Source organism: Anastrepha ludens, chromosome 5 (genome assembly GCF_028408465.1).
Source record: "Anastrepha ludens isolate Willacy chromosome 5, idAnaLude1.1, whole genome shotgun sequence".
Taxonomy (NCBI): domain Eukaryota; kingdom Metazoa; phylum Arthropoda; class Insecta; order Diptera; family Tephritidae; genus Anastrepha; species Anastrepha ludens.
In genome coordinates this window covers 29,602,625-29,746,803 of record NC_071501.1, presented here as the reverse complement: position 1 = coordinate 29,746,803, position 144,179 = coordinate 29,602,625, and the positions used below count along the sequence as shown (strand labels likewise).

Genomic DNA, 144,179 nt, shown 5'->3' with positions numbered 1-144,179 from the left:
CCAAAAACGTTTCCTTTCCATCCTTTACATCCTTACGCCCGCACAATAGTCAGCACAATATTTGCATTGTTACTGCTAAACCAAGCAAAAACAAAGAAAAAGCACAGTTACACATTGCATCAAGTGGCGCCAATAAGAAGAAGAGGGCAGCAGCGGTAATAGCGCAGACACACCAAATTTAGCGAAGTCCTCAACCATTTGTGCGATCCTTCTGCCAGAAAAATGTGACGCATAGATGGCGCTGCAAGCAGTAAAGAAGGCGTTGTTTCTAAGCAACGATAGGTGGGCATTTCCACTACTTAGGACTGGTAGCGGCAGGCTAATCAACTGCCCTGTCAGAAAGCAAAAATAGATTAATGAAACCAACTCAAGACTTAGTCTTGTCGAGGCCGTATGCTCTCGCAAGGACTGAACAAGAAAAAAAAACAAAAAATATGCTAAACGGTAGTTCCACTCTCAGACCACGTAGTGATCGGATCTGCCGCTTGGGTGAGTTCCTAGCCTACAAGGCAGCCTGTTCAGCTACTAGCCTCGCTTGAAAGCCACTGCAGTGGTCAGGTTGCCGTGCAATAAAGCTCAGCGGCAGCACTTCTGAGTAAATGCCGTTGCGAACCCAGATATTTAGTCTCAAGCAGCCGATGAAGATAACCCTGGTTCAAGGTCTTTAATGTTATCCCATTAAAATCTTTCTGAGCTTACTATAGAAAAATTATTTCCAAAGCTGCAATTACTGAAACAGAACAATTCAGCTGCCTGTGTATTCGCGTTAGAGTCTTTAGAATTTTCGAATGCCCAAATTTGAAATATTTCCAGTGTAGGCATACATTTAGTTGGATTGCCATGCAATTTGTTTAAAACTTGTCGCAAATTTATGTAGTGAGAAGATCGAATAGAAACTCAAGCGTCTTGTTGGGGACAGTACCAATTTTTAGGTCAATCGGTTTAAGATAAGAGAAACGCAAAAAAGGCAAAAAGACACTCTGCGCTCTCTGGCATAACTAATGTCACAATGCAACAAAATGAAAAAAAAACGAAGAAGAAAATAATTTTTATTACTTAAAATATAAAGGGTGGTTAAATTTCAAGGGCCGATGTTGAATGTGAACCACACCTAAACGTCAACGACACCGTTGCACTTCTTTCTTTGGGGTTATTTGAAAGAGGAGGTATACGTCGATAAGTCAGCAACAATTCAAGAGCTAAAGGATGAGATAATTCGGTACATTAACAGCATAGAACCTCAATTATGCCTCAGCGACATCGAAAATTTGGACCATCGGATGGAGGTGTGCCGCCGAGGCCACGGCGGCTATTTGGCCGATATTTTATTTTGTGCGTAATTGAACTATACCAATATTATCGCAATAAAGAGAAATGATAGTAATTTTTTAAAAAAATTGTATTTTATTCAAAATCAACACCGGCCCTTAAAACTTAACCTACCTTTATTATGATTGCCTTAACAACTACTAATTAATACCCCTACGATTTCTTTTCATTGATCTACCGTTGCAAAGTTAATAACACACCAAAGATTTTCATACTACCAACAGAAATTAATAGGACTATGAATAAAGACCAGTAGGAGTACTGGGTTTTTGCGCTGTGTAACTTTAAAATGTTCGCAATCACTCTGCAATAATCAAGTTTATCAATTATTTCTTAATACTTTTAAAATTGAAAAAAAAAAAATAGAATGGCATATTTTCAAAAAGTCGTCGTTTGTGGGTATACTCGCTGATTTCTATAACTGCTGATTTGGTAAATTTATTTTATCTATATTATATAAAATTCAAACTTTGTACAAAATTTTCCTAAAAATTTTAAATCAGAATTTTCCATACTTTTTAATCAGAGTTTTTAGAACTACTTTGTGAATACAGTTTTAGAGCTCATGCAATTTTATACAACAAAGTACAAGTTTCAAATGACTGCAAAATTTCACTGACTTTTTGTTGATCTTTTTTTTTTTTTTGATTTTTGTTTGTTGACGTGGCTAGGCTTTTTCTTCCATAAAACATACAGGATTGGATTTTTTTTTTTTTTTGAGATTGAAAAATGTTTTGGTCAGGTTTTGGTTCATACTTTTTTTTAGGAATTAAGAAATTTTTGATGTTTTTCAGCGATACTTTTCAGTCAGGAACAAGTTAAAATTTGATTTTTATTTTCTCAATCAAACATATAATTTAAAACCTAGCTCTGGCTTCAGGTTTTTATCATTTTTAGTTTTTTTTGGTTTTCGTTTTGCTAAAAATATATAAGTTAAAATATAATTTTCTTGTGCTTTTTCTCGTGAAGAATAGAGAACTATTATAGAGAACTAGCAATAGCGAAGGAGAGGCTACCAAGCATTAGACTACTACATGCAAATGTTAAACAGAGAAATTTTTTCCAGCTGATTTTTGAATGGAAACTTCGAAAATAACTATTATTTGGAAGGTGTTGGATGATTTCAGGTAAGATTTTCGATATCAAATCTTAGAGGTTCATCTAAAATGAGAATTGTAAGTTTTGAGGTGGCAAGAAATGTGCAAGAAATGAGATCAATTGATGGGACTAATGAAGGAAATAGTTGGTAAAATAAGTGCTTTCTGATTTACCCTAACATACCAAAAAAATAGTATGAGACCTCAGAGCCAAAAAACGTTGTCATCTTGTTGCACTGTGTTATATAGTTAATTTTATCGGAAATATCTTAAGATATTTCTAAAAATATGGACATACCTTAAAATTATTGAAAGCAAAATAAAAACGATGTTTTGATCGTTTCTAGAAGAAAAAATATTTTCTGAAACAATATTTTACTGAAATACTATTTTTCTAAAATAATTTCTCTTGCATTAATTTTCTTTGAAATAATTTTTTCTGAAATAATTTGTTTTGAAATACTTTTTTACAATAATTTATTTCAAGAAAACTTTTTTATTTAATAATAATTATTTTCTTAGTAGATTTATCACCTAAGAATTACCAAACCAGCCTCTCAGCCTGTGCTATCAGCGCGTACCATTAATTACCTTTTTCTTTCACTTTTTCATTACATCCTTTTCGCTCTTTTAGAGCAGTGAACAAATGTTGAGCTACGCTACATTCCAATTAATATATTTCCTTAATATTTTTTAATAATCATCTGTTAATAACGTCAATTTAACACTTTTCTCCTTTCGTTCCAACTCATTCAATTTTACTGCAGACACTAGATGGAAGTAATAAATCATTTTGCTTTTGCTCATTTGCATAACACATACTTGTATGTGTGTATGTATGTACGTAGCATCGAGCTTAATGTTCCAGTGAGTATGTTCGACTCCATGCAAGCATCTTTCCAATGAAGGCCTCTGCACTCGCATACGTGCATGTGTGCACTTTTGTGTTTTTTGCATTTTCTGCACTTCCTTTCGCTTTTCGTTGTGCTCTTAATTGCTCATTTTTCACATTTTACGTTTTAGTTACGCACTTGGCTAATATTAAGTTTGTTGCTTAAGTCTTCGGTTTTGTCATCGCACACCGCTGTTGAGGTGCTCCAAGATGGTAGTGATGATGATGCTGCTGCATCACCGCTGGTTGTTTGTTGATGTTGTCTGCTGATGTTGCGTAAGGTAGGAAGCTGAAGAGTGCCAACCGCGGCTTTAATTAAATTTAACGGTTGTGGAAAATAAATTAGAGAAATAATTAAAGAAAGTTAGATGGGTTAGGAGCAAAAATTGTATCCATTTAATTTTCCCCTTAGGCTGCGATTTTTAATTTATGCAATGTTGTGTCTTATTAGTGTAGTTTTTTTTCAATTAGGCCGGTGGTGAAAACCGAAATATTATAATTTATTAATTTTAGCACTAATTATTCTTTTTGAAATTTCCAATGTGTCGTATTGTATGGAAGAACAAACATCAAAAGAGCACTTGAAATTTATTGGCTTTTCTATAGAAAGCATTCAAATGTGCCAAATATATATTTGCATATTTTAAATATATATTTATGTATGTTAATATGGTTCACGCACCTCAAAAAAACACTGTGATTTTTCAAAGAAATATATACAAATGGTAAAAAAGCTAGTGATAAAGTTTCTCCATACAAATGAAGTGGTTTCAAAAGAAAAAAAATTAATGTAAAATTTTCATGGTCATAATTTTTACTAATTTTTTGCCAATCATGCCAATGGTACAAAATTAATCACCCAATTTCGGTTTTGAATAATTTTTCTTACCGAAAATTTAATAATTTGGTAATAATTTTCCATATCTTCACTAAAAACTTACACAACACTTCAGTTTTTTCAGTGAGACAAAACACTTCTCTATACAATCAAAGTGTAATATTATTTTTGTAGTACATCATCGTCAAAGCAACCCTTATTTACTTCAAATGTGATGTACAAGGTGGCGCAAAATTAATCATGCAATTTTTTTTTGAATAACATTTTTAAAAAATAAAAGCGAAAATAATTTTGAATGATGGAAATCTTTATTTTGACCGTTACGCGCTCATTTGCTCTTCTGATCATACACAGCAGCTGTTCTTCTTCTTCTTAATTAATTGCAATTTGAAATTTTAGTTAATTTCTTAGTCTAATACACAGGCAGAAAAGTTCAGGGCCTAACAAAGAAAACACGTGCCTTTTGACGTGATAACGTCTTATAATTCGATTTAGCCGGGTGCACGCACGAAAAAATGTCTCGTTATCTTGCTCAATCGTCGTTACCTTGCTTGAACTGCAAGCTAAAGCGAGGAACGAACGACAAAGAGCACAATCGGCAACGTTCGACATCTGGCTCTCTCCTACTTGAGTGAGCATATATACGTATATATATATATCTATATATATAAAAAGAAGTTACATTTCCTTGGTAATCTTATAACTCAAGAACGGGCTCACCTATCCAAACCAAATTTTTTGGCTTTGTTTGGACTATTCAGTTGTGTTTTGAAATTTTAAGAATCGGATACCAGGGTCTCGAGAAATAGGCCAAAACGTGAACCCGGGTAACCCTAGGATGTGTTTGTACAATATGGGTAGCAAATGGGAGCTGTTGATGATTGCTATAGTATAGAGTATTTTTAATGCCCCTCCGTAACTAGGGTCTCGAGATATAGACCAAAACGTGGGCCTGGATAACCCTAGGATGTGTTTGAACCACATGAGTATCCATTGTAAGTTGTTGATAAATGCTAATGAAAAGAGGACTTTTCTTTTCGCTGGGTAACTAAGGACTCCAGATATAGACCAATTGGGAACTCGCCTTCAGGTTAAGAGATTGCATTCTTATGTACTACAACCAGTTAAAATGTTTTTAAAAATTCAGATCCGTTATCTACATATATTTCTCGAACTTTACAGATTCAAGGTCAAATATACCAAAGAACTGGGTCTTTGCTACCATTCCCAGATGGTGACCATCAATTTTTGCAAATATATTTTATTGGTGATGAGAATCGTGAATAAGATCAGCGCTGTGCAATTTCAACGAATACGAGAAGATCAATCATGAATGAATTGCAAACAATGTTCCATCAACACAATGAATTGGTGAAATTGTTCAAAGTGGCACTCGATCTGATGCCCACCGATGGCCACAAAATCATAATAAAAGCCGATAAAACACCAATTGGGAGCACGCCAGACGATTCAATGTACCAACGATGAAGTAGCTATTGTTGTGGTTGGTGAACAGTTTCAGCCACGAGATGTTGTTTTGTATCGTAGAAATGAGCAATTACAACGTATTTCGGAACTCCATCGCTGTTATGATGCATTGCAATACCCCATTTTGTTTTGGAGAGGGGACGATGGCTATCATATCATCATACCAATGATAAATCCAACAACTGGTACATACACATTTTATTTTTGTTTAAATATGATTTTTAAATAATTTTCATACGCTAATTAATTTTTGCATCGCAGGTCAAAAATCAACGAAAACCGTAAGTGCGATGAATTTTTATTCGTATCGATTGATGATTCGCCCTCAAGAAAACAATTTTTTTTTGCGATGCAATCAACTTTCGCATCAATTTTTTATCGAATTGCAAGTCATTTTGGACGCATATAATAAAAAATTGAATGCTCCAGGAGGAACTGGAAAAACATTTTTAACTTTATTTATTTTAGCATAATTTATTTAGCGTAAAAAATTGAAATGGAAATTAAAGAATCAAGGTTTAATTACAAGTTTTTATCGGCTCTTTCACCTTACCTGTATATATGTAGGTGACCACAACAATAAAATTTAAAAAAAGTACAGAAAAGGCTATTGTGACATCTTTAGAAACTATGTTGAATGAAAAAAATCAACTAATTCAACTGTTTAAACATTTTACGAGCTCTATAAAGAAAACTTAATATGAAAAATTTCTTGCGATATAAAAAAACATTTTATGTATGGTGGTGCGAAGCCCACTGGGTAATGCTAGTTTGTATATAAATTCACATATTTGTATTTCTTGCTGTGTGCATGGTAATGAACCATTTCTCTGTTGTGAATAGGACGATGATACGAAAAGTATGAAATGAGGGGAGTGTTTCGAGTGTAATGTGTCTTGAAAAAGTCAAATCGATGGTGGTGCCTCTTAGTGTTGTTGACTTATTAACGTCTGATGCACAATCGAAATTGAACATATCTTTCATGAGTTTGATAAATATTTCGTCATTTTTCACGTTTGTGTAAATGTAACTTGACCTATTCCATTGCGATTCCATTTACCTCCTCCTCTATATCCATACAAAATATCTATCAAACAAATAAAATTAAAATTTTGTTTTGAAAATTGCAACCATTGCATCAGTATTTTCTTATGACGTTGTCACGTTAAACTATCGTCAGTAAACCGACTTTACAGGCAACCTCTTTTTGTTCAAACTTAGCTTTATTTATCAAGGTAATTTCCATCAACAACAAGGTAATCAAACCAGCGCCGCTCTAACATTTCGATACCACTTTTGTATAATGATTTATCTTTTGCCTTAAAATGGGCCTCAGTATCAACGAAACCTCTTCATTCGAGCAAAATTTCCTACCGACGAGCATTTTTTAGGTCTGTGAACAGCCAATATAACAGCCAGAACAATATACGTGCCACTATTACTGCGCCTTGAATTATGCAGCCAAACCTTGATTTTAACTATAGAAATCCAAGTTAAAAATTTTCTTCAAAAATTAGAAAAAACCCACAAACCTTTCACTACAGTTCCAAGTTTTCATTAGAAGTTTTCGAAGCGTTGTTGGTTCGCGGTTTTAAAGCTTATTAAATTTTAGTCTAATAATTTAATTAATTTTTTATATTATATTTTATTTCCTTCTTCCAATCAAACAATACCACTCAGAACAAAGAATACGCAGAAAGAACTACTTTCCCATTGAAAAGGCTTAAGCGAAGCACTAAGACGTATTTTCCTTTAACTCAAATAAAAAAAAAATGATATACAAAAAAGGTGGATGCACATTTTTCACTGAAACTTTCAGATCCACTTTTTATTATTATTTATTAGATAGGTCAAAAACGCTCATATTTATTTAAAGATGCTAATTCAAATTGGGAGAATCTTACGAGCTTTACTACTGGTGCTTTACTACATAGGCAATTTCATATTGATATTTTTTCTGGCAAACGCCTTAAGGGGGAAGCCTGGTTTATGAGGTCTAAAAATTGCATCTCTTTGCGATTTTTGTTTTTAAGGAAAAAATTAATTTAGCACTGCAAAGTTTTTCCTATCTTTTAATGAACATTTAAAAAGTATAAAAAATTTTTGTACTGGTTAAAATAAGTTGAAAAAAATGTCTAACATAGAAATTAATAGAGCGCTGCAACGCTTGAGTTTCCAACTGGCGTACAAGATATAGCTCGTAATTATTATCTAAAGCAAAAAATTCAAATGGATTTCTAATTATCATGATTTTTTATTCTACAATAGATGAACTAAGAAAACTGAGAGAAATTCCAAAATTTCAACTTTTTGGAGGTTTTAAAGAAAAAAATGCCTTTCTATAAAAAAAAAATTCACTTCAACTTGGTATAAAAATCTTGAAAAAATTTTTTTATCTATTTTGTTAGTTCAAATAGAAGAGAATTTAATACTGAAGGGAACAAGCCATGATTCATTTCAAAAGGTTCATTAGTTTTTTTTTTCATTCACGTACGCCAATTCAAAGAAATCATAAAAATGAAAAGTCGAGAAAAGAAGATAAAGTTTGTACTATAGCTGTCCAGTCACAGCGTAGCTACCTAACGCTCGCCTACCTTTGGCTTTGTATCTACGGAAATATGGAGAATTAGGCTCTGTAACTTTGTGTGAATATTCTGAAATATATTAGGAATCGCTTAAAACGAAAAAAAAAATTGATTTTTTTGACCTTATAAACCCCCCTTAATATGTCCATTCTGTATGCTCATTTTAATTATATCAGTAATATAATCTTTGTCATTTATTTTTACAAGTCATATTATCAATAAAAATGAACGCCCACCTATCTATCTATATACAAACAAACAGTACTACCTACCAGGACTTACGATTTATAATAAATGCGCTAAAAATTTAAGTAATGCAAGATGTCTTTCGTATTGGGGAAAAATACAAAAAATCAACGAAAATTTTGAGCCACTTCAATCTTTCACCTTAAATTCAATATCCTATAAAACTATGTATCAAGATTTTTTTTTTTAAATTCTGATTAAAATTTTTTACATTTTGTAGAAAATTTATATAAATTTTATAATTCTTCTACACGGTTTGAAACCTGGATTATTATGGTTGGTCTTTTTATATGTGAAATTAACTAAAATTTTATGAAAAAAAAACTAAATAATGAACAATAAATAGTCAACTGTTAATATCTGGTGCTTTATAATAATTTCGGGGGGTGTCCAAGCCGAAAGAAAGCATATTTAAAGTAAGTTGCTAGCTTATTCTTCTCCCTCTAGCTTCACACACCATAAATATTAAGGAATATACTTCAGAATAGGCAGAAAAGCAGTGTTAATGCAATTTCATAGAAATTAAGTCAAATATTTAAATAAAATTCTTTCTTAATCATACCACAATTACGGAGTGTGTTCATACATGACTATGACCATTCGCTTAGTGTCGGTTTAAAAGTGGAAAAATACCAAATGAGAGGAAAATTTCTATCCCGAAAACAGTTGTCTCTCGACAGGCAAAAGCGAAGCAACGAGTGCATTTCTACATATATAAAAAAGTAAGACTCAGAATTAAACAAAAAAAAATTTAATTACTACTCGCAACTCATTTGAAGAAAGTCTAAATCTGACTCGAAATTGCCAAATTATGTGCCATTCTGTGGAATTAATTTCGCTAAAGTGATACACCCGTCCATTTGATATGTTACGCCTCGCAGCACATTCGTCTATAAAGATTTGTATCTGCAGCAAGAGTAAACTCAGGAAATAAAAGATGATAGATAAAGTAAAAGTTGAATTGCCAAATAGAGAATAGAAAGAAACCGACAATTAAAACATTTCGGCCACTTCAAATTCAAAGACGTGATTGGTTGCGCTTGCTGAGCTGAATGTCAGATTCAGAAAGCGCATTTAAGTACAACTGAGTAATAAAAAACTGGATCTTCTAATTTTTTCGTTTGTTCTTCGCATATAGTATGCTAATTGCTTTTGAACATATTCGGTTGTTGGTGCTTCTTCTTATTGTAGAATGGCTTATATGTATCTTAATCAAGATAATTGGTGGACAGAAAAGGCCAAAACTTCTTCGTGATGTAAAATTAGCTAAGAAATAATTATTTCGTATTTCATACATTCCTGTACATATCTGGCGACGTTAATTTAATACCACAAATCGAGTTATTAATTAATATAAATATTTTTTTTCTCTTTCTTTGATATTTTTAAAGTTTCAAAATTGAAATATTTTGTAGAAAAGATCAGAAAAACTTTTGACTTGTACAGGGTTGCCCATATTCGACAATTTTTTTGATGTTGACGATAATAATCATTTTATTTGGTTTAAGTAGATTTGTTGACATCACTTTTTGAATATGATATCTCTCAAATGGCCGCCTTGAGCCTGTATGGCGTATTGTTCCCGTTTTGCAGCATTTTCCATAGTTTTAGCTAACATTTCGGCCGGATATTTCCTCAAGGATGTTGTTCTTGAGGTCTTCTATGCTCTTTGGCTTATTAATATAAACCAATGATTTTGAATATCCCCACAAGAAGAAGTCAGGTGGCGTTAAATTGGGCATACGCGGTGGCCAGTCAAAATCGGAATTTTTCGACATCAAACGACGAGAAAACAATTTATTGTGGTGCGAGCTGTGTGTGGTGGAGCGCCGTCTTGTTGAAACCAGAACTGCCTCATACGCTTTCGACGAATAATTGGCATCACAAAAGTGGTTATCATATCGCGATAACGCTCCTGATTGACGGTAACAGCTTGACCATCTTCAATTTCGAAGAAAAACGCCCCAATAATCGTTTTCGCACTAACGGCCCCAAGAGTGACTTTTTCGTCGTAAAGAGGTACCTCTTTAATTTCGTGAGGATTTTCAGTGGCGTTAATACGGCAATTTTGCTTGTTTACCGTGCCATTCAATAAGAAATGAGCCTCATCGGACATGATGATTTTTTCTTCTGCTTCTTCTTTTGACTTCTTCTGTTGAATGTAAATTTCAACAATTTGGGAGCGCTTGCGCAGTTCCATGGTAAAAATCTGCTTGGACTGACGCTTCCAACGTGGTATGTCATTAAGCGATCTGACGTCTCTGTCAAAAGATACAGGGTTGCCAGATGGGTCCGTCGAATATTGGCAACCCTGTACATTATAAGGAAACTCAAGAAAATGTTATGCAGCTATTTTAGAAAAAAAGTATGAAGTTGGTTCGTGCCATATATCTGTGGCAGCACCACAAGCTTTTACATTTTTCATACATACGCATATGCAACCATGCGCTAGTTTTTGACATTTGCTTTATAATTGCATTTTCATTTTATTGTATTGTCTTTGTTTTCGCTTAACCTAATAAAAGTAAAATTTGGTTCCGCCCTTTCAAACACGTTTTTTAGGGACTCACTACAAAAGTGCTATATATCTATTTCGCTTAGTTTATCTAGTCTTAACCGAGGGCTCCAAAAAGATTTGTTATCTTATTAAGATAACCAAGCATGGACATTGCAACTGGGACTAAGAGTGCCACTGCCCCAAATTTAAAATTATATTTGGATATAAAAGATGTATATTAGAAATTAGAAATATTAAGAGGTAGTCACAAATACATTTACATACTACACACATATACCTATACACTAAGGAGGCTTAAAAAATGTTTTCTTAGTGAATTTAATACTTTGTATAGGAGCCCTGGAAAACTCTTAAAATTAAAAAAACGAGTCACTATAAAAAATAGTTAATACAGTGCACTCGCGGTAACTCGAATAGCCGCTAAGTCGAACGACGTGCTAACTCGAACACATTTTTTTCCCTATTGACTACTTTGTAACTCGAACAATATTAAAGCGCTATAACTCGAACAAAAAAACAAATTTATTTGTACACACATTCTTTTCAAACATGTACATTTTGTACATACATACATGTGTAATAGTATATGTATATAAATTATATGTATACTAGTCCATATGAATATTTCGGCGTTAATATCCCGTTAGTTTTATGGGAACAACATCTTGCATTGACCAAATTGCTTTAAATTTGTCATTTGTAGTGTAACAGTGCACGTGAGTAATGGATCGTAAAAGGTTGAAGTGTTTAACATTAAAAGAGAGGGCTGAAGTCCTTAACAAAATTAAACGTGGACGTAGTGTTACTTCTCTAGCGAAGGAATATGGGGTAGCCAAGTCCACCATAAGTCTTATAAAAAAGAAAGATAAGGCAATTTTAAAAGCAGTAAACAACACGTTTTTGGGTCCTGGGAAGAGGAGAACTTTAAAAGCTTCTGAGTTTCCTAAAATGGAAGCCGCTTTATACAAATGGTTTCTGTCCCAAACAAAAAAATAATTACCCAATAAGTGGACTCATCTTGAAAGAAAAAGCGAAAGCTTTTCATACCCAGTTGTGTGGGGAAAATTCTACATTTTTTGCCAGTGACGGGTGGCTTCAAAACTTTAAGAAACGTTATGGAGTACGCTTGTTAAAAATTTCTGGAGAAAAACTGTCATCACAGCCAGAGCTGGTAGACCCTTTCAAAATGGCTTTACAAGAAAAAATAAAGGAAATGGAGATATGTGCCGACCAAATCTATAACGCCGACGAGTCCGGATTGTACTGGAAACTTCTTCCTGAGAAAACTTATGTTTCGTTGTCGGAAAAACAAGCACCGGGAATAAAGTCTGAAAAGCAGCGTTTTACATTTATGGCATGCACTAACGCTACCGGCAACCATAAGCTTAAACTTCTCGTTATTGGCAAAGCAAGAAATCCTCGTGTTTTCAAAAATTTTAACTGTCCGGTGGAGTACAAAAATTCCAAATCAGCCTGGATGACTTCGGCGATTTTCAAAGACTGGTTTCATAATTCGTTCGTGCCGCAGGTAAAATCCAGATTCATTAAAACAATTTTTTCAACCAAGTTAAATGACTCTAATATTTAGGTAAGAAAATATTTGAAAGAGGGGGGACTACCTGAGAAGGCTCTTCTTCTAATTGATAATGGAGTCGGTTAGAAAAGGAAACTGTATCCAAATGTTGGAAAAACAGTTTGAGTTTTGATAACTTAGGCGACTCTGATGAAGATAATATTCCATTGAGCGTTTTAAAAAAACAATTGTTGGAAGAAAACCAGATAGTAACAGACTCTATTCTTAATAAACTTAACAATTTAGCCCCACAGGTATTCTGACTGGAATATATGTTTTAAAACTTTGACTTCTTTATGAAAAACATAATTTTCGAATTTACGCTTCATGATGTTAACAAATGGAATGATGGTGCCGAATTTACCGACACAGAAGAAATAATTGAACCTAGTGATTCTGAGTCTGAGTTTAACAACACAACTGAGACATGTGAGCGGATATCATCTGAGGAGGCAGTTAGCTCTATCAATAAGGTAATTCAGTGGGCCACAACTGAACAAGTAAGCCCCGCAAAGGTTAACACTCTTCAATTGCTGCGTGAAAAAGCCATATTCAACATAGCTGCAGGCAAGAAAAGACAAACACACATTACAGCTTTCTTTTCGGCCTAACTTTTCTGTTAAAGCTGACTTTTTTGTGTAACTGACACAAAGACTGCCAAATATTTGATGAAAAATATTGAAACGAATTAATTATTTTAAACATATTCATGTTCATATCCATATGTAAATAAATAAATAAATTTAATTGAAAAAAATCGATATCGAAGACTGTTTTTTTAACATAGCACACTCAATTGATAAGTCCAACAAATTCGATAAATCGAACAGCGCCTGTTTTAATTAGTTCGAGTTATCGCGAGTGCACTGTATATTTTTTGTGAAGGGTCCCCCCTGCTTTAGAGGCTTCAAAAAATCGATTTTTTCGTGGTTTTTTTTTTGGGAAGGAAAGAAATATTCGATTGAAACGAAACTTTCAGGTTTTATTGTTATATATTCAACAGTCTTCTCAAATTTTTTCATTAAAATAGATGTCATGTTATGCCCGGTAAAAGCATTTCGCCGAGGCGCCTCGAGTGTGCATGTGTCGTGCGGCGGGAAAGATGCAGGTCGCAACTATCATCTGAAACCAAAAACCCAAACAATTTTTGAAGTGAAAACTTCTTTAGAATCGTTGGGAGTGATTTGAGAAAAAGTGAAACGAAAAAAGCCACACTCTTGGCTACGAATATTACATATACACGTAGCGACGAACTAAAAAACTTTTAGGCCAGCGCCGACAGCATGGCGCGATAGCCGAGCGGCTAGCAATGTGAGCTTCCGATCCAAAATCCTTGGTTCGAATCACAAGAAAAAAATTTTTTTTATACAGTTATTTTATTTTTTTATTTTATGATATGTTTATGAGGAGCTTTTTTTCATGGCAGAAATACACTCGGTGTTTTGCCATTGCCTGCTGAGGGGTGAGCGCTATTAGAAAAATAGTTTTCCTTAATTTTGGTGTTTTCACCGAGATTCGAACTGACGTTCTCTCTGTGAATTCTGAATAGTAGTCACGCACCAACCCATTCGGCTACGGCGTTTGTTTAATTTTACTGATGCAAAAATGAGGAAAAATATATGAATAAAGTTTGTTTACTGTTTACACATTTTCCAAAGGTGACGGAGAACCAAAAAAAAAGTCGATTTTCAAACAAATACGAGTGCATATGTGTAATTGTGTTAGAGTTTCGGTCACGCCCCAGCAAAACCTGCGTGCATATGTGTTTGTAACATTCAAAAAAATGTAATTGTGTTAGAGTTTCGGTCACGCAGGTTTTGCTGGGGACGCTCATAATAGCAACCGCGTGTGTATTTTTATATTCGTAAATATTTTCATTTTTAAATATTTACCGCAATTATGCCGAAAAATAATGCAGAAAAGTGTCGTGAATATCGACAGAAAAAAAAAATCAATAAATAGCATCACGGAATTCATTCACGAAAATTTAATAAAGTATACACCAGAAGTATCGCGGATACTTAGAAAAGATTACAATAAAGTTCCAATGATTTTAACGTAAATTTTGCATTGGACACAGCGGTTCCTTTAATTGACTTTTTCAATACAACATTCAATTTAAAAATGTGTAACAATCGCACTGAATCGACAACACGATCAAAAACAACCATTGACGCGGTATTTCAAAGACATGTTGACAACATCGAAACCAAAGCATTTGTATCATATTTTAGCTATCATAAGCCACTCGTATCATTTGTTGAAATTGAAAACATTGAGGATGAATAATAATAAAATGAGAAAATAAAATATGAACTTTATAGCAATATTATAATGAACCTATAATTATCCCGCTCCTAATGCTGCTTTCGTCTCATTCTCTCTCTGTTTGTTTTACGGAAGGTTTCACTTCTATCGCGTCTAACCGTTAGACTGGTGTTTTTTTTATTTTAGTATAGTATAGCTTCTAGTTAAACTAAGAAAATTAAACAAAAAGTGAGAAATTCAACAATTTTTCGCCAATTAAAAAAAAATAATTTTTTTTCGAAAAACAAATTCAATTTGATTGTTTAAAAAGTGGGTTAGTCATAACTTTCTTAAGGTTTTTTAGGTTCAACTAGAAGAGAACTAAATTCCGAATACAATCAACGTAATCTCGTTTCGATAGGACGTTTAACTTTTTCCCTATCTTTCCCGCCAATTAGGAAAAATCGTAAAAATAAAAAACCGAGAAATCGCACTTCGAGCGATGCGGCCGCACGTATACCTGTTCGACGCTTGCTCACAATTTCTTCTGTAACTCCGAAAATTTTTGAATTTGCTTCTGAAATTTTGAGGGCACATTCTTGGATAGTTTGGGAAAACATTTAGCAAAAAAAGAATCGATTTTTTGAAGTCTCTAAGGCAGGCTCCCTCCCCCCTTAATAAAAAATAAAGTATGAATATACAATAATATTTGGAAAATCGCGACGGGAAATTAAAGGAGAAGATTAAATAACACCGCTATGCGAACATTTTCTACAAATTACAGGCTAAGTGCATGTTTCCCCATAGGAATTCAATTACTATTGTTATTAGAAGCTATGGCGTCGGTTTTGCGCTCATTGTGTCGAAGTTAATAGTAGCAACTCAATGGTAATGTTCAAAGCGTAGACGGCACATGGTCATAGAACTTTTTTTTGATCATAGCACAAACTAAAGGATAGCATCAAGAAAAAAATTTAATATTTTGGGGTTTTCGTCTTCGTAATGTACATACATACATACACATTCATTAAATTAGGTTAAACGCCTATTAACCGGCTAGATGAGTTATTTTTACAGCTCAACCTCAAACATGACCCTGCCGCTAACTAAGATTTTTCCATAAAATAACAAATAAAGTAGACATTTTTTAGGAAAAAATTGCAATTTTACGCTTCGACTAAGTTAACTGTGTGGAAAGAAATGCAACGAAAAAAAATCTAAGAAACTAATATTTATTTTCGCTCAAAAGAAAATAGCTTTTAAAGTGCCGTTATAAGTATGTATGTATATGTATGTACTGACGGACCCTTCTGCGGGTCAAATGTATTTATTACGTGCAATATATGCACATACTTACATATAATCATATGTTTGCTTGTGAAAACCTTAATGACTAGAAAAATTGCTACGAGTTAACGGTCAATATAATTTTGTGTGCAATTTTCACTAGAAAAGTAATAAAAAGCACAAGCATGAGGCACAAAATGGGGAAGAAAATTAAAGGCAAAACAAAAATGCAAACAGAGGTTTCTCTCTGCCGTACAGCGCAACCCAGGCGATCACGTAATACAGGTATATGTGTGTATGTGCTTGTGGTCACACATTCGCACATATGCAGATCTTATATTTTTGATGCGTTGAATGCAAACAATTTCACACCAATTTTTTCGACCGCGACCAAAGATGAGTTAGTATTGTGGAAATGATTTTCCAGACACGATAATAATAGAAATTATGACAAGCAAAACAACAGACACACAGCCATGCAGACATACACACATAATACATACATACATGCAAAAAAAAAATTACATACTAGGCTTGTCAATTTTGTTGATTTCTAGAGTGCCGGGATTTTCGGCATCTCGGTGTTGCTATTTCGGAATACCGAAACTAGGACCGGGGTGTAGATATTTACTATTTTCGACTATTTGAACTAGAAAAAATTCCAATAATATTGATAGAGAGGTCACTTACCATTTTAAGTAAAGGGTGGTTAAGTTTCAAGGGCCGGTGTTGATTTCGAATAAAATACAATTTTGTTTTTAAATTATTCTCATTTCTCCTTATTATGATAATATTGGTGTGGCTCAATTACGCTTGAAGCAAAATATTTGCCAAATAGCCGTCGCGGCCCCGGCGGCATACCTCCAAAGGCCACCAAATGCAAATAGTTCCTTATCTAAAGGGTGGTTAAGTTTCAAGGGCCGGTATTGGTTTTGAATAAAATACAACTTTTTTAAGAAATTATTGTCATTTCTCTTCATTATGACGCTTAAGGTGATGGGAACCCCCCGCCATTCAATTTCCAAACTCATCGCGGTGATCACTGGCCACTGGGTGATCGGCACTCACGCGGAGAAGCTTGGAATTCCGTACAACCCCCATTGCAGAAGCTGTGGGGATCCTACAGAGAAAGAGACTGTGGAACACTTTCTCTGCAGATGTCCGGCTTTGGCGGCTAGGCGCTTGAGATTCCTCAGCGTCCCCTTTGGGGATGACTTGATGAAATTCTCCAGCCTAGATCCCTTTTCTCTCCTCCGCTACATCAACAGCACTGGATGGCTGTAGACGGTCTTATCTCCTCCCTTAATCCATTCACAGGTAGTGGTCCACTTTATGGTATCAAAACGGCACGTAAGTGCTACTTGTAGCGTACCTGGGGTACTCTTGCCATCTTACCTACCTACCTACCTTCATTATGACAATAATGGTATGGTTCTTACGAATAAAATAAAATATTGGGCAAATGGTCGCCGCGGCCTCGACGGCACACCTCCACCCGATGGTCGAAATTTTCTATGACGCTGAGGCATAATTGAAGTTCTATGCCGTTAATGTGCCGAATTATCCCATTTCTTTCAAATAACTCCAAAGAAAGAAGTGCAACAGTGTCGTTGACGTTTAGGTGTGGTTCACATTCAACATCGGCCCTTGAAATTTAACCACCCTTTATAATAAATAAATGTATTTTAAATATTATTGTTAGTTAAAGTGAAAATATTAGTTCAGGGAAAAACAAATCCATTATTTTTGCGTAAAGTTCAAAACTTTGTTTAAGATGTTTCGAATTATCAGATTTTGGGTCAAATAAGCACCGTTTTGTTACATGATTTGTTGCCATTTCAAAGGTAGCTTCATAATGCCTCGCTCATTGAATTGGTGTCTCGGTGCTTATTGACGCAAAACTCCAGTAATCGAATTGCAGATTCTTCTTTTGATACCGATTTCTTATCACTTAGGCAGGTTTGCAATGAGAGAAATAGTTGGTAGTCGCTTGGTGCCAGGTCCGGATTATATGGTGGAAGCGCAAAAGCTTCCCAACCAAGCTCCCAGGTTTTGTGGCGAGCCACTACAGGCGTGTATGGCTTTGCAGAGTACTAATAAAACACAACACCGCTTGTCTTAACCAATTCTGGCCATTTCTGGTCAATTACAATACTATCTTCAAACGGTCCAGTTGTTTGCAGTAGATATCTGAATTTAGTGTTGCGGCAGCAACTCATAATAAAAATTCCTTTCAAATCGCACCAAATGCATAGCAGAACCTTCCTGACCATTTGTGCTGGTTTGATCGCGATCGTTTTCATACAATATTATCGTATGTGACCCTTTTCACATCCCCAGTCATCTTCAGCATCATACTGGCATTGCACTCTGGGGTGCAACGTTGCTTCCTCTACAATACGTCTTCATTATTCCTGATGGAACGCTTTCGCTCTATGTTGTGAGATTATCATATCCCGTATGTCGTCTTCTACGTCTTGCAACCATCGTCGCCTTGACCGGTCTCTCCTTTTTGCTTCTTCAGAATTTGCTTCGAAAACTATTTTGCTCTACCTTTCGCTGCTGATTCTTATGACGTGTCTATGTCACCGTAAACTTTGCGACTTTACAAACCGCGTTACATTTCGTCCCGCGAATAAAACGCTGAGCTCGTGGTTATACCGCATACGATTGTATCGTCTTCTAATCGTAAAGGACCTAATATATTTCTGAGAATTTTTCTTTCAAATCCCATCAGTAAATTCATGTCATTAACTTTAAGTACCCATGTTTTACTGCCGTAGGTGAGCACCGGTCTTATTATAGTTTTGTATATCTGGTTTTTGTTGCTCTGATATCAGTGAAGACTTCATAAGTTTGATATGGCCAAGGTATACTCTCTTAGCTGCCTGAATACGGTCTTGTATTGATAAGGACAGATTCTTATCTATGCTGAGTACTACGCATAAGTATTTAAGCTCTTGCATGACCTCAAGAATATAGCTTCCGATTCTGATGTGAGTATCATGAAAGGATCGTGTCACGTATTTCGTCTTTTCCTCATTTATCTTAAGGCCCACTGGTCTTGTAGCTTGCACTAGCCGCATGAAAACGTTTTGAAGAGCCTTCCTATTCCTCGCAAGAATCACAATTTCTATATCCCTCGTCACCAACCGTTTAAAAATTGGATCAATTTCACTCCATTTGGGCAAAGCTTCGCAGATGGAAATTCGATTTATCATATTTTTGTATGTTAATTGGCATCGAACTTCTTTTTGAACCCAGTTTTGCGCAAATGGCTTAAAACTGTTTTATGATCGATTTTTAGCTCCTGAGCTATGCTACGAATACTAATATTCCGGTCAACTTTGACCATTTCTGTGATTTTATCGACATTATCGAAATCTTTTTTAATATCAAAAATTTCTGAATTTTCGTGAACTTGCAGGATCCCGAAATTCCGGTACTGACAGCCCTATTACAGACATACATACATAACAACTTGCTAAGCTATTTTATTCGCACGAATATATGCTGCTATTTTTTTGTCATGCCGCCGCTCGTCTGGTGACTAGCTGGTGTGTTGCCTGTGTGTCTGTGTGACAGCTTCTGTGACTATTAATTTGACAGTTTGGCTCACGTACTTATACAAATATACTGGCTAGATATTTGAGCATACGCACAAACTCTGAAACCGAATGGTTATAAATCACACTTTAATAAACATCATTAACGTCACAGTAATAACGCTGACAAAGCGCAAGAAGCCAGGAAATCACACAACGCCCAGCAGCTGTGAGCCCCCAGCAAATATTTCTAGTTTATTTTTAGATTTCTTTTTTTTTTAGTTTTTGCTGTAATCGGTCATCAAAGGCAGCCCTAACAGTTATTAAAGCTTCTCGGGGCAATAATTTTGTAGCAAATCCAGTTGAGTCGACACGCCACATAACAACAACCCATCATAATTATCCACAGATAATCAACTTTATTAGGTGTAATAAACAAGAATCGCGCAGCGTGCCAGTTAGAAATAGATACATACTTACGTACAATTTAGTCACATAAGATAGAATATTCTGTATGTTCATAAAAGTAAAACTGAGCTTCGTTTTTACAGACAAAAAAGTCATATAAAGGGTGATTAAGTTTTAAGGGCCGGTGTTGATTTTGAATAAAATACAATTTTTTAAGAAAATTATTATCATTTCTCTTTATTATGATAATATTGGTATGGCTCAATTACGTATGGAGCAAAATATTGGACAAATGACCGCCGCAGCTTCGGCGGCACAGCCCCATCCGATGGTCCAAATTTTCGATGACGCTGAGGCAAAATTCAGGTTTTATGCTGTTAATGTGCCGAATTATCTCATCCTTTAGCTCTTGAATTGTTGCTAGCTTATCGACGTATACCTTTTTTTCAAATAACCTCAAAGAAAGAAGTCCAACGGTGTCAAATCACATGATATTGGCGGCCAATTGACATCGACGCGATGTGAGATTATTCGGCCATCAAATTTTTGCGCAAAAAGTCCATTGTTTCGTTAGCTGTGTGACACCGTCTTGTTGAAACCACATATCGTCCACATCCATATCTTCCAATTCGGGCCATAATCACCCTTTATATACATTAAAATGTAAAACCCCTGGAGGGAACTATTGCTGAACTGTTGTGGTTAGTGTGTTTCTGGTGAATTTTGAAGCAGAATAGTAAGAATAATAGGTAACGTAACTGCTCTTCTCCTTTTAAGCAAAATGTGGATTATTACATGTTGATGATTTATGAAATCTCAATCGCTCTGGTTTGTCTCCCTGTACGATAGTTCCGTAGTAGCGTGAAATTTTACGTATCAGATCTTGTAGGAACTCAAAAAGTTTGCGGAATGGAGGAGTTCAAGGATAGAGCGAACATTTCTTGTTATTTAATCTGCTTCACTTGACAACTTATTACAACTACGAAATATTAGGTTTTGGTTAAATCATCACATTAACATTTGAGAAAATGTTCGATACTCACGTCACTCGGAACAACATAGAAAAATGTTCAGATATTTATGAAAGAGACGGTTGTTCTGGGAAATATATTAATTTATAAGGAACATGGAGAGCCGAGAGTCAATAGAATGCGTAGAAAATTTCAGTAATAGAGAAAACTAAATTTTGCGATTGAGGTGCTTACTAAGCAAGAAGAAGCGCCACAATTGATTATGCAATAGACGGTGAAGCCCACGTCAACTCATCGTAGAGAATTTAATGGCTTAGTAAGATTTTAAAGGCACAGCATCCCTGCTAAGCCGAAATAAACATTGCCTTAGTACAATGATTTATGCTATAACGAGGCGCTGCCTTTGAGGCAAACATGCTCAGAGGCTAGGCGCACAGGCACTTGACTTCTGCAGAAGTTGCCTAAACTAAGAAGAGGAAGAAAGTCGATATCGCACTTTCAGACCTCTTATTCACACCAAACAAAGCAATATTCAAGTCACCATTACCGTCATACGCCCAGATTTATTGGAAAAAGAAGTCAAAAAATTGGACTGATCGAAAATAGAGAAACTTGTAGATGCGGCGAACATATTTCGAATATCATATTCATAAAATAAATCCGAATAAAAAAAAGCATCCCACAATATTTCTGTTTTGAATTACCATTTTAAGTTCTCAAGCTATTAACAAACACTCGATTTCGACTATTTTTCTACACATCTTTCTGCGTTTCAAGCCACATTTGAAACACCAGATTGCGTATCACTGCTTACACCTTTTTTCAATTTGTTGTTTTTTTTTGTGCTATTGTTTTGGCAACTAATTTTCGGGTGCTTCTAACGCTCATGTCCCCTTTTACTTATACATTTTTATGTCATAACATGCATACAATGGGAATGAACATTTTGTATGTTGCGCTGAAAATTTTCCACGTATCGGTTGCTTAATACGAGGAAGGAAACCAGCTCCAACTACAAGTGCCACGAATTTTATTACAAAGAAAGGAAAAGATAACACAATGAAGAATAAAATAATATGTATATGTACATGAATGTAAATTTGGTAATTTTTTTTTTTAGAAGTTTACACCTTATGGTGTAATTTCACACGAGGTGAATGCACACAAGGTGACTTCGCTACAATAGTTTTCATGGTGCTTTCTTTCTTGCGATTTGCTGGTTTGTGTAAAAAGGTCTGGTTTCTTGTTTTTGCCTTTTTTATTTGTTTAAATTGTCATTGAAATATTGACAATCAAGCAAACGAGTTCCAAAAAAAAATTCATGCAAGTGTTGGCATTACTCTAGCGAAGTCATCTTCTATGTATTTGCCTTGATTGCACCTAAAAATTTGCTTACGCCATAAAACTTAATAAAAATTATTTTTCATAATAAAAAAAATTACTTTTCTTTTTCAATTTATTATAATAAAGTATCCAAAAATAAGAAAAAAATCTGAGGAGGTTTTTTTAAATTACAAAAACAGAGTTTCTTAAAAGTTATTTCGTCCGTATTTCACCTAACAATTTTCCTACGTCACCAGACTTATAGACGATAAAATCTGAGGTGGGTGTTTTTCGAAAACTACCCAAAAACTTGATTAAAACTTTTAAGCAAAAAAATAAAAAATTTCAAAAAAAATTTTTTTTTTTTTAAATATACCTAAAAACTTTTTTGAAAAATTTTATAAAAACAAGTGCGTGTAGCGGAGTACATATAAGAGAAGTGAAACTTTCAAGGCAGACAAGGAAAGAGGGAGAGACCCGAGAGAGAATGAGAGAGAGAGAGAGAGCGAGAGAGAGAGAAAAAGAATATATATCTAAATAAATTCACAACATTTGCATAGAATACAAATAGACAAAACTTACAAAAAACGGAGAAGGGTCGACAGGTGTAGGTAAACGCCGGACACAAACCGTGGCAATAACGCGCACTACTCCGCGCGTTTATCACCCGCACAAATGCAGCGATTTCAGGACCGCATCAACGGCACAAATTACCGCAAGGCAATACCAATAAATCCGCCGGAATGGATTGCACTTTATAGTACGCACAAGCACTAGCCAGGAAACGGAAATAGGTGCCAAAAAGTAGGGACCGAAACAAAACGCCGAAAAAATTGAGACCAAAAAACGCCCCAAACAGTAGGCACCAAGGAAATATAACGCCAAAAAGTAGGTACCAAAAATATATTTCCTACAAGTTTGCACCAACAAACAAGCGCCAAAAAGTAGGCAGTGTTATTTCTCACTAGAAATTAGCAACCACAAGGAAAAACTCAGGAAAATATATCTTAGATGTGTACAAGGTATAGCTCTCTCTCTCCTTTTCCTCTACGTTACATCTGTTTTCTCTCTCGCGGGACGAAATTGGACAAAACGTTGCATGGCCTTGAAATTTTACTCTCCATTCTCGCTCATCCATCGACGCCTAAGAAGTTTCACTACAAAAATTGTTAAAGAAATTAAATAAAAAATTATTTCAAAAATGTTTTTAAGTATATTTCATTCTAAAAATCTAAAAAACTATGAAAATATTAATATACCTATTAAAAAAAAGCGAAAATATTTGACTTGAAAAACTTTAAACCAAAATTTTAAATCTCAAAATCATTAAATTTTTTTAAAAGTGTTTCAAATTACCTCCTATTATACTCAAGGCTACCTATTCAAATAAACCGAAAATCAGACAAATTTAAGACAATGCAATTTTGAACATTGGAACGTTGGCTCATTTGACAAAGAGTCGCTTTCAAACCATTTCTGTGTTCAAGGTCAGTTAAAGAGTCTTTAAAAAATAAAGTTCACAAAGATCTAATTTTTTATTCCTAATAGCACCTGTAATATAATTTTAATTAAAAAAATATACACTTTTTAAATAACCAGGATAGGCGATAGGGATTTAGATATTTACACACATTAATTTTAAATCATTTTTTACTAATGCGCCAATTCCGCAATTCAAAGGCTCATATCTCGGCTTCGGAGTCTAACTTCGAAAATCAGAGAAACTACTTTTTTACTTATATTATGATTCACTCTCTTGGTTTGGTCCAGCAGCCAGAAAAAAGTTAATTTCCCCGTAAGTCACGGACTCTTTCTTTCGTTACTACCGCAACTCGTAGGATAAAATTTCATTCACACGTATAATCTAGAGAACAAAACACAGGCACATCTTAACTTAATCCCACTTATGACACCGGTGCCATCTCGCCTAGGGAAATGGCAAAATCCTTAAGCGATAAGTAAATCAGTGAGAGCTTGTAGATAGGTAGGTAGGTATAGTGGTTGTCGGTTGATACACCTAGGCCTGCTGTAGGCCCATTGTGATACCACCAGGGCTGTCCCCTCTGCTCACACTGCATTGTCCTCATTGAACCAACCTGTGGCTTTAATATATCTTACAAGACTTGTCATTTTTATATTGGCTACTTCTGCCAAGTTATTCACTTTTTCTGAAAATATTGAACCTTCTTTTATCCAGAGCCATGCACCCGCAGAGGCACCATGCAAAGTGTCTATAGTATCTTTTTCTTCAATGTCGTTACAGCTTCTGCAATAGTCGTTATAGGCTGCTCCCAGTCTACTGGCATGTCTACCAATCAGACAATGCCCGGTTAGGACCCCGAGAAGATTTCATAAAATTTTTCTGTTTAGTTTCAACAGTCGGTTTGTGCGGCCCATATTCCATTCTGGACACGTCATTCTACTAGTTGCACAGGTTGGGGACTGAGATCATATCCTGTTGGGAGCACTGATCATGCGTTTGTCTATAAACATCTTGCAAGTTGCATATCTATACCATGTTCGCTTTGTCTGGTTGGATCGGTAATGTGGTACCCAATCTCGCTAGTTCATCTGCTTTGCAGTTGCTTTCTATGTCTCTATGACCCGGCACCCAGAGCAGGTTTATTACAAAGTACTGTGATAGTTTTGTCAAAACATCGATACACTCTTTTACTGCCTTCAAGTTAATATAAGGTGATTTTAAGGCTTTCAGAGCCGATTGGCTATCTGAATATATATTTATATCTCTTGTTGTGAGGACACTTTTATTTAGGGCTAGCAGGTCTGGAAGAAAATTCAACTTACTTCGAATCTTATATAACTCAGGAAATATAATCCAATATATTAAAGCTCTTCGTGTTTATTTAAATTAATGTTATACTTTCTCTATTTGTCTTTCAGGAACAACTTTTACTGAATAGGCGAAAGAGCATTTCACATAAGTAAGAAGGTAAGTTGTATGTTAGATTTAAATATTTATTTATTGATTTATTTATTTTCCATCTATCGTTTTACAATACCCTGCCGTATAAATGAAAATTCTATAAATTTTAAATAATACGTAATTAATGCATTCTAAACTAACAGCAGCTTGCAAAAAAATCTATATTTTTTATTTAACATAAAAGTTGAGTTCACTTCATTCATTCTGAATGCCTAATCGAGTAAGTCTAAATTTTCAAATTTTTTCATCAAAATTAGAAAAATTCCAGAAAATTTTCATCCCAATTCTACGGTTTTATTTAGAATTTCTGGGCAAAATTTCGGCATGCTGTTTTACTGCTTATTAAATTTTAGTATAATAAGATGCACGTTTGAAGTTGCTTAAAAATACCATACATTTTTTTTAAATTTTTTTATCTAGCAGTGTTACACATTGTAATTTTTTTTATTTAGTAGTAGTAATATTTAACGTAAAAGAAAGTGCGCAACAAAATCACAGGTATTTTTTAGCAAATTTCGAACTTGCAATTCATGGCAAAAGTATATGCAGATATTTTTCATTGCCTGCATAGGAGCGACTGTTGGTAGAATATGTTTATTTATTTTCTTCTTCTTCTTATCCGAATCTAGAACCTATTTTCTAAATGTTCCTCATAAAAACTCTAGAAACTTATCGCTGTCCTTAGCTTAGAAATCAACTTAAATCCATGCGTTTATACCGACACGACAACGGTGCTTTTAACTCATAAGAGCTCATAGAAATCCCCATAAAGCAGAACCTGCATACATCTCTCGCCTAAAAAGACCAATACCATGTTTCTGGTTTCGCATTTATTCAGCGGTACAATTCATTGTCATAACGGTAAAGCAAGCAGTTCCACGCGTATGTATATTAACCAGCTGACTCATCGATTTGCATTTTTACATAGTAGACCCATAATTATTGAGAGCAGCTACAGCATTTCTTTTCTGCAAAAAAGAAATATAAAATAAAAGACGATTGTCAATATTGGACTTGTGACTTAGCTGTTTTACATGTTGTGACGAAATTAAATCGCCCATTTATGTGCGTGTGCATAATCAAATGAACTCGTTTCCTCAACCGTAAAGCTGCTGAAGCGGTACTATGAACGGCTGAACGCATTTGGTTGAAGCAAAGTTGATTTAAATTTTAAATAAGGAAAAACATGATTGAGGCATAAATGTCAAACGAGAACATTGAAATGCGTTCGAAGTGAATTAATCAACATAATTATTTGAAATAGATGTGGCTGTGAGTGTGTATGCTTAGAGTGTGTATGCGTAGAGGCAACGTAGTCATATCTACAAATACATATACGTAGGTATATAATTTTACAGGTATTTATTGTGAATCATGCGTTGACTAAAAGTATTTGAAGAATAAACGATAAGGGAGGAGGTATTTTCTTTTAAAATGATTTATGCGAAATGAAAAAAATAAAAGCTAAATAGAATTAACTGAAAGAATTACACAAAATGAGAATAATAAAATAATAAAAAAAAATAAAATATAAATTGAATATAACGAAACAAAAATATAATAAAATAAAATAAGAAAACAAAAGATAAAATGGAAAAAAGTACAAGAAATAAAATAAAATGAAGTTAAATTAAGTGAAAAAAATTACCTCAACAGAAAGTATTATAAAATTAAATTGAACAAAATAAAGTAAAACAAAATAAAATTCTGTAAAACATAATAATAAAAAATAAATAAAATAAAATGCAACTCAATAAAGTTATATTAAATCAGAAACAGAAACAAAATAAATAAAATAAGATAAAACGAAATTAAATCAAATAAAATAAACTTAAATTAAATTGAAACAAACTAAAATACTGCAAAATGAAAAAATGGAGTAAAAAAATAAAACAAAATGAAAAACACAGTTCAATTTCAATACAATTTTAATTCAATTCAACAAAAATAAAATTAAAAAATTGAAAAAATTCAAAGAAATAAAATAGAATAATATGAGAAAATAAAATAAGAATAACTAAAGTAAAATAAAATTAAATTAAGGAAAAAAATGGAATAAAATACAACAACATAAAATAGAATTCTTCAAAATAAAAAATAAAGTACAATATAATAAAACTCAACAAAATGAAAAATAAATAAATAAAAGGTATAATATTAACCAAAATAATAAGAAAAACGAAAATAGACTATTAAATTAAATAGAGAATTAAATAAAATGAAAAAAAAATAAATCGTTTAGCAAAATAAAATAAAATAAAAAATAAATTAATTGAAAGAAACTAAAATGAAACCAATTAAAATAAAGTAAAAAAATGCATTTAATAAAATTCGACAAAATGCAATAAGATTAAAAAAAACTAATTGAATTAAAGGAAATAAATTTAAAAAAAATGAAATTAAGGGGGCACATACCTGTACAATTTCGAAAAAAAAATTTTTTTTTCATAAAATGTTAATATACTCGTAGTCCTTTAAGAATATGTTAAAAAAATTTAGAACGTACATTTAAGCATTTCCTATATTATAGATCGTCAACCGGGACGACTCTATTCTTTGCGTTCGAGCGCTGGGAGAGGTACAGTTATATTGTATTCAAACTTTAGACGCGTTTTTCTCAAAACTATATTTTTCGAATTGGCGTACACGATAACTCTTATTTAACATAAGACTTATTTTACAGTAACACTTATTTCTTAAAACGTTGCCAATGGGTCACCTCAAAGCTAAAATGCCAAAAAACTGTATGCCTTCCTCACAATTTACAAACTTTTAAAGCCTTTAAAGCGAAGATCGAGAGTGAGTTAATTTTCAAAAAGCAAAAAAAAATTGTTAGTAAATAAAATAAATTTGCATTTCAGATGCATGCAACCTATCCATTCGCCCATCTACATTTGCTTCATTCCACCGTCACGCCAGCATCACATATGTCACGCGATTTATTGTGTATGCCTGACCTGACTGACGCTGACACAATCAGAGCGATTGCCACCGAGTAAAAAACCACTCACATTAAAACCAAAAAAATAAACCAATATTCTTAACAAAAAAACGTATGCATGAGGTCAGTTATATAACAGCTTGACGTTGCCTCACTTACAACAGACAAATTGTGCTAAATGCTGTTACGGCCGTCAAGCTGATAAAAATATTCTCGTGCATAAACAGATAGCACGGTGATACACCCGTGTATGTTTGTGTATGTATGTGTATACATTTGTGCATGAAGAAAACAGAATTTAAATTTTGCATGCAAAACAAAAATCGTGCGTGTGCTGACCGATATATTTATTTAAAATTTTTGTGACATTTTTCACGCGCGCCACGCCACGTCACTTTAAGCTACATATACACACACAACTCGTATACCACCTTGATCGAAAAGTTCCCGAAAAAAACCGCCAGGCGACGCTCTAAGTCAATTGATTTGTGTTCTGCTGCTTTTTTTGTTGGGTTGCCACATTTGTGGTTAACATTTCTGACCAAACTTTAGCACCATTTCTTGACATTTGTAAAAGTCCCGCCACCTTGAGTTAATCTGCCCCTGCACGTGTTTTCGATATTTTACAGCTTAACAAATGGATCTTAATTTACAACAAACAGTTTGTACTAAATGTTGTGTTAAAAATATATTTAATGGTGCAAAAACAGTCGTTTACGTGTGGCATGAACGCTTCAGAAGAGATCGTGAATCCATCGAGGATGACGAATGTAGTGGCATGCTACCGACGTCGAAAACTGATGACAACATCACTAAAGCGAAAGAAAAGAAAAGTAAAAAAGTAACCACAAATTAGCCGTCAAAGAGCCGGGGATTTGAACATTGCTTATGGATCCATTCAGGGCATCGTAGTTAATGATTTGGGTTAGCACATTGTCGCTACAAAGTTGGTCCCAAAGAACCTGAACTTCACACAAAAAGGAACCGCGTTGATATCACCGAAGACATGATTTCGAAAGCCGAATCCGGCCCAACATTTACCAAATATATCGTTACTGGCGATGAGACCTGAATTTATGAGCACAACACGTAATCCAGACATCAGACGAGTGAGTGGAGAGCTCCGAACAGAGAGCTTAGAACAAAAAAAACCATGCCATTTTCAGTCAGAAAAGAAAGCGATACTCACGGTTTTTATGGATTACAACAGTAGTGCACACCACGTAGTTCGCCCAAAAAGAAACGATTTGGCGGCAATTAACTTGTGAATTTTCCACCATGAAAACGCACCATCTCAGTGTGCCTTCATTGGACGTGAGTTTTTAAACAAGAACGAAGCAAATACCTTCCAATAGCCATCAAATTCACCTGATGTGGCTTCCTGTGATTTTTTTCTGTCTGATGGAGTCAAGAAACCACTACGGGGAACTCGTTTTAACAGGCGAGAGGAAGTAATGGAAAAATAGAAAGCAGTTCTGTTGGGTGTACTGAATATAGAGTTCCAGAAATGTTTCGAAAGCTAAATCATAGATTCGCCAGATTATTCTGGATTCCTGGCATAAGTGCATTGCTGTTGGTGGGGAGTACTTTGAAGGTGACTTTTGAGGAGTAAAATTGTATTTAGAATTTTCCGAAAATATTCCGGGAACCTTTTGAACAAGGTGTTATACACAACTCTACTCCTTACCTTTTGCTGTTGGTGAGTGTTGCGCTCTCATTTGATTTTTATGTTTTTATTTCATATCAATTTGCAGTTTGCATGTTGCTCTCATTAAAAATGTGGCATACAGTAGCTGCTGTGGCAAGCTGTGACACACAAGTGGCGACACGTTCTAATTTATGCCTCAATACGCTGAATAAATATGACTGCGTGTGTTTTTGGTTTTTGGGGTCTCCGAATACGACCTCGCCTTTTCTTGCATACATATTTACAATTTACATACTTATATGCATTTATGAAATTTTGAGAAACTCTTTTAGCGATTTAACGCTTTCGACCTGAAAAGACCGAAATCAACAATTTATAAAACAGTATTAATAAAACACAGGCTATAAAATTCTAGTGGCTTACTTTTTTGTAAAAAAAATATATATGTCTTCGTGCGATTTTTGTTATATTGGTTTATGTCTTGCAGTTTCTTCACAATACAATAAGGCACAGGGAGAAAGCTTATCCAAGAGTCATTTCTCCTGTTCGGAGAGTTCCTGAACAGCCTCTCAATTTCCGAATTTCGAGCATCTTAGGTAAATGGATATCAAGCAGTCAGCAGGCTAAAGACTATTTGTGCTTTGACAAAAATATATTTTGTATGGCTACTCTTGGAAAATAATTGATTTCTCTTTGCCTCTCAGATTTGGAAATGGAGTAGTTAATTTCTTCGCATGCGGTTGTGGCAGGCAGAAAACGCATAAACTCAGATGTTATGCCCGAAAAGCGAATATTCAGGAATTTAACTGACAGCAATCAAGTATCGAGCTGTAGTTAGTGACGTTTCATAACCACTTTGTAGTTACCTCTAAAACAAAAACAAACAAAAAACTTTCAATCAAGCCAATCAGACTAAGTGCAATAAAAATTATGATCAGGTAATGAATTTGTTTGTGTAGTAACAGCAGCTACAGTGGCTTGTATCATGGCTTCCATGAAAAGTTAACCTATTTAGAAAAATGTGGATACAGAAAAACCATTCAACTGTCTCTTTAAAATGCTAATTGTAAAAGTGTGACATTTACAAATTTATCTAACGTAGTTGTATAGCGGTAGCCGATTTGTTGTTATTGAAAGCAGTTTGCTCGCTATTTGCTAAGTGGTTTTATACAATTTCTGCATTGTTTAGCAATACATTTTCTCTATGCTTTTTGTTATTTTTTTGCTTGCTATTACACCTACACATTAGTTTTAGTTCTTGTTTATGCCAGCCCAATATGTCCAATCATTTTAAAGTGTAAAATAATAAACTCTTTGCTATACCTAGAAACCATAAAAAAAAATTCCATGAAAGCATAATCCATTTATGGTCTAGGAATTTCAAAAATCGATTTTTTGTTTTTTCGATAATTCGAAAGTATTGTATCTGACGAATATACTGTGAAATACATGCGGAAATTCCCAATATTATCACTTTTACAGCCCATTAACTAAGTAGAGAGCGGTCCGTTTGGAGTTAAGCTCGAAAAAGTGGAAAATCTAATATAGTTATATGTGAACCTATTATTACTCCAAGATCACAAAATAAAGTTAAAAAAGTTTCGGTGAGAAATGTACATAATTTTTCCCCGTAAAATTTTTTGTTGGTTTTTCAAAACAACTTTAAACTAATTTTAAAAACATGTCTCTATAAATATATATTTGAGCGCGGAGAATGCTAGACGATGGTCAATTTAAGGGGACCCGGTGGTCTAGATCTCGCAAATTTAGGCTTTATTCAGGATTTTTTTACAATAAAAAAATCAAAACCGATATTTAAATTTTTTAAGGTTTTTAACTTCTTTTACGAACAAAAATGAAAAACAAAATTTTACTTTCGAAATACCGAAAAAACAAAAAATAAATTTTTTGAAATTTCTAAACCACCGGGCCCCCTTAAAGGGGCTAAAAACGGCCATACTTTCCCTGATTTTCATTAAAATTATTTAAAATGAAGAAATCAATATATTTTTTTCAAAATTGGCATACATTTTATATATACATTAAAACAATATATACATTTTTTTTTTATTTTAATCATTGAAAATGGCGGATGTACACTCAATTCTTCCAGAAAGGTCGCAGCGGGGCTTCTCAATCGGCGGGCATTTTAGCATCGGCGTCAGTGACCCGAATACAAAAAACCAAAAATTTTGTTGTTCATTAATGTCATAATTTCTATATGAATTAGACAAAAGTGAAAAAAAGTTCGCGGAATAAAATGCTTAAAAAAAATTAATTTTGGGGCGATTTTGCTTACTATTTTTGCTTCGAAAAATTTTTTTTTTGAAAAAAGATGTGGGAGATGTCAGGGAGATTGGTCAATAACTTGTCTAGTTATCGTGTACGCAAAATATAGTTTTGAGAAAAACGCGTCTAAAGTCGGCAACGTAACTATACCTCTTTCAGCGCTCGAACGCAACGAATAGAGTCGTTACGGTTGACGATCTATAATATAAGAAATACTTAAATGTATGTTCTAAAATTTTTTAACATGTTCTTAAAGGATTACGAGTATATTAACATTTTATGATAAAAATTTTTTTTTTGTAAATTGTATAGGTATCTGTTTACTTAAGCAAACCAAAAACACTAAAATATTCCACCAAACCAATTTCTATTAAGTAAAAGCTTTCTCACAGGTCACTATGCGCGAGGAATGCATGCTGTGAGACTTCGAATCATCTCGAGTCCTTTTTGCGCTAGATATATGGAGGATGAGGTGGTGTCATCTCAGCACCTTCTCCTTAGCTGCCCTGCTCTTGCGGGGCTAAGATCCAGGTATCTTGGCTCTCACTTCTTTGCTGCGTCTGCTGATATAGCTGGCGCTGACGTTAAAAATCTGATGGATTTCATCAGCAGCACAAAAGCCCTGGACGCAAACGCAGCATTTTCATCGTTCGTAGTCCACACACTCTAAACCCACCCTCCTAACCATCCCATCACCACCTCTCCCCGCCCTCTCCCTGTATCCCATCGGTCTTTCTCTTTCATCTCACCTCCTTCCTAATGGTATCACAAAGGACGAGTTCATTATTCTTCGTCCAACTGCTCATGCTCATTCCTTGGGCAACCATACCAACCTAACCTAACCTAACCCAAAACCTTTCAAAACAGTCTTGACAGCAGATTGTTAATTTTGCGGCTTATCTGCCATATTTGAACGGATAGATTAATTTTTGTGGATTTATTGCTAATCACTGCATATGTGAACGTACTGCTCAACGATTTAAAGTTGCGATCACGGACTCAGAATTTCAGAAATAATTCTAAATAATTTCCAAGCATTGTTTGTAAACAAAAATTCTGCCTTAGAATAAATATAAGATATGGTATTCCTTTTTTTCTGAGCTCTACCTCTTCACAATCTGTCCAATTTGCACCTAAAAATAGCGATAAAAGAAATTGCTACTGAAATCGTAAACATATTTGAAGTGATTTATGCTGGTCAGTAACTTTTAAGCGCCCCATATATGACACGCATTAAGCAGGAAATTATATTTCCCAGTGCGTTTAATAAAGCGCGACGTGACCTTTTGCACAAATTATAATACTTTTATAGCAAAATCAGCACAACCAGAGCGGATAGCACCCACATCAGCAGCCATATAAAAAGAGAGTACAAAAAACAGAAAATAACAAAAACAAAAGTGATTATTTCACTCAACATGTAACTGGAATTGTAACACAAAGTTGTATTGAAATCAAAATAAAAATTTTTAAAATTTCAATTACGGAAGATATCTTATTTTGAATTGTCTTACAAGACAAAATAAAACAAGCACAGTTCGATTTAGTGCTGATACCCTAAGTACATAATTTTATTCATGCATAAGAGTCTCTATGCATATGAATGGCTGCATGTATGCTTGTATTTTGTATGTTTGTGTAATGCGAATGTCGATATGCTCGCCACAACTGTGATTTGATTTACCTCTGTGTCTTGCCTTTGTGGTTTGATAGTCCACTGGATATGCAAATGTAATACTAATACATACACACACCCATGCAAACATACAAATATCTATGAAAACATACAAATATCTATTAAAACATACAAATATCTATGCAAAAACAAAGTACAAAATCTATTTGTGTAAGTGTTATTGCAACCGCGTGATTATTTTACCTTTTCGAAGGCGAGTGGGTGTTCCAGGAAATGAATTTGAGCGCGTGAGTGCGTGTGTTGGAGGGTCGAGCAAAGAGACACAGAGATTATGTAAACAAACATTATGCAATAACACTCAGGAAACACACGCATATACATATGCAAGTGATACATTTTGTTTATTTATTTCAATTAAAATACTTTTGTTCGATGGATTTGTAACAGTTGCTAACAAATACAATATATTTTTTGTTTCACTTATTCAACTCTGCAATCTGACTTAGAGCTTTGAGCTGCTTTTACGTTTTTAATAAATTGACAGGTAAAATGGGCATACAATATTTTTTGAGCAACGTATTTAAATTGTTGTTTATAAAAATTTTGCTTTTATTTAAATTAATTTTTTTTAATATGAGTCAATAGCATCTTTTTGTATTCCGCCCCTATTTTGAGAGAGGAATTTATTTATATATTGTACAATTATATTAGCCCTCTTGGGTGCATTTGACATCATGACTGGCGTGCATTTTTATCATCACTAAAAGATATTTCCAATAAGCGGTGTAATTGGAGATCTTTTCCCGTAAAAGATCAATGCTTTCGTTGCTTGTGTGACACCTAGCGGCGTCTTGTTGAAAATAAACGTTGACCAGATCAATACCATCCAATTTCGGCCATACTAATTCGTTAATCATATCTCGATAGCGCAATCCATTAACCGTAACTGTTGCTCCAGCTGCATTTTCGAAAAAGTAAGGTCCAATGACTCCGCCGGACCAAAAACTGCACCAAACAGTCACACGTTGAGGATAGAGATGCTTTTCAACAATAATTCTTGAATTTTCTAGGTCCAGATGCAACAATTTTGCTTGTTGACGAAGCCACCGAGGTGGCAAGATGATTTTTCGAGGGGATTCCGTATCATTTTCATGCATTCCAACGACCCAATCAGCAAAGACACGACTTTGTTGATGATCGGCCGGTTTGAGTTCTTATATTAACTAGACTTTATAAGCCTTAAGACCCAAACTTTTATGTAAAATATGGAGTAATGACGTTTGTGAAATGCCTAACTCCAAAGAATTATACGAGGAATGAACAAACCTGGGTTTTCTTCTTAACACTTTCATCTACAACAGCAACATATTTGGCTGTTCTTGAGCGACGTGCACGGGGTTTATTCTTCACATCACTAACTTGTCCCAACCGCTCGAATTTTCTCACCAATTTCTGTATTGCGGTCCGACAAGGTGCTTCACGATGACCCCAAAATGTTTAAGTTTTACGAACTATCTCTGCCAAACTTTCACCATTTTTATCGTGAGTTTTAATCATTTCAATGCGTTGTTTAAGCGTATATCGTTCCATTTTTACTAGTGGTGTAGTTTCTACTTGTCAAATATCAAAAAATGACAGCTTCACAAGTGACATCTAACGAAATAGCAGGCTATTCAAAATAACTCCTGCTATAGGAAAATCCTTATATAAATTTCAAATTTTAAAATAAAGATTTTTGAAAAAAAATTAAATAGGCAGCTTTATAATCCATTAAAATTTAATGCAATAAAATAAAAGCTTGAAGTGGCTTAAATTCTAATAAGTTTTTGATAATATTTTTGCTCTGACCATGTTGCGCATTTTCTCCATGCGAACACCGAAAAAACAATTATGAAAATTACTAACGAGAAACGTAAGGTACTTCAAGCTTACATTTTAATTTACTAACTTGTATTGGGCTATAAAACTGCGCACTCACACTTTTTATAAATGAAATTTTGATGAGAATTAATTGAAATTTTATTTGGAGAAAATCTAATCTGGTCGTGTTATTGACCAGCCATGATTGCATATTTGGACGAGCTCCTCCCCCTGCTTTGTGGTGTGCGTCTTCATTTTTTTTACAATAAATAGAGGGACCTACAGTTTTATGTAGACTCCGAATGAGTGATAGTTTTTTATGAGAAACTTTTTCATGGCAGAAATACACTCGAAGATTTGCCACAGCCTGCCGAGAAGTAATCGCTATTAGAAAAATCTTTTTCTATCATTCGATTCTTCTTGGACGGGACTTCAATTTAAGTACCAACCCATTCGGCTACGCCGATCAAAGTGATAAAGCTTTTTCCCGGCTGTACTTTTGAAACTTAAATTCGGTTGGCTCTGCAGTGCATAGGAAAGCAGTAGCTTTTTCAATAAACTATTTGAGAGTGAGGAATGTGTCTTCGGTGAAAGAAACGATAAGAAAAAGCATAGCTGGCTGCGTACTTAGAGTCAAAACGCATGATTATTAAACCCATCATTTACGCTTCTTCCACCCAACTGGCACGAGAGGTGCAGTTTGCTTGACGTATGGATTACTTTTTTTGTTTTCTTCTTTAGCGGCTGCCTTATATTTGAGCGAGAATGAAGAGTGAATTGGAAACAATGTAACGTTTAGAAATTTCGTTACGCGAGAGAGAAAAAAAGATACAACGTAGAGAGAAGGAGAAAGAGAGCTATACATTTTCTATAACATTTTCGTAACATTATGATGTATATCATCCCGCTTAACAAGAAAAAAACCATTAACGCTAAACGATCACATTTACCATTAGTTTGTGCTTTTGTGACGACCATTCACAAGTCTCAGGGAAGCAAGTATTCTGAAGTTGTTTACGAATATGATAAAAAACATTCCCAATCATTAGTTTACGTTGCTTTATCACGAGTCACTTGTATTGAAGGCTTGTGGATTATAACGAACGAAAATGATTTTAGATTCTACCATGGTCGACGAGCATCAGACAGTATATATCATTTACAAGATGAATTCCGGAGACTATCGTTAAATAGACTGGAAACTGTGGATAAACAAATAATTGATTTCATGACTCAGAGAAGAGGGCTATCTGTATATACTCTTAATTGTCAGAGCCTACGAGCACATTCCGCAGATTTAACAGACTCTGTCATCCGCAAATCGAGTATAGTACTTTTGTCCGAAACTTGGTTAAACGATAACGAGGATATTAGTATACCAAATTTCAAATGCGTCATCAAATATAATCGACTAAATGTTAGAGCTGGCGGTGTGGCAATCTACCACAATCAAGATGATAGCGTAAATATCGTCACACCAAGCATGGAAATGACTACAAGGCAGTCTCAGTCATATTCATCAACAGTCACACCAGTTGACGATGTTTGCATTGCAGAATGTCAAACGCTGAATGGAAGAACTATTGTCATAGCCGCCATCTATATCTCACCGAACCAAAATCTTGATGGCATAATATATTTCATTCACCGCTCACTACTGGTTTACAGGCACGCAGGTGCAAATGCATTTGGAAGAGGCGAAGGCAAAATTCCATTGATTCTCGGGGGAGATTTCAACGTAAATTTCGGATCCAATGATTCTTTGCCGTTGATTCAATTTCTTCGAGAAACATTCGGTTTGCAGATAACCAATAACCCTAAAGAATCAACAACAAAATTCGGAACTACACTAGATGCAATTTTCACACGTTATCTAGAAAATATTGAATCACGTACATATATTTCATATTTCAGCTATCACAAACCAATTATATCAGTATTACCAATTGAACCACCAACAGATGATAGCATAATGCATATATAGGTAATAAAATCGAATTTTGGTTACACAAATTTCATACTGTTGTATTTCCTTTGAAATTATCCCTGTCTCCTTCTCTTCCTCTCTCTCGCTGTTTCTCTCTCTCTCTCTCTCTCTCTGTTATTCACACTCATTCACCCACAGAAGTTCCATGTGTACGATGCTGCACATGATTTTTTGTTTTTTTTGTTTTGGCGCTGAGTCGAAAAAGGCATGTGTTTGCTAAGCTTCGAGGTCTAAAAATCTTCAGCTCTGTATAAAAATTTATCAACTGAAAAAAAATCTAGAAATATATATAGTATAACATTATCCTTAATTCATTGAGAGAAGTTAGTATCGCTTTCTTGATTGCAAAAGTACTGGCATGAAAAAATTAAGCAAAACATATTTAGGTTCAACCAAGCAACAATTAGTCATCTAACGACATGGATAGGGCCGTGGTAATTCAACTTGAAAGACCAGATATCTTTAGTAACCAGGTATACTTTTCTTTCAGCCTACAACTCACTTCGAACCACCAGCCATGCACTGAAGTGCAATTGAAATGGGACGTCTCTAACGCAGCTAACTAACTATCGTTAGGTTTCACGCCAATCAGTGGTAGAAGAGTGAACAAATGTAAATAGAAAATAAAATTTTTTAGTGCGACCATTTCGCATTACCCTAAGCGTCACATTACCAATAGGAAGCGTACGATTTTCTCACTTCATCTGTAGCATTTTATTTCACGTAATTTAAATACTCGTACTTATTGCGCCAACGTCTATCAATGCCTTACCCCGTCTGTCTGTCCGCCTACACATTTCAGTTCCCATTTTGCATTCCCTGCTTGCTTACAGCCATGCAGCCACCAATTTGCACAGCTTAATTTTGTAATTGATATCATGAAAGGAAAGGCGCACACAGTTGTTGCTGTTACAACACCGAGAACGACCGCATTACGTAGGCGACGTTAATGCTGTAAAAAACCTTCCCCAAGCACCGCCTTCGCCACCAGCAACAGTGACAGACAAATCTCAACCGCCACCGCAACTGTCACTGTGCGCCCCAGCAATTTTTGCAATAAACAAATTATGTTTTTTTTTTTGCTTTGTTTTGTGTAACAATTTTTGTTTTATATTATTTTCAAATTATTTGTTTCACATCTAAAATTACAATGTGCTTTAATTTTTCTACAATTGCGTTGCGTTTGGAGCTTTGCAGGCGATTTAAGTGTTGGCACAAAAGACTTAAACCGCAAACTTGATTTCAATTTGTATTTGTATTTGTATTAAATATTTTTTTTTGTTACTTTAGTACTTTTTTTCTTTATTTGCACTCTATTTGTATGTGACGAATGACAGTTGAAAGCGTAACGCAATCGCTTAGTGACTGTTCGCCTAACCGCCTGCAACTGTGTTTTGCTGTGCTCTGCTGTGTAACTGTACGCCCAGTGAAGGTCAATGCAATTACGGTTAGACGACGGAAGGTGGCAACGGCGGCGATTGCGGGCTAAACTCCTCATTGCTAGTCGCATGCAATGCTTGTGAACTGTATTGCAACGTACTTTTTTTTTGCGTTTTTCTTCTTGCGTTCACTTTTCGTCATTTTGGTTGGTTCTTTTATTTCATTAACCATTTGCCGCCATTTGACAGTCACCCATTCATTCAGTCATTTAAGTCTTTGTATAGTTTTGCGTTGAATTCGCTAATAATAACCAAATAGTCAACTCAATTGCCTCTATGGTGACAACAATCAACTCAATTCAATTCAAAGTCACTAATTCACTGTCGGCCAACTGGTTGCTATTTTAAATCTAATTTTTGTTATATTGAATTCGTAAAAGTTAAATGTTGATTGCAAAGTATATTGAAAACCAGCGTTGCGTGTCATCAAGGGGCTATTGTAGTTTCTGAGCAAGTTGAAGTTCACAAAAATTATTAGTTTGATTGCAAATTCTCGTTTTTCATTTGCTGATATTCATTCTTTTGATTTTATTGAGAAATATCAAGGAAGGTTTTACAAAGTGTGCAATTAATAGGACTATCAATAAGTTCGTGCGGTTTTACAACAGATGGCGTAACTTGATTATTATTCCATCGATCCACATTTCCAAACATTCATTGGAGAGCTACTGTCGTAAGGCACAAACGTCAGTATAAGTTTTTTATTTGAAGCGTAAACAACAATATTTTTACCACACTTGAAAATGTCGAATTTCGTGCCAAATAATGTGTTTTTGCGGGGAATTCTTCTTCATTATTTTAATATGAAGAAAAAAGCAGCCGAAAGTCATCGTATCTTGGTGGAAGTTTATGGTGAGCATGCTCTATCTGAGCGAACGTGCCAGAAGTGGTTTGCACGCTTTAAAAGTGGTGATTTTGGCTTGGAAGACGAAGAACGCGAGGGTGCGCCGCCAAAGTTCATGGATACCGAATTGGAGGAATTGCTCGATCAAGATCCGGCTCAAACGCAAGAAGAGGTTGCAAAAACTTTGGGAGTTGATCAATCAACCATTTCCAAACGTTTAAAAGCCATGGGAATGATCCGAAAGGTAGGCCATTGGGTGCCGTATGAATTGAAGCCAAGAGACGTTGAACGCCGTTTTATGGCATGCGAACAACTGCTTCAACGGCACAAAAGAAAGGGTTTTTTGCATCGAATTGTGACTGGCGATGAAAAGTGGGTCCATTACGACAATCCAAAACGTCGGGCAACGTATGGATACCCTGGCCATGCTTCAACATCGACGTCGGCGCAGAATATTCATGGCCTGAAGGTTATGCTGTGTATCTGGTGGGACCAGCTGGGTGTTGTGTATTATGAGCTACTGAAACCGAATGAAACGATTACGGGGGATGTCTACCGACGACAATTGATGCGTTTGAGCCGAGCACTGCGAGAAAAACGGCCGCAATACGCCGATAGACACGACAAAGTTATTTTGCAACATGACAATGCTCGGCCACATGTTGCACAAGTGGTCAAAACATACTTAGAAACGCTCAAATGGGATGTCCTACCCCACCCGCCGTATAGTCCAGACCTTGCGCCATCCGATTACTATCTCTTCCTATCGATGCAACATGGCCTGGCTGACCAGCACTTCCGTAATTACGATGAAGTCAAAAAATGGATCGATTCGTGGATTGCGGCAAAACCGACCGAATTTTTCACAAAGGGAATCCGTGAATTGCCAGAAAGATGGGAAAAAGTAGTGGTAAGCGATGGACAATATTTTGAATATTAAATTTGTAACCATTTTACGTCAATAAAGTTTCAAATTTCGAAAAAAAACCGCACGAACTTATTGATAGTCCTATTATATTCGTGCTTGAAATTATTTCTACTTGTGAACATGCAATAGGTTTTATAAGAAAAAGCCAAAAAAAAAAAAAAACAAAAAAAGAACTTTTCAGTGTAGACACACTTTGCAAATTATGGAACTTTGACAGTCAAAGCCAGAAATGTTTGTTATATAAAGTTAGTAACAGAAGTAAGTATACACCGGATACATTATCAATTTTCCCCCAATCGATTCCTTCAAACAACCTAACTTACAGCAAAATTGTGTTTTATTTACATGAATGAAATACAAAAATCATATTTAATCCAAATAATGACAAAATTTTAAAAAGCAACAAAGTTATAGCTTTTTATATTAAACTTTATAAAAATTCATGTCTCAAAAGTAAGTATACAGTTCATCATATTATGAATTTGTGAAATCAAAAACAAAATAAACATAATTAATATCAAATCCTAGTATTTGGTAGGACAACCATTAGACTTTTTAATCGCTTTAAGTCATGATTACATTGATTTCACCAAGTTTTCAGTTACAGCTGGTGGTATTTTATTCCATTCCTCTTGAAGGACGTTCTTCAGTTGTTTCTCATTTCTAATCGAATGTTTACGTATTTGTCGCTTTAAATGTTGCCTTAAATGTTCGATTGGGTTGGTATCCGGGGACTGTGGCGGTGTTTTCAGCTGTTTTCGCACATTGTATAACAGCCACTCTCGTACAATGTTGGATGTGTGCTTAGGGTCATTATCCTGCTAGAAGATAAACGTTCCTCCAAGGTCCAATTTCGTAGCGCTTTCTTTTAAATAATTTTTCAAAATATTTAATTAACCATATCGGTACATAATATTTTCGATAAATACCAAGTTTCCAAACGCGTTCACAGCCATACATCCCCAAACCACCACTGAGCCCTCTCCATGCTTCACAGTGCCGGTCATATTGTTTGGATCCAATTCCCCGTTAACTTTTCTCCAAACTTTTTCACGGCCATAAGATCCACAGATACTGCGCTTACACTCATCAGAAAATATGACTTGGTTCCAAAACGTTTGGTCATATTTTTCATGATCTTTTGCAAATGAAATCCGTTTACTCCGATTGACATTACTCACGAAGCGCTTTTTCCTAACACTGCGCCCACGATAACCAGCACTATGCAAAACTCGACGTATAGTTTGGGTGCTAAATTGTTTTCCAGTCTCATTTTCAACTTCAGATTTCAATTGGGTGGAGTTATTTTGGGGTTTATCCTGATTTTCCTTACGACTAAGCTTTTTTCTCTGGGACTTAAGAGCGGCGGACGCCCACAACGCTCTTTATTAGTGGTGCTTCCCGCACTTTTATATTTATTCACAATCTTTTGAACTGTAGCAAAACTCCTATCTATCAAACGACCGATTTCTCGCAATGATTTATGTTCCTTGAGATGTAATATATTATAATCAGTTTTTTTAAATCATCAGAAAGCTCTTTTCCCTTTGGTGCCATTACTAAAAATGTCGCAAAAATTTATACAAAACGTACTTCCCTAAATTTTTATACTCACTTTCATTATTTCCTTTTAATAGCTTTAACTATTTTAATCAATATGTAAAAGTAAATGTTATGCTAACTGAACAATCGTTTGCTGTATACTAACTTTTACCGAAAATTTACAGCTAAATTAAGGCCATATGAAAGCTTATCCCAGTACATAATTACCATGTGTGAAATATTTTGATTACATATTAAGGAAAGCGTTAGCCGTCAAACAATAACATAAATCAGGACCCTGTATACTTATTTATGTTACAAACTGTAAGTGCATTTCTGATGGTTTTAATAGAAACTAGTATTGGCTGGCTTGTCACAAAGTCGGTTGTTGCTAAATTTTTGTGTCATAAATTGGAGAAAAATATAAACTTAAATTTCTAAATAGAAATGACAGAAAAAAAAAACGCGTGCAGTCCGCATCAATGATGGGTTTTGACTAATAAATTATTTATTTTGTAGCTTCACTTATTTTTTACAAAAATATAATTCATACTACAACAACTACTATTAAAGTTTCGAACTTTGTATAAAATTTGTAAAAATTCTGCAATTTTCATCAAAATCTCCAACTTTATACTCAGAATCTTTAGAAAGATTTCGGCTATGCAGTTTTATACATTTATCAGATCATCTTTCAATCAGGAACGAGTTTTTTATGTTTTTAAAAAGCAGTTTAAATTTTATTGAAATCTACCAGTTCAAAAAACATAATTTTGAGAAAAACGCTGTAGCTAAACTTTGTTACTTGCTCTCGAAGGCTCCGGAGCGCCCGAGCGCCCTTTTTTAATTGTTGAATAACTTAAAAAGTATTGGTCGAATTTACTTCAAATTTTCACAGAATATTTTTAAGACAGTATACTTAAAAAAATGTAAAAAAAAAATCCAATTTTTTGACTGCCCCTAACCCCTTAAGTTATTTTTATCACTCTTATTTTTTGTTTTCGATCAGTGTTGCCAAGACTCAAAATAAGGAACCGATTCATTCCTCTTCTAGCTATTGAGTGATCCAGCTATTAAATTAGTCAACACCAGCATTTAGTGGCAGAAAACATAAAGCTCAGCCACATTGAAACTATTAGCTGAAGAAAGGCAGCCGATTGATTCAAGTTTTTAAAGCTGCCTAAAATATCTTTAAAGCCCTAAACGCCTTATTGGAAGAATAATAAACTTAATACTTTACAATACAAAGGGTGGTTAAGTTTCAACGGCCAGTGTTGGTTTTGAATAAAATAAATTTTTTTTAGGAAATTATTATCATTTCTCTTTATTATGATAATACTGGTGTGGCTCAATTACGTATTGAGCAAAATATTGACCAAATGGCCTCCGCGGCCTCGGCGGCACACCTCCATCCGATGGTTCAAATTTTCGATGACGCTGAGGCATAATTGAGGTTCTATCCAGTTAATGTGCGGAATTATCTCATCCTTTAGCTCTTGAATTGTTGCTGGCTTATCGACGTATACCTTTTCTATCAAATAACCCCAAAGAATAAAGTTCAACGGTGCCAAATCACAAGATCTTGGCGACTAATTGAACTCGCCGCGACGTGAGATTAGTTGGCCATCAAATATTTCGTGCAAAAGAGCCATTGTTTCGTTAGCTGCGTGACAAGTGGCACCACATAAAAGTTCGTTATCATCTCACGATAGAGAACACTATTCACAGTAACTGCCAGACCGGCCTCATTTTGGAAAAAATACGGCCCAATGATGCCGCCGGCCCATAAACCTCACCAAACAGTCACTCTTTGTGGGGGCATTGATTTTCCGGCAATCACTCTTGGATTATCAACCGCCCAAATGCGGCAACTTTGTTTATTGACGTATACACTGAGGTGAAGATGTGCCTAATCACTGAAGATGATTTTCTTCACGAAGTGCGCGATATGCATTTTGATTTGAACGCCCATTTTCATAATAAGCCTGAACAAGTTGAACGCGTTGCTTGATTGTGTATCTTTCCATGGTTCAAATTGAGTTAGTCTGAAATTGAAAAATGTCAAATTAAATGCAGAAAAAACTTGATGTTTAGGTGTAGTTCATATTTAACATCGGCCCTTAAAAGTTAACCACCCTTTAAAAGTGGAATAAATAGTAAGCCTCATATGGCTTAAATTTATCATTAAAAAATTGATTCTCAAGCTTAGTTTTTGAGAAATTAACATGATAGATTTTTTTTAGGCAGCATGAAATCAACGCCCCTCACAATTTTATGGCATGAGCGCAAATGCATATTTATTTGAAAACCAGGATTTAATACTCTTGTAAATTTGTATCATTTATTATACCCACTTTTACAATATTTTTTGCCTCATTTTTTTACATCTGCACCAAGAATTCAAATTGATTGCTACACATTTGTCTATGCTTGTTCACAACCGCTCGATTTACCTGCACCACCTTCGGTCAAGTAGAGTCGGTCTCTCAGTCAATCAGGCAGCCACTCAGCTAGCCACTCGTTCAGTTAGTCTGTCAGTTAAAACTATGTAGACTTACACACAAATATATAGCGCAGGTGAGCCAATACTTACGGATTTCTTGCTGAGCATGCGCACAACTCCAACACTTTTTGCGACTACTGAACTACTTCAAATTGGTATAATTAGAGCTTAATAAATTATCGCACACTTTTTTCTTCATTTCTATCATACACGCAAGTTTGGCTTTCATGCTTTGAACGATGCACAAAAAAAAAAAAATATAATTATTTGTATGTGCTTTTGTATTCCCTGTCGAGCCAAAAAAAAAAAAACAAAAAACTCGTTTCTTTGTAAAATAAAAGATTCAAAGTCAAGTTCAAATCAAGTTTAAAATCCAATTTTTGACTACCTCTGCTATACAGAGACTTTTTAATGCGGTTGGCGATTTATATCAATTTTTATACACCAAGAAATATATGCATATATAAACGTAATTGTATTCATGAAAATGATTGATGTGTGAATTTGAAACACGAAGCAGGAAGAGTATGATTTTGTGCCAAAGAAAATTTCCTGGCGTCCGCGGAAAGTTTGTGGAGATGTGATGAGTTAGTTTATTTATTAAGCAAAAAGATGAATATAAAAAAGAGATGAAATAATACTTTATTTATTTATTGGAAAGAGTAGTAATTGTAAATAATTATTCCACTTATAAGATAAAACAAAAAAGTGGAAGCACTGGCTGCTAAGGCTTGCAAGATTAAATAAGAGCCTTGTTAAATATGAGATTAAAAGAAAATTACAGAAATAAGACTGAATTCTGGAAAAGCAGTAAATTTGCAGAGTGGTCTTCAAATCCATATAAGCCTCAGATTAGCACCGCTTTAAGGGGTCAGGGGTAGTCAGAATTTTCGAAAAATTGGATTTTTTTTCTTAAAGTATAATATCTTACAAATATTGTGTGAAAATTTGAAAAGCATCCGATAAATAGTTTTCGAGGTATGCAATTATTAACAAAGGGCGCTCGGGTGCTCCGGAGCTCTAACGATAACAATCGAGAAGGTAGAAAGCTACGTAAACAACAGCAAATGTATATTTTGGAAGCTGCTAAGATGGCTGAAGAACTATTATATGGCTCAGGAATAGTTGACATAGTGTAAGTAGTTCAAGAAAGTCTACATAAATCGATAGAAAATCTTTAAATGCATTTTTCTCCGAACTATGTTTTTTGAACTGGAGATATTTTTTTTTTTTTTGGCGCGTGCACTCTTTTATGTGTTTGGCCGAGCTCCTCCTACTATTTGCGGTGTGCGTCTTGATGTTGTTCCACAAATGGAGGGACCTACAGTTTTAAGCCGACTCCGAACGGCAGATATTTTTATGAGGAGCTTTTTCATGGCAGAAATACACTCGGAGGTTTTTCTTCACTTTGGTGTTTTAACGAGATTCGACCCCGACGTTCTGTCTGAGCGTTCCCATTCAGCTACGGCGGCCGCCTATACGGGTCTATACAGTAGTGACAATAAATATTAAATAAAATTTCGAAAGTAAACACTTTAAATAATAATAAAATTAAGAAGAAACAAACTTATATCAAAATATGTTGCAGGCAAGGCTTATCAAATTCGAATAGAGCACATCAAACCTTGAAAGAGGAATCCCCTCAGTTACACTCAAGGAGTTAAATGGTTTTGTTTCAATTTAATTTCTTTATTAGTAAATTCAATTTTTTTATTTAATATTCTTAGAGGCAGCCGCCGTAGCCGAATGGATTGGGGCGTGACTACCATTCGGAATTCAGAGAGAAGGTTCGAATTTGGGTGAAAGGCCCAAATGAAGAAACAGGTTTTTGCATAGGGGGCCCCCCTCGACAGGCAATGGCAGGCCTCCGAGTGTATTGCTGCCACGAAAAAGTTCCCCATAAAAAATATCTGCCGTTCGGAGTTGTCTTTAAACTGTATTTTTCTATTGTGTTTTTTTTTTTTGTTTTTATTTTTTTTCTTTATTAATTTTTTTTTTCATTTCTCATACATTAGGTTATTTATTTTAATTTTACTTTATTTTATTTAATTTTTATTAATGTTTTTGTTTAATAATTTTTGGTGTTAATATACATTTTTTTTTATGGTACTTAAACTATATTTATTTGATATTTTATTTATATTAGTTTTTTTTTCTTTACTATTTTTTTCTATTTTATTTAAATTAATTTTGTTGAATTTTATTTATTACTTTTATTTTACTTACTTTTATTTATTTGCTATTATTTTAGTTTCATTTCTTTTATATAATTTTTATTTTTTATTTTTCACTTTGTTTTGTTTTAGTTAATTTTTATTTTGTAACATCATACTTGTTTGCTCATTTATTTCATTAATATTGTTCACTTATTTTATTTCGCATTATTTTGGTTTATTTGTTTCTCTTTAGTTTATCGAATTTTATTTTATTTTATTTTATTTGAGCTTAATCGATCTCGGCTATTGTCGGAGATTACACATCTCGGATAAAATTTTCAAGGGATTGTGCTCTGGTGGAGCGTAGTCCAAGTTCTACGCCCATGCGATTACTATTGCTTAAATATTTAAAAATCTACGAACTATTGCACATGTGCCCAGTATGGTCGACTTTTGCATGTCTTCTAAAAGGTGTTGGCAGTCATACTTCTTCAAGTTTTTTATTAAATGCCTAGGTACTAATCCAGTGGAAGATATAATTATTGGAATTATATTCACTTCCCTCGCTTTGTACATCCATTTCAGTTCTATGGCCAAAGCTGCATACTTCGATATTTTGGTGGAGTATGTGCTTTGGATATTGCGATTAAGAGGCACCGCTATATCAATTACTTCGATTGTTCTACTTATCTTGTCGAACAAAATGATGGCAGGTTTGTTTGCAGCTGCGGTTTGATCTGTGGAAATAAATTTATATTTTATTTTATTTTATTTTAGTTTATTTTTTTTTTTTTTTTTTTTTTATTGCATCCCAAAAAAGGAGTGTTTTATTGTACATTAATTGGCGACAGCTTCGCTGCAAGCCAATAATTTATAACAGGTATAAAATATTACAATTAAATATATGTATAAATATTATAATATACAATACAAAATAGTTAACAAATTTACTAACAAGAAAAACGTTTACTGTAAAAAGTTTCGGACTTTTATTTATTTTATTTTATTTTATTTTATTTTATTTTATTTTATTTTATTTTATTTTATTTTATTTTATTTTATTTTCCCCAAAAGTTTTCCACTTACAAATAAAATTCTCAATTAACCAGCTTTGACTGTTCAAATCCTCTTTAAATATCAATTTGCCGCATTATTTTTAGTGCAACAATATATACAAGCACAAGCCCTTTCTACAGTAACCCGCCATTTGAATATGTTATCAAAAAATCTGCATTTCGCCAGCCACCGCATCAGCCCAAATCAGCAAACTGGAAACACACAAAAACCATAGAATAAAGACATCCAAATTTCCTCACAACAAACTATCTATAAATAGCGGTACTGCTGCATAAAGGCAACATAACATTTTGCATGATATACAACAACATAAAAAATAAATCAGAAAAATTTATAAGTGGCTTACACCTTACATTGCGATGTATGTATAGGCACTTTTGTTTATTGCTTCTTTATTTTTTAATGAATATTCTTTTCTAATTTATTTTTTTAACGCTCGAAGCATTCAGTCGCGTGCGCTACTTTTCCTTAACAACTACCGCTAGCTCTGCTATTGGCTATTTCATGGCATAATATGCGTCTTTGCAGTGCCGCTGGTTATACGAAATTGAAGAAATATAGAAATTCAAAAGAAAGAGAAAAATGTAAAAAAAAAAACAAACAATCTCATACCAGAGCTGTGTAGTAAGAAGAAAAGCCAACGGAAACTGAAACTTGCTCTCACTAACATAGCGGTCGGTCAATAGTTGTTGTGCCTTTGCATAAAGAATGGGTGCCTACAAAGAATTCCTTGAGTTGCGTTGGCCAGTGAAAGAATCGCTTGAAAGCTTAAAGTTTATTTGAAATTTCGACTTGGCGCAATGGCTAGTCATTTGCGTGCATTTCGTTCGCAGCAGGCCATACTGAACTTGCACTCATTTCAAGAAAATGTACGCACTCATACAAGCACGTAAGTGTGTTTGTAAAGACATTTAATGAAAGTATTTCTATATAATTTGAAAACCTATTTTTTGCTATTCGTTGAGTTACTGTAGCCATGCTATGGTTTCTACCACTTTTATGCATGTATGTGCGTGTGTGTGTGTGTAGCCGTAAACGCATGCGCGACTACTACTGCTGAACAGCAACTGGTTTTCGCTTGCTCGTTGTTAACTAGCTGTTGATGCTTGACAGTTGTCTACTTGCTGCCAACTGTTGTTTTTCTAGTTTACTCTGCTGATGCAGTTGTTTCCTTTTTTGCGGCTGCTGCTGCTGCTGCTGCCTGTTGGTAATGAATTACTGTTTCATTTTTCATTTGCTGGTAATTTGATTTAATTAATAAATATTAAATGAACTTTGATAATTATAATAAAAACAGAAGAAATATTATGTTATTCATTTTAGATAACTGCATATGCAGCATTTGGAATTATATTATATATAAGTATACGAAAGGCATAAAAGCGCTAACCGATTTGAGATATTCTCATAATTGTGTGACCCTCCTTTCGAAGAGAATATTCCGAGGTGATAGAAGAGATAAAGAATATCTTATTTCCCTTCAATTCATTTAATGCTTCTAGGATTATGTCACACTTACAAAATTGATGAAGAAAGTTGACTTTACTTTGACAGTATAACTAAGAATATAAAAGTTCAAGCATTCAGCTAAACGAAATTTCGAGAGGGCAACATTTAAAGCACATATAAGTATAGGCTACTGAATGTTCTGTTTCATTCTATGTGAGCTCTTGCAACAGTATAAAAAAAGTGACGTGAAGTGAAGTGACTTCAAAGCAACGAGCGCGAAGGAGCTATTCCACTTTATTACAGATCAGTCAATTACAAATCCAAGGTCTATGGTTATGGATGGAGGTCTAAAGCGCATATCAGAACAGACTTTGATGCGGTCAAGACTCAGGAGAAAATTGATTAAGCCGAAAATCAATGAACCAAAAATAAAAGATCGAGACTTTGAGGAGGTCAAGACTCAGGAGAAAATTGATTAAGCTGAAAATCAATGAACCAAAAATAAAAGATCGAGACTTTGAGGAGGTCAAGACTCAGGAGAAAATTGATGAAGCCGAAAATCAATGAACCAAAAATAAAAGATCGAGACTTTGAGGAGGTCAAGACTCAGGAGAAAATTGATGAACCAAAAATAAAAGATCGAGACTTTGATGAGGTCAAGACTCAGGAGAAAATTGATGAAGCCGAAAATCAATGAACCAAAAATAGAAGTTCGAGACTTTGATGCGGTCAAGACTCAGGAGAAAATTGATGAAGCCGAAAATCAATGAACAGAAAAGGTTAGATGAGTTCCGACATTTTGAAAACGAAAAAATTAAGGCTTAAAAGGGACTTAATCAGGATCTCATCTACAGCAAAATTACAGTTATAAATTCCAATTTAAGTGAGCAAAAAAAAAATTATGTACTTACTCAGGCTGCAGCAGTTGAAAGCAAAAATCAGAAAAATACGCAGGATAAGGAAACCGTTAATGACAGTACTAATTCAAGTGATTGCGTGGATGAAAAAGCATCCGAATGTGAAGACAGTCAATTTAATGCGCCCGCGAGTTGAGTCTCCCAGTAGTAAACAAATCGGCAAGAAGGCTGCTAAAGAGACAAAGGCAAAAAAGTAAAGTGAGGCCTATTATATCAGCAGATGCTTAAATCTTAGTCCGCCGAGGGCGAGTCAGCTAAGAAGAAGGTGCTGAGATGTTTCCACCCCATCCTCCATACAGCTGAATCGAAGTAATTCACGGCATATATACCTCGCGGATAGTGACCCTTGAGAACACCCACGAAGTTTGAGAGCTGAAATTTTGCCATACTCAAAATATCTTTCGATCGCCTACGATCCACACGTGACCAGAAGGATTTCGCGACTTTACAAGTTTGTGTACTCGCCCAGTGCTCGCTGAGTTGACGCGAAGCCCATCGATTCAGAAGTAGAGCGCAGGTTGTCAAGGAGATGCCGAGATAGCGGGGAAACTACCTCACAGGTCACTTGTCTGGCCAGGATGTGGCTATGAAAAAAATCTTTTTCTATCATTTGGTGTTTAATGCAGGGATATTCGAACCTGTAAACTTCCGAATGGTAGTCCCGTACCAACCCATTCAGCTGCGGCGGGCGCTAGAGATTATTTTGAAAAGAAAAAAAGTGAATGAGTAATTGAAGAATTTTCGTTTTATTGACTTATCTCAGTCACTTTTGGACAGAATTTAAACAAAAAAAAAATTGCCTGTTAGATTAATTTATTAGCTAAAAAGCCCTTGACATTTTCCTAAATATTTTAATCCATAATTTGTACATGAAATTATTTATTTAGTTATATGAAGAAATATCGCTCTTAATCAGAGCATAGGCCGGAAACAAACTCAGGCCAACGTGAGCGATCTTGTGGAATTTTTCGAATTTCTTGCCAGGTACATCTTGATTGGTATTGCGCGTGTGTTGATCGCATCCAAGTTGTTCGTGGTCGTCCTCTTTTTCTGGAGCCTTGTGGATTCCATTCTAGGGCCATCTTTGCGATGTCATTGTCTTCTTTGCGTAAGGTGTGTCCAATCCAACGCCATTTCCTTTCTTTGATATCAGCTGCGATGGGCTTGCACATTAAAATATTTAAAAGATTTTCGTTGGTGATAACTCTTGGCCAAAATATGCGGCGAATAATGCGCAGACATCTGTTGATAAATGTTTGTAGGCTATTGCATATGGTATCTGTGACCTTCCATGTTTCGCACGCATAAAGTAACACTGGTTTGATGCTTGTATTGAAAATTAGCAATTTTGGATTTGTGCTGAAATGTCTTGATGACCAGATTCGATTCATCCTGTGGAGAGCGTGGCGAGCTTTGTTTATGCGGGAACTTACATCAACTTCCGCTCCACCATTTTTTAAACTATGCTGCCAAGGTAGCAGAAGTTTTCGATGTCCACAATTGTAACCAGCGTGCCACCCCCTTCAAGCGTCAGTGCGTCCTGGTTTGGAGTTTCGATACGTATAAGCTTCGTTTTTTTGAAGTTGACTCGCAATCCAACTTAGCATGCATATCGTATTAAGGCAGTAAGTTTAGCGTGTGCTTCAGACAATTTGTGTGTCAAAAAGCATATATCATCGGCATAATCCAGATCGCAGAGCTTCTGATATGGGCGCCAATGAATGCCCGATGGAATATCGATACTCGTATTTGTTTTTCTTTCAACGCCATCAAGTACAGTGATAAACAGCAGCGCCGACAACACACAACCTTGACGCACACCATTGTGAATACTGAACAACTCGCTCTTTTTGCCTTTGAAGAGTACACTGCACACAGCTCCCTCATAAAGTTCTTGAATGATGGTGACGATTTTTTCCGGTACTCCATTAGTCCTCAAGGAAGACCAAATTGCGCGCCTGTTCAAGGCGTGCTCATAATCCACAAAGAGTAGGTACAGTGGCGACCGTCATTCTGCTGGCTGCTCTATAATCATACGCAGCGTGTTAATATGATCTACGCACGATCTTCTGTTCGGTGCGCAATATGTTGTAGAGAACTGGGGCGATTCTCTCAAGAATGACAAATGCCAAGATCTTTATTACGGCATTTAAAAGAGTTATGCCACGCCAATTTGCACAATTAAATATTACCTATCGAAAATTACTAAAAACAAACTGCTTTGAGGCGGTATTTGGAATACACGTGCATTTTGCTAGTGATATTTTTATATTATTTATATGGATTTCACTAGAAAGGATTTCTTCGAAGGTATATTGTGACCACCATAAAGAAAACAAGTTACCAAAGGTTTTCTACTCCCCATCCCAACCTTTCATCGCCTTTTGGCAAGCACAATCAACTTTATCAATTCTAGTCATTGAGTTAGCTTTTTTCTAAAGAGTTAGCTTTAGCTTTTCCTTATATTTTCCTAAGAAACACCTTTTTTTTTGTTAGAACAACTAGCAAGTACAGCACTCAGACACAATTAAGTCCATTGTACTGCACTCCAATTCCCTTTTAATTTTCTTCAAATCTACCCGACCTCCAAACCGAAGAAATCTGAGATCTTGTGGTGCCAAGGAGCCAAGGTGGTCGCTTCTTAATACATCAGTGCCAAAGACCTCAACCCTGGTTCGAGCGAAGGCGAGTCAGACGCACAGGAAGTGGTCCACCGTCTCATTCTCCTCTTCACAAGCTGAGCAGAGTACAATGACTGAGATGCCTACCTTTTCCATGTGCTTCGCCCAAAGAACGTGACCCGTCAACAGTCCAACCAGCTGTCTACAGTCCCTACTCCCAAACACCTACTTACTATACATTTTCTTTGCAAAATGTCACGCTGCTAGTGCTGTGATCCCAGGAGTAGCCCAATATGCTGGAATATGAATTAGATAAAAATTAAATTAAAATAAATAAATGAATAAAATATTTGCTAAAACTTGAATATTAATGAACTTTCTTTGACTTGAAAGATGTTTGCCTTTTTCTTCAAAAATTAATTAACTTTTTGGTCTGTTGTGAAATTGAAGTTCGCGCCTTAAGTCTTTCTAACTTTTCCTGCTTTCTATTATTATAATAAATATCGTGCTTTGAATTAAAAATTCTATAAAATCTAACTGTTCTTCTATTTTTTCATTACAGAAACTTTGCTAGCAGAACAACAACAAACGTGAAAATTAGAGCGTGAACTGGTCAGTCGCCACTCTACATACATCTGTACATATCTCGCGCTCGCCACAGATTCAGTAGCCGCAAACGCTCAACTAAATAAATGCAATGCGCGTGTAGCGTAAATTATTATTATGATAATAAATTAAGCTTGCCATTAATTTAGAAGCAAAACGAAGAAGTAGAGAAGCAGAAGCAGAGATAGCAAAGCAAAAGCACAACGCAAAGCAACGGACTAAAGTAGAAAAGAATCGCAGCAGAAGTAGTGTAACTAGCAAACGCAGAGCGCATACCAACTCAACGCATTGTAGCATGCAAAAACAATAATAATAACAACAACAACTTTAGCACTAAATTGTGAATTGAAAATATAATTATAATAAAATGGAAGTAGCCACCACAAACAATCATCATCACAATCATCATCATCTTGGACATCAACTGCATCATCCAGCGCATCGCTTGCCAATGGCTAAGCAGTCGCAACCGCAGCAGCAGCAACAGCAGCTACAGCAACAACAAAACAATCTTAGTCTCACAATCACTACACCAGCCACAGCCACAGATGATGCGTCAGGCAATGGCAATGTTGGCAAGAGCAGTTCGCCACGTTCACCCTTTCAACGTGAGGTGCGTGAATGGCAACGCATCGATCCAGATACGGGCGCTTTGCTTAGCGGCCGTTTAGAGGCCGATCGCTGGATTAATGGGCCGTTGAATAGTTACGGAAAGGTGAGTGCGCTTACAAATAATCACACTAATATATATAAATAAGCACATGGCCAATATAAGTGTGCACGTGTGAGTGTGCGTGTGCAAGTGTAGTTGCTGTGCTTGCGTGTGTAATTATGGTTTGTGTGGCAGGAGAAACATTGTGGCTAGAATTACGGTAGTAAATGTTGTTTAAGCGAAATGCTGTGCTGCACTTGATTGATTGCTGTGCGTAAACTATTGTAGACATACTTGTTGGCGGGTAAGTTTGTAATTTTAAGTTTGCCTTGCATGCAGCGCACACTTAATTGCAGTTCTCGCTTGCAGTGTGGCGGTTTCAGAAATGTTTGCAGCCAATTTATGACTGACTGTTGCACGCACACCTCAGACGCTATTCACTTATAAATATACTCCACTTATGCCACATTCGTGTGGTATGTGTGTATGTAATCATATATCTCTGTAAATATACCCTTTTGATAGACAACAAAATGAATGGCTCACAGCGTCGAGCTACTACGGCTCAACACAGCCCGTCGTGAATTGACTGACAAGTCGGCAAACACTGACAGCTCATCAAATGTTGTGGGCATTTTTGCACAATTTTTTCCACTCATTTATTTTTTATTTTTGCAACATATTACTATTATCTCATAGTTCTAAAGGTATATTGTATAAAGAACGTACGTATGTATGTATGTATGTGTGTGTGTGAGTTTTGGTGTAGGGCGTTGCGACTTTTAATTAAAAAATTGTCCCTTAAGTGATTTTGCAGTGTTTCGAAATATTTGCTGGAACTGCAAGGGAAGTTTTTATGCGTATGTACATACACACTAAGGATGTTGACCTCGGGATCCCGGGTTTTTAGCCCCTAAATTTCCGAGATTGTTGCAAGTAATATTTTATTTTAAGGTGAATTTGGTTGTAAAATGAAACATCTTTATTTATTCTTCTAAATCAATTTCATCCCCTTCAAAATAATCCCCTCTCGATGAAATACACCGATGCCAACGATTTTTCCAATCCCCGAAACATGCCAAATAGTCCATTTCCGGTATAGCCATCAGCACCTTCTTCGATTCAGCTTTTATCTCCTCAATCGACTCGAAACGCGTTCTCCGGAGTGGTCTCTTGAGTTTTGGGAATAGCCAGAAGTCACACGGAGCCAAATCAGGCGAATACGGTGGTTGCGGAACGATATGCGTGGAATTTTTGGCGAAATGGTCACGAAGAACGAGTGCAGTGTGAGACGGTGCTTTATCGTGATGCAAAAACCAAGAGTTGTTGGCCCATAATTCTGGTCTTTATAGACGAATTGCTTCCCGTGAACGACGCATAACGCTCAAATAATATTCCTTATTAACAGTTTGGCCAGGTGGAAGGAATTCATAGTGCGCCACACCACGAAAATCGAAAAAAAAACTGTCATCAGGACCTTTATTTTTGAACGACTTTGACGTGCTCTTTTCGGTCTGGCCTCGCCTCCTTCTTTTATTCCGATCATATCAGTAAGGTTTTTAACAGTCAACCGACGATTTTTGAGCACTAACTCCCTTACTTTATTGACGTGTTGGTCGTCTGTTGACGTCGATGGTCGTCCGGAGCGCTCCATGTCATCAACACGTTCTCGACCCTCTTTGAAGTCTTTGTACCACTTATAAACATTTTTCTGCGACATGGTCGAATCACCAAATGCCTTCTGCAACATGCTAAGCGTTTCCGCAGCCGAAATTTCATTCCGCAAACAAAATTTGATGGCACTTCTCTGCTCAATCAAATCAGACATTGTAAAAATCGAAAAATGCACTCTTGGTCGTTTGGTAAACTTCCGAAAATTTCGGGATTGTTGAAAAATAATACGTAATAGTTTGAAATTATTGAGAAGCAAATGAAATTGTGACCGAAAAATCTCATTTCATATAAAATTAAACTTGACTTAAACTTTTTAGCAGATACGGATATGTTTGAGCGTTTTTATTTCGTTTTTAAAACTTACGTTTTACTTGATTTTTTATATTCTCATGAATGAATTTCCGGGCACGTGACGGCATTTAGCCGACGAAATTAGTTCGTCGCTGTAAGTCTCGCGACGTCTGTCGTTCTGTGCGATAAAATACGCATAGGTGTAGTAAAAGAGTCACGTTTTCATTCAAAGACATTAGGGGACATTAGCGATGAAGTCTTATCTTCTTTATAATGTAAACTTACGATGTGAGTCGACGGTAGAGTCAGAACGAATTTCAGTTCTTCGATTCAGTCTCTCAGGGTCACTGCCAGAGGAATCAGCAGGATTTTTATTTAATATTTTATCCTACACACGATGGCTAAGCGATGATACGTTAGAAAGTGAGAGTTCTGACGAATATTACTTTGAATCTGATAAAACGGCAGATGACGGCATTACTTCGTCAATTTGAACGATACCACACATTGCCGGAACATGAAACGTATACATAAATACAACCAAACTTCTTTTTGCTGCTTTTTTTCAATTGTTTGTTTATTATTATTTTTTGATTTTAGCAAAAAAATTTCATGTATTAAATAAAGCCTTAGTTTTGTAACGTTCAACGTATTTATTTCTTTATTGCCCGTCGAGCGACACCTTCCCCAAAGGGTTAAAAAATATGTGAACTGCTTTCAGCCACAAAACGCATTTCTTTAGTTTTTTTAGTCTTTTCTGCATCGATCTGTTTTCGGCACACATTACCTGCCTCAAGTAAATTCGTAAGATGAACGCGCTAAACTATTATTAAATAACACCTGGGCTTAAAAGTTCCGGGCCTAACAAAAAAAGCAGGTTTTTCTTTTGCTCAAAATTAGTTTTATTCATCAAAGTAATTTCCAGCGCCGCTCTAACATTTCAGTACCAGTTTTGTAGAACGATTTTTCTTTTGCCTCAAAATAGAGCTCAGTTTCAGCGATAACCCCTTCATTCAAGCGAAATTTCTCACCGGTAAGCATTTTTTTAGGTCTGCGAATAGACAGCAGGCGGTAGGAATCAAATCTTTGATCCACTGTTTTGAAAAGAACAAAACTAGCGTCACTCTTAGCGCAATAGCTCACGAACTAATGAATAGAATACCATGAATCTTTAAGAACTGTAGGTTAGTTCTACTGAAAAAGAGGTGAATGCAATAAAACTAGTGCCATATATGTGTTAGACCCTGCACTTTCAGCCCATGTGTTAATAGCGAGTACAAATCTTTCATTCATTTGTAGTCCCATTTCAGTCGTACCTCGTGCCAGCTCATATGAAACGTGGTTTCCGCAAATGGAAACTGTTCTATTTAACAATCAACTGTAGTGTAGAAATTGAAAGTGAAAGAGCCCAAAAGAACTTACCTGACACGAAAAAATAATACGTATTTTTCAAAGGTTTGACTTACTTCTTTGAGGTTGAGCCAGCTAGGACGTTGCTTTAGTGATGTGATAAGTCAAAGGAACCAGTACCTTTCTTTGTTAGGTTCGTGAAAAAGTATTTAAGAATAGTAATAATGCACTACGCCTCAGCTACTCACTCCTACTTCTTGTAAAATAAAGGCCCAAAGTAAGTATGTACCGCCATCTGTTACGTCGGAGCTTTTCCGACTACTCAGGCCCGGCATTAGATGCTCTGATTAGTCTACCACCACTGGCTGAAACACAATGGGAATTGGTACGGCCCCTGTACGGCACACTACAACAGGGTAGGCATGGACTTCGATCCAACGGTCCTCGCCATGCTCCTTGACTCCATGCCATCCAGAGTCGTGCTAGACAAGAGATACAGTGTGGTGCTGTCAGAGGCTCAATTGTGGTGAAACCCTGAAAACTAACCCGGCAAAAACTGTTTTCGCATTTTCACGATTGGCTCCAGAACCGAGCACGGCTCCGGCTCTGGGGCCTACGTGGAATCTGGCTCTTAGAATGCCTGCATCTGTGTTTCATGCGGAGGTGTATCCGGTTCAAGAAGCGATTAACTTTGTTGAGAACAAAAGATGGAGAGGCAGATCTATATATGTCTGCAGCGACACCCAAGCTGCGCTCATGGCCTTAGACAGCCCCCCGACCACTTCAAGGGTAGTCGAGTTCTGTAAATCCAGGCTGACCTATGTCGGTAGACATAACAGCCTGATGCTAGCCGGGACAGGGTAACGAGATCTCTGACTCTTTAGCCAGACTGGGCTGTGAGGCCAACTTTTCTGGGCCAGAGCCCGTTCTGCCAGTCCCTTCTGCAGCCATTAAAGCCGCGGTAAGCAAACGGGTTACTCTAACCCACAAGCAAGCTTGGCAGGCTGAGAGAGGCTGATGTTACCTGTCATGTTCCTCCTGTCACTAAGCAGAGGGGACTGTGGGAGGCTGGTTGGATTGATGACAGGCCACTTTCTATGGGCAAAGCACATGGAAAAGGTGGGCATCTTAGACAGTGCACTTTGCCCAGCATGTGGAGAGGAGGATGAGACGCAGACCACTTTCTGCGGACCACCTTGGCTCCTTGGCACCACAAGATCTACTCAGATTTCTTCGGAGGTCGAGTAGATTTAAAGAAAATTAAAAAGAGAATCCTATTGCAGTACAATGGATTTAATTGTGTCTGAGTGCTGCACTGGCTAGTCTGTTCCGACAAAAAAAGTACGTACTTTGCACAGGACGCTTCGTTTTGCATAAGATTTTTTTTATATTTTGAAGCTTATCTCACCTGGAATGTTTTCTTGTTGGATATAAATTGCATAAATTTACAAAGTAGGCGAGCTTATAAGGCAAAATGTGTGAAAAAATTATAAAACGTATTTTCAAACTGAAATAAATCGGAGACCAGTAGGAGTACTGGGTTTTTGCGCTGTGTAACTTTAAAATGTTCGCAATCACTCTGCAATAATCAAGTTTACCAATTATTTCCTAATACTTTTAAAATTGAAAAAAAAAAATAGAATGGCATATTTTCAAAAAGTCGTCGTTTGTGGGTATATTCGCTGATTTCTATAACTGCTGGTTTGGTAAATTTATTTTATCTACTTCAAAATATGACCCGTCTGAAGCAACACAGATGTCCCAACGTTTAACGCAGTCCTCCATGCACCCCTGATAGGCACACGAAGGGATGGCCTTCACCTCCTTCGTCGCATTCTCTGTGATCTCCTCTATCGACTGAAATCTCCTTCTATGAAGTTGGAAACAAAACGAAGGCGCTAGGTGAATACGGTGCTTGCACGATGGTATTTACTTGGTGTTTGGTCAAATAATCCAGCTCTCGCTGGGCTCGGTGCAATGGCGCAAAATCCAAGAATTTTTTGCCCACATTTCCGGCCGTTTGCATCTCTCAAACGCTTCAAAACGGATAAATAATATCCTCTATTGACTGTCTGGCCCAATAGAAGGTACTCATGGTGTACTACGCCTAGGCAATCCAAGAAAAGAGTCAACATCACCTTCACTTTTGAGCGCCTTTGGCGCGATTTTTTCGGTTTCGGTTCGTCTTCGGCTTTCATGTCAAATTCATAGACCCATGCCTCGTCGCCAATAATTTTATCCGTTTCATGAAGGTTGGATCACTTAGGGCTTCCGAAATCATCTCCTCAGCAATTGTCCTTCGATGGTGTTTTTACATGAAATTCAGTTCCTTTCCAGGCAATCCAAGAAAACAGTCAACCCGGTACTTTTTGATCATAGGGCATAAATATTAGATGGGGTTGTAGTTCCTCCCCAGAAAATGCAATACTTGACTTTACAAGTATTAATGGTCAAAGTTAACTACTCATTTAGGTACTCTGCTGCACTCACAAGATGCATAAAAACTAAAGCCCCTCGTCCTCAATCACTAGTCACACCACTGTGCCGCACCAAATCAATTCGAGCATGAAAATGTCAATTTCATCAATTCGGCTATTCACTGCTTGCTCTTCTTCTTCTTCTTTTTCGTCTTCTTCTTCTCCTACTACCACCTCAACATCTGACACTTTGCTTTGCCTTTATAGTGCGCCGCTCCTGTCACTGCCACAACCAATCGGTTCTTTACGATGACTCCTATCTACCGCCATCGTAGCCATCATATGGATCACAGCCAATGCCGACAAATCAGCGCCAATTGAGTTTACAATATTTAACTTCTTTGCTTTTTCGCTTCAATTCAACCAGCGAATTTCATACATATCAGTGCTGCAGCCAGCCAACAAATCTATCTCCCTCATTGTATTTGCCAGAGTGGAACACTTCAAATTTTTTAAATAGGCACTTGGGATTGTGATTTGATGCTTTCGGTTACGGTTGAAAGTTTGCATGTATGTGTGTGTGTGTGTGTATGTGTGTGAGCATACCACATGCTGTGCGGTACGCTTTGATCACTGCCGCCACGATAAATTTCTTTTAACGGGTGAAGCTTCTTGTATATTTTGACGGGTCATGCTTTAACTAGCTGACAAAATGTTCGCTTGTTGCGAATATGTAGAGTTTTTTTTTTTGTTTTACTTTAATCTTTTCGAGGGTTTCAAATGTAGCCGCTGACTGCAACAGGAGCTGGAAATTTATTCTAAATATTTTGGTCTTTGATAGGGATTGAAAATTGACGGGAAGTCAAGAAATTTTCAAGTTCAATAAAGTGCCTTACAAGTGAAGTATTGATTGTAGAAATACGAATGTACTTAGAGAATCGGGCATAAATGAAGAGTGAGATTTTCAAGTGCTTTATTTAGCTGACAGATATAATTTCAAGGAAATGAACTCAAACAGAATTTTTGGTAATTTAGAAATTGGCAAAAATATTGAGCTCTAATTTAGCTCTTAAAACAAAAATAAATATCTGGAAAAAATACTTAAGAATCCATAACGAGATTTGTGAACCCGCTAAATTACTAGGTGATTCAATAAGTTTTGCGGTTCTATAAGCGAGTGCGTTGTTACCAGCCAAATTTATTTTGTGTTATGTTGGTAAACTCCTCATATGAACGAATATGAAGTTTCATTTCAACCTGTTTTTATTTATTGTAGAAAAATCAAATTTTATTTTTGGAAGGTTTAAAAGCAAAGGAATTTTACGAACGAGTGCTGAAAGTATATCAAGACTCTTCACTATCAATTAGTGCAGTAGAAAGACAGGTTACTGAATTTAAATGTGGTCGTACAAGCCTTGAAGGTGACCAAAACCTTCACCCACCTCAAACGTCCAAAATCAGCAACAACACCAGAAATCATAAAAAAAATACGGGAAAATCGTCGAGTGACTGAGAGAGATTTAGTAGAAGCCCTAGGCATCTCATTGAGCAGTGTAAGCAATATTTTGACTGAAGTATTGGGTTTCACAATGGGTGTGCACTAGGCCGGGTCGATTTGTGGGGAGGCAAAAAAATCGCCCATTGCTCTGTGAAAATATATTCTAGGGATCAAAATAAGAAACTTTGCCGAAGGAACCATACGTCTAAAACGAATTCTGATGTCCCCCAATTTGGGTCGAACTTTTTAGTTTCTTTTCTCATGTAAAGGCCAAAAATGGTGATATTTTGAAATGATTGTATGGGGAACCCCCCAGGGGAGTTCCAGGAGGTTTGCCACTGGCATGGGTGGATCGGCCGTCCAAAGTTGGTGGGGGTCGGTCATACATTTGGACTCGATTGGAGCACTCTAAATGAGTCAAAGTGGGATTTTCCGTTCGACCTAAATTGGGGGACATCAGAATTCGTTTTAGAGGTATGGTTCCTTCGGCAAAGTTTCTTATTTTGATCCCTAGAATACGATTTTCACAGAGCAATGAGCGATTTTTAAATCGACTCGCCCTAGTGTGCACAATGGACGCCGCCTTCGCTAACAATCGAACAAAAACACATTCACATGTGGATTTTCTCAGTAACATTTAGAGCATTTTCGAAAGGCAAAAGTGAAATTTATGCATCGATTCATCACTACGGATGAGACTTGGAGCTATCACTATGATCCTAAATCAAAGAAATAGACCAAAAATCGGTGTGAACCTGGGTCTTCGACTCAGAAACACCTCCTTGGTCCAAAAATGGGCCAAGAAGGAGTTAACATCAGTTTTTGCGGATGCGAAAAGAATTTTGTTTGTGGATTACTTGCAAACTGGTAAAGACAAAAAATTTTGAATATTAGAGTAACTTTTTAGACTAGGAAAGGAAGGAAAATTTCGTGAAGAAAGACCCAGTTTGTAAAAGAAAAAAAATCATTTTCATCGTGACATAAAAGCATAATGACATTGGCAAAAATCCATGCATTAAAGTTCGACTTGTCAGAGCATCCACTGTATTCACCATATTTGGCCCTCGGCCACTTCTATCTGCTTCCAGGCCTAAAATAAATTCAAACGTGGAAAGCGATTTTATTAAATGATGAGGTCATAACAGTTGAAGAAGCGTATTTTGCACCCCTTCAAGATTCTCACTTGCAAAGGAGGAGCGAAGGAGTTCATAAATGGAAATCTCGTTTGAACCAGTTTGAATATCAATCAAGGGGCCTTTACTGAATAATAAAGTGCATTTCAAATCATAAAATAGAGTTTTCCTTATCGAACTGCCGCTTATCGACTTGCCCTGCGTTAGCTAGAACCAAATGAAATGCTTAGGACCTCTACAATATGAGAAGTTCGAAAGCCTCTCGGGGTTAGAGCTGCAGAATTTACTTAGATTCGCAAAAGAGGCAGATAAAACAAAGCCACATAAAGCTCTACCTCCTTCTGGTAACACTAAGTAGGTCTATGTGATAGATTTCAGCCAGCTAAGTCAACCTAATCTAACCTATCGAACCACAAAACTTGTTGAACAACCTAGTAATAGAAAGTTACCAAAGGTTTTGAAACCACTACTTCGCGAGTTAAAAGAGCATCATTCACTACTAGGACAATATAACCTTGTGTGGACCGTCTAACGATGGATTGAAAAACAATTTTATGGAAGAAGATTTATTGTGGCTTTTTTAGACCATTATTTATGATAGCTCACATCACCAAACATCTTTTTAGGGTAAGAAGAAAATTGATTTGTTGTTTTGGCATTAAGAGTGTATATCTTGCAAGGAAATTTTAATTTTATACATACATAAATATTCAGTGAAACCTCCCTTAGGTGGACACTCATTGCCAATCTCCTTGTCCTTGCAAAGAATACACTCAAAAGAGGGTAACTTCTTGCGAAACATAAGATTTGGTATAGAAATAAATGGAGGTGTACTGCTAATAGAAGTGTGAGTTAGGAGAGGTTACAAGTACACCCTTTTTGGTTGTTTAGCCGAGTCCCTGCTTCCATTTGTGGTGTGTGTCTTGATGTTGCTCCACAAATGGAGAGTCCTACAGTTTCAAGCCGACTCCGAATGGCAGATATTTTTTATGAGAAGCTTTTTCATAGCAGAAATAGACTCGGAGGTTTGCCATTACCCCCTGAGAGGTGACCTCTATTAGAAAAAACTGTTTCTATCCTTTTGGTGCTCCATGCGCAAAAATTCGAACCTGCGCATTTTCAAATGCTAGCAGTCATTCAGCTAAAAAATGTATTTCAGTTTCCGAAATTTATCGAAAGTATTTCTGCAAACATTAACCGCATTCGCTTATCCAATTTATTCGATCTATCGGATAAGAGTTATTCGACTTTTCGGATGAATTAGTGCATCTCTACTCCCAGATATATTACGAATACCCCAAAATTGATTTCAGTTATCTTCGGTAGGAAATATGATGCTCTAATCCCAGATAGAGATCAATGGGTAAGTTCGGAGAACCCATTAACGGAATTTCAGCACACTCTCTACACCGATCCATCCAAAACTAGTGATGATGATGAGGTAGCGGATCTGGATGGTATTTAGATGAAGACACTAAATACTGCTAAGCTACAAGAGAGATCGCTAAGGTATTATCGGTATTATTAACGGAAATACGGTAGTAGTATTGGAATTTACAGTGAGAGTCAAGCTGTGACTAATCCACGTTGCTCTTCGAAATTAGTCGATGAATGTCAGACAACACTGAACTGAAGCATTGCAAAACCCAATAAAGTTTGTCTTATTTGAGTGCCTGGACGCTGCGGTATTACAGGGAACGAGTTGGCTGATAAACTGGCTAATGAAGGCACTGCAAGCATACCACTAGGCCCTGAACCCTTTCTAGGTGTCGAGTCTGCATCAATTCAACTATGGATTGACGACTTCATGAGGTCGAATTATAACAGACGTTGATCTGAGTTGCACTCCTGCAGAGTAGCCTGAATGAACTAAACAGAAAATTGGCGAACTTTCTCCAAAAACTTAGTAGGAAGAACCTGAGTGTACTGATGGGTTTACATAATCACAAGGTCCACCGCCTGGGATCAGTATATGGCTACCATGCGAATCATTGGCGACCCAATATGCCTATCCTGTCTTGAGAATGAGGACACTGCAAACCATTTTCACTGTAGTTGTCCGGCGTTTTCGAGAACTAGACATCAGTTATTGGATTGTGATGTATTGAATATGGATAAAGTTGATATTCTCCCTCTTCCTGGTCTCTTAAAATTCAACAATGAATCTAAAAGATTCGCTGAATAGTGGCCTCAACCCCAATTTGAGGGTCTTACCATCAATTTTGTATCTATCCTGTCTCTCTATCCTTTATACTGTAATCTACCTGGGTGTAGCACAATGGTATTTCTGCTAAGTGCCCTACCCTCCACAAATCTTATATAATCTAATCTAAACCACAACATCTTTGATATTACAACCAGTAAACCCAAATCCAAAAAAATTATCCATCTCCAAGTAACAAAACTCCCAAACTTATCCTTCGTAAGTGATAGAGATATTATATTTAAATTAGAGTTTCTCTCCATTTCTTGTTGTAAATATATTTGTGCGACTCTATTTTCTAAGTTCATTAAATATTTTTCATAATCGCTTCAATCGCAAAGGAAGCAGTTAATTGTCTGTGAAAAGTGCCTCCAACGTGGCAGTAAATTGCAATGAGCCAGATGGTGACGAGTCATCAATTTTTAATAGTTGTCACTTAAATAGGTTGGAGCAACATACACGCACACACACACATGTATATACATATAAGTTGATGGAAATAGGTGTAAAATGTGATTCGTTGGAATGAAGTGAGTTACCGCGAATTGATTTTGCAGTCTGATGTGATGCGATGCGATGTGATGTGATGTGTCTGACGGCATCCTCAATTAAAAAGAATTTATTACGCTTATTGGCCTAATGACTTACATCATGTAGGCTGTTGATGAACGTATGTATGTATACATATATTTCTTTGTTTACACATATAACAAATTGTAGTGGGGAATGGAGAAAATCGCTAAGAAAATTATTGCTAGCAGCGTAGATGATATTGAAATGCGTTTACCGGCTTTTGCGGAAAAACAAATAACTCATTTCCGTTCGACGCTGCTAATCTATACGAATATTATTATTAATAAAATATTAGTTACATTATAATCAATATTGAAGCTGTTATATTCACCAACCTTGACACTAAAGCAAACAAATTTGAGTAAAGTTAAGCGGGCGAAAAGCGAAAATCTGCACCGCAGCTGGCACCTCTGTCTTCACTGACGGTTTCAAGATGGAATTGGTAGTCGGAGCAGGGGTTTTCTCTAAAACAGCCAATTTATCTATCTCCTTTGAACTGCCGCATACTGCTAGTGTTTTTCAAGCAGATGTGCGAGGAGTGCAGATCTCCCGGAGATACAGGGTTTGATTGAAAAATAATAAGTTCAGCTACTCATCTTTGTAGCGTATAGTGCCAAACACCCTTCGGAGCACTTTTTGTTCGTATTCATAAACTTATTTTGGCTTTGCTTGTCATTGTCAAGCATTCACAGCCGTCGGGCACAAGCAACGATGTGTGAGCAGGGGCGTTATCGTGATGCAAGAGCCAATTTTTCTTCTTCCCCAAATCCGGGCGTTTCTGGCGGATTGCTTCGCGCAAATTGCGCATAACTTGCAGGTAATACTCCTTATTTACCGTTTTACCCTGTGGCAAGAACTCATGATGCACAACGCCCCTGCAATCGAAGAAAACGGTAAGCAAAACATTTACATTCGACTGATCTTGGCGCGCTTTTTTCGGTCTTGATTCGTGCGGCAGCTTCCATTGAGATAATTGAGCTTTGGTTTTCACGTCATAACCATAAACCCACGATTCGTCACCAGTTATGACCCTCTGGAGCAAATTTGGATCGTCGCGGACAGAGTCCAACATCTCATTAGCAATCTTCATGCGATGCAGCTTTTGGTGGAAATTAAGCAGTTTTGGTACGAATTTTGCGGCGACCCGTCTTATGCACAAATTATTGAAAGAAATCGAATAGCACGAGACAATCTATATGTCTAGGTCCTCAGCAACTTCTCTAACGGTGATTCGACGATTGGCCACTACCATTTTCTTCACTTCATGAATTTTGTCGCATGTTGTTGAAGTGCTCGGGCGCCCGGCACGCTTATCGTCGTTCACATCTTCTCGGCCTTCTGAGAACATTTGTACCATCGATAAACATTGCTTTGTTAAAAAGTATCTTCTCCGTATAACACGGTCAACATTCGGAGTGCATCCGCTCACTTAATTTCGTTTTTCACACAAAAGTTGATACAGGTTCTTTGATCCAACTTTTTGAATAGGTAAAAATCGAAGGCGAGCCGAAACACGTGCAAGCAAAGCAGCTGTCAATAATTAACTGAACATTCAAAATGGCCGAACTCGTCGCCATGAGTGAGAGACATTCGAAATTCGAATATACGTAACCTGCGAAAATTCAAAATTCGCGATACTTTTTGAACACACCTCGTAGAAAGCGAGTCGCCTTGTTTTATGCCACAGAAAATTTCAAAGGGCTTTGACACTGTTTGTTGTACAACTACTTTTCCAGTGGTGTTAGTCAGAGTTGCCATTACCAACTGAATAAGTTTTCCGCTGGCATCCAAGTCGGCAAGAGCTTCTGGGATTTCTGAGGAATTTGTCGCGGATGACAGTGTTCTCTTGCTTGAAATCGACGCACAGAATGTGCACGTCTAAGTTGGAATAAACATCATGTAAATCAAAGTTTCTAACTCCTTAGAAGATTTATAAAAAGAAATATTTTTTTTTAAATAGAATTTTTAAAAGAAATATTTCGGTATAAATTCTTATAGACCATTGAATTTTAATATAATAAAGTGCAAATTTGAAGTGACTCAAAATTCTCTATGATTTTTGATACTATTTCTCCCTGACGGTGTTGCGCATTTTCTCCCTACAACGAATGCCCGAAATTTTTTCCTAAACTCAGTGTTGCGCAGCTTCAATTTTGAAGCGAATTTTTGCTACTAAGTACAACTACAACATTGTATCTACTCCCATTTAGAAGTCATCCAGACAATCAAGGAGTCAGTCGGTCAGTCACAAATGTCAGTCGCGAAATCGGTCGTCTCGGTAGTGCCCGCTCGCTAGACTCAAGTAGCACAAAACTGCAGTTCATACATTTGTGTTGCTTGCAAAATGCAACTTTAATAGCAACAACAACAACAACAACGTGCCAGCTATGCGCGCAACCTACTAACCCAAAAATAGTTTGCATCTTCAGCGCGGAGTAGCCGCCAGTTAGCAAGGCTGGCTGCCAAGCGAACTAACGAGCAGAGATGGTGGATATTTCTTTACTGCTGCTGCTGTTGTTGTTGTTGTTGTTGCTAATACGGTTATAAAGCGCGCATTGCTCAGAGCCGAGATCCACATTTCAGTTGAAGCGTCGCTAACCAAAAGCAACAACAACGTTAATAACAACAAAACTGCAAATGTAGACGCTTGTGGCAAACTAAAGCGTAACAAAGCAATGTGGCAACAAGAAAAACAAAAACAAAAACAATGATGGTAAAAAAACTAGCATTAGAGCAACAATAGAAATTACAACAATTACAATGAAATGGCATTGAGAAAATTGTGGTATAGTTGCAGTTAGTTGTGGTTGGTTGGGGAATGATGCGGGTTGGAGCGAGGCTGGTGGCTGATGGCTGGTGGCGTCGACGGCAATCGATTAGGTTGCAACAATTTCTCTTTCAACCTCAACCATTCCGGTGCAACACCTATTGGCCTCGAAGGCAACCACACACAAGCACACTAACACACAAGCACACTAACACACATGCATACAAGCATGCATATGTGTGGCAAAAATGCTACAATTATTTGTATGAATGTAGGTATTTATGTATGTATGTGTGGGCACATATTTGCGGTCTTGTGTGAGAAAATGGAAAATCACTTAAATCGTTCACTTTCTATAATGCAACAAAAAAAATGAAAAAAATTATAAAACAAAAAAATAACGGAATCTATGTATACAGAAAATATTCCACGTTTGTATGTATGTATGTATTATAAAACTATAAAAAAAAAAAATTTTAAATTTGCGGCATTTTAATAGTTGCATTTAAGGAAGTTTGTTTTCATGTTTTTATTGCACCTGCTTTTTATTCTTTTTCCCGACTTTTTTTTATCACATTTTTCACCATACCAGGAAATTATTTGAAAATTAAATATTTCTAGTTAAACCGCGGAATTTCGCATAGCAAATTAAAGTAAATGGCTTTAATTTGCAACAAATGTTTTGCAATCGCATTAAGGGCTTGTTAAAGAGACGCTTCCCTTCCCACTGTCGCTTCCCCTCCCACTGTCGCTTCCCTTCCCACTGTCTCTTGTTAAAGAGTCGCTTCCCTTCTCACAGTCTCATTGATATTTAGTGGCGGCATTTACCTGGGAAACCATTTTAAGTGAAAATAGTTTTCTGTAGAATTAATTTCCTGATTATTTGTGACAGCTTGGGCTTTGAAGTTTATACGAATTTTGTGATTAAAATTGTTGGAAAATCTGTTAACCCTTGTAGTTATCTATGTTTGCACTTCTCCTTTGCAACAACAATATTTGAAAATTTTTGTAACAAATTTTTGATGTCAAAAACATTGATGTCATTCGTCTTCTTTTGATTGGCACGTTAATCGCTTACGCGATTTAGATTTCATTCTGTACGCCTAAATAAATCTGAGAATCATCAGGACATATGAAAATTTAGGACGAGTTTTCTATTTTTATTGGGAACTTCTTGGATTAACCACAAGAACTTGAAGCTCTTGTTCTTGTTAATTTATTACAAAAATATAGCTACTATTATGAAATACGCGTAGAACTAAAGTTCTAACCTTTTCAAAGAACTTAAGAAAAATTGCAAATTTCATCAAACGTCCAAAAATTGTGATCAGATTTTTGCGAATTTTTTCAACAATATAAATTTTGGTAAAGTAAATTACAAGAGAAAACTCTCTAGAAATTCAAATTAAAAATCGATTTTGTTTTTTACTTAAGAGATGCATAAAGACTTAAAAAAAGGCGTTCTTAAAGAATAAAGAAGAAACGATTTTCAAACTCTCATATTTTGAGCTGTGGTGCAGCTCCTCTTAATCTTTTAAGAAATCTGCGGCACACTGAAAAGTGTAAAAGCTTTTTTCCCTCGAAAATATGTCCGCCAAACTCATAGATTCAAAAATACTTGGCCACTTAACTTGAAATTTATTCATATTTATTTATTGCTAATAAGAAAAAAAGAAATTTTTAGAAGTAGAAAATGCGCAAAGCCGCCAATTTCCGTACCAAAAACCTTTCAGTGATTCTTGTTAAAAGCCGTGAAATTGGGATGAAAAATTTGTGGAATTTGTTTAAATTTTATATAAAACTTTAAAATTGGATTTATATACAGGGTGGGTCATATAGCGTTTGCTTTTTTAACCATTTTTTTATTTTTTTGAGAATGGTAACACAAATGACAAGTCAAATGTGTTCATAATTTACTTAAAGGTTGGACATTTACGGAATGGGACGCTATACGCTTGAACAAAATTGGGAAGCCTATTTCCAAAGTGGTGAGTCTTCTACTCAAACAAACAAATTCCAAAAAAAAAAGATTTGCCAACAAGACAGTTTGTGAATCAATTTGTTAATCGTGTTCATGAAAGTGGATCGTTAATGGATAAAACAACACGTGAACAGTGCTACAGTCCTACAGTGCGTACACTCGAAAACATTGCTGCTGTAGCCGAAAATGTGAGTGAACATCCAACAACCTCAACTCGTCATCGTTCTCAAAAATTGAACATTTCACGCACTTATTTGAGGAGAATTTTGCATAAAGACTTCGGTACAAAGGCTTACAAAGTTTAATTGGTGCAAGAACTGAAGCCTAATGACCATCCAATGCGTTTTCGGTGCGCTCAATGGGCAGAAAATCGTTTGACCGAAGATGAGCATTTTTACCGAAAAATCATCTTTTCTGAGGAAGCTCATTTTCACATCGGCGGCAAATACATCCACAACGAGTCATTGTTTGGTGCGGTTTTTGGTCTGGCGGCATCATCGGGCCATTTTTTTTTTCGAAAATGAGCGAGGAGCCGCAGTTACAGTAAATGGCGAGCGTTACCGTGACATGCTCAACGAGTTTTTGTTTCCAAAAATTGAAGAGGATGACATGGACGACATTTGGTTTCAACAGGACGGTGCAACTTGTCACACTGCCAAAGTTACACTCGAACTTTTGGCTACCATTTTTGAAAACCGAATAATCAGCCGAAATTCCGATGTCAATTGGCCGCCTCGGAGCTGTGATTTAAGCCCGTTGGACTATTTTTTGTGGTGAGCCGTTAAGGACAAATGCTATGCGAACCATCCAGATACGATTGATGCTTTAAAACACGAAATCGAAGTTGCCATTCATGAAATTGGAGCCCAAACAATCGGAAATGTGCTTAAAAATTGGGTTGATCAAATGGCCTACTGTAAAGCCAGTCGTGGCAGTCATTTGAACGATATTATTTTTCATTCAAAAATGACAATGTTCAATCTTCAAAATAAAAAAAAAAGTTTGAAAAAATATTGACTAGTTTTTTTTTTATAGCCGATTCAAAAAACAAATTTTACATGGCCCACCCTATATGATGTAAATGGGGCAATAAGTAGTACTTTTATAAAAAAAATAATCATAATTCAAAAAGAAAAACGAAAGAAAAGTCAATCGTGACAAAAATGTTGATGTGCATAATACATCACTTGTATAAATATTGGTGTTGTTGTAAATATATCCAAGTCTTGGCATATGCATTTTATGGAGAATTCGTTATATTGGATTCATTCCTCTGATACTTTGCACAATTTCCACAGATATGCGTACTAATTTCATTGCATACCACACAAAAGGTCTGGAAGTCTCTTACCGCTAAAAAAATAAAAATAAAAGTGCGTGTAGCGTAGTACACATAACAGAAGTGAAACTTTCGAGGCAGACAAAGAAAGAGGGACTGACCTGAGAGAGAATAAGAGAGAGAGAGAGAGAAAGAATACATATCTAAATAAATTCACCACGTTTGCAGAGAATACAAATAGGCAAAATTTACAAAATAGTACACATTGTATATCAACTGCGTATATATAGCGACTGTCGCCAACGCGTCCTGTCACAGCACGCATACTGCGATATGTCGTATTCTAACTACACGTTACTCTCTCTCGCTCCGATGTATTAGCGTGGCGTTAGAGCCGTGCGCACATATATCGTCTAACACTATAACGCGCATAGACAAGGCACGTGCATACGCAATACTATCTATCCAATGCTAACAATATGTTGCTCTCTTTCGCTCTACTATAGTAATATGGCGTTGCTGCTATATGTTTACGCGTCACTCTCTTTCTCTCTCTGTTATATTCTAACGCTTTGTAAATAATGTATATGTGATTCTCTCGTGCTCCTACAATACGAGTAACGTCGTACGACTTAGACTAGAGCCTTAGCGTAGGAGTGGGAAAAAAGACGAAGAACCGCACAAAAAGGAGACGTGAATAGCCTAAAGTGTATCTAAGATATATATAAGGTATAGCTCTCGCTCACCTTTTCCTCTACGTTAAATCTTTTTTCTCGCTCGCGGAACGAAAATGCCAAAAAACTTTGCATGGCCCTGAAATTTTACTCTCCATTCTAGCTCGTCCACGGACGCCTAAGAAGTTTCACTTCAAAAATAAAAATTACATATTTGACATAATATTAATTAATATTTACAATATATTGTATAAATAAAACAATTTTGAGAAGCACGAAAGAACAAGTTGACTCTATCCGGTTGTCCACATTTTTATGTGTTGGCGTTCGAATATCTATCGCAAATACTTATTTTCTAAACTTTCAAATCATATTTCCACACAAATTTGCTACGGAAGTATATGTGTGAAGTTTTTTATAGACAATATATACACAAATTCATTATATTATATAATTTCATACACCCCTCTCTAATTGGCTAAAACGAACAGCGACAATAAAAGTAATAAATAAATAATTTACTTTCATTAGTTCACCATAACTCAAAACAAATCAGAGTCGTATGAGGAGTAATTAAGCCGATTTTTTATAACCTTGACTATTTTAGCTTTTAAGTTAATTTTCAGCAAACGCTCGTTTTTAAACAAGTTTATGCCATAAGTCTGATAGATTTTTTAATATAAACTAATTTTTATGCGATCTCCAAGCAGCAAAGCGTAGTCTGGCTCGTTAGAAACTTTTGCATAATGCATTTTGTGTTTAATTGAAAGACATTATTTTATTCAAACAAGTTTGCAGTTTAACTCCTTCTCGATTGGCCTAGAATGAGAACAAAAATTAATTAAAGTTTTATGAGTGGAAAAAATACGAATGGAATTGCAAACTAACGACAGAACTTGAACTTGAAAGTCTAATTGTTGAAATATGAAAATTATTTGGCTTTCAGTATTTTTTTTTTCAACCAGAGTCAAGAACTAAATGCTACTCGCATAATAAATTTAGCAAAATTTGGCCATAAAGTACTGACTTTCATAAGCGTAATAAAGGCAAACGAATACAGCACCACAAATGCACGAAAATTGAAATGCGAAAATAAAAATTAAAATAAATTGCCAAAAAATCAATACCGACCACATACTCGCATGCGCTCTTCGCAGTTTGGCTGCCACAAAGTCAAGTTAAAGGTTGCATTAGCGAGTTGAGCCAGCAGCCGAACTGTTGCGCATCACTACCGCTGCTCCGCACCACACAACTGCCTCGACCACTTACTCGTACATCGGCTGCATATATTATGTGTTAGTGTCAACGCTGGCTATCCGCAACTTCATCGCCATCTCGCATCACTTGAAGTCCGCAAAACTTCACGTTTGCAGCTCAATTGTATGGCCATATGTATGTATGTATGTATGTTTGCGTCACTGCCGTGGAACTGGCAAAGTGCAAAGGCTGTGGACAAGCGATCGTGATGAAGTCGTCTTGAAACTCAGTTTCTTTTTTTTTTGATATTTCTGTTTCCTATTATAAATTTCTACTTTGTCGACTTTTTTTGCTTTCAAGTCAATTTATGAGCTCGGCAGAAAGACTTATGAGAAACAAAAAAAAACCAAGCATTTTTACTTGTGAAGGAAGCTGCTAACTTTTGGCTAGGTCTGATTTGGCCGGTAAGCTGAACTCGCTCCTACACCAACATCCTTTAATGTATGTACATTTTTTCAAAGTACTGCCAAATTGCTTACGTATAAGGTATCATGGAGATTACTAACCGAAAGAAGGTCACTGATCTAAGGATGTACGAGTAGTGTGGTGAACCAGCTATTACAAGAAATATTATTTTAATTTTTTTCTCGTGTGCTTGCTGCCCACACTTTGCTTCTTGCTTTACTATTTTATTATTTTTTGCATTTATTTTCCACTGCCACCTTAATGATAGACATTTTATGCGCATTATTTTTGTCACGATCTGGTAGGGTCGCAAGCATAAAAAAAGTTTACAAAAAAACAAACAAAAACACTGAAAAAAGCTAATAAAATAGCAAACAGGCGCATAAATGAAAATTATTAACGCATTGACCAATAGACAGTTTAATGACCTCCCGAATGATTTTCATTATCAAAAGGGCTTCATTTTATAATATACCTCAAATTCAATATGGGTTCTTAAGACATTTTTCTAATATAAAATATATATTTGTCGTTGTTGTTGAAGTCATTGAGTATTTCTACGGAAATAATCCTGATTAGCGACTAGCGCCGTTTTCCTTCCACTGTTCTCGTGTGATGTCTGTTTTTTTGTGTGTGTGTTTTTTTTTTTGTTTGTTAATAAGATCCGTTTGTGAGATCCAAGTATAACAGCTAACATTTTGTCTCCTTGCCTGATTTCATAAATTTGCAGTAACAAAGACGAGAGAGAAGACTAAGAGCGAAGTTTTGCTCTAGCTTGACCTGGACATTCGCATAAATAGTGTAAAAACCTTTCTTTTCCCATGTGCTCGTAAGCATCCATTCACTTATATTAGCAGGGAATGTAACATTAACAAAAGTAACATCAGTACCCTCTCTGCTCGATAACAACGAAACAGTGAATTTATACAAATACAGCAGTTTTGTAATGAGTAACAGTTGCTAGAGCTACTCTAGCTTCTCTGTTCGATACCAACGAATAAGACGAACTGGTGAGCCTAATATATCCAGTGCAAGAATGATTATTCTTTCCATCATGATCCAGTAAACTTATAAAAATTGTATTTTCAAGAGAAAACTTCATTATGCGCGTTCAAAATTGTTGCAGGTACTAAATGTATATGTTCGTAAACAGCAATTTGTTGTTATTAGCAGATAATGTAACAGTAACAGTAACTCTAGTAGTAGCCTCTCTGTTCGGCAACAACGAATAGGATGAACAGAAGTGACGAGCATAATACTTGTACATACTTATAAACCCAGAGAACTTGTAAAAATTGTATTTGTAGGCTGGTTCGCCGAAGTGCCGAGTGCGTGGGTTTCTGCAAATGCATAGGTATGTGAATAGAATTTGTTTTTGCCGAAAAATGAGTAAGCAAGACGATTGGGAGTTTAATTTCTAAAAACACTTCATTTGTATACGCGTACATATGCATACATACATACTTATATGAGCTATGACACTGTTAGCGGACTGTTGATTATTGTTGATGACATCTAATGCTCTTCGTATACACAGAGTATATTTTAATTTAAAATCAAACTGTTTAAGAAATTTGCAAATTTTCAGATTATGACTGCAATTTTTTACTATTGTTTGACATTTTAGAAAACATCTTATGTCTATTAATAGTTGTTTTATAAAAACCAAATTTATGAACACTTTTTTAGAATGCATACAAATTTTGTCTTCTTATTTCTATTTACTTTCCTTTTTAAACATCTCAAAATCTTACAAAACTTATCAAAAGTAAGAGTGGATTGAAGTCTTGCCTATATAATTTTAATAATAAATAATATAAATATGTATAAAATAATGTATTTTTTATAAAAAATTAAAAATATATATAAAAAACTATTTTATAAAAAAATATGCATACAAAAATGTATTATATAATTTTAATTTTTTTTATTTTTGAAATATTATTTTCTACTCTGACAATTAATTTCATAATTCGCTAAGTTTTCATTTATGTCGACAATTTTCGAAACTGCATTTTTTTATTATTTTTAAAAATATATATAAAAAAATATTTTATAAAAACAAATATGTATAAAATAAAAATTTTATAAATTATATCAATTATATAATAATAATAAAATATATGTATTAATCCACCAAAGAGCCCTAAAGCTCTATTAGCTATCAAGGGATAAATGGAAAATATTTGAGGTAGGATCGAAAATTGAGAATACTTTTGTTATCATTTTCAAATTAAAGGTTGAGTAGAAGATTTCAGAAATCATTTTCAAAATTATTCTCATACATATTAGCTATCGACTGGAAAAAATTCTTTCTTAGCTCTAGCGAGCTCAAACTTTTTATTTGAATTGATGTTCCTACATCGCTTACAAACACTCTTTATGTATATATATATATATATATATATATATATATATAATATATATGTTTAAGTATATTAATATATGTATATATAAGTACATATATGTACCTACATACTTGTATCTATAAACGCAATTGACTTTGAACTTCATTCGACTTATTACTCGTACAAGGCAGTCATGCAAAACTAAAACGAACTACATGAACGCGATGCTAGCGACCTCTTTTCGAATGCGGGCGCATCGGTACGTATACATACATACATATGAGTACAAGAATAAGTGTTTACTTTTCAACGCTTCAATGATGCTCTATTCTCTCAAGTATTACACAGAATATTCAATGTCTAGGGCAGCGATTCTCAAACGCTTTTTTCGCAAAGCGAATCAAACACGTAACTTGGAATAAAGGAAACTCTGCTGTACGGTACAAGTGCTGTACTTTGTGGTACAGCAGCTGCTGTAGGCGAATGGGTTAGTAGGTGCTTGGTAGTGCTTGGATTCGAAACCTCGGGCTAGAAACATTAACTGATAGATAAAGGTTTTTTTCAAAAAGCGGGGTATACCAGCTGAATTTTCGGATTTTTTAGACTTATTCCTCGCCTTGTTTGACAAAGAAGTGTTGGAATTTGAGGTAGAACTTAATAAATATGTAATCATTTATTGGTAGAGTATATCAGGTCAGACCATAAGTTCGTGCGTTTTTTATAGGCGGTTTCAAAATTAATAAAAAAGATGTTTAAAGTATTTATTAATCACTAATATATTTTCCTTCATTATTTACAATGTCTTCCCAACGTTTAGGCAAATTTTTAATTCCCTGTTCAAAAAATTGTTTGTCCTTGGAGCCGAAATACGCTTCGATATCCCTTTTTATAGCTTCCTTTGAAGAGTAGTTCTTGTTACTCATATGGGATTGAAGTCCACGGAAAGCTGATAATCACGAGGTGCAATATCCGGAGAGTATGGTGGATGCAGCATTAGCTCCCATCCGAGCGCGTTCAGCTTGCCTAATGTTTGCCTTGCGGTATGAGGTCTTGCGTTGTCGTGGTGAAACAAAACTTAGCGTCTATTCACTAAAGACGGTCGTTTTTTGTTAAGTGCCTCATTTAGGTTTGATAGCTGATGGGAATAATAATCAGCAGCGATCGTCTGGTTTGGTTCCAGAAGTTCATAATAAACAATACCGGCCATATCCCACCAAATAGACAGGGGGGTGAAGGCCATCTCTAGGGGCCGGCTTCTGGTATTTCATCTTTATCTAACCATTGGTGTTTGCGAACAGGATTATTGTAAACAACCCATTTTTCATCACCAGTAACGATACAGTTCAAAAGACTTTCATTTTCAAGCCGTTGCAGCAGCTGAGAACACACATTCACTCTCTGCTCAAGGTTGGCGATGGAAAGTCTATGCGGAACCCATTTTCCCAGCTTTGAAACTTTTCCCAACTGAACTAGGTGCCTGTGAATTATTCCATGCGATGAATTTAACCTCTGAGCTATCATATCGACTGGTTAAATTCATCGCATGGAATAATTCACAGGCACCTGGTTCAGTTGGGAAAAGTTTCAAAGCTGGGAAAATGGGTTCCGCATAGACTTTCCATCGCCAACCTCAGCTCAGCTTCCACGAGTTCGAGCAAGGGTAAAATACGAGTGAACTTATGGGCTGACCTGATATTTTCTTTTATAGAGGAAGCCATTATGCCAAACGCTGTCAAAGGCTTGAGATATATCGATAAAAGCCGCTGTGCAATATTGTTTGCATTCAAACGCTTTGTGTATGCTTTTATGAGTCTATGGAATCACCCAAGGGGTGATTTAGGATTATATATCAGTCTTGAATTATACGCACCCTTATTTTGAGGAAAATGAATTCCAAGACTTTAAAGGCAATAGACAATAGGCAAATAGGCAATGGGGTGATATGATTCGACTTCCTCAGCGCTTTTCATGGTTTAAGGATCATTTTTACTTAAGCTATTTACTTTCCATTTAGCGGGAACAAAAGAAAGAAATAAGAAACAAATGAATTGTCACAACTTGTCATTCAGTACAGCTATTTAACGCAGTATACTCGTAAATTTTTTTTTCTATTTTTTCGTATAATTTTTTTTTTTTTTTTTTGAATAAGCAAATTAAATAAATATCAAAGGTAGGCCAAGGCATTATTTTTTGAAGCTCATATTTTCAACATTTTCGATCCACTCTTCACATTCGATATTCCGGACAATTGTACAATCGATTGAAATTTTTCTTTTTATTCAAGCCCGCGGTATATAAGTTTTTCCTTATACATTTTACCTACCTCTCCTCCAAAATTGATTCAAGTATTTTCGCTTTTTTTGATTGATTTTTTAAACGCGCACATTCACTTCATTTCCTTTTCAGCAGCAGAAAATAAAACCAAAAAGCGGCGGAAAAAAATGAAAAATAACGGAGAACATTTTTTACTGCATTATTCATATTTGAAAGTCATTTTATTGACCATAGCCTACTTTTGTTTGCCCACTCGATCAATTCAATTTGAACAACACAATTCTTTTTATTTGCAATCGTTTTTTTTTTTTATATCCATAACGGTTCCCTCAGCACATACATGTGTATGAATGTGTATAAATAAATAGTGCGCAGCGATAAATTGACAAAATGTATACAAAACACAAAGTTGAGTCATTGTTGGGCCAAAAAATTACATTAAGTAAAAAATAAAGAAATCCAAAACGGTTTCTAAAAATTTTTCAATAGGTTGAAAATGGCATCTGAAAATATTATCTGAATGAAAAATATACCATTCATAAACAATGAAAACTAAATTACAAATGTGTGAACAAGTAAGTGGGTAAATACAAGGTGGCGCAAAATTAATCACCCTATTGGGGATTTTTTTTTAAATATTTTTTTTTTCGTTTTTTTAATTTTTATTTTTTAATAAGAGCGTACAAATATTGGCAGTTATGATTTTGAGGTTGTTAGAAATTTCGAACCAGCATTAACACCACTAACAATGTCAGCCAGGAAATCCAACGTAGAATCTCGCTTGCCAACAAGTGCTACTTTGCACTAAGTAGTCAATTGAGTAATAAAGTCCTCTCTCGACGAACAAGCCTTACACTCTATAAGGCTCTCATCAAGCCTGATTTAACGCACGGCGTAGAAGCTTGGATGATTATAATATCCGATGAGGTGTCACTTGAAGTGTTTTAGAGAAAGATTCTGCGGACGATTTTTAGACCTTTGCACGTAAGCAACGGCGAGTAGCGTGGGCGATGGACCAATGAGCTTTATGATAAAGATTTCCATCACCCAAAATTTGTATTTATTGTATTTATTTAGGAAGTAGAAGTCATTCAAAAACAAAATTGGATGATTAATTTTGCGCCACCGTGTACCTTTTTTTTATTTTTTATTTTTATTTATTTTTTTGTTCTGAAGTGGGAATCTTTCATAGATACCGTCAGCTTAGATGGCATGCACGATTCATACTGATCGCTAAAGGTGCACCTCATTCGAGACCACGCACAGTCAGTATTACTACTAAACTGGACTTGCGAAACAATATATTAGGGCGGGTAGATTTAAAAATCGCTCATTGCTCTGTGAAAATCGTATTCTAGGGATCAAAATAAGAAACTTTGCAGAAGGAACCATACCTCTAAAACGAATTCTGATGTCCCCCAATTTGGGTCGAACGAAAAATCCCACTTTGACCCATTTAGAGTGCTCCACCGACCCCCGCTAACTTTGGAGGGCTGATACACCCATGCCAGTGGCACACCCCCTGGAACTCCCCTGGGGGGTTCCCCATACAATCATTTCAAAATATCACCATTTTTGGCCTTTACATGAGAGTTTGCCCTGCGGTACCGCCGTTTAAGCACTGCATCGCAGGGCCCAAGCTGGCCAGTATGGCTCTTCATATATGTTTCTTTTTCTCTATCTACCCTTCATTGCTCGCTTGTCTTCTTTCTTTACTGCGTTCCCATTCGTTTTTCCGCAGTTCCTGTAGCGCCTTTGCGGACCATTCTCTCATCTTGGCCCACACCAACTTCGATTGCAGCCTGTGATTTACAATGTTGTCTGGGGTTATTCTTTCCTCTATCATTTCTTCAATGGGCATTCTTTCAGATGCGTATCTCGGACAGGAGAAGAAGATATATTCCACGTTCTCACTACCCTTGCCGCAGAACGAGCAGTCTGCTGCGTCCTTGTGGCCGAGTCTTTGAAGATACTCTCTATGGCATCCATTTCCCGTCAAGAACTGTGCCACCTTGTACGTGTTTGTGTGTGTCTATGTGTGCCAATAAACAAATTAGTCAGCAAAACTTTATTTAATTAAAAAAAAGAATTCAGTTTTGCAAAAATTTGCATTAAAAAAAACGATATAAAACAAACAAAAAATACCCAACCAACCGCAATCTGCTTGCCGCTGTGCTACAAAACCAAAGTGACAGCCACACTTCCACTGCCACATTTGCAATTGTTGTCCTCAATACTTTCAACATCGCATGGCAATAACAATAAAAATTTATTTTATTCGCCGCTTTGGCTGTTACCAAAAAATAGCACACAAACAACAATTTCACAGTCATATTAAACAAGTAATATATTTATGTTATTGCTTTTGTTGTTGCCTGCACTGCGCATATTTGCATTTTCAATCGCAAAGTTGGTACGATTTTGCACTTTGACCGCCGTCATCATCGCCATCGCCACCGCTGCTGGACCGACTGTCATAATCAATGCCGTCGCAGGCGAGCGATCGGCTGCATGGCGTAACGGTAATAAAAATCGCTTAGCATGCGCATGCGCAGCACGGCAATCAAAGCGCGGCAAAGTGACGCTGTGCTTAGGACATCAAATCACACCACCACCGCGAACAACAGCAAAAACAACAATGATATCTGAAAAGAACCACAGCAATGGCGTTCACCGTTGTTGGTCCAGTCAGGACGCCTTAGCTCGGCCTAGCAGCTGACTGTTGACTGCTGACTATTGACTGTTAGCTGCTAGTTGCTTTACGCTCTGACTCCGCTTCAATTGCGCTTTGGCTTGTGCCGCTCTCGTTAATCTTTTGCGGCCAATCAATTTTCGTTTATCAGGTTGCAAGTGCCAATGTGGCACGACTTTTTGTGCGCATTTAAATATTACTGGACATACTTATATATCTACATTTGAAAATATGGTTGGTAAATCATTTTATACAATTTTGATTTTTGTTTTTTTTTTTCGTGTAATAATTTTCGGCTTTCCGGAATTGTTGCCATGCAAATCGATCACTTGAGCGTTTTTTTTTAATTTTTTTTTACTATGAATTATTACATAAATCGAAAATGATAAATTGTTTGGCACATTGAATTTGTGAAGGTGGCAGCGAGGCGCCAGTTCGGACAAAATACGTACACCGCCACGTGCCGCACCAAAGCAAAAGGCAGAGGTCACTGAACAAAGACGCTTAAGTGACCCGAAAAGCTGTATTGTGCTAAGATTTTTTTCTCGTTAAATTCACTAGAGATTTCATTTAAAATATGTAATTAATTTTCAGTTTCGCCCTTTTAATTTCCAAAAAGTGGCATTTAATATAGCAGTAGAAGTTTTGTAAGGCTAAACTATTTAGGTAGGTAGGTAGGTATAGTGGTTGTCGGTTGACACACCTAGGCCTGCTGTAGGCCCATTGTGATACCACCAGGGCTGTCCCCTCTCCTCACTCTACATTGTCCTCATTGAACCAACCTGTGGCTTTAATATATTTAACAAGACTTGTTATTTTTACATTGGCTACTTCTGCCAAGTTATTCAGGGAACTTTTTCCTAAAATATTGAACCTTCTTCCATCCAGAGCCATGCACCCGCATAGAAAGTGTTCTATAGTCTCTTCTTCTTCAATATCGTTACAGCTTCTACAATAGTCGTTATAGGGCGCTCCCAGCCTACTGGCATGTCTGCCAATCAGACAATGCCCTGTTAGGACCCCGAGTAGATTTCTCATATTTTTCCTGTTTAGTTTTAACAGTCGGTTTGTGCGGCCCATGTTCCATTCCGGCCACGTCATTTTACTAGTTCTACAGGTCAAGGTCTGAGACCACAGCCTGTTGGCAGCACTGATAGTGTGTTTATCTATAAGCATCTTACAAGTTGCTAAGGGTATAGGAATGTCCGCTTTGTCTGGTTGGATCGGTAAAGTGGTCCCCAATCTCGCTAATTCATCTGCTTTGCAGTTGCCTTCTATGTCTCTATGACCCGGCACCCAGAGCAGGTTTATTGCAAAGTACTGTGATAGTTCTGTCAAAACGTCGATACATTCTTTTACTGCCTTCAAGTTAATATAAGGTGATTTTAAGGCTTTCAGAGCCGATTGGCTATCTGAAAATATGTTTATATCCCTTGTGGTGAGGACACTTTTATTTAGGGTTAGCAGGCTCTCCCTGATAGCCAAAATTTCAGCTTGAAATACACTGCAGTGATCCGGTAACCGGAATGAGGTGTTGGCATACATTCCTTCAGAATAAATGCCTCCGCCTACTTGATAATTTAGCTTGGAACCGTCTGTATAGATGCTGATTCCGCTTTTATTGTCCATTACCCCATTGTCCCAATCTTCCCTCGTTGGGAAAGTTATGGTAAAGGATGTGTTTAAGTGCAACTCTACTGAGCTACAAAGGTCTGTCGCTTGATGTAGGAAGGGATATTCGTCTAGTATTCTAGCGTGACCCCTTCTGTTAGTGGCTAAGTTAGAAGATTCTCTTAGCCTAAGTGCCGATTTCGCCGCCAGCTGCTTGCTGTAGGCCTCAATCGGTAATAAATGCAGCATGACATTCATCGCTGCCGTGGGTGTAGTCTTTAGTGCCCCGCTTATGCAGAGACTAGCACCTCTCTGAATACTTTCTAGGCGTTTTACAGTTGTTCTTTTCTCGAGTATTGGCCACCAGACCAATGCACCGTATGTCATGATAGGCCGTACCACTGCTGTATATAGCCAGTGTACTATTTTTGGGGTTAGGCCCCATTTTGCCCCCACAATTCTTTTGCATGTATAGAGTGCTGTGGCTGCTTTTTTTACTCTATCATTAATCGTTTGTTTCCACGAGAGCTTCCTATCTAATACCAGTCCTAGGTAGCTCGCCTCTTCCCCAATTGATAGTGTGATACCCTCAAGAGTAGGGGGGTTTAGGACAGGTAACCTGTATTTCCTGGTGAACATGATTAGTTCTGTTTTGCTGGGATTTACCCCAAGACCACTCGATGCAGCCCACCGGCTTACATCGTTCAAAGCATTTTGCATTATATTGCAGAGGGTATCTGGGAATTTCCCTCTTATTAATATTGCAACATCGTCTGCGTAGGCCACTACGTGTATTCTCCTTTCCTCTAGATTCTTCAACAATTTATTCATTGCCAGAATCCACAGCAGAGGAGAAAGTACACCGCCCTGAGGGGTGCCCCTCCTGACGGATCTGCGTATCGTCGAGGGGCCCAACGTCGAAATTACTAACCTGCCTAGTAGCAACTGTTTAGTAAATTTCACAAGGCCCTCGGCGACACCCAAGTCAGTCATTGCGCTTGTTATGGCCTCCGGTAGGATGTTGTTGAAAGCGCCTTCTATGTCTAGGAAGGCTACCAGAGAATACTCTTTGTCCTCTATTGATTTCTCTATCTCTGAAACTAGTGAATTTAATGCTGTCTCTGTGGATCTACCTTTACAGTAAGCGTGTTGTGATCTCGCCGACGGGGTCAAGTTTTCCCTTATAAAGGCGTCTATTAATCGCTCTAGCGTCTTTAATAGGAATGAGGAAAGGCTAATAGGTCTGAAGTCTTTAGGCTTTGTATGCGAGCTCCTACCAGCCTTTGGTATGAAAACTACTTTGACTTCCCTCCATCTTAGGGGGACGTAGTTTAGTCGTAATGCTGCTCTGAATATGGTTATCAGCCATTGCATAATGTTGTCCAATGTTTGTTATAGTTGCGCAGGGATTATCCCGTCTGGTCCCGGTGTTTTATATGGATGGAAATTTCCTACAGCCCAAGTTATCTTGGCTTCTGTGACAATGTTGGGGATGTCGGTACCTAGTACCGCATCCGAAGTTGGAATATTGGCGGTTATCGCTTCCTCTAAGTTACCTGGGAAGTGGGTATTTAGTAATAGTTCTAATGATTCTTCGCTGGATTCTGTCCAGCTGGAGTCTGGCTTCTGAAGATACCCTATGGGTTGAGCAGGAGGTGAGGATTTTCCTCAGTCGAGATGCCTCCACCGTAGTCTCGATCTCCCCACAAAAAGTTCTCCATGAAGACCTTTTTGCTTTTCTTATTTCTTTCTTATATATTTTTAATTTGTCATAGTATAGGTCCCATTCACATTCGCTTTGGGAGAGTTTGGCTCTATTGAATTGTTTCCTGCAATTCTTTTGTAGCTTTTTCAGTTCGGGTGTCCACCAGGGTGGCTTATTCTTCCCTCTATACCTGGCTGCCGGACAAGCCTTATGCAGGGCTTGGTTGCAGCAATTAGTCAGTCTATTGACCATATTGTCTAATGCCTCTATGCTAGAGGGGTTAAGGGGGGGATCCATGGGCAAACGTTCTGCTAGTTCTTGGGAATATCTTAGCCAGTTTGTTTTCCTATGGTTCCTAAACTTTAGTGCTTTAGGATGAATGACCTCTTCTTGGAGCGTGCATTCTATATATCTGTGATCAGAGAATGAATGTGCATTAAGTACCCTCCAATTCACTATTCTATCTATAATTGAGTCTGAGACTAACGTAATGTCAAGAACTTCCCGACGATTTCGTACAATAAAGGTAGGCTCATTACCGCGATTGCAGAGCAATAATTTGGTACTCATAATAAAATTAAAGAGTGGCTCACCTCGCTCGTTAATATCTGAACTACCTCAGGTAGTGTGATGGGCGTTTGCGTCGCCTCCCATGAGTAATATCTTGCCGCAGGCTTCACTGTCCAGTATTAGCTCTTTTAACAGCTGCGATGGGACTGGATCCCCGTGTGCCATATAGAAGGACGATAGCCGGTACTTGTTACCATCTGTCTCCCAGCTTATCGTAGTTGTGTCTTTATTGCTATATTTATAAATCATAAATGTGGTTAGTTCTGTTTTTGCCATAATACAAGACCTTGATTTACCTTCACAGTCTGCTGTATACAGCTTATATTTCGGTGTCCTCAACCCGCAGATGCGCCCTCCATTGATCCATGGCTCCTGAATGAGGACAAAATCAGGGTTGTCTGCTGCCATGCGATCAATTAGGGCTTGTGATGCTAGCTTACTGTGATGTAAATTTATTTGTAGAAGACGCATGGTTAACACTCTTTGAATCTTCCTGTGAGTCGCTCAAGAGCTCTTTTTCTGAGTATGTTGTACTCAAACCAGCTGTAAGCTTAGTTGTCGTACTTGTACTCATTTTCTTGAGTCTAGCTGTGAGCTCAGACCCTGACGAGCAGTATCCTTCTATGTCGATGCTTTCGACATCGCTTGAGGACTCCATAAGATCTTCCTCAGCGTCATTGGCCTCAATTTCTGAGGCCAATTGGTCGGTGGCATCAGCATCTGTTTTATAGGTTCTGACCTTAACCTTGCCAAAACCGTAGTTTATCATACCTTCGCTTTTCGCCAAAGGTTCTAGAGAATCGTTTGTTAGTAACAGCATTACTTGCGTTGTGGCACGTTTCGTCACCACACCGTCTACTGTTACGGTATTGTCAAAGACCTTGACAAATTTCCAGCTCCCCGTAGGAAGGCCTGGGTTGCATGCACTTATTATCTGCATGACTTGCTGTGGGTCAGAGGGTGTAAGGACCCAAACTCGTGCCCTCGGTCGAGACGGGATGTCTTTTTTGTCTACTACCACGAGCTTCGCTCCAGGGTAGACTTCCCCGATCTTCGCTATTGCAGTCTTGTATAGCTACACCGATCTTTCGTCGTCGCAGGCTATAATTTTAATCTGGCCTTGGTACCAGCCAGCGTCAGTGCATGATGGGGGCGGACCTGGATTGCTTAGTAGCACTTCCAGCGTGACGTTGGTCAGAGCTGCCTGCACCCATTTCCATTGGGCTCTGGGAATTCTTCCTTCGGGATCACCCTCATCCAGGACACCAATGATGATGCGATTGCGGGCCACTTCCGCAAACGTTTTATTAGGCGCTATGCCTCGATTTTTCGGTCTTTTCGCTGACGGTTTAACCTCTTCAGTAGACCTCTGTCTTTTGGTGGCAGCTGACGATGTGGTTGGCCGTTCGAGGGTGAAGTTAGGAAGAACCTTCTTCGCCCACTCTATCGACTCCCTTACCTCCTTCGTCAGCTCCTCCGTTGTTGGTGGAGATTCGTGCAGCCTTTTGAGTATCCTGGCGGCATTACGCCTCTCCAGGTACCCTGCTTTAGTTGGATCAGTGATCCTTACTGTCGGCCATTTTCCGGCAGGAGCACTGGCCTCGGTGCTACCTGTGGCAGTCTCTTCACCAGCTCTCCGCATAGCCACAGGACGTCGACTAATTGGTCTGGTTCCGATAACCACCGCAGGAGGTGCCGATGTACTGGGGCTAGGCTTAACCTCGGTCCCAGTGTCAGCGCTTGCCGCCGGTCCACTCTGACTAAGTTTGACTACAGTCATCGTGGTGGCAGATTGAGAGCTCGTTTTGAACGCTGCTCGCTTCTCGGAGCTTGCTGCCCCTTCTGATTTGTTTATTTCTTTTAATTTTTTATCTTTTGTATTGTTCATTTGTTGGTCCCACGAGTGTCGGAGAAGAGATGTTCACCTGTGCATAGCTCCGAACTACACAGGCAAGGCTAGTTATTACGGAGGGCGCCAGGTATCCGTAAGCTCACGTTAGCGACTGGGCTATTTTTGAAAAGGGCCCCCAGCCAGGCTGATCCTCGGCACGGGTCGCATGACACCTTGATCCGGCCCTTTACCTCACACCATGGTAAAACTCCATTTACAAATGCTGTACTATTAAGGAGTAACGAACACTTATCCGTGGAGTCTTACCTTAGCTAGCTACCTCTCAACTGAGTGCAGGATGAGAACTTTGGTACCTATTTCCAGTCGGCACCCTCGGGGAGGGTTCAGTGGAGGGGTTTTGCCGACCGTAAAGTAAACTATTTAACAAAAACAAAAAAAAAAAAAAAAAAAAAAAAAAAAAAAAAAAAAAAAAAAAAAAAAAACAATGAGTTTTTTTTAAATTTACTTAAACTTCATGGCCATCGGAGAGTGGAGCGTGGCTTGGTCTGGATCACTTCACACTTGGGCTGGACTGATTCGCCCTGGGTGGCCTGATTAAAAAGGCTATTGGAAATACTTCTAGAATACTGGGCTCCATCTACTCAAACAGAGTAAACCCGGACTGTGGCAATACTCCCAAAAGTTGGACTGCTCTGAGACTCATATTTAGTTACACATAAGAAGGTCAGCGTGCTGGAATCCGAGACAACTTAATCATGGTAATATTATTGAAAAGTTTCTAGACTTAGTTTAAGGAATCAGATTACATCCTTTACTCGTTAGGATTCTGAAAAGATTTCAGCTCAAGTTCCTCTTCTGATGAGCCTGAGGAAGAGGTAGAATGCCCAGTAGTTCGCGTTCACCCCGTGTAGGTAGTTCGTAAGGAAAGTCCTCGCTTGACGAACAAAACCAACACTCTACAGGGCTCTAATCATCCCCGCCCTATCATATGGCGCAGAAGCTTGAACTATGACAATATCCGATTAGGCGTCTCTTGGAGCGTTTGAGAGAAAAGTTCTGTGAAAGATTTTCGGATATTTGCACTCGTAGATGGAACTCGTCCGAACGGATACAAATACTCCGGCTCTGAAGGTATTTGATGCCGTAGCAGTTGTTGTACTCCGTATGGTGAAACAACAACCTGAGTCCCAGTCTAAAGCTTAAGCTCTTTAAGTCGAATATGCTGTCTGTATAGCTGTACATCAAGCTTTTTTCAACCGCTATTTAAGGCTTATAATCCGAATTTTCTGTGCAAAAATAATGCCAAACAAGAAGTTGCTCGAAAAAGCAAAGCCGCTAGACATTTGAACTAAAAGACGGGAATGGAAGTGGATTGGTCACACTTCACTCAAGAGAGATGGTAGCACGCGAAGAAGGCAATAAAGAAAGGACGCGAAACATGGAAACGAACTGTGGATCGCGAGACGCCTCAACTCGGTTTAAACTGGAAGCAGGTGAAGGAGTGTTGTTGGTGCCCTATGTCCCGCTAGGGATTAAAGGAAACAATGATGATGATCAGTTAGTGGTAGCAGAAAAAGAGGAAGATCTCCTCTGTGTTGGAAGGATCAGGTGAAGAAGGACTTGGCTTGACTTGGTAAGTCCAACTGGCGGAAATTACCTACGCGCTTTGTTAAACTCGACCAAAATTACTTAATGGATAATCGCGTAAATCAAGAAGAAGAAATAATTATTTTTTCAGGAAGTTAGTGACCTCTCTCAAAGAATTTACTTTCATTTACTGCTCTTTCAATAGCTCCAAAGTTGTTATAGAAGTTCTTTTTATAGTCTCGAATTCGCCGTAATCTCCCACATCGCCAAATAGCCGAGTCATTTTCAAATCTGAGCGATTTCAAGTCGAGTGATTGAGGTATTTTGGACATTTTCGTAAATTTTTCTAAAATTTGTTTATTTGTATGCGCGCGTGTAATGTGAACTAAGCGGAAAAAATTTTATAATTTTGAGATTTATTAAATGTTTTCTAAACACTTTTTTATATTTTTTTTAATGAAAAAAAAACGAAATTGTCTTCACAAAAATTTGAATAAAAAAATTAAATTTAATGTAAAACAAAAATTTTGAAAATATCTTAATTTTCTAAAAAAAAATCCTTTTTTTTAATAAAAAACATATTAAAAAAATATTCTTAAAAACACATTTTTTAGAAGATTTTTGAAATTGTTTTTGTAGAAAATTTAGATATTTTAGAATCTTTTTTTTTTAAGAAAACTTTTATTTATATTTCAAAAAAAAAAAATTATTTCTAAACAATTTTATATTAATAAAAAAATGAAATTTAATTTTTTCCAAAAGAAAATTTTCTAAAAACATTCAGATTTTCTAAAACAATTATTAGATTTTTTTAATGAAAAAAAAAAACATTGTTGCCACAAAAATTTCAATGAAAAAAATAAATTTAATTTAAAAAAAATTCTAAATAAATCTTAATTTTCTTTTTTTTAATAAAAACGATATGAAAAACATATTCTTAAAAACAAATTTTTTTAGAAGATTTTGGAAATTGTTTGTTTAGAAAATTTAGGTTTTTTAGAATTTTTGTTTTAAGAAAAATTGCATTTATATTAAAAAAAATAGAAATTGTTTCCAAGAAATTTTAATAAAAAAATTAAATTTAATTTTTTTCAAAAAGAAACTCCAAACTGTTTTAAGACCTCTTTTCAATAACAAAAAAAAATCAATTGATTCCCAAAAAATTTAAATAAAAAAATGTAATTTAATTTAAAAAAAATTCTAAAACAATCTTAATTTTCTAAAAACAAATCTATTTTTTAATAAAAAACACAGTTTTTTAACAAGATTTTAGAAGTTGTTTCTGAGAAAATTTACATTTTTTAATATATAATTTTGTTTTTTTTTAAGAAAAATTTTATTTATTATCAAAAAAACCAAAACAGAAATTGTTTCTAAAAAATTTTAATAAAAAAATGAAATTTAATTAAATTTAAAACATTTAATGTTTGTCAAAAGAAAATTTTCTAAAAAAACTTAAATTTTCGAAAAACCTTTTTAGTTCTTTTTTTAATGAAATAAAAAAGGAATTGTTTCTGAAAAATAATAAAAATAAAAAAGTTTAATTGAATTAAAGACAATTCTAAAAAAATCTAAATTAAAAAAAAATGTTTTTTTTAGTAAAAACATTTAAAAAAAATATTCTTAAAAACACTTTTTTTATAAGGTTTTACAATAGAATTTTTTTTTTCGAAAATTTTTAGTTTCTAGAAATTTTTTTGTTTTTTGAAGAAAAATTGTATCTTTTTTTTATTCGAATTTTTATTTTTTTCAATTTGTGCAAGTCTCGGATGAACCTCCTTGTTGCATTTATGTCTTATATTAATATGGTATAACACTTCGAGACTCTTTCGATAGCTTCTCGGAAATCTTTCACATTTATACAGGATACAGCAGCATCACTGACAAGCAGAATTTCGACACATGTTTCCAACATAAATTGACTCAAATAATCAAATCCATACATACATAGAATCCTTATGGTGAACCGCTGCAATTTCTCTTTGTGCAATTTTTTTTTATATGTGTTTTAAATGACTGAATTATGGCCTTGACAAAAGCGTTGGGGTGGCTCACAAACGACCGCACTGAAAACGTCGTCTTAGTGCTACTTGAGGATTGCCAGACTGGCTCTTCAACCATTTCGAAGGTATCATCGTTTTGTTGCGTATTAACTCGTTGCTAGAGTCAATCGAATCTTAGGTGATTATTCGCAGTATCTTTGCCTGCAACCTCTCTATGCTCTCAATGTTCGTTTTTGGCACCGCTGCCCAAGGCTGGATGCCGTAAGTCCAAATGTGTTTAATTAGGGCTTTGTATAGAAGAAGTTTGTTCTCTAGAAACAGCACTGAACTTCTACTCATAAACCATACTAGAGAAGTGAGTTTAAGATCGAGCTTTTTGAGTTTGATCTTTACGTGTTTTTGCCACATTAGGCGTCTGACCAGGTGCATACCCAAATGATTGTGAAGAATACTTTTTTCATCAAATACTTTTCATCAAAAAAATTTAACCTACTTTGTATGTTACTTAATAATCTAAACATTCCTAAACTATCCTTCAATAAATCCCAACCCAAACGCATATAAAATCATTACTCATTTACATATATCCTTTCTCTCTGCTCATTCCAGATATCCGATTCCCAAAACATCTCACAGCCGAATGGCACCCAACACACACAGCGCAAACAGCTCGAAGTGTTGCAGAAGCGCACGCCCAACGGTGCCGTTCAAGTCATACGCGCCCAAACCGTACAAACCTCCTCATCCCGCTCATGGTCCTCGTCCAATTCCAATTCCGCCTCCACATCTGCCTCAGCTTCCGCCTCGGCATCGCCTATTTGCATGACAAGCAATGGTGGTGTTGGTGGTGGCGTTAGCGGTGGCGGACGTAGCATCTTACACAATCACAATCACACTCACAACAACAACCACAATCATTTTCATAGCACATTACAACAGCATTTAGCTGAAGCAAATACCCATTGGCTGCAACTATCGCCGCCAACCATCGCCGCCACGGTGGACATCAGCGAAGTGAGCACTGATGATGATCTCGAAAAGGCAGCAGCTGCAAATGCCACGACAACGACTGAGACAGCATACATTGTTGATGATGGCGAGACAGATGACGATGCGCCATGCGATTATTCAATTAGTCGTAGTGGCAGTGCAGGCGATGCAGGCAGCAAAGGTCAGATGGTGAGCAGTGTTGCGACGCTGCTGCCACAGCCTTTGTCGTCATCGTCATCGGCGTCGACATTGCATTCGCAGTCGTCAGCGCGACTCTTACCAGATACGGCGCCAAGTTTGAAATTGAGTAATCTCATGGTAAGCTAATGAATTTTTATTGATTTTTATTTTTAATTTTTTTTTTTTTTTATTTACTTTGCGCTTTTTTCACTGGTCTTGCAGCGCAGTCGATAAGTCGGCTTAAGCTTAGACTTGCCATACAGCTTATCGTAATCTACAGCTATCGTTGGGTAGATCTCTTTAATTGAAATTGGTGTTGCCAAAGCAAAATGTTAATTTAATATGAATAGAAAATAAGTCTGCGATAACTCGTTTCTTGACTTGAATAAAATGAATTAATGCAAATTATAGCAAAAATAAAAAATAATTAAATATAAAAAAAAAATAAAAATAAAATAAAACAATATAAAAATGTTCGCAATTAATAACTTTTAGTTAAGTTTAATTATTTTAATGATTTCACATTGAATCTGAAAATAACTATAATATTTTAACCCAAGAAGGTCTTCGTGTTCGTCGCTAGATGTCTTTAGTGTGCAAAATCTTACGATATAGACATCTCATTGGGGCATAAATATAGCGATTTGAAAATGGAATAACACCTAAAAAATATTTATTTTTCAGTCTCATATTTGGTGAACCCAAATGTGTGTTACAGCTCTCTAAAATTTAGATAAAAAAAGAAAAAATCCATATATTCTTCAGTACCACTGGACCAAGGCGAAAAGTTCAAGCAGGCGATCATAAAAGTTCTGTTGTTTATGAACACAAAATAGTCGCCAACGGAAGAGTAAAGCGGTGATTTCAACGATTCCCTTCTGTTAATACTTGTCGTTGACGATTACATACGCCCTGATAGGGCAATCATCGGAACTGCCATTAAAATCATGGAAGTCGTGGAGTCGAATCGGCCTGCGAACATTTTAATATATTTCTAGTCCAGGAGTTAAAAATTAGCCAGAAAACTGCAAAATAATGTTTGGTAAAGCGTTTGGAAATAATTAAAGTAGGTTACGATGGTCGCCACTCTCCATGAAGGCGTAAAGCGGCCCACTTAGGCCTGGAAGATCATTATAATAAAAGGTATCGTAGCAGCCGCCGAGTATCGAGTAGCTAAATGGGTTGGTGCGTGGTTCGAACCTCGGTGAAACACCAAAATTAAGAAAAAGTTTTTTCTAATAGAGGTCGCCCCTCGGCAGGCAATGGCAAACCTCCGAGTGTAGGTTCCTACATATGTGTAACAATATCAAGACGCACGCCACAAATAGGAGGAGGAGCTCGACCAAACACCCACAAAGGGTGTACGTGCCAATTATATATACACACATTAGGACGGGTTGATTTAAAAATCGCTCATTGTTCTGTGAAAATCATATTCTAGGGATCAAAATAAGACACTTTGCCGAAGGAACCATACCTCTAAAACGAATTCTGATGTCCCCCAATTTTGGTCGAACGAAAAATCCCATTTTGACTCATTTAGAGTGTTCCAATCGAGTCCAAATGTATGACCGACCCCCACTAATTTTGGACGGCCGATCCACCCATACCAGTGGCACACCCCCTGGAACTCCACAAAGGGGTTCCCCATACAATTATTTCAAAATATCACCATTTTTGGCCTTTACATGAGAAAAGAAACTAAAAAGTTCGTCAGAATTCGTTTTAGAGGTATGGTTCCTTCGGCAAAGTTTCTTTTTTTGATCCCTAGAATATGATTTTCACAGAGCAATGGGCGATTTTTTTGCCTCCCCACAAAAGACACTAAAAGTTCGACCCAAATTGGGCGACATCAGAATTCGTTTTAGAGGTATGGTTCCTTCGGCAAAGTTTCTTATTTTGATCCCTAGAATATGATTTTCACATAGCAATGGGCGATTATTTTGCCTCCCCACAAATCGACCCGATCATGCTTTAAGATTAGTCCCTCTGCGCAATAAAAAAATATTACTTTAAAGGTTGATCGCGCTCAGTTGATCAAGGCTCTGACGGCGCCATAGTGCAGATACAAGCTAGTCAACTCTGGTAATATTTCTCCGACTTGGGACTCAGAGACATAGGAGCATTGAGGGAAATGAAAATGACTGAATTCATCTGAGATGTTTCCCACCCGTTCATCGGCCTCCGCTTGACTGTTGTTAAGGCTGAATTGCACAACTTGTTTTTCAGGAAAGTGCAGATCAGATTGAGCTACATTTCTTTGTGTGGTATGTCGATATGTAGACGGAGGACGCTGCTAGTCCTGCTGACTCCACACCATTAAATTTACAAACTTGTAGCTGTACTTACCCGTCATTCGATGGTCGGCACTCAAGCAGAAAAGCTGGGTTTACCATTTAATCTCTATTGCAGCAGCTGCGGGAACTTTTCAGAGAAGGATAATGTTGAGCACTTTTTCTGTAAATGTCCAGGTTTGGCAGCAATACGATTAAGGGCACTGAGTGCTCCCTTCTTCATAATGGTATCAAAATGGACCTTGAGTGCTACTTGGGAAGTGCCAGTCTGGTGCTTTAAACATTTCACTTACCTGCCTACAGTTGATTGGAATTTTCTTTGTATTTGCTTTGCATTTTATGTGTTTTTTTTCTTACTTTGTAATATAATATTTTTTAATTAAAATCTTCAAAACTGTGTTTTTTTTCTTATATATAATATATGAAGAAAGGCTCAAGAAGATAGCTTGGACCATTATTTTAAGATCTTTTTTTATATCCTTGTTCACTCTGCTCCATCGTACGGGGTTTTGGGTTGTTGTTTTTGCACCGTCCCATGTGACGTCGGCATCTGCTCGTTCGCGCAACATCGTAATGTTGGGCCGACCGCGACCTTTGCTCTTTTACGAGTTCCAATCCAGTAATGTTTTTGTAATGCTATCTGTTGGCTTCCTAAGAGTGTGACCTATCCAACGCCATCCAGGCAGCTGTTAAAGAAAGATTGTAGCCTCAGTGTGATGGAGACCAGCCATGTTTCTCTTTCATATAACAATACAGACTTCACACATGAGCTGAATATCCGCAGCGCGCCTGGAGATTTGCGATCTCATTCATACTGTACACATTCGCAAGAACTCCGCCCTGGTTTTGTTTATCCTGCAGTTGACATCTTCATCTGCTCCACTGTCTGTCGCGATAGTGGAGCTGAGGTAGCAGAAGCTTTCGACAAATTCCACCGGACACCCGTCAACTATTATAGGTCTTGCTTTGTTGGGGTTGACTCTCATAGCCTTTACCTTGGCAATGTTGACCTCCAGTCAGACAGTGCGTGCCAGCGCGACTAGTCTGTCCGCCTTCGCCTGGATGTCAGTGAGTTTGTGTGAGAGGAGGAAGATGTCAACGGCGAAGTCCACATCCCCGAAATGTTTGGTGGAACTCCATACGATGCCTCTTTTGTGCAGGGTCAATTGACTTTTTTCGCAAAACAAGATTAATTTTAAATTAAAATTTATAAAAGATTGTTTTTTTTTTTTTGTTTTGTAATATAAAGGAAATGTTTTTGTGTGATGAAATAGGATTTTTTGTTGTAAAAACATTTTTTGTTTTTTTTTTAATTTTTTTGTTTTTAAAAGATTTTTTTTTTTGTTTGTAATATAAAATATGTAAATGTTTTTGTGTGATAAAATAGGATTTTTTGTTGTAAAAAAATGTTTTTGGTTTTTAAAAGATTTTTTTTGTTTTGTAATATAAAAGAAAGGTTTTTATGCGATAAAATAGGATTTTTTGGTGTAAAAACATTTTTGGTTTTTTTTTTAATTTTTTGGTTTTTAAAAGATTTTTTTTATTTTGGTTTTGTAATATAAAAGAAATGTTTTTGTGTGATAAAAAAGGATTTTTTGTTGTAAAAAAATGTTTTTGGTTTTTAAAAGACTTTTTTTGTTTCGTAATATAAAATGAATGTTTTGTGTGATAAAATAGGATTTTTTGTTGTAAAAAATTTTTTTTGGTAAAATTTTTTTGTTGGTTTTTAAAAAATTTTTTTTTTTTTTAATTTTTGGGTTTTTAAAATTTTGTTTTGAATTTAAAAACTTGTTTTGTTTTCTAAAACTTTTGTTTGGTTTTAAAAAATTGTTTGGTTGTTAAAAATTTTTTTGGTTTTAAAAATTTTTTTTTGGTTTTGAAGTGCCTGAAAAACTGTTTTAAAATAAATTTTTTTTTGCAAAACAAAATTATTCAAGAAAGTTTGTAAAGATTCAAGATTTTTTTGTTTTTTTTATTTTTTTTTTAACATACTACAATAAAATAAATACTTTTCTATAAATAAAATTGGATTATTTATTTTGAAAGGTTAAAAAAAAAACGGTTCTTGCTATAAAAAAAATATGTGCTATATTAAAAATATTATTTTGCAGTTTCTATTTTCCGTTTATTGTTGCGTAAATAAAAATAGTCAACTTCACAAGCACATCTTAAAATTGTCTGCAAACAATTTTAAAACTATACTTTCTTCAAAATAAAAAGCTTCTTTTCGTTTTGTAATATAATGTAATTTTTTTGTTTTTGTATAAATGAACAACAGCACAACGCGGGGCATTTTAATTAATTGCTTGGAGATGCAAGATTTTTTCAGCGGAAAATGCAGTTTCCATACTGTTTTTATATTTTTTTTTTTTTTGTTTTTGTTTTTTAAGATATCATCCTCACCTGGCATATTTCCAGCGAAATTTTTCTATCAACACTATTCCCTCTATCCTCGATCCTCCGCTCTCTAACTCCAACTTTCAGATTGTAAGACTGTTTGACTCTGAGATCAAATATTTCTCTCATATAATACTCAAGGACTCAGCACATAAAGTACGACTTTCGACTTTGGATCTTAGCCTAAATATCTCTTGTATGCGCTCTAAGTGCCCGCGGCATTGAAATACGACATTTCAGCCTTTTCTCCAACTGAGATAAAGGAACTCAGAGGCAAACAGTTGAAATATCTCCATTCGACGTCAAGACTTGTCGAAACAAACTCTCTTCAATCAACCAGAGATACAGTTCCAAGTGAGCACTTCGCTAATAAATTCATATAGATCAACGATATTTCCATTGAAGGCGATCATATAGCGAACTTAAAACTCAGCGAATACTAATTTGATTTTCCTTATCATTCACATTTTTCATAAAAACAATTTGCCATTCAAAGGTGGCACAGAACTGTAAGTCACTCCATTTGTGAGGCAATTTCAACTAGAGCAGAGCCTCAACCCAAACACCTAACAAAGAATGCACGAGTATGAATGTGTAAAAACCGTATTATGAGCATCTAAACTCAAAAGACATACAAATATCACTGCCCAATTATATACATACAAACATACTTACACACAGTTCAACGACTTGCCATATCACTTAAAACTTTTTATATTCTGAGGAAATGGTTCACTAAAAAATTTTAATTTCAATTCAACTACAGAAAGTGGAAAATTTCCAATTCTCAAGAAATTTTACAGTACCTCCAATTAAAATTTGATTTATTATAACACCAACAACAACCACAAAAACATTAAATATTCTCTCTGTAGCAACTTAATTAACCACGCACGAAATTTTGATATTGTAAATCCTCCATCAATTTGCTGTCTTTGGTTTTTGTGTGACGCCCACACAAATCATCGACAAGTTCCGTGCGCAGAAAATTGCCTTTCTTTCAGGTGGGTTCAGTTGCCCTTTTCTCAACGCTACACACACACACACACACACACACATAAATGCATAAATACACACAGACATACTAGCATACATACATACATAAGCATGGATTCTTTCACTTCAACGTCAAAGGCGGGCGGCTATAATTCGCATAACAAAAGCGTGAGCACAGAAATGAACATAAAAGCCGGCGTGCGGGTAACGAAGTGGAAGGGCGAAGAATGGGCATTGCCTGCCGCCACTGCTGAGGCCAAACACAGTTCGCAATTTTCGGTCATTGCCATGGTGGTGTTGTGTGACCGGCTGTGACTGCGAGGTTGGAATTAACATAATCACGCAGACGCAAATCGCAAATCTCCAAATCTGCACAAAGCGACCAACATTCGACCAACTAACCAAGCGACCAACCAACCAACCAACCAGCCAGCTTAACGACAACCGCTTTAATCGAAAACAAAACTTAACAAAAACAAACAAAACGCAGAGAGCGACGGTAATCCAACAGCAGTGTCAACAGTCAAGTAGCAGCAGTCGAATTGTAAGGCAAGAAAAAATTGAACAAAAATTAACAACAGACATTTCAGCGCGCATCGAATGTAGTTTTAGATAGAAAGATATACTTAGTATATATTCGTGGAAGGTGAGGAAGGTGGACGAAATAGGCGTATATTCTTAAGTAATGTGTCATTTGCACAGTGACAGCTCCTTTTCGCACTTGAACTTCAATGGCAAAAATTACAAACTTATTTCCAATATACAGGATTCTCTTTGAAAAAGTAGCTGAAACTTTACGTTTATTGAAAATATCCAATCACATTTCAGCACCGATGTTAAGGGGGGACTCCTATTCCCCGGCTTAAAAAAATCGATTCTTGTTTATCATACTTTCAAAGAACTCTGTGCAAAATTTCATGACAAAATTCGTTAAATTGACGAAGCTATCGTGGCTACAAGCGACCAGGGATTTTCATAGAAATTTCACCTCGAGCGTTGTCAAAGCCACAATTTTCCAGAAAATCGACCAAAAATTTAAGTTGATTTTATATAATGCATAATAAATATGGCTGTAAATTTTCCAAACGATTCAAGTGACAATTTTCCCAATAAAAATTCGTAAAAACCCGTATTTTTTGGCGTTTGAAATAGGAATCCCCCCTTAACAAATAAAATTGCCGCATTTGGGGTCGGTAGGTCTATATATGACGCAAAGCAACTACATACTCATCGTGCCGATTTGATGCAGGTTTTAGATTTTGGCATCATTTGTCTATACTTTTCCTCCGAATTACTACCTGGAGCTCCATTTTAGCTGCGTAGCCATAACCGCCGACTTTGTGTGAACTGAAATTTATCATAGGAACCTGGTCCACTGCTCTTTGGTTTCAGCCAGTTGACTCATCATCCCATATGGCACATCAAACTTCCGTTCTCTTCTACACGAAGTTAGGTAGTCACCTTGATAAGCGACTTTTCAAAGTCAATTGGCTAGCGCGGAGTTGCTATTTGACCCCGCTCGACTCCTCAAATGATGATATTTTGAGAATAATCCAGAAATGATTTCGAAATTATACCGAAATAATTCAAATACCTATAGCAAATATAGCCAAAGCCTTTCTTCTGACAGAGAGTCAAAGAAAATACTATGAAAATTTCTGTATAAGAAGTAGATGCTGGCTATGTAAAATCACTAATTTTTAGATCACATTGAAGTAAACTAAAATTTATTGTGCGTACGAAGTTTTAGGTAATAGGTTAGCTTAGGTAAGATGGGCTGCTTTTTTATCAAGTGACCACAGAGGTCTCTTGTGCTGCCAAGGAAAGGTTTTATCAGTCTTTTCTCTACATGCATGTAAAGCCAACCTGAATTTTTTGCGATCCAATTAGTTACTACAGGAAGCTATAATTAAACTATTTTCTCAAGGAAGCGATTGCTAGGGAATTTTAAGCGCATTCTTCAATGTGCGAGCCATTCACTCATGCAGTGCCATTCACGCCACTTCTTCTCGATCTCTACGTCTCTTAAAAAGCCAATGGAGCCCCAAATGTGGCAATTTTATGTCCACGTAATCCAGTGCCTCGTTGGTATTATGGGGACAAGTCGTTTTTCAAGGTAAATTCAGTAAATTCCCTCCATTGTTGCTCAAAGAGCGATATTCTGCAGGTGTGCAGATTGGCCCTTCCGTCTACAAAAGCTTTCTACCCAACTTGAAAACCGGGAAAGCCAGCGCGACTTGCATGCTTTAACTCGATTAGCTGAGTTCTATCTTACATCATTCTCTCGCTAATTCTTCCGCTTCCTCATTTCCATCTATCGCACAGGTAATAGGGATATATTCTTCAACACATTTCTACTGGCCATTACCGAACCGTTTTCATCCCAGCTTGATTGTCTACAAGGAAGAGGTTGGCTAGATCATGCCGTCCGAATGAATACAAACGCTTAGGCTCTGAAAGTATAGGATGCGGTACCAGCTGGTGGTGGCAGAGAAAGAGGAAAACCTCCTCTGCTTTGGAAATGTCAGGTGGAAAAGAACTTGGCTTCACTGAGTGTACTATATCTCACTGGCTTCGCTAGCACGAGAAAGAAGCGACTGGTGCGCTTTATTAAACTCGCCCAAATTCGCGTAGGCGGTTATCGCGTCAATCAAGAAGAAGAAGAATCTGGGTGGCAAATATAGTCGAGTGGTTTGGTGCGTGATTTACGTTTTGCGCCGCCTCGGGATGCAAATAGTTTTCATGAGGAGCTTTTTCATGATGGAAATGCATTCGGAGGTTTGCCTCCGCACCAAAATATTGAGTTCTATGAACTAAAATATTGAATTCTTATCATTTTTAAAATTACCCTTATTTGGAAATTGGGTGTGCTTATTCGCCGATCTTGCCCACTTTCAATGGTGAGATGGTTGCTCTCTGTACATTGTTATCAATGACTTGCTGGAGGAGCTGGTGAGGAGGGGCTGTAGGGTGATTGCCTACGCGGATGATGTGGCATTAATTGTTAGAGGAAAGTTTATAGATACCCTGTATGATTTAATGCAGGGATATCTGAACGTAGTTGTCCGATGGGCAGCAGATTGCGGCTTATCAGTGAATCCTCTTAAGACGGAGCTCGTCCTTTTCACGAGGAAATACAAAATACCCAGAGCTCAGCTCCCTTCGATGGGAGGCGCTCCACTGGTGCTTTCTGACAAGGTGAAGTACCTAGGTCTAATCCTTGACAGTAAGCTGACGTGGAAGCCCAACATTGAGGAGAGAGTAAGGAAGGCAACAATCGCCTTGTATGGGTGCAAAGGCGCAATTGGCAAAAGGTGGGGCCTCTCGCCCAGAGTTGTATTCTGGATCTATAATACCATAATAAAGCCAATTCTGTTATATGGAGTCACTGTCTGGTGGAACTCACTAGAGAGAACGACATCAGTTAAAAAGCTAGAGAGAGTCCAGAGGTCTGCACTCATTGGAATCAGTGGGGCGCTTCGAACTACTCCTACTCTGGCGCTTAATGTAATGTTAAACGTGGTACCTATAGACATCGCAGGCAGAATTGCCGCTGCTCGTACCGCAATCAGACTGAGGGGCTTGGGCTATAAGCTCAACCTCACATATGGGCACTCAAGCATCCTCAGAAACTTTGAGTCCATCCCTTCGTCGACGGACCAGTGTGTGCCTTCGCTAAGTCCAAGTGGAAGTTTCTCCACCCATATTCCACCAAGGGAGAAGTGGACCGGGGGCAACACCTGGGGACAGGGCCTCGTTAACCTGTTCACGGATGGCTCGAAGTTGGACGGTAGGGTTGGAGGAGGAGTATTCTGCAAAGAGCTCCCCATCAAACTCAAATTCAGGCTACCGGATCACTGCAGTGTGTTCCAAGCAGAGGTGGCCGCAATTAAAGAAGCAGCTGACTGGCTACTTACTTGCGTAACAACTGTTAAGAGGGTAAATATTTACTCCGATAGCCAAGCGGCCATCAGGGCCCTAGGCTCTATTATGGTGCATTTGAAGCTGGTCAGGGAATGCCTGGTCTCACTCTTGATTGCATCAGAATTCTTCGACATAAAGATAATTTGGGTACCTGGTCACAGTGACATTGCAGGAAACTGCGAAGTCGACGAGCTGGCCAGGCAGGGGACCTGTGCGGCAATGTGCCCGCGAAAGGAGAGGATCGGGATCCCCTTGACAACCTGCGCTCTACTCCTGGAAGGATGGGCTATGCACCAACTCAGCGAACGCTGGGCAAGTACACGAACGTGTAGGGTCGCGAAGTCCTTCTGGACACGTTTGGATAGGAGGCGTTCGAGGGATATCCTGGGAATGACAAAATGTCATCTCTCAAACTTCGTGGACATCATCACGGGGCACTGTCCGCGAGGTACACAAGCCGTGAGACTCGGAATCACTTCGAGTCCTTTTTGCGACAGCTGCATGGAGGATGAGGTGGAATCATCTCAGCATATGCTCCTTAGCTGCCCAGCCTTCGCGGGACTAAGATTCAAGTATCTTGGTTCTCATTTCTCTTCTGCGCCTGCTGGTATAGCAGGTGTTGATAACAAAAATCTGATGAACTACATCAGCAGCATAATGAGGTTAACACAACCGCGGACTAGTCACCGTTCGTAGTCCACAATCACTCACCACTCCCCCATCCCTTCCCTTCCTCCCCCTTCTCTGTCCTTAAATGGTATCACAAAGGACGAACCAAACTATTTCGTCCAAGTGGGCCCTACTCTCTGGGCAACCATTATAACCTAACCTAACCTAACTATGTGAACCGAATTGTTTTTAATTCTGGTTAAGTATTTTTGTGTTTTTTTGTTTTGTTCTTTTTTGTGTAAGTTGAAATCAAAATGTCACAAATATTATGAAAGGTTTCATCCCACCACTGGTATGTAGTACATGCACCCACTGACACTATAACATAGATCCTCCTCGGCAAATGTCCACCCTGGCGCCACTTTAGCATTTCTTCAAGGTGGAGCCGCGTTTATGTCTATTGACACAATAGCTTTCTTCGTCCATTTTCCATTCCTATGGGCGTATGGAGAATTTACGGCATCGATAGTATTCACTCTTCTCAGCGTATTTTCAGACTGCAACTTATCACAATCCGTGGTGGACCATAGTTTCGTCAACGATTTTTTCCTCCTTATTCTATCCATATCTCTCCAGCTGTGTATATTCATTTCCTTAAGATCTAATTCGACGACATCTAATCATATCCTTCGAAGGCGCCTCTTTTTTATCCTCCAATTGGTGTTAAAATAAAAGCTTTCCTAGCATTTCGCTCATTCGATCTAATCCTTTGGGCTTTGATAAAAAGTATTACAGTAAGCCTTTGGAGAATTTCTTCCATTTCATAGTTGTAGCGAATGCGGTAGGTGCCATATATTGTTTTGACCAGCCCATAGCGAGCACCCACTTACGACCGGCCTTTATGACCCGCTTTTCGAAGCATATTTTTGCTATACAACCTTGTAATATTAAATTTACTATCACCCTGCATTAATAAAATTTATCAATTATTTCCAATTACTACTAAAAACTTTAAAACTAAATTAAAATTGTTTTTAAAAAATTACCGTTTTTTTTTTTGTTTGCTCACTGTGAGTCAAACTCCACTAAGTGAGACTGAGCAGGCAAAACAAAGAAGAAAATGTATAGTATGCTCTCTGATTTCTATACCTGCTGATTTGTTATTGCGTTGCTCACTACTCTTTCGTATTTATATACCTTTCCGTTATGGCAGAGCACCGCATGCTGGGTGTTTGTTGGCATTATATGTAAGTATACAGGCTCTTAAGTGGCGACAGGTTTATTGCGCTAATACAGTTTAATTTAAAGCATGAGTTGGTGATTTTAGGCTCTCTAAAGATTAAAGAGATTAAGAGAGATTAAGGCAACGAGCGATGAACAGCAATAAATCGTTTGTATTAATAATTCAATATTCCCACATGCATTCATACATACATGCGCATAATTGAATTCATATACAAAAACGCATTGACACTTGAAAGTTATGACTCTCAATGAAAACTTTTGTTATAGTAAATTGAAAGCGCCGTTTATGTTGACTGAATGTGCACACCTCTTTTTGAAGAAGAAGAAGATTTAGTTGACGACAGAGCTGCGTTTGTTGTTTAAATGTACAACGCGGGCATGTAAAGGTGGTTCACCGTAGGATGCGCTGACAAATGGAAATCCCAACTGGCGGTTGGTCTTTTTATGAAACACGTATTCTATTTACAGTTGAGTTCATAAGAGAAGCTTGTGCAGATACTGCAGTAGATTACCGCGTTAGTGGGAAGATTTTAAGTGGGTTTTGATTAATCGCATATAAACAGCAAAAACAAAAGTGTTCAGGTACGATTGGATACATAGAGATGAATAGGGACTAAAGTGCAAACGGAAATTCTTATTGATTTCGAAAAGAAAAATTATTGAGAAGATACACCGGGGAAGTTGTACACTAACTCAATTGCCGTTTGCGCTTATGCGGCCTGTCTAAGTAAGAGAGATGAGTTCGGTAACATCTATTAAAGCTGAATTGAAATAAAAAAACGCTTCACCGCATTTATTACAAACGGAAGACAAACAGGGTGTTGAAATATTGGAGTGAGGGGTAAACGCTAGCGATGTAAATTTTATCTATATTTACAATCACGGCATTTTCGAGATCCCGTTCTTATAATCCCGTTATCCTGGAATGGGTTTCAGGATTTAGATATTCTTTATTGTGCAACAGTTGAACAACTTGAACAAATTGCAGCAATATTGTTTGAGAAGCGTCCGTATCATATTATTATTATATATTCCATTACTCCTTTAGGAGCTTAAGGATTCAACAAAAGCTTTTCAAACATTTCTATTTATAGCAATAAGTCTCAGTTTATCAAGCGATATTCCAGTTTCACTGCCAACAGTCTTAACCAAGTCATCAGTGGTCTGCCTCTTCTTCTCGTTCCTTGTGGGTTCCAAGTCAAGGTCGCATGCGGTATTTCAGCGCAAGGCTTTCGCAGAGTATGTCCTATCCATCCATGATGGAAAGAATAATGAGATGGCGCCTATCGTGGTCCCGTTACTTTGCTCTCAGCAAATTTGACAGCGAGTTACGTGATTTTAGCACCAGTATGGCTAGATTACCATTTTCGTAACTTGATTAGCATTTTGTTTTTGTTATTTAGATTCGGAGTTTTTGTTCTTTCTTCACGACATTTTTCTAGCCTGTTCTAATTAAAATTTAACGTTAATAATTTTGTAAAATATAGTTTTTTTAATAATTAGTTAAATAATTCACTCAGTTTTATTTAGCTTTACTTTTTTTTAACATCTGGTGGCATTGCCCGCGATTGCAGGTGTTGTTGGTGTTCTTCTGCTTTCGGCAGTCAAATCTCTCTCTCGCTACTGCAGTGTTGCCTAGCTTTGGATATAAAAACGCACTAAAATGCCCATTTAAAGAAAATAAACACCAAATTTTTATTTAATTACTTAAAAAACTTTGTATAGGTGACAAATTGTCTTTACAATGTACGTTTTTTAAATAAATGTGTTATGCTTATGTACAATTTAATTTATTAGTTTCTTTTTGTTAAGCAAACCTCTTTTGTGAAGGGAACGACTTTTTTGCTATACTTGAGGTTATGTAACTAGATAAGGTACTATTTTTATAAAAATGTCATTATGGTTTCTTTAGTATTTTCTGGTATTTTTTGCTTAATGCCCTATGTCCCACTAAGAATTGATGACCGGCAGAAATGATTATACCTCTATGGTTTTAATTCTCATTCAGTAAGTTCAAACGCTTTTTAAAATTTTAAAAAGGTTTTCAATCTTAAGAAGAGTTGAGGGAGAAGATTTAATATTCTTGCATAACCTTAAAAGGAGCAAAAAATTAAGTTCACACTTTCAGAATATCAAATTTTATAAGAATCAACAAATTTTCATTAGCACTAAAATCTTCTCGAAGTGGCCTTTTTTAACCTTCTTTTGTATAAAAATACAGTTTTTTTTTAACTTAAAGTTTCGGTAGCTTTAAATTAAAAAAAAGAAACAAACACAAAACTTAAAAATTTTCGCATTTTCGGTATAAAAAAGCACTTAATTTATTGCGAAGAGCAAATGATTGGCAATACTGCACAACTCGGAAAAACGTGACGTCACGCACTCTTGATGGGCGCAATCTTCTTTCTATCATTCTTGCTATCCATCCATATCTTCTCTTCTTTATGTCGTTGTTGAGGCTTTTTTTGTCATGTAATATAATTCTCCAGAGCGTTCGCAATTACTGTCGCAAGCCCAGTTTCGGATCAGTACAATAACAAGGACTTAACGCACGTGTAAAAAATTTTAAGATTTGTGCAAGTTCTGATGCTGTTAGAGCGCCATATATTTCGAAGCCTAGCAAATGAGTTACGTGCTTTATTTATTTAGTAGTTAATATCATTTTTTGCGCCCCCATCTATGGAGATGGTACTTCCCAAATAGCAAAAACTGTTAATGTCAGCAATGGTTCCTTTTCCCATTGTAAACAACGCGGCGTTGAGAGTTTTGATATGCATTGAGTTCGTCTTTTTAATACTAATTTTTTTTTTAATTTAGAGCCTGCAAACTCTTGCTGAAGCAAATTTAATTTCATCCACGATTTAATGAGTGAATATTCGCCTCAGTTTTTGTGTAAAATCTAGTCTAGTACAACGATAAATAACAGAGGGGACCAGACATACCCTTTTCGGACTCCAGTAGTAGAGACAAAAGGAAGAACTCTACAATTCGCTTCATTGTAGCTATTTGTAATTAAATTTATGATTTTCCTCGGAATACCCATCCTCTCTAAGGAGGGACGCCTTTGAAGCAAAGCCATTCTTTTTTGAGAGAGTCAAATGCTTTTTCAATTATCACTCGCATGGTGTTAATGGAGCGGTTTTCCCCGAATTTAGCTTACATTGGCTTTATTGGCTCAACAATGCGTTCATATTTTACCAACTGCCGGCAATAGTACAATACCCCTACAGTTGTTGGAATCCGAGAAGTACCATTTTTGGCCAAATTTACTAATATCGCTTAGTTCCATTCGATTGGTACGATTTCCGGATTCCAGATACCTCGAAAAGGGTATACTATTTTAACTGTCGCATTCGCATCAGCCTTTAAGCACTCAGCCGGCATATTTCCCACTTTTTTGTGATCGTAAGGCTTCAAAAATCCCTTCTTACTAGGATGGTCTATGCAAATGTTACGAGAGGGTCTTCTGTGTTGCGATCTGATCTGTGTTTATTGCCAATTGACCTATATTGTAGACAACTAGCCACCAAAGCGGCGCTAAAATTGAAGGAGTCACCGAAGCTCAGGACAAACAACCAGGAACACTCTAGCATACTTGGGATGTTTCTTGGTATTCCTTATACCACCGACTTTTGTGACTCGGTGTCTAGAAATTTAATTATATGTAAAATAAAATAACATGCCTTATAAAATTAATTTTCCATCCAGATACGACCGAGAAAATGGTGTAATAAACAAGGAAAACGGAATCACTTCATGGTATACTGATGGGCTCAAAACGCATTAATCAAGTGGGAGGTGGTGTATATTCAGAAACTATAGGCACGAATATATCTCTTCACTTGCCTGATCATTGCCGCGTATTTCAAGCTGAAATAAATAAAAGGGTAATCACAGTTCGAGAAATATTCATTTACTCCAATAGTCTGGCAACTCTGAAACCACTCATGATAAGAGGATAGGAGGAGGATAAACACTCGTCTAAGAATGTAAAAGAGTGTTACAAATTATTAGAAATACCTGCACAGTATTTTTTTATTAAAGTACTCTCACTGCCAGGACATAGCAACATTAAAGGCAACTGTAAGGCCGACGAATTAGCTAGATTGCGCTCCTCGCTCCAAATTAGTCAAGAGAAGGTCGACATAGCCATGCCCTTGGCAACCTGTAAACTTTTAATGGACAGTCACACCATTGCTCTTGTTAATTCCAACTGGAAACAGTTAAACCCCTGTGTCATCAGTAGCCAAACGTGGCGCGAATGGAACATGAGTCACACTAAGAGTTTACCTTGAAGTCTACCTCTTCTAAATTAAGTAGGAGGGATCTAAGAATCATAGTAGGAGTCCTATCCAGGCACTGCCTAATAAAAGGGCAAAGTCAGTAAATTAGTGGCATCATCCAATGTATATTTTAGAAAATTCTAGGATATAGAAGAGAAGGAAACAGTAGAACACCTTCTATGCGGGGCATGGCTCTGTGTAGCAGGCGGTTGGGATTGCTCGGTCTCACTTTTCTGAACAACATTACGGATATTATGAATCTCAAACTAGCTAATATAGCCAGCTTTTTAAGGGCCACGAAATGGTTTACAGAGGACCAAGTAGAGTATCACAAGGACCCACTGATTGGCCTACTTGCGTTGAGGGCAGCCAATTCACCTAACCTAACCTGACCTAAGCGGGCACCGTAGTCGAATGAGTTGGTACGTAACTACCATTCGGAATTCAGAGAGAGAACTTCTTCTTCTTATTCTTTTATTATAGGTTTTCACCTGTTTTTATTCACACAATTACATAGTTATAAATTACAAAGTATTATTAAAATTCAAAATGACGAAATGTTATTGTCCTTCCGCTGATGTCGCGCCATCTCTTTGGTGGTCTTCCAGGTCCGCGCTTTCCATATGGTATATAGTCCCTCGCTATTCGGATATTTCTGTCGTCACTAGCTCGTCTTCTTGTTCTTATAAACTTCACTACGTCATTAACGCCTGTTTCGTCACGAACGACCTCGTTTCTAATCCAGTCAAGAGAGAACGTAGGTTCAAATCTCGGCGAAAAACCAAAAGTAAGAAAAAGTGTTTTCAATAGCGGTTGCCCCTCGGTAGACAATGGCAAGCCTACAAGTGTATTTCTGCCTTGAAAAAACTCCTCATAAAAAATATCTGTGGTTCGGAGGCCGCTTAAAACTGTAGGTCTCTCCATTTGTGGAACACCATCGAGACGCACACCGTAAACAGGAGGAGGAGCTCGGCCAAACACCCAAAAAGGGTGTATGTGCCAATCATATTCAAGATGAAGTCCAAAATAAACAAGACTGAGTTAAAATCGAAACCGCAGGAGCTTTGCTCTGATAACTTCGAGTTTATTTATTCAAAATAGTCCTCTCTGGCCTCAATACACTGTTTTGCGCGATTTAAAAGCTTTTCGAAAGAGTGTTTCAGGTTACTGACCGGAATGTCTTTCAGGATATCGGTACAAGCCTTTTGGATGGCCTCTACGAACGCAAAACGTTTTCCTTTCATGGCCAAAAGCAATTTTTCGAATAGGTAGAAGTTACAGGAAGCCATATCATGCGAACACGGAGAGTGATTGATGGTTAAAACGCGATTTCTAGTCAAAAAATCAGTCACAAGAGGGTATCGATGAGATGGTGCACTCTTATGCAATAAGCACCAGCTTCCGCCTTCGCGGTATTCAGGGCGAATTTGACGAATGCGATGCAATAAACGCTTCAAAACGCCGTCATAAAAAATTGCATTGACGGTTTGGCCCGTTGGCACGAACTCCTTGTGGACAATTGCCTTGGAGTCATAAAAACAAATGAGTATCGACTTGATTTTTGACTTCTTCAAACGCGATTTTTTGGGTGTTGGCTCGCCTGGGGTCTTCCATACGGTACTTTGATGCTTAGTTTCAAGTCTATTTTGGAAACCCCACGTTGCAACACCAGTTCTCGTCTTTTCTCGCAACTTTAATGAGGTCTTTCGAATGTTGAATTCTGAGCAATTTTTGGTCCTCGGTTAAGTTGGGCGGAATGAAACGTGCATAGACATTTCGATGTTTTCGAGATATTCAACTTCAATTCAATGAATTTCTACGATGATCTCAGTTCGTTTTTGATAAATATACGAACAATTCCAATGGAGTTTTCGGTTATTACTGATTTTAGGCGGCCCGTTCATTGTGATTTATGTCCTCACAACCATCTCTGAAACGTGGAAACCACTCATGAACTCTGGCACGAGATAGGCAATCATCGCCATAAACTTTTTTCATCAATTCGGTAAAGTTTTATCGGTTTTAAAATAAAATTTGATATTAGCTCTTTGTTCGAAACTCATTTTTGTACCGATGACAAACATACCGACTCTTTAGACGCAATAACTTCGCTTTCGCTGAACTGAATGTCACCACAGGAAGTCAGCTAGGGATATAACTTCCAACGCACGCGCTTACTAAAAAGATGACGCCATCAAGAACATTTTTATATTCGTACAGGTGGAGGTGAGTTGGCGCAGGACGATTGTTGGTCACTTTAATAAGGGTTTTAATAAAATAATATATGATTTAGTACAACCACGGACGCCGTAGCTGAATGGGTTGGTGCGTGACTACCATTCGGAATTCACAGAGAGAACGTAGGTTCAAATCTCGGTGAAACACCAAAATTAAGAAAAAAAAAACATTTTTCTAATAGCGGTCGCCCCTCGGCAGGCAATGGCAAACCTCCGAGTGTATTTCTGCCATGAAAAAGCTCCTCATAAAAAATATCTGCCGTTCGGAGTTGGCTTGAAACTGTAGGTCCCTCCATTTGGGGAACAACATCAATACGCACACCAAAAATAAGAGGAGGAGCTCGGTCAAACACCCAAAAAGGGTGAACGCGCCAATTATAAAAAAATGCCACTCTTCTCTGTCTCTTCTTAGTGTAAAAAAAAAATGCGTCCATGAATCAGCATAAAAACTTTATACTTCACCACTTAAACTTCTAAATATTTCAGTTCCTCAAAACTGACTTATTGAAAACAAATAATTGGTTATTAAAGCCAGCCCACCCTCACAAATTATGCCAATTTCACTTTGCACGCCAGTACAAAAAATTTTCTAAAAACCTTGTGGCGCGTGGGTAACCACAAAACTATGCCATCGATGTTCATTTGTATTAGCACGTAGCCAAAAAATAAGAAAAAGTTGAGCCTGGCTGACAAACGAAAAAAAAAAACAGGTATAAAATATATGACTTAGAAGATTATAATCTATCTTCTGCCAATCAATAAAGGCAACTAAAATTTATACGTTTTTTTCTTAATCTGATATTCTTTGCTTTAAGTTCGAGTATCGATTTACATTGAAACACTTCTAAAGCAACCACAAAATATGTTAATTGCCATTTATTTACTTTTATTTCATAAAACAACAACCAGAAGAAAACTAAAAACTCAAGCACCAAATTTGCCTTTCTTTGAATCTTACAGAAAAGCAGCAGCGGCGGCAGCAACAGCAGCAGCAACAACTCAGTAACAACAATGAACACCCACAAGCGAGCCGTTGGTAAGGTGAGCCTACATGCAATTGTTGGCAGTGGCGGCGTTGACAACAACAGTAGAGCCACGAGAAGCGAAGCAATAAAGTCACCAAAAAGCAACACAGCAACAACAAAGCATAGTTCGAATGGTGCAGTGACTGGTACAAAAACATGGCAGCAGCAGCAGCAGCAGCCACAACGCAGCGCACGTCATTTGGAACAAGCTACTCTATATGGCCAAAACAGCAATTCAGCCAAATCGCGCGTAGGCGTCGCTGATTGTGATGATTGTTGTGCGGCTGTGACTGCTTTGGCTGACGACGCAGATGAGTCGCATATGCCTTGCCACCAACACCAACACCACCGCCACAACCACCATCACCACCACCACCAGCGTGAGCAACAAGCACAACAACAAACCCTACAAAGTGAACTGGTCGAAGCAACACCAACGCGTCGACGTGACTTGGAAAGTTTCCGGCATTACGCGGGTTCTGCAGGCGCTGCGCGGCTAACGACGCAGCCAGCAGCATCAGCGGCGAATGACAACGCCAAAGACGATGATTTACGGTGAGTATATTTGAGTGAAAATAACAGTTTTGACTGTGAAGTATTATTCGAAAGAAAAAAAAACAAAATTAATTTCAATTGAGTTGTCTGCGCAACGCAGTTTTCAATTCAATTTAATTGTCATTTAACGCTGAGCAGCTGCTGGTGCTAATGCAAAGCAACGTGCCGATTAATAATTCGTTTTTTTTACGGAAAATTTGCATGAAAAGAAGGCAATTTATAATAAAAAGTGTGAAGTAGTTGTCTGATTTTTTTTTGCCACTTGAACGAAAACTCTTTTAACATTTTTTCACTTTTGCTACCACCAATAGTTTGTCCACACGCCAGCTACGTCGCCAACAACAACCATTCGGTGGTCAATCGTCCAGCACAGCATTGCTGCAACGTTCGCATTCCATCTCCACCGACGACCTCAGCAACGAGTGGGAGTCGAACGAAGCGGTCGCCGAGTCGAATGAGTGGCGTCGTGTCAGCAAATTGCGGCGCTCCTTTCAGTCATCGTCCTCGCCGAACAATACTTTCAATACCAGCAGCGATCAAACGAAGCAGCAATCGCCAAGCACTGCACGGCGTGTGCCCTTCGATTTGCCAGGCAGTTCGGTGAGTGTGTCACGCATGCGCGCCGAACTGGAGAGTGGACGCCGTCTAACTACCGCTATGCGCAATAATCACGTCGATCTAGCGGCACTCGAGAGTATACTTCACGGGCCCAAGGAGGTGGTAAAAATCACAGGTAATAGCAAACATAGCACGCTGCTAACAGCCGAGTCACTGAAAGAGATACGTGGTCGTTTAAAGAAACTATCGGATGAGTCATTGTACAAGGACGATTTCATTGCATATCAACAACTGCCCGCTGCCGATGAACATATTGAAGTGCAGCAGAGTGTGCGCCGAAAATTAGCCACACCTCTAATGCGTCAACTGACACCCGAAGGCTCACCAGAGATCTCGACACCACCACCACCACTAGCACACCACCAGTCGGCCTTCAAAGCGGTAGGCACACAGCGCGCCTCACCAGAGAGCGGCACTTTAGCGCAGCACGCTGCTACGGGCAACCTCAAACATCCCTCCAACAGTTTGGAGTCACGTCAAAAAGTCAAAGACACTAACTCGTCAGAGTGGCATTCGCGTCGCAAATCGTACGGTTTCGAAAAGATGTCGCCACCCGATAGCAAATCCATGTTACGCATGGACGCTTCCACAGATAGCGGACTGGGACGTTCGGGCGAGCTGGGCAACTGGTCGCCCACCGAAACAACACCAGCCGCTGCACGCGCCACAGTCATACACTTTGGCGAGCCGGCCAAAACAGTCACACAGCCGCATTATCGTGCCGCAAAGTCGCCTGCACGCCGCACACCCGACGAGGACTTGCACAAACGGCATTCGATTGCAGTGGACGAGAGTCAATATGTGCGTGAGAATTTACGAAAAACCTCACAGGTGCATCTGAATGGTTTCTACGAATCGCCTGAGGTGCCCAACATGCAATTGAGCCGCTATGAAGGTAATGCCGAGTGCAATCCAGGCACCACCACGGGCGCCAATATCAACTCTATACTCTTTCAACGCACGCAGAATGCGCAAAAACGTGTTGAGTTCTGCAAGACCGAGGTGCATTTTGCAGCCGAATCGGGGCGTGTAAATATTGTCGAAACGGATGGTAAGCCACCACCGACAAACAATTTCCGGCGTCGTCGGCGCACCACAAGTGGACCGCTGCAAAGTCTCACCAAGCCAGCAAGCGCCACTGCGGCAGCCACAACAGCGACAACAACAACAGCAACAACAAGTGCTAATGTTACACATTTCGGTGATGATCATCAACGTCACCGCACGATCGCCAGTTCAGTGGTGGCTTACAAAGCCACCTTGGTGGAACCACCAGGTGTCAGCGATACAGCAGCAATGCCAGCCATCACAAATGTGACGGTTTCAGTGCAGAAAGTGAGCGGTGACGCACATGCGGAAGGCTCGCGCGGTAGTTATGCTTCGACAACGAGTGGCATCGATACGACAGACAATGAAAATGACGAAATTGCTGCTATACGCGGCATACTAAAAAATAAGCCGATCAAGCCGAAACCCTACCATTTGGGTGAGAACATCGATAGTGCGGATGCTTTGTGGGGCGTGCAGCTGAAGCCAGTAGCGGGCGGCGGTAACGGTGGCATGAGTGTGCGTGAAAAAGGTTTGTATGGAATTTAGTATTGCTTTGCTTGCCTTTACTCGCTTATGTAATTTGTATTCTTTGCTCCCTCTTACGCTAGACGACTCACCAACAACCGGTATAAATAAATCCGTGGCGGAGCGTATACGCATCGTTGAGAAACGCCATGAGCACTCGGCGCAAAATGGTTACTCTACCAAAATCAATTTGAGTTTGGAGGAACCGGTGACGTCGACACGCGTCGATTGGCCAAGCGCAGGTGAGCAGATCTGAGCAAGTTCTCGCTATCACTAAGTCTAACCTATGTATAATCTGTTAACTTGTTTGTAGTGCTTTTGTATGCTCGCAACGAGAAATTCTCTACTCGAGTGTTTTATGCTTACTATAGAAATATTTTTGAATTCTCGTATATACTTTTTTTTCTTATTCTAGTCGGGGATTTTAAGTAGTTATATGTATGTATGTATGTATGTATTTTACTCTTAGTTACTCCTTTTGTGGGTTGATCTACTATTTATGTGATTTTTGTTGTCCTTTTAGTTTTTGAATTTGTTCAACTACTCCTCCTTCTCCTCCTATTGAATTAATTTCTGTATTATTTTGAGCTGAAAAGTTAATGTTTTATGGTTTATGCTGTGTGTTTTACTATTGAAAATGTTTGATTAACTTTTACTAAAAACGACTTAACACTTTGCATGCCAATAACTTCTTTGATAACCGCTAATAATTATTTTTACTGAATTGCCTTAAAACTGTGAGTACTTAAATAATAACATCTTGATTTTTACCTACAAACAATTTAATAAAGTACTAAACCCTACTTTACTCCTACCTACCTAAATTTCATAAAAGTATTACTTTTTCACACAAAAAAAGTTCTGAAAAAGTGCATAGTTAGGAGCAAAAACCCATTTCTAGGCCTCCTCAAATGAGAGAAAGAAAAAAGTGTTGCATATCTTAAGGGTGAACTGGGTTGGCAACTAAGTAATTGCGGATTTCACTTATACTGGGTTGCCCATATTCGACGCAGCCATGTGTTTTTTTTTTTTTTAAATCCGCAGGCAACAATCTTTGCGTCAATTGAATCTTATACGTAAATAAATGCAAATCAATGCGGATAATTCGTTGTAAAGTGGTCCGAGCAATGCCCAACTGGTGAGAACGGTGATTTCGGGATGTCCTTGGCGACGTCTCAACACTGGCCCGTACAAGAGCAATATTCTCATCCGATCGCCTTGGTCGGTTTTGATTTGGCCTCTTTGGATTAGAAAAAGCATCACCAGTCGAAAACCTTTCGTACAAACGTTTAATGGTGTTCTTAGAAGGCGCACTTTTCACATTATTTAATTTTTTATACGCGCGTTGAGTTTTCACAATTGACTTCTTTTGTTGAATGTAAATTTCAACAATTTGGGAGCTCTCGCGTGGCGTGTACTGTTCCATGGTAAAAATCTGCTTGGACTGACGCTTACAACGCGGTATGTCATTAAGCGATCTGACGTCTCTGTCAACAGATACTGGGTGGCCAGATGGGTCCGTCGAATATGGGCAACCCTGTAGATGGCTTCAGTTGAATTTTTCGGTTTGCAGACGGAGTACAAATGTAAAACACATTTTGTTATTTGATAGTTGGCAATTCAACAAAAGGAACATTTTCGTCAAATTTTGCTTTTTATTTTCGCAAAGGGAAAACTGCATCGTAAGCTCATAAGAAGTTATATGCTGTTTATGGTGACGAAGCTTTAAAATAAGGGCAGTGTCAAAATTGGTTTGTCAACTTTCGTTTTGGTGATTTTTCACTCAAATATGAAAAACGCTCTGGTCGTCCAGTTGAAGTCGATGACGCCCTAATCAAAGCAATAATCGATTCGGATCGTACAGTACAACACGTGAGATTGCAGAGAAGCTTTCCATACATGCATTGAAAATCACTCGAAACAACTTGACTGTGTTCAAAAACTCCATACCTGGGTTCCTCATTCCGATTTACTAAAGAAACGTAATGAAAATGATCTATTACAACGACTCATAACTGGCGATGTACAAGGCTCTCATCATACCCGTCCCAACGTATGGCGCGAAAGCGTGGACGATGACAACATCGTTTCTACGACAGTCGGTTCTACGTTACCGAAACGACCCGGATTTATATCCGGCCAAGGACTGTCACTCCAGCAGCATTCTCGGTATGTAAATATGGGGAATGTTTATGATGATGCTACAACACCCGATGAAACGACGCTTGGAGTGTTTGAAAGAAAGATTCTGCGCAAGATTTTTGGACCTTTGCACGTTGGTGACGGCGAATATCGCAGGCGATAGAACGATGAGCTGTATGAGCTTTACGGCGACATAGACATAGCGCAGCGAATAAAGATCCAGCGGCTACGTTGGCTGGGCTATTTCGTCCGAATGGATACAAACGCTCCGGCTCTGAAAGTACTCGATGCGGTACCAGCTGGTGGTAGCAGAGGAAGAGGAAGGCCTCCGTTGCGTTGGAAAAATCAGGTAGAGGAGGGCTTGCTGCACTTGGTGTGTCCAACTGGTGTCGGTTAGCGTAAGAAAGAAACGACTGGCGCGCTTTGTTAAACTCGGCCAAAATCGCGTAAGCGGTTATCGCGCCAATTAAGAAGCAGAAGATAACTGGCGATGAAAAATGGGTTGCTTACATCAATATCAAGCGGAAACGATCGTGGAGTAGGCCAGGTGAACCTGGCTGATCTTCATCAAAAGAAGGTTTTGTTATCAGTTTGGTGGGATTACAAAGGAATTGTCTACTTTGAACTCTTACCACCCAACCGAACGATCAATTTTGACGTCTACATTGAACAACTAACGAAAGTAAACAATGCAGTTGAAGAAAAGCGGCCCAAATTGACAAATCGAAAAAGTTTTGTATTCCATCATGACAATGCAAGGCCACACTCAACTTTCGCCACTCGGCAAAAATTATTGGAGCTTGGTTGGATTGTTTTGCCACATCCATCATATTGCCCTGACCTGGCACCAGCTGATTACTTTTTGCTTCGATCTTTACAAAACTCGTTGAATGGTAAAAATTTCAATAATGATGATGATGATGTCAAATCGTACCAGATTCAGTTTTTTGATAATAAAAACCAGAAGTGTTATGAACGTCGGATTATGATGCTGCTTAAAAGTTGGCAAAAGGTTCTTGATCAAAATGGGAATTACATTACAGAATAAAGTTATTTGGTTCCATGAAAACCTAAGTACACAGTTTATAAAAAAAATTCGTAATTACTTAGTTGCCAACCCAATATTTGCTACTTTAGTTTCTGTAAACTTTTACCTTCTTTTCATGCAAATTTTGTCTGAGAAGACCCCTAATGAAATTTTCCGAGAAATAATTTTCTAAAATATTTTAAACATCTATTGACCTTAGAAATAAGTACCCTGACATTGAGGAGATTTTATGTTAGCTCGGCTTTCAGAGTCGGTTGCGCTGCGAGAGACGAGCCCCACACCTACAATGCTGCCTCTTTCATAGCTACTACATCAGCTTGAAAGACGTTGCAAAAGTCAGTTGTTGAGATTTAATAACTTTAAATACAGCAGCATTTTGTGGGGTGAGCACCAGCGTGTCTTCCGAAGTCTAAGTACATTTCCTTTGACATTTGAGGGCAAACATTCTATAAAGCTTGCGTGCCAGTTCGAAAAAATATAATTCGTTGCGAATGCAAACTTGCATTGAGAGCAAATGGAAACATGAGAACAAACAACTGTATTCCACCATGTCGCCATGAAATTTGTTTTACCTACTAAAGCATGATCCAATTCTCTAAACAAAAAATTAAAAAAAAAACATTTATTTAAAACGAACTCCCATTATTTATGGCATACAATTTCATTCAATGGGCAGCCTCGACTAACTTTGCAGCAGTGCATCCTGTTAGCTAAGATTTTCAAGACCTTTGTGACGATTTCTGGTTCTATTCAAGAATAGATTGCTCACTATTCGCTCTATGGACTTTAATCTTTAATGGATTACTTACTTACTTAGATGGCACTTCAAATGCATGTTGGTTTTGACCGAATATAAAACATTGCCACATCCAGCTTGAGCTCCCCAACGTAGATTAGGTCCTCCTATTCCTCTTCGTCCACCAGTGGACTCTCTATCGAAGGATTGTCGTGTCTGTTCACTTTCATTCATGCTCGAGGCATCGCCAAGTCAGCACAGCCGTTGCATTTTAATACGTTTCACTATGTCCACATCTCGGTATTGCTTATACAGTCCGCTGTGCCATCGTTAATGGATTGCTCGCACAAAATCGGTAGTTCAGAGCAGCTCGCAAATAAGGCGTAACATCGTCAAATCGTGACTCCAATGCCGCCAATTGACACCGCTGAGGCGACTGACAACATGATTACCGAACTTGGCGCGTAAGAGATCGATTGCGACATTTCCCCGTTAACCAGAATTCATGTTTCTCACAGTTTTTTCAGTGACGAATGAGGCAATGATGTCCCCTCTTCAATATCGGTACCAAATAACCACTCTCTGGGAATGCATTAGCTTCTCGAAGATCCCGCGCAGAGCTTTTCCGATCGATAGATGTGGTAGCTTCGTTTATTAACAAGCCGCTGAAATGAAAATGCGATGCCTCAGAAAAATTGATTTTAACTTCTACACAATAATGGCTTTGGGAATAAATTTGCAATATATTTGTAAGACTGCCCGTTACTGAAACTTAGAACTATTAATTTCATTCCGTAGAGATATGATACCGAGTTTCTTTCAAGATTTCCAGTAGCAGAGAGCTGCCACTGTCAAAAAAGAAAACATCTCGTTAAAAAACCACAATAAGACCACCCTGCCCCTTCAATTAAAATAGGATTATCTGCCTCGGTCTCTTCTTCGTCTTCTTGATTGGAGTGATAACCGCTTACGCGATTTTGGCCAAGTTTAACAAAGCGCGACAGTCGTTTCTTTATCCAGTAAGAAGCTCTAAGTAAAGCCAAACCCTTTTCCATCTAATCTTTCCAACGCAATGGAGGCCTTTTTCTTCATCTGCGTCAACCAGCTGGTACCACATCAAATACTTTCAGAGCCGGAGCGTTTGGATGTATTTGGACGACATCGCCCAACCACGTAGCCGGTAGATCTTTAGTCGCTGCACTATGCCTATGTCGTCGTAAGCCTCATACAGCTCATTGTTTCCCCGCCTACGATATTCGCCGTTGCCAACGTGCAAAAGTCCGAAAATCTTCCGCAGAATCTTTCTCTCAAACACTGCGAGAGATGCCTCGTCGGATGTCAAGCTTCTGCGCCGTACGTTAGGACGGGCCTGATGAGAGCCTTGTAGAGTGTTAGTTTTGTTCGTCGAGAGAGGACTTTACTACTCAATTGCCTACTTAGTGCAAAGAAGCACTTGTTGGAAACAGAGATTCTGCGTTGGATTTCAAGGCTGACTTTATTATCGGTGTTAATTCGGGGTCTCTCTATTCAAATTTACATTGGCTCCAGTAGTGGTCTTTATGGCAACTCGAAAGCTAAAATTTATTGTGGAAAATATTCAATAAATCCCCTTGCTAAGGAGCATTGAAAATACGATAATCTACTCTTCCTTACCAAGACGTCCAATTACCCACTCTGTAAATAAATTCACTACATACATTTTCTTTCTACTAATTTTAATATCACTGCAACACTTTCGCAGAAATAAAAATATTTTAGTCTAATTGTTTACATACCCATACACCTTTACATTTTTTCCTCGCTATGTTGAATACTTTTTGCATCACGCACTCCACTCAAAAACTCGGCATCCTAAGCCCCATCCACTGCTTTTACTGACGGTGTTTACTCCTCTTGCGGTACTGAAACCCCTAACGTGCCCTTAATTGAATGAGTTAGCACCATGATCCCAATCACTCCTAATCTATGCTGACTCGAAATACCATTTAACTTTCCCGTTGCGCCCTAATCCTTCTAAAAGCACGCAACTCTATTGCTAGTAATCTTATGAGACATTTATTAACCAACCACTAAATAACCAGCAAATAAATAAGAATTAAACCAATATTTTCCGAACACCAAGCCAAACAAAACACCAACTCTCACCACTTTTACTCAGGTGCTTCCACGTTAATGCCAATCACTGACAGAAACCCCAATCCCAATGTCTCAAATCGACGTCCAAGCGCACAAGAGCTCATACTGCAAGATCTGCGTGAACATCAGCGTATGCTCGACGAGGGGCTCAAGTCCACTTCGCTCATCATCAAAACAATGCGCTCTGCAAATGAATTCGATGAGGCTATGCGACGTCTGAGCATAGTCTCATTGGAATCGGCTACGGTACCACCCATTGTTGTGCCCACGCCAATGTTGCGCTCGAATAGCTATCAAGGCACTACGCGTCGTTATTCCAATACATCTGTGGAAAGCTCAGAGCGCGAACTAACTACACACACTGTTGTTAATACGAGCAGTACTGCGACATTGAGTGCAACTACAACCAGTCGCAGACTATCTTTTGAGAGCCAAAGTGCTTTTGTGACCCCACTGTGCCTACCACCGGCACCACTTGTGGCGCCGCGCTTAAAACTACTCGGTAGTACGGATGTGTCTGTGAGTCAACAACTCTCACAATTACGACGAATGTACGATATTGCAGCCACGATACAATACCACGATGAGGACGGCGCTGACAGCGCGGACGAAGAGGTGAAAAGCTACTTTTGTGCGCAAGAGAATGAGCAAAGTGATAGCGGTGGCGGTACGCTGGAGAGTTCGTCACAGGAGGATGAGCGCGCCGTAGAATACTCCAGCGGTAGTTGGAGTCGTATGAAGGCACAACGGACTATTTGGAAGATAGAGGCCGAGGAGCGAAAGGGAGAATCAACAGTGCTGGACAAAGCAGGTAATTAAAGTAGGGAAATTAAGACTTTGAAAGCGCAAATGTTAGAAATATGTATAAGAATTAGCGGGAGGAAGAGGGCAAGGGAGTTAGCCGGGTGATAGTAAATAAAGTAGATCAACCGCAATAAGAGTTTAGATGGAGCATCAAGTGAATGTCTGCAATTACCTAGATATTAAGTTATGTTTTCTATAAACTTTTTCTCCTCTAATAGATCTGCCCAAATCCAACATAATGAGCATCGAGCTCCACTCACCACAGATTTCGCTGGAAAAACGCGATTCTTTCAAACGTACGCAATCGCCGCCAAGAGCTAAGCCCAGAACTACTACGAGTGGTAAGTATTAGAACTGCCACACCTCTTCTCACCACCCAATTTTGTTGACGCTTTCTCACCCTTCTTTCAGCTGTCCATTCAAGCGAACATCCCCGAGTTCATGTGGCCACTACAGTCAAACAAGCCATCGCTGAGCGTAGCATGCCAACCGAACAGCAACGTGAAGCGCTTAAGATTGTGAAAGAGGCTCGCGGTGCACGTAAATTGCGCGAACACGAGCTCTCTTACTTCGGCGTACCGAATGCGCATAACCACAATGTTCACGAATCGAAAACGAAACTTCTACCGAATACCAGCACTAACATTGTGAGCACATCAAAGCGTTCACTACCGTCACGTCAACGTTTAACCATAAGCGGTAACGAAGATACGAAGTCGATGCGTCGACACGAAGCAAAAAATGTAGAAACAACGACAGCAACAAATGAATTAACAGCAGAAACGAAAGCACAAACGACCACTAAGTGGCAATTATTGAATGATAAGCCCGATCTACTACGACACAGTCCAATTGCTGTTGAACCACAATTGATACGACGTACAGGGGAAGTACAGCCACGTGAACGTAACAGTTCCGTGGAGCGCAGTAAACGTGTGCCCCCAAAAGAATTGAGGTTACATGATGAACATGATGATCATGACGAGCGTGATGCGGATATTGGCGATGATGTTGATATTGATGATGATGATGATGATGAGGAGGAGGATCACTACTATGAGAATATAACAAATGAAATTACACCTGTGTTCAAGGTGAAATCACCACAACCATACGATCGTAAAACGGATGTGGAACGTGACGCCTTCCTATTGAGTGAGATGAATGAAAATGCCGATCTAACTATGAAGGTTAGTTTTGCACGAATTGTAGCGGTCCTTAGGGTTCACACAAAGTTCTCTTTCGCGCTATTTGAAGCAATTTTCTACTTAAAAATATGTTCGATTGTAAACTATTTGTGAGTAAAGCTAAAGAGGAAAGCACGAAACCTCAACACGTGCTTGTATTTTCTGCGATAGTTATCATAATTTAACGTAACTCATTTGAAGGAGGAGGAATGAGAAGAAGGAAGAGTCCGTTAGACACCTTCTCTGTTACTGCTCCACGTGGCATGCCACTAGGTTTAGAATATTTGGCTTATCGTTTCTAAATGATACTGTTGACCTTAGGGATATAAATGTCAGCAAGATCAATGGGTTTGCACTTAAAACAAAATGGTTTAGCGAGGATTAGCAGATAAACTGCAACTGTGGTATCGCTATGGATCGGTAACTGTGTGAGTTGGTAGTTGTTGTTGTTGTTGTAGCAGCAATACAAGCCCTGTCAGTCTAGTGTATATCAGCGGTCGTCTTCGACTACCTCATCTAAAGGTGGCCCAGGAAACATGCTCTTTCGACAGGTTGGATTCAGAGGGAGAGGGCTGTTAGATGAGTGGGATTAGAGGGGAATGTAAAAAGGTGGTTAGTGTTGTGCGGGGTGCCTTCACATGCAGGACATATGTTTAGTATGCCGGGGTCAATTCTGAATAAGTAGGAGTTTAACCTGCTACAATATACCGAACGTAATTGTGTCAGTGTTACGCGGGTCTCACAGGGAAGCTGCAGTTCTTCATCGATTACGGCATTAAATGGCCGGGTGCTTAAGAAGGTGGTGATGGTTTCCCGTTGAATGTCGTTTATTACCTGTCTAAACACTGTCTGGTCTAGTAAATGTCTGCTCGTTTTGTCCTGGACATCATCGTGAGTTGGTCTACAGACCGACTGCCACTTCTACCTACCTATCATAATTTGAAAGCTCTTAAGCAGCCGTGCCCGTAATTGTGCTCCGATCTGAATAAGCTCAATTCAAGCTCTACTCATTTGAGTCGTTTGACCTGCATTGAGAATTAGAGTTGGTTCTCTCTGGACAGTTAAAGCTACGCTAGTGTAACGAAGTGTTTTCGTATCGAGCCTAGGACTAGTCGTACAGCAACAATCTTTAACACAAATTTTGTGTAGTTTTTATACTCCTACAACAACAAAAGTAGAAACGGTTGCATATTTGCTGCGTGCTCGCTATTGAAATGGTCAACAAAGTTAAGTATCTTGACTTTATCCGGGGCTATAAGGTTAACTGCAAAACGCAACGGGCCGATCAACCCGGTGCAAATCAATTTGGGGCCTCATGAGTCGTAGTCCAAAAATCCTGAGATGAATGTTTATCATGATAATCAGGCATACGAACCGGTTGCGCGGGTATCAAGAACCACTCTATCGACATTATGAGCAGCCCTGACCTAGCTTCATCACATAGCACTAGCCCTACAGCTACGGTGGAGGTGTTTCTCGAATTATTCGCACAGAGGGTACCCTTAGTATGACTAAGAAAAGTTTTAGTAAAGGAAAAGTGATCTCATCCCAGTACATAAAATTGTTGAACCTGCAGCTTCCGCTTACCCAAGTAAGGCTAACTTGAGTGCCTTTCTTTGAAAGAAAACTCCAAGAGTGTAGCCAATACCGGTAGAGAGATCAGTCGAAAACATGACGCTGGAATTTATGGCCCCAAAACGAAACGGTTTACGCCGATGGCAACTCTTCCCTGGGGTGTATGCCCTCTAGATATGTGCAACGATCAATTTAGAAAGAAATCTTCGAAAGGAACGAATTGCCAGTCTGAACGATAGCCAAGCTTCACTTAAGGCTTTGTCATCATTCTGGGTTAAGACCTCAGTAGCCTTTGAGTGCAGTGCATTGAAGTAAAATTTGCTGGGAGCACACATTTGAATGCGACTCATAGGGATGCCAGGACACAGGGGTATATTTGGGAATGAAATAGCGAAAACACTGACTAAAGAGGTTGCAACCTCGACCTTAGTCCTTCCATACCTTGGGTGACCATACCAGCAACGAAGAGCTTGGAAGCGAAGAACTAAAACTGCGAGATACAATACAAGCCGAAAGCAAACTGTGGGGATACGTCAGACTAAATACTAATAGGTAAGGTATACAAATAAGAGCTTTAAGCTGCTCAAAGCTACTTCAAGGACGAACTGATAGTACTTACCGTCATTCTCACAGGCTACTGCAGATTACGCAACCATGTGCACAGATGGTGATTCATCTATGATCCATTGACTCGTGTCGGTTTTACGATCAATCCCCGAAAGTCCAGTACACTTTCTTCTCGAATCCGATGTCATAACGAGAAGAAGGCCTAATGCGGCCTGAAAAAACCGAGCTTCATATTTGGTGTACTGAATGAACTGAATGAAGTATTGTGATGAGTAGAGGGCGCAGACCTTTATTCTATGCTTGCTGTGATTTCTCTGTATCTTGCAGCACTGAAACTTCGCGAAGCCTCAGAGGTTTTGGACTTAATTTGGTTGTTTTCGTTATTTTTGGGGTTACAAAAGACTCGAACTTCTAACGTGGTTTACTGTACATTTTTCGAGGCTTTAAGCAAATTAGGTACTCTCTATTTTTTTTTTTTTACTTTATTGTGTCCATATTTAGAAGAGTCACGCTTCCTCAGTATGCCCACTGAGGAGTGACAGATCATAGTCGAACTGATCTGCACTGACGAAGACCTGTTCACTAGCTCCGTTTTGGAACTAAGGTTCCAATAACTTTTTTTATATATATCACCGACTAAACGAAAGAGGTGATTACATAGTACGAACCAGCAAAGAGTTTCTCCATTTTGTGCGTGGTGAGAACATTGTCCAGCTCATCAAAGCGCAAAGGCTAAGGTGGATTGGACATGTTCTAAGAATGGAAGACACGTATGCTCAGAAACTATGTAATAATGCAGCACAAAGCCGATAATGAGAAGTAAAGGTCACCCGCGCAGGCGACTAATGGACTGTATAGAAGAAGACCTACGAACGCTCGAAGTAACCAACTGGAAATATCTAGGAAGAGACAGAGAGAACTGGAGGAATATCGTAGAGAAAGCTAATCCTCACCCCTGGTTGTACCGCTAAATGATGAGGATGATGATAACGGTGATGAGACCGTGTCGTATCCTAGTATTGACTTACTGTTCTAGTGGAAAATTAACCAAGCATTTGTGCCGCTTTAACAACTTTGGAGCTCCTTATATGACTTAACTCGGTACTTTGGATTGCACGGGTCCGCTTTCCTCTGTGCACAGTTTTCACCAATGGGTCGAATAAGCTTCCTGTTCTTATGACTTTCTGCATTCTAACATGCAAATGCTCTGCGACTGATAATACCAGAATGCGACTCTGAGTGGCAAACTAGAGAGAACTTCTGAAAAACGTGTGCGTGGACAGGACTCTTAGTTTCAAGTTCTGTAGCTCCCCAAAGTTAAATATTAGTGGAACTTTCAATAAACTTGAAAGATCTTATCATAGGTTTTGAAAGCGCTTGCAGGCAATCGATTCTTTTGATTCAACTCTATGAATTTAAAATTAAAAAATGTTCCATCTCATAACATCATCTTATAACATCACAAAACTGCAATTACTAATATATTTTTAGAATTCCTTCATTTAAACAACAGATATAGGCAATCAAGTTCATTTATTCTTGTAATCCATTACTTCTTCCCTTTTTGCAGGCCCTTTCCGATGAGGCTGCTCATAAAGACCGGCGACGACGACGCTCCTCGCTCCATAGACGCGAATCCAAGCCACTGGAAACCATCGATGAAAAGATGGTCGCCCATAAGGCGAACGACTCATGCATTGCAGTGAAAATGTCACGTGGCACATTTGCATCCGAGGCGAAACGCAATCCACGTCACACAACAACTTCCCCAAACGTACCCGAAACACACACACGAGTGCGTACCTCATCACAATCGTCAGTGGAAAGTTGTCCGCGTGCACGTTCACGTTCGTTGTCCAGCGAACGTGAATATGAGAATATACGCACACCAAAACCAACGCGTACCGCGGCAACATCGTCCACGAAAACGCTACCAAAAGCCACTGGAAAGCAACATCATCGTTCCAGTTCACGCGAATCGCAACGCTCAGCACGTTTACAGTATTCGTCCGGAGATGAAGTCCACGTACGTGAGGAACATCGTGTACGTATGAAGAGTAAACGTAGCGCCAATTCTACGAATGCAACACCGAGTCGTAGTGGTGACAGGCGCAGCAAGAAGGAGAGTGTTGGGGATCAACGTCAGCATCTACATCACTCCTCAACTAGCAGGGACGTGGAAAGGCGTCGTGCGGCCAGCAGCACTACGCATGCCTCTCAGCGAGAGGAACGCGCTGAGTGCGCGACTGTGCCGCAACAGCAGCGCACCACAAGTAGTGGTCGCAGTAGCAGTAGTAAACGCCGTCAAGAGCACACGTCGAACAACAACACCAGCGGTGGTAGCGCTGAGCGTCACACCAACTCACGTACCGCCTCGGAAACGAAGCCACGCAGCGTTAATGCCGGTGTGCGTCTATTGCGTTCGCTACGCGGGCGTACGGACGATAATGCAGCGCACAGCACACAGCATCGCTCGTCTGCCAGCGAACGTGAAAAGGGCGAACGTGAGCGGGAGAGGGCGCATGAGAAAGAAAGAGAGAAGGATAAGCAATCTAAATCGCGCGGTAAGTGATGAGAAATGTACCCAAATGTTGTACTCTTCTATTCAGCTCTCAAGGTACTCTATAGGCGGCGCTCGGAATGGATTTTTTAAGTCACATACTTTGTAACATTTGTACGTTTACTTTTAATTGTACTGTGAAATATTTCTTGCAGAACTGCTTGTTTTGGGCATCTTAATAATGGGTGCTACACAACCGCAAACACTACACAAAAATCTTAGGTTAGCAGCAAACACAAACTGAGTACTACCAATGAATTTCACATAGAATTTTACACTCTCTCAGAGCACCACAAATTGGTTTAAAGCAAGCGAAAAATTTCGTATGCACTACCGCACAAGATTTTTGAGAATTTTGTACTCAATATCGCTGTTAAAAAACTTGCAACCCTTCCAAGTAGCGTCTAACCATAAAACTAATCCAATTAACCCTCTATGTGCCACCTTTCAAAATAGTCCGTACCCAGTTCTTATACAAATGCCCACCATTCACAGGTCACTCAACCAGCAAAACCCAGCACCACAACAGTAGTGAACACCATCGTATTGGCTGCACTGCCATACACCATCTCCCCGCACAAAGCGGCACAATGTCCAGCAAAACACGCGAACACAAAAAATCATCCCTGGCTGGAGTACAGAAGCAACACGAACAAGCCGCAACAACAACGTACGTATACGAAAACGAAACGAATTTAGCACATACTCAAACCGATAGCGCCAGTAGTGAGAGTATAGTACAGGCGCAAACCATAAACGAAACTATGGCTCAAACCACACACGACTGCTCAACTGATTTGCGAACGAAATCAGAGCTTCAAGACAATGCAAATATTTCATCTACCTGCTCGCTTTCAAGTCTAACACATGAAGATGTATACTCACCGCTACTCGGTGATAGTGCGATGCTTACTGCGGCACCCATACCACCACCGCGCACACGTCGCAAGCGACTCAGGTCACTCATACCCATACCCATTAATCCCAACACTCCTACACCAACATCAATAACATCAACTCCATCACCATCAGTGCCCATCACATACGAGCATCAAATTTATGCACAAATCATACCACCTGTATCGTATTTACCCGAACCCACCTATTCTAATCAATCGACTCTACGTAAATGTACGCTACAGCAGCGGCGTGGTGTACGAAAACGTAGCGCCTTGCCGCTGCCCATTCCTTTTCCTTGTGCGCGCAAACCATCACAAACGCAATCTACAACCTCATCCTTTGCCTTCCTACCCTATTTGCCTGCCGCACCGGGTAAGCGACCTTCAGATGCCAGTCATATCTACCATAATTACTTATTGTACGCAACACCGGCTAAGGTTAAAGCACAACCTGTGAGTCTGACACGCGCCCCAGCCGAGCTGGCTGCAGCTTGGCGTGCCGATGTGTCGCACAGACCGGAAAGGCAGCGCACAATGCGAAGTCATGTAACGACGCATCATCCGTTCGGGTTGTGTACATGTTCATAGTCAGATAAAGAAAGAGAGAGATGGGGAGAGAGAGAGAGAGAGAAAGAAAAATAAGAGAAGAAATGCCGAAATAAGAGGCAGCGTTTTAGCGAGAGAGAAATTGAAAAAATTTATGGAAAAAATAAATGCAGAACAAGTGAGTGAGAAGCGCTCACGAAAGCTGTGAAAGCCACTTCTCACAGCCGTTGCAAAAAGATTATTAAGGAAATGAAGAAACAGAGCGCAATTAAGAGAGAAGACGCAAAAGGCCAACTTCCTATAAAATGGATCTCAAAGACATTAACTGACGCCTCCAAGCAAATGGAGTGAGCGACGATAGACGCCGACGTGTTTGAAAAGAGCGAGCTACCTCGCTGCCTAAAAGAAATGACACTCGCCAAATACAGCACATCAAAGAAAAAAATTCACCACCATTGCACTGAAAAAAATCTCTAACGAAAATAAACAGCATTTTGGAAACTTTTTGATAAAAACTATGAAAATGCTCAAAATTCGAAAATAATATTTGGCAAAGTACACATAATCGTGCGCTCTCATCTACTACTCACTGCCCATAATCGCACTTCAGTTTTAATTATTAAATGTGTGTGTGTGTGTGTTTGTTGTGCCATATCCACGTAGAAAATCCCAGCACTCTCGACATTGTTAAATGCAAAATTTTGTGGATGTGTTTTTACTTTCTCACAGTGTAAGACAGCGTTTTTATATTTAACAGTTTACATTTACCGTTACTATCTCTTCGTAGCAGTAGCACGCAGTAGTTAGACCTGTTTGTCTAAACCAACTCTTGTATTGTAGTTTTTGCGCTCTTCCCATTTAACTATCGGTAGTTAGTTTTCGTTGGTATAAACTGTTTCTCTCTCTTTCTCTTCCTCTCTTGTATTAGTAAATATTTAGTAGCGGCTTTCTTACTGAAGTCTTTATTGTAGTTTGAAGTATTTAGTTCTGTTTTCATTCTAACATTTCCTAACCTATACTGAAACTCTTTGACTCTCCGTACATCTTATCATCGTAATGGCTCTCCATTGTGGAGATTACCAGAGCACGCTTAGGAGATTTGATAGTCTAAACTCTTTTTATGCATAAATACCGTATTACATGGTGCTTGAATAAGCTGGCTGTTAGGTCTAACCTCGAAACTTATCTTAGTTTTGGAATATGGAAGACTATAGCGCATCTCCCCAAATGATTTTGAAATAACGCGGTAGAGATTTTATGAAATAAGGTATGGAAGCACAGCATAGTCGCATTGTGAAAGACACCAGAGCTTCACCATTCCACGTATTTATAAAAAAAATGCTTAATTACTGGTACTTCCAAGAAATATCATCTTCATTATCAACCATTGCTCGAAATATTTGTTAGATACAGTTCTGGTAACTAGATTTTGTTCGCTTAAAATGAGAGCAAGAGCAAGGTAGCCTAATCTGGCCCAGTTACGAAGTATCGCATTTATGCTCCATAAGAGATAAAAAAAAAACTTACTGAGACTCTCTGAACCGAGCATATGGCCTGTCTAAACCATACAACGGCAAATATTTTTTTATGAGGAGCTTTTTCATGGCAGAAATACACTCGGAGATTTGCCGTTGCCTGCCGAGGGGCGACCGCTATTAGAAAAATGATTTTCCTAATTTTGGTGTTTCACCAAGATTCGAACCTACGTTCTCTCTGTGAATTCCGAATGGTAGTCACGCACCAACCCATTCGGCTACGGCGGCCGCTTTTCTCGCTTCTTCACTGCGAGGAATTTACAACTCTCCCCCACTAAATACACGGCGACCCTTTTCACCACCTGGACAAAGGAGATCAAGCTACAACTCGAGGTGAAAGTCGATGATACACAAATTCCGACGGTTAGCAACCCCAAAATATTGGGAGTTACCTTTGACAGCTTGCTCTCCTTCTCAGCGCATACAACCGCCATTGCAACTAAAGTACAGAATCGCAACTAGGTTCTCGCTTGCCGGCAAAGACAAGGAAATGTTGCTGTCAACTTTTGAAGCAATAGGCCGACCGGTTCTAAACTGTGCTGCGCCTGTCTGGTCGCTTGGAACCAGTGATTCGCACTGGACGAAGCTTCAGGCCTGCCAAAACACTGCATTAAGGACCGCGACAGGATGTCTTATGATGTCACCGATACAACACGTACACGATGAAGCCCTTATGCTGCCTGTTAAGGAGCATAACAAATTGCTCAGTAAGCAGTTTCTGCTAGGGTGTTACCGCAGGCCTCACCCATGCAGACACCTGCTTGAGCCTTAGCCACCTCCCAGGCACATCAGGAGGCATTCCCTCGACTACGCGGACGAGATCGACGAGATCCTAGACAAAACAGACGGACAGCTACTGGATCGGACAGTGTACAGACAGGCCATAAACGGCATTCATCGGGAGACTCTCACCACCTTCTTAAGCTCCCGACTCCCGAATGCCGTTATCGGAGTCAACCACCACCAATCGCAGACGAAGAGCTCCAACTTCCACGAGAGTTCCGCGTAACCTTGGAACAATTACGTTCTGGATATTGTAGCAGGTTAAACTCCTACTTATCCAGAATCGACCCGACATACTAAACATATGGCCAGCATGTGAAGGCACCCCGCACGAAACTAACCACCTTTTCACATGCCCCCTTAAATCCACTCATCTAACACCCCTCTCCCTCTGGACCCAACCAGTCGAAACAGCTAGTTTCCTTGACCTACCGTGAGATGAGCTAGATAAAGACGACCGGTGATTACGCTGCACTGACAGGGCAAAGTTACTGCTACAACAACAACAACGAAGTAGTGAAATTCATTCAGCACTTCTTAAATAAGAATACAAATAATTCTCCTCAGATTTCTGGGGCAATATTCTTTCGAGAACCTTAACAGTTTAAGCAAAGCCTCGCAGGTAGCCCTTTCTAGTGGGCTTCCTACCAGATGAGGGATAGTCTAAGGATAGTTTCTCTGCGGCCATCACAGCCATGGTTAGCAAATGGGTAACTACCACCCACAAGCGAGCTTGGCAGGCTGAGAGAGGCTGCAGATGGACTAACCTGATGTTACCTGTCATGTCCGACAGTCGCAAACCCTTCTGTCATTAAGCAGAGGGGAGTGCAGCCGGCTGGTTGGACTGATGACGGGCCACTTTCTGTGGGCGAAGCACATGGAAAGGTTGGGCATCTCAGACAGTGTACTCTGCCAAGCTTGTGAAGAGGAGGATGAGACGGCGGGCCACTTCCTGTGTGTCTGCCCCGCCTTCGCTCGAATCAGGTTTGAGGTCCTTGGCACTGATGTGTTAAGAAGCGACCATCTTGGCTCCTTGGCACCACAAGATCTACTCAGATTTCTTCGGAGATCGGGTAGATTTAAAGAAAATTAAAAGGGAATCCAAGTGTAGTACAATGGATTTAATTTAAGTCTGAGTGCTTCACTTGCTAGTTGTCCCGACAAAAAAAAAAGGATAGTTTAAGAAGTTAAACATTTTCATTTTACAAAGATCACTTAAGATCTTCTGCACAGCTATTTTCATCCACTTTTGCCCCACTGTTTTTCTTCTCAGCAGATTTTTTGCCCTACAACCACATTACCTTGCCAAACCACGCTATCTCTCTTCCTAACTATCCACATGGGCGGCAGAAATTTGGTTATACTACATACATACCCACGTACCTATGTTTTGCATGAAATCATGGTTCAAGTATCTTTGGTAAAGTCTGAGATTCACACGAAGGTGTATCAACTCCAAAATGCTCGAGTAGCTACTCGTAACAGCAGTTTCATTAAAAGCTTATCTGCATACATAAATACCATTTTAACCATAGACTATCACATAACTTCATTACAAGTAATTCGCAACTTAACCTAACTTGAGCTCGAATCGATATTGGAGCAAAGTGCGTTTTTTATATACTGGCATGTTTCCAATTGTAGTTTAATGTTGCTTTCGCCACCACTGTAGTAGAAGTGATCCTGTTTATGTGACTTGTTAAAGCTTTTATTTTATCATATTTTATTTATCTCACTTTTTTAATACAAAGTATTTGTCTGTATTTTTTAAACATAAATAGAGTACAAAAATCTGCTGGAAACTTTGAGGTTGATCGGAAAAGACATGGAGTCGTATTGAGGTCAAAGTTCAACCCAGCTCGTACGTAACTTAAAATAATTATTAGATTATGATATCGAATAAAAATTTATTTTGTGCAATTTTTTTTCTAATTAGTTTCTCATATGAACAAGGTGGCGCAAAATTTGTTATTTTATTGGAAGATAGATATTTAACTTTAAAAATTTCTATAACAAAATTTTCAATACTGAAAAAATCTCAAAATTATAAAATTTGTTTCAAAATTTTATCAGCATCCTTTTAAAGAGTTTTATATAGGTAGGTAGGTAAGATGGCAATAGTACCCCAGGTACACTTCAAGTAGCACTGCCGTGACGTTTTAATACCATAATGTGGACCACTACCTGTGTAAAGATTTTGGGAAGAGAAAACCATCTACAGCCATCCATTGCTGTTGATGTAGTGGAGGCTGGAGAATTTCCCAAAGGGCACGCTAAGGAATCTCAAGCGCCTAGCCGCCAGAGTCGGACATTTGCAGAGAAAGTGTTCAACAGTATTTTTCTCTGCAGGATCCCCACAGCTTCTGCAATAGGGGTTGTACGGACTTCCAGGCTTCTACGCATGAGTTCCGATCACCCAGTGACCAGTGAACACCACAATGAGTTTGAAAATTGAATGGCGACGGATTCCCATCACCTTAAGCGGTCTGTTTATATCGTATTGAGGTCATAGTGTTTTCGAAATAGCACACAATGAGGCAGACCTGCATCTGTCTTGCGCTTTTTTTAGAAAGAAATTGTGTAGTTTCCCTTTAACAACGGCCAAGGGGACACCGATGTCTCAGAAGAGGACAGCTGAAACCGGTTCTGTCGACCCCTTCCTGGCAAGCTCATCGGCAATTTCATTTCCCTCTATATTCCTGTGCCCAGGGACCCAGATAAGGGAAATATTTCCTGCACGTTCAAGACGTTTGAGTTCCTCATTACAGGAGTTCACCAGAAGAGAGCTACAATACGGCGAGGACAGGGCATTGATTGCAGCGTGACTATCGGAAAAAATATTAATGTCTCCCTCCCAACAGCGATCCCGAAGCATTTCGCATGCTCGCAGGATCGCGAATACCTCTGCTTGAAAAACGCTGCTTGTTTCCGGCAGTTTAAAGGAGACCGAAATGCTGGCTGATTTAGAGTAAACCCCCGCTGCCACTCCAGACTCCATTTTGGATCCGTCAGTGAAAGCAGAGGTATCTAAGATATAGATCCGTACCGACTCTCCCCTCTTTCCAATCTTGCGTGCTCGGAAAGATAGCCCTAGCACAACCCTCAACGCACAGTTTGCCGATAGAGAGGTCATTGCGAATAACAAAGAAGGGAGGGGAGATCTGCTTCAAGATGCTACTATGTCCTATAGGAAGTTGTCTTCAAAGGCGAATTTCCTTCAACCTAATAGCACTCTGAGCAGCAATGCATTTACCTGCAAATCCACAGGAAGTAAGTGCAGAGTGACGTTGAGCGCAGCAGTGAAACATGTTCTACAAGCACCAGTGATGCACACATATGCAGTTCTCTGCACTCTCTTTAGTTTAGTGGTGTTGTAGCCCTTCTGAAGAGCTACCCACCAAACTAGGCAACCGTATGTCAAAATTGGCAGAGCCACTAAAGTACGACACGTGGCTTGAGACCGCATTTTTTGCCGAACATAGATTTACAGGCGTAGAAGGCTATATTGTTATACAAGCAGGTATGCAATGGAGCGGGTGAAGGTTGAAAAATAAAGAATTTTGTTTCTTATTTAGTATAAAGGTTATTAAAACTACAAGAATTGATGATTCATTTTGTGTCACCTTGTACTATGTATACTAAATATTTTTTAGCAATACAGCTTGTATAGACTCGAAGATTATTAAAATAATCTGATATGCTTGGTTTGAAGCCTTGGTTTGTGCGTAGTAAAAAAAATAGATTGGTGATGCTGGAATTGGGATATTTCCGAAAATTTCATTTGCAGTCAGATTTGATTCAAATTCAGGAAATACAGTGACCCGCAAAAGTTTTCACAAAAAAACATATTTCCATTTTCATATTCCATATTCCAATTTTCTAAGGTGTCATATGGGAATATTCCAAAAACGTCCATTTAAGTAAGCTTAGAGGGTAAAGATCTACTACAAAAAAATTACCCGTCAAATTCTACTGTAGATGTCTAACAACAGCAATTTAATTTGAAGTCGTTTTATACCCAATTTTTTATAAATTAATTGCATTTACGGCCGAAAATTTAAAACTTTAACCACTCGGGAAATAAATTCAATCATCTCTACTAGTACTGTCTTGTCTTCAGCAGATTTGGTGTCGAAGATATTCTCTGTAATAATTATTGGCAGTCTTCCGAGTGCTCCCCACGCGGCATCACAATGGGGTATGAGCCTGAGTGTGTCCCACAGGACAACCGCTTCAACCTAACCTAACAGTGTATTGAGTTTCATTTTCTTGGCCACTTGGGCACCTTCAATGACGCTTTCCCAGCTTAGAGGCCGGCGTTAACTACTGTCTACAAAATATTTTTCTTCTTCCCTATTGGGTTAATATACTAAATGTTATTCAGATCTTCCAGGCATTTCATAGTTTTTTTATTTAGCCTTATACCTGTACGCTTTCTTGCATGATCAGTTTAGCACTCGGTGGCTGTAGCCACAACTAATGAGAATACAAATAAGAAAGAAAAAGAAGAAAATAAATATTTTAGCCCAAAATTGATTTGAAGTTGAGATATTTCTAAATATCTTATTTACTCTGCCATAGGTTAGGTTAGGTAGTGCTGGCTGATCTTGAAAAAAAAAAGATGTCACTTAGACCTCTAGGGCCCATTGTGTTACCGGTGATTTGTATATGGAATCGCAGATATTGGGCCTTATGCATAATAAGCGAGCATTTGCTCAGACACGAGTTTTGGAGTAAAAGGTAGGTTTGGTATGCATAAAAATTGTTGAACTCGCTTGCTTTTACTCGGTGCGTGAGATAGATCTCACATGTCGAGTTTGAACTCAAGCCATAAAATGTTCGTGAGTTAGAGCTCACTTTGGTATGCATAACAGCAAGAAGTTGCTCACTTTTTTGAGATCGATCTCACAAAAAGGTGAGACTGCCTTTTAGTTGACTCGCGTGTTTACAAGTATGAAGATGGCCGAATATTTTGTTCCTCTTAGACAAAAAAAACTTATAAATCAAGAAAGCGGTTTTTCTCATTCAAAGTGAATATAAAAAAATGTACCGGTTTAATTTTGAGCACGTAGACTGGGTGACAAACTATTTCCTTGGTGAAAGTAGTGAAAGAAAGGGTGGTGGGATTCCCAACAGGGAAAAGATGTGTATATTTTGAAGGTTTTGGGCCGATCCGGGCTTCCAAAATGGAATTGGGTCGTAGTTGTTATGTTACTTTTAAGTTTTAGTGTTAGTTAAAAAAAAAAAACCAGATATTCAGTAAAAATAAGTATAATGAGTTTTATGTTTTAACCCTTAACTACAGACGTCCGGTATTTTTTACCGGTTAGCAGTTTAAATTCTTCAATTTAGTGGGATCTCTTTTAGTTACGCATTTATACGTTTATGTACCTTTTCGGGACTTAGTATAACTTTGCTTGCTGAAGTATCAGTTGTGTGCAGTGTCATTTGTTTAATTTATCACTATCTAAATTTTGTAACCGGTAAAAATTACCGGTGGTCTGTCTTGACGTTTGTATATTTTTATTTCATGTTATAATTAAACTGGATAACAGTTAATTTTATGTATATTATAACTCTGTCATTTTATTTTAGAATAAAGTCATGGATGGAAGAAGTAGTCCAGGCCCTTCAAAGAGGGTTAAAATAGGAAAAGAAAATTTTGAAGAAGCTGTGGAAAGATGGCTGGAAGAAATTAATTCTGATGTAAGCAATTTAGATTAAGATTCTGATTATGTGGAAAGCGGCCATGACACTGAATCAGAAATAGAAGCAGAAAATGAAAACACTGATAATCCACCTACTGATGTATGTGAAAATATTAGCTGTTTCTATGGTAAAAATCGGTTTAAATGGTCAAAAGATCCTGCAGTACCTAAGCATACCAGAACATTGCAACATAACATTGTTGCCAAGTGCCTAGGCGTTAGAAGTCACACGGCACGTGCTGCAGATCATGAGGAAGTTTGGAACCTATTTTTTGACAAAAATATTCTTAATATCATTCTTCGTTCAACCAATGCAAAAATTGCGAAAATAAGGCAGAGATATAAAAACGGCGAAAGCATGTCGGATCTTCGAGATTTAGATCTCTTAGAATTAAAATCATTCCTGGGATTACTAATTTTAACTTCGATATTTAAATCCAACCACGAAAATATTCGATCAATTTTTGCTACGGATGGAAGTGGCCGAGATATTTTCAGATACCAATATGTTTGCAATGCACCGATAGAATTTGTAAGGAATGTGGGACTTGAATTTTTGACCAAATTTACCTCTTGCAGATTTTTTTTCAAATGCATATTTTTCTGTTTTATTGTTATATTTTGTATCTGAATACGTAATCTTTTAAGTTTCAGTAATAATATGAATTCGTGTTTTGTTTTAATGTGTTTTATTGTCGTTTTTTTTACAACCTTAAAAAAGATTTTAAAAACAGTAACTGAATATATGTTTCTTAAGAAATTTGTGCGGTTTTATTAAAGTAAACAGTTTTACAACTTTTTCTAGATATTTATATGCTAGAAATATATATCAGATATATATTAAATAAATTTTTCAGTTGCTTTGCAAAAATTTTATAAATTTAATATAACCGGTAAAAATTACCGGTGGTCTGTACTAACGTTCATATCATTTGACGTCTGTAGTTGAGGGTTAATATTCGACCAAATTTAGCTCCTTTTCTGCAACACGATCTTCTAAAACTTTTAATTTCAATGAAAGAACTTTATTTTGCTTCAACAAAACAAGTCTTTGCAATTGTTGAAAGTTTAAACTTTTTGTTTCCTATGTCTCATACTCATCGAAAATTCCTTTGGCCTGTAATTAAATTAAGTTATCAGATTTAAGCAATCATATTAGCGGTGTTAATCCTACGTCTTAATGCAGTTCCATAATAATAAAGTTGGTTTTTATTTTAAGAGTACTCTCAATTATAACTTATTCTTACTCCTATACCTAGGGTTTTATTTAAAAGCTTTATGTAACAAATAGTTTTTGTACTTATACTTTGTTTTTGCTAATCAAGAAATAATACAACAAAAACGGCTCAACTAAGGGACTTTTGTAGCTCTATGCTCTTTAGCCTAACGAAGAGTTACCGGCCGAATATCATTTAGCTTTCTTTTTGATGTTTGTTGTTGTGGCACAGATGGGATATCTACGGGTGTGTTCTGTACTGCCGCGCTGCTGGTGGAGCTGTCATTATTAATGCCCACAGCACTCCCTAAGTTGCTGCTGGAACTCTCATTAGCATTAACGCCTACCGAAAAATTGCCTCCAGTGGAAAAAGTAAAATAAAAAAACAAAAACAATTTATTATCACCAAAAAAAGCCACGCATTATAACGGCAGGCTTACTGGTAACTTTTCCGATAGCTGGATCCGATTCAGCAGAAAGTAATTCAAATAATTCATGTTCCCATTTTTTTAAATAAATTTTTTGGTTTCCCGTTTTATTTTTGTCACTTTTTGACTTTACTCGGCACTTCATATTAGCAATTTTCTTCATTACATTTTTTTCGCTTATTTCCCACCAGTTTTTTCTTTATATTCGCCACAAAGTTTTCTAATTATTTCTTTTTTTTATTTTTTACACCGGGAAGTTGGCTTTTTTCTAATAAAGTCTTATATTTTTTTAAGTATCCAATTATGAAAATTGATAAATTCTCATTAGCATCAAAATGTAAATTTTCACTTATACTTTCACTATCTGATCCCATTTTTGCAACTAATCAAACAAGCGGTTTGATCTCAGCTAACTCGAGTTCAAGGTATTTGCTCTATCTCATTTTTATGCATACCAAATTGAGCACGAGCTCGGTCGGTTTGCTCGAACTCACCTACTTGAGATAGATCTCGCCAGACTCTACTCGAGCAAATGCTCACTTATTATGCATAAGGCCCATTATTTCATGTAATTCTTAATGCACGTCTTTGCGACCTGTGCCATAGCGTCCATCAAGACGAATCTATTAAAGGTGGAGTTGGTAAATCAGCTGGTTAGTTGTTTGCTTTCGCCATGTCTATGTGGCTGTCAGCTCAGAATGAAACAAGCCGAATTCATTACGAGTATTTGCTTTCTAGTTTCCGAATACTTTGCTTCGACAATCAAACGTACAGAACATTGTTGTTGATCTAGTGCCAACACCTTCAATGAATGCGCCTTGGGACTCGCATTTTAAATGTGCGACTGTTTTTATTTCAAGTGGAAATTTTGACACAACCTTTGAATTTGAATTCGCTTCATTTTTCCAAAATCAAATTCATAAAGATCTAAAACTTTGCTTGGTATTTATTTTCGGTAAAGTAAAAAAGATACTCGTATTGCAATATTAGTATAAAACGAAAAGTATTTGAAATAACTTTGACGCAGGGATATTTTGAAAAAGGGTTGCCACCTATATAGAAATTAAAATAGATAAAATTTATAAAACAAAAAAATATTACGATGTGAGTATCAAACGAAATCATTCAGGGTTTTTAATGCAGATATATTTTTGAAAAAGGGTTGCCAATTATTATAAAAATTAAAATGGTTAAAATATGCAACATTAAAATATTGTATTACGGTTGATACGCATACATACAAATTCATTTTGAACAATAACACACAGATAATATTTAATGCAGAGACATTAAAAAAGGTTGCCACTTAAATAAAAAATTTAATTGAATAAAATACGTAACATTAAAATACAATGGTATGAGAGCAAACTAAACTAATAGGGCAATAAAATACAGATACATTTTTAAAAAAGGGTTGCCACCTAGAAACTAATTGAAAACTAATTAAATTAAATATATTAATTAATGACAGTTTAAAAAATATGAGTATCAAATAAACAATATTTAGGATATTTAACTTCAGAAATATTCTTTATATAGGGTTGCCACCTATCGGGAAACAAAATTAATAGAAAATGTTATTTAATTCAAATAATATTATATATTATAATAAGAGACTTAAATGAAAGTTATTTAGAAGAGGTAAATCTAGAAATACATTTAAACAGAGTTACCACCTATCTAAACAATAAAAATTAACTAAATATTTTTTTAATATTTAATTTAAATATAAATAGCGATTCATATACAAGGAATATTTATGAGCACTTTAATCTAGATATATATTTACATAAGATTGCCATCTAGCCAGAAATAATTTCAAATGGCGTAGCCACCTTTTGAAAAGTTAAATCAAAAAAGTAAAAATCAAAATAATAATTAAAATTTGAATAGGGGTTCTTATGCAAGGGGCATTTAAGAACATTTTAATCCAGATATACATTTATACAAGTTTGCCACCTATCCAGAAATAACTTTCAATAGCGTTGCCATCTATTAAAAAATAAAAATGAACTAAATATTCCAGCTTATTTAAATTTAAATAGAAGTTCATAAACAAGGGGTATTTAAAAATAATTGTATTTAGATATATAAATATTTATATAAATAATATTGCCACCTATCTAGAAATATTTTGAATATCATTACCACCTATCAAAAAAATAAAAATAAGCTAAATATTTAAGTTCATTAAAATATAAATAAGTGTTCATAAACAAGGGGTATTTAAGAACACTTTAATCAAGATATACATATTTATATAGGATTGCCATTTAGCTTAAAAAATTTGGGCTAATTAAATTAATAATTCATTAAATAATACTCCACAGTATTGGCAGCAATCGAAAGCTGTTTGCGTAGTCGTTAATTTAGGCATCTTTTTGAATACGTCTAATTTTTTGGATGATTACTAGAGTTGCCATCGATTTGAAAATTAATATAAAAAGGCGCACATAAATATTAAAAATTAGAATATTCGAAATGAAATATATATAATATATGTATAATTAAATAGGGTTGCCATCAATCTTTATAAAATTAAGTTGAATTACAATAAATTTTTTAGTCGAATATAAGAACTTCTTGCAATATTGGAAACGAACGAAATCTGTTTTTTAGTATTTTTGAATTGAAGACACACTAGCCGACTAAGCTCAGGGCCAACCTTGGGAATTTAGCGATATTTGAGAATTGTCACATACTTTATACATATTTTTGAAAACATTATCAAAAAAATGATTAGTGTCATTATATTTGTTAAGAAATTGCATCTAAGAGGTTATATTTGAACTATTAAAAATATGCCAGCTTTGACCTCGATACGCCACCAAGTTCTATGTTCGACTGACCACAAATGTTGTAGTACAAATCTTTCACTAATCCAACTGAACAAATATGCACTAAAATAATTTCAAATAAAACTCAATTAAAAATAAGGACACTCCTACCCCACTGTCATCATTCCCATTACGACTTTTTGTAGCTGGTAGCATCATTTCTCGCAAATGTTCCTTTGCCAAATAAAAATAAAAAACCTCTTTTTTCTTCTCATTTCTTTTAGACATAGTAAAAGCTCGCAAATTATAAATGGCCGACACACTGGGCACACAGATGGGCATCACAAGTCAAGCGATCCGCCGCAAATGCGCTCACGACAACAACACCAACACGAAAGTTCAACGTCGGCGCACAGAAAGCGTAGTGAGCATACGGCAAGAGAGCGAAAGTGAGGCGTTAAAAAATGCGCTTCATGCCGAACGTGAGCGAATATTCGTCAACAAGAAATGAGGCAGAAAGTATGGAGTTATTTCGGAAAGTGTATGAAAAGCATAGCGTGCTTTTTAGGCTTGCCTGTACTTTGTATTAAATATTTATACGATTTATTTAAACGTACGATAAATTTAGCGAATAATAAAAGGAGAATATGGCAAAAGGGTACTCCAAAGCGTTTTGTGAGTCCCGAAAATTTTGAATATTCATAAATGTTGAAAGAATTGCTTTGTGAATATGGGGTTTGAGCTCCCACAAATTTGTTTTCGATTTTTTCCTTGTTTTTTTTTTGTAATTTTTAACTACATAAAAATATGCAACTTTGTCAATGAGAATGACTTGAACTAATTTCAGTGTTAACTAAGCATACTAAGACTTAATAAATATTATATTTTCTGCGGTAGAAAATAGTTCCTCTTGTCTGCCACGCCGTTAAATGATTATAAATTAAAATATGCAAAAAGCATTTCATTGATTTTCTCTAATAAAATATATTCACACACACACACACACCTACATGTTAACCTACTACATACTAATATATTTTTTTTTTAGATTTTAAGCAAAAACGAGTATTAAAAAATTGTTGACTTTTTAAAATTTTTACTAATTCTTACTAAAACAATTTTTTGTAACTCACTTCCTACAACGAAACTAAGCGCACATTAATTATTATAAGTTATTTGATATTCCATAACCACAAATGATACTCATATTTTTTTCTTTCTTTGGTTCTTTTTTTTTTTTGATTTTTAGTAATATAAGTTTGCTGCGCGTCAACTCGCATTGTTGCGTTACATATCTTTTAATTCATTTTGCAATTGGTTCGCTTTTTTTTGTTTTGAAAGATTACAATATTTTAAGCATTGAATTGTCTTCTTGGTAATTAATAAATATTTTTAAATATTGTGAGCTCATAATAATGCATACAATTTATCGTAAATTATGAATAAACTTTGTCGAAAATTAATAACCACTTGGTTTTTTATTGTATTTTGGTATCATATAAAAGGTATGTTGCGCGCCGTTAAATAGAGTTTATGTTATCGGAACATAAAAAGTCGGGTAACCCTTACAACACTTCTGTAATGGGCATGCAGTTATTAAGCTTCGTTCACACTGCTCAAGTAAGCGTTCGAGAAAAACTTTTTACTGTTTCGTAGCTGAGCTGATCAAGTGATCCAAGATTTTGAGCATTACAGTAAATTATACTTATTTTTTTTTTTTTATTTGTGGGCTTACGTACAATATACAGGTGATATGAAGTGTTACCAGCTTCACACTGCTTGTATCTGTAAAACAGCTCAAATGACATCAACGTCAAAATTGTTCTAATGACAGTTCAATATATTGTTTATAAGCCATTAAAAGCATTTGCGTCTCAGTTTTGTTGAATTTTTTTTTTTCTGTGATGGAATTCAAACGTAATAGTGTGATTGCGTTATATTTGGCTGGAAAATCACAACCAGCCCTTGTTCGTGAGCTCAGTCACCTGAAAGTGAATAAAATGTCTGTGTATCGCACTATAAAACGTTACAATGATACTGGTAGCATTGCAAAACGCTTGAACGAAATCCACGTCGAAGTGGAAGAAAAATGGCCAAAGAACTGAAAATATCGCAAGACAGCATTCGACGCATATTGAAAAATGAGCTCAAGGTCAAGGCTTTGAAGTTCCAAAAAGCACACGATCTTTCACATCAGCAAAACAAGTTCGGTGCAAAAGAGCAAAGGAGTTGTTGCGCTTGCACGAACGTGGCGAATTTCCTAACATTGTGTTTTCTGATGAAAAAAATTTCCCAGTTGAGCAGTTCATAAACACTCAAAACGATCGTGTTTACTTGACCGAACGCTCATACGAGAATGTGAGCCTACGTATGGCCACTCGAAGCAAGTAATGGTTTGGGCCGCAGTAACCGCTGAGGGACGCTCTCCAATCGTTTTTATCGAGCCTGGTGTCAAAGGGATGCTGCTTTAGAGACGTGGACGCGCAAAAATTTCGGTCGTAGACCATGGAAGTTCCAGCAGGACTCGACACCGTCTCACAAGGCTCGTCGACCAAGAATGGTTAAAAAATCGCAACTAAGTTTTCGCTGTTTTTTGAGGAAAAATACAACTTTATTCTGAAAAAATGGTTACAAATGAATCATTGGAAGTATTGCCCATCGCTGGCTACTACTTTTTCCCATCTTTCTGGTAGATCTCGTATACCGTCGCGGTAAAACTGTTCATCTTTTGAGGCTATCCTCGGATCAAGCCATTTTTTGATGTCTTCATATGAATGGAACAGCTGGTCAGCTAGACCATGTGCCATCGATCGCAACAGGTGATAATCGGACGGCGAAATATCTGTGTCCATTTCCGTGTTTCCAGGTAGGTTTTAACGGCTTTGGCAACGTGAGACCGAGCGTTGTCATGCTCTAGAATCACTTTTTCATGTCTCTCCGCATATTTCGGGCGCTTCTCGGCTCAATCGCAGCAATTGAAGTCGATACCAATCCCCAGTGATGGTTTCGCTTGGATTTAACAGTTCATAAAAAATAACAACAACTTGGTCCCATCAAATATATAGCAAAACCATCGCAGCGTGAATATTCGGCTGAGACGACGACGTAGAAGCATGACCGGGCAGTCCCCATCGTTTTCATTTCTTTAGATTGCTGTAATGAATCCATTTTTCAACACTCGTCACGTTGCGATGAAGAAGCCCCTTCGTTCTTTGCCACTCAACATCCCTTGGTTTTAACTCATAAAGAACCCAAATCCCCTATTTCTGAATCATTCCCAAAGCATACAATCGCTTGGAAATTGATTGGCGGATTGGCGGGTAACTCCTAATACTGAGGCAAGCTCTTCTTGCGTTTAACACGGATCCTCATGGAGCAATGACTCCAATTCAGCGTCTTCGAAGGTTTTTGGCCTTCCTTCACACGGACGGTCGTCAATATTAAAATCACCGTCTTCGAAGCGACGGAACCAATCTCCGGACGTTGTTTCACTTAAAGCAGCATATCCATAAACTTTTTGTAGCTCTCGATGCGTTTCAACCGCCGTTTTTTTTTTTTGAATGAAAGAGGAAAATCAACACTTCCCGCAAATGACGTTTGACGAAGCAGTTTGTTTACCATATGTCTAAGCTTGGTTTATGACGTTAAGGTTATGTTAGAATCGACTAGCACATACTGGGGCATCTATTGACAAACAGCGGGAACTTAGTTGCGCGACGAGACGAAATTGAAATTTGGTTTGTTTTGTTTAAATACAATTTCAGGATATAATGTATTTAAAAACAATTTTGGAAATTTATTTTTATATAATAAACAATTTTTCAAACTTATTTTTACGATAAAATATATTAAAAAAAAAATCCAAAAGTATTTTTAGGATATAATAGATTTAAAACTATTCTTCAAATTTAGTTTTAAGATATCATACTTAAAAACCTTTTTTTATTTTTCGGATATATGTTAAAAAAAATACACTTATAGAATATAATAAATTTGAAAACATTTTTGGAATTTATTTTTAGGATATAATATTTTTAAAAACATATTTCAAATTTATTTTTATGATAAAATATA

At 37.6% G+C, this 144,179-nt stretch overlaps 1 protein-coding gene across 7 annotated transcripts; it reads left to right on the top strand.

Annotated features, from left to right (window-relative positions):
• Positions 1–25,246: 25,246 nt before the first annotated feature.
• LOC128864375 (pneumococcal serine-rich repeat protein) lies at positions 25,247–141,558 on the top strand. Of its 7 annotated transcripts, none has more exons than XM_054104001.1 (12): positions 25,247–25,297; positions 53,691–54,449; positions 91,140–91,838; positions 110,646–111,265; positions 111,577–113,462; positions 113,542–113,700; positions 119,543–120,331; positions 120,543–120,665; positions 120,736–121,514; positions 125,224–126,217; positions 126,709–126,883; positions 140,390–141,558. In XM_054104001.1, exons 2-12 carry the CDS (start codon positions 54,102–54,104, stop codon positions 140,556–140,558), a joined length of 6,741 nt encoding a protein of 2,246 aa, XP_053959976.1. In that variant the 5' UTR covers positions 25,247–25,297; positions 53,691–54,101; the 3' UTR covers positions 140,559–141,558. The 7 variants fall into 7 exon arrangements, with proteins under 7 accessions (XP_053959976.1, XP_053959978.1, XP_053959979.1 ...); XM_054104003.1 differs by lacking the exon at positions 126,709–126,883 and adding an exon at positions 126,369–126,435; XM_054104004.1 differs by lacking the exon at positions 140,390–141,558 and adding an exon at positions 126,369–126,435 and having other exon boundaries at positions 126,709–126,845.
• The last annotated feature ends 2,621 nt before the right edge of the window (positions 141,559–144,179 follow it).

Bases quoted from the DNA above. Each gene is read 5' to 3' on its own strand.
- LOC128864375 (XM_054104001.1), top strand. From the start codon at position 54,102: ATGGAAGTAGCCACCACAAACAATCATCATCACAATCATCATCATCTT. The intron at 113,701-119,542 runs GTGAGCAGATCT...ACTTTTACTCAG, and splicing joins CGTCGATTGGCCAAGCGCAG to GTGCTTCCACGTTAATGCCA. The intron at 120,666-120,735 runs GTAAGTATTAGA...CCCTTCTTTCAG, and splicing joins GCCCAGAACTACTACGAGTG to CTGTCCATTCAAGCGAACAT.